The 144,179-nt window shown below is 45.0% G+C and overlaps 1 protein-coding gene across 5 annotated transcripts; it reads left to right on the forward strand.

Moving 5' to 3' along the window:
- The first annotated feature begins 425 nt into the window (after window positions 1-425).
- LOC129698384 (periostin-like) lies at window positions 426-77,696 on the forward strand. Of its 5 annotated transcripts, XM_055637500.1 has the most exons (22): window positions 427-599; window positions 1,155-1,253; window positions 22,428-22,492; window positions 23,635-23,792; window positions 25,971-26,135; window positions 28,809-28,955; window positions 33,252-33,393; window positions 34,631-34,843; window positions 37,822-37,953; window positions 39,487-39,635; window positions 43,801-43,937; window positions 46,319-46,449; window positions 50,058-50,188; window positions 51,356-51,458; window positions 54,714-54,781; window positions 56,080-56,125; window positions 62,263-62,340; window positions 65,879-65,959; window positions 67,609-67,662; window positions 70,145-70,231; window positions 71,912-71,953; window positions 76,756-77,696. In XM_055637500.1, exons 1-22 carry the CDS (start codon window positions 481-483, stop codon window positions 76,821-76,823), a joined length of 2,415 nt encoding a protein of 804 aa, XP_055493475.1. In that variant the 5' UTR covers window positions 427-480; the 3' UTR covers window positions 76,824-77,696. The 5 variants fall into 5 exon arrangements, with proteins under 5 accessions (XP_055493477.1, XP_055493475.1, XP_055493478.1 ...); XM_055637502.1 differs by lacking the exon at window positions 70,145-70,231 and having other exon boundaries at window positions 426-599; XM_055637501.1 differs by lacking the exon at window positions 62,263-62,340 and having other exon boundaries at window positions 428-599.
- The last annotated feature ends 66,483 nt before the right edge of the window (window positions 77,697-144,179 follow it).

A 144,179-nucleotide genomic window follows, 5' to 3' on the forward strand; every position in this document is an offset into this window, starting at 1 on the left:
AATCTAATCCTTGTCAAAGTTAAAAGTCTAATGCAGGATCTTAACCAACAGTTGTCCATTCGGCGAAATGAACCCGGCGAGTTCACAACCAGCGCATTTTCCCAAGCAGATTCTGGTTTATGTGAATCGGTGCCCACGCACCTTAACACGAGTTGTAGACACTGGGAAATGCGGATAGTGTCACCTTGAGCACAACACACAGCGGCATCTACGGCTCCCTGTGCGCGCTGAACTCCTCCAACACCTTACCTTGTGTTTTAACCGTGGCAGGGAATGGGAAAGCTGCTGGTTAATTAGACGGCGGAGGTTCAGGGACAACTGTGCCTGATCTCCGTCATCTCCCCGCTCGTTGACTGGGCGTTGTGTTGTGTTGTGTCGGTCAAATGCGATCCCCCTCCCAGATCACCCTCCCCATAAAAGCCTCTGCTTCACCGGGGACAGCCCCACTTCAGAGCAGCGAGGCTCACACGGCAGTCAGAGATGAAGCTCCTCTTTGTAGCCATATCCAGCCTCTTTGTTTTCACATCCTTGGACCAAGCAGATTCATCTTACTATGACAAAATAGTCCTCCACAGCCGCATCAGAGCGAAGGACAAGGGGTAAGAAAGAACCACATTTCACCTGGAAATTATAGGAGGCACAGACTGACCGAGAACTCTCCGCCGCTTGCTTTAAACTAACATAAAAAACGTTAACATTAACTTTGGGAAAACACAAAGTGCTGGAGGAACTCAGCGGGTCAGGCAACCTCTGTGGAGGGAATGGGAATGAGATAATGTTTACTAGTGTCGAGACCCTTCTTCAGGTTGATTTTGAAGTGACCCAGTCTGAAGAAGAGTCCCGACCCCTGTCCATTCCCTCCACGGATGCTGCCTGACCCGCTGAGTTCCTCCAGCACTCTGTCTTATGCTCGTGAGTCCAGCATCTGCAATTCCTTGTGCCTGTATTGAAAGATCAAAGACTTTAAGGACAGGGACGAGGAACTTGCAGGTGCTGTAATTCATTTTGTCTTCAGTTCAAATGTACTTTCTGGGCTGTTTCTTTAAAGTTTTTGAGATCGATCCTGGGAGTGGTTTGTCCGACCCGCTCACCTCTCGCTATCAGTTACTCCCTGATTCATATTTTCGTTTTGTTCCCTCCCTTTCTATTTGCAGACCTAACGTGTGCGCCCTTCAACAAGTGGTCGGAACTAAAAAGAAATATTTCAGCACATGTAGAAACTGGCATCAGAAGTCCATCTGCATGAAAAAAGCGTGAGTTTGTTGCTAACATACCAACAAATACATTCTCAACAGGAAGGGTTCCATTCCCCAGAGTACAACTTTCTCACAGACACAGACAGTGAATGGGACGAGCTGAAGGGGAGGTTGGCGATGCAGGTACTGTAAGGCACTTGAGTAAGGGAGTCGAGAACCAGAGGCTACACAAAAATGCTGGAGAAACTCAGCGGGTGCAGCAGCATCTATGGAGCGAAGGAAATAGGCAACGTTTCGGGCCGAAACCCTTCTCCAGCGGGCAAAGGTTTAGGGGGTGGGGGGGGGGGGGATATTTAATAAGAACCCGAAGGGTAACTTTGTTACCCAAACGATGGTGGGTGGATGGGACGAGCTGCCAGAGGAGATCGTTGAGGTTGGGACTATGCAGCGCTTAGACAGGTACGTGGGTAGGACAGGTTCGGAGGGATATGGGGCAAACGCAGGCAGGTGGGACTAGCGTAGACGGGGCATATTGGTTGGTGTGGGCAAGTAGAGTCAAAGGGTCCGTTTCCAGCCTGTATGGCACTTAAAAAAAACCCTGCTGGATATACAGAATTGATCGCTGCGGTTCTAAAACCAGCAGGTACTGAAGTGTGAAAACGCACACCTCCAGATTCAGGGACAGTTCTGGAGCTGTTATCAGGCAACGGAGCCATCCTATCACTAAACGGAAAGTGCTCCTGACCTTCCATCTATCTCAGTGGAGACCCTCCAACTATCCGACTTTACCAGACTTTATCTTGCACAACACCTTATCCCTTTTATCCTGTATCTGTGCATTGTGGATGGCTTGATTGTAACCATGTATATTCTTTCCTCTGACTGGACAGCACGCACCAAAAGCGTTTCACTCTAACTCGGTACAGGTGACAATAAACTAAACTAAACTAAAGCAAGGCAGGTTCTTAGACAATAGACAATAGGTGCAGGAGGAGGCCATTTGGCCCTTCGAGCCAGCACCGCCATTTAATGTGATCATGGCTGATCATCCCCAATCAGTACCCCGTTCCTGCCTTCTCCCCATATCCCCCGACTCCGCTATTTTTAAGAGCCCTATCTTGCTCTCTCTTGAAAGCATCCAGAGAACCCGCCTCTGAGGCAGAGAATTCTCACCACTCTCTGTGAAAAAAAAAGTGTCTCTCGTCTCGGTTCTAAATGGCTTACTCCTTATTCTTAAACTGTGGCCCCTGGTTCTGGACTCACCCAACATCGGGAACATGTTTCCTGCATCTAATGTGTCCAAACCTTTAACAATCTTATATATTTCAATGAGAATCCCTATCATCCTTCTAAACTCCAGAGAGTACAAGCCCAGCTGCTCCATTCTCTCAGCATATGACAGTCCCGCCATCCCAGGAATTAACCTTGTAAACCTACGCTGCATTCCCTCAATAGCAAGAATGTTCTTCCTCAAATTACGGGACCAAAACTGCACACAATACTCCAGGTGTGGTCTCACTAGGGCTCTGTACAACTGCAGAAGGATCATTTTGCTTCTATATTCGATTCCTCGTGTTATAAAGGTCAACATGCCATTTGCTTTCTTCACTGCCTGCTGTACCTGCATGCTTACTTTCATAGACTGATGTACAAGGACACCCAGATCCCGTTGTACTTTCCCTTTTCCCAACTTGACGCCATTTAGATAATAATCTCCCTTCCTGTTTTTGCTACCAAAGTGGTTAACCTCACATTTATCCGCCTCAAACTTCATCTGTCATGTATCTGCCCACTCCCCCAACCTGTCCAAGTCACCCTGCATTCTCATAGCATCCTCCTCACAGTTCATCTACAAATTTGCTAATGTTACTTTGAATCCCTTCTTCCAAATCATTGATGTATATTGTAAATTGCTGCGGTCCCAGCACCAAGCCTTGTAGTACGCCACTAGTCACTGCCTGCCATTCTGAAAGGGATCCGTTGATCCCTAGTATTTGTTTCCTGTCTGCCAACCACTTCTTTATCCAAGTCAGCACTTTACCCCTAATACCATGTGCCCTAATTTTGCCCACTAATCTCCTATGTGGGACCTTATCAAATGCTTTCTGAAAGTCCAGGTACACTACATCCACTGGTTCTCCCTTGTCCATTATCCTAGTTACATCTTCAAAAAATTCCAGAAGATTAGTCAAGCACGATTTACCCTTCGTAAATCCATGTTGACTCGGACCGATCCTATTACTGCTATCCAAATATTCGGCTATCTCATCTTTTATCTTTTATTCTTCATATATATTAACCCATTCAGTCCATTACAAAAGTGGCAGTAGAGGAGGCCCATAACTGAAAAGTCAGTACGCGAATGGCAAGAAGGGTTAAGGGCCGTCCCACTTACGCGACCTTTACAAGCAACTGCTGGCATCCGTGATAGATGGCCAAAATTTTCAACATGTTGAAAATTCAGCTGCGGCCAGAAAGATGCTACGACTCTTTGGAGACCTCTCACAACCATACAGGCGACCCCTGGCGACATGTCGCGGATGACCTCCAGCCTGTATGGTCGTGAGAGGTCTCGAAAGAGTCGTAGCGTCTTTCTGGTTGCCACTGGATTTTCAACGTTGAAAATGTTGGCGACCTATCATGGGTGCCGGCAGTCGCCTGTAAAGGTCGTGTAAGTGGGACAGGCCTTTAAGCAACCGGGAGATCCAGCAGGTCTTGACAAACACATATATTACATAATGTTATTTGAACAGCAATCAACCCATGATTTTATCATCTATCTTAGAGACTCACTTTGTCACACAAAGAGATAAGCAATCACATTCAAAGGAAAAGAAGCAACTGTAGACGGAGTAATAGTCAATTGCTCGTAGACAAAAATGCTGGAGAAACCCAGCGGGTGAGGCAGCATCTATGGAGCGAATGAAAGAAGCAACGTTTCGGGTCGAAGCCTGAAGAACGGTTTCGACCCGAAATGTCACCTATTTCCTCCACTCCATAGATGCTGCCTCACCCGCTGAGTTTCTCCAGCATTTTTGTCTACCTTTAATTTTCCAGCATCTGCAGTTCCTTCTTAAACAATAGTCAATTGCTGATCCCCAGGGAGACGCACAGATCCCAAGTCAGTACAACTGCACAGGGCCAAATCATAAAGAGTTTGTAGTTGTGACTGTATCCTTGTGGGAATATTGGAAATCCAGGGTTAATATCAATCGCCTGTTGTAGAAACAAGGAACTGCAGATGCTGATTTACACTGAAGGACACAACATGCTGGAGTCTTCTTCTTCTTTTCGTGTCTTTGAAGCTGGTTGGTAATATGACAGTTTCCCATTCCTTTACACAGTCCTTTGCGTTTTTATTGAACACTGCAAGATCCTTTGGGCTGCACTGGTTGGGTAGTAGGGGGCAGACAAGGCAGTGCTGCATTATGCTGGAGTAACTCAACGGGTCAGACAGCATCTCTGGAGAACATGGATAGGTGGTGTTTGGGGTCAACTATTCCTCAGACTCACAGATGATGTTTTGGGTCAAGACCTTTCTTCAGACCCGAAACACCACCTGTCCATGTTCAACAGGGGTGCTGCCTGACTTGCTGAGTTACCCCAGTACTTTGTGTCCTTTTGTTAATCAAAATGGGACATGTTGGTTGGTGTGGGCAACTTAGGCTGAAGGGCCTCTTCCCTTGCTGTGAGTATGATTATGATTCTGTTGATGGGCCTGATGTGCAAAAATAAAGTGATGGACACACAGAATGTCTTCTGTGGCTTTTTAAATGAATTCATATGTTTTGCAATCATGTGGTCGAAACTCAAGAATGGAAAAGGTTTAGAGGGCCGAACATGGGCAGATGGGACTAGTATATATGGGGCATCTTAGTCAGCAAGGTTGTGTTGTGCTGAAGGGCCTGTTATCCTATTATCCCAAGAATGGGTTAGACTTTACATTAGAGATACAGTGCAGAAACAGGCCCTTGTACCCAATGAGTCCGCGCTGAACAGCATCACCCATGCACTAATACTATCCTATACACTAGGGAAAAGTTGCAATTTTACGAAAGCCAATTAAACTGCAAACCTGTGTGTCTTTGGAGTGTGGGAGGAAACCGGAGGAGCTGGAGAAAACCCACTCGATCACAAGGAAACGTACAAAATCCATACAAATGTGCAGACAGCACCCATAGTCAGCTTTGAACCAGTGTCTGTGAGTCAGCAACTCTACTGTTGTGCTATTGTGCCGTTCCTAACCATTGGGGTTCATCCAAAGGTTGCATCTGTTAGAATTGGTAGCCAAAAAATAATAGACAACTATGGTCAACTATAATTATCTTCCGCACAGCCTTGCTTTGAGTGGGACGAAATGAATTGAAGGTGGAAAATGGGAACTCAGCTCGAAGTACTTCAAACTAAGGTGGTGGGTACTTGGAACGAGCTGCCAGAGGAGGTAGCTGATGCAGGTACCATAACAACATTTAAAAGGCACTTGGGCAGGTTCATAAATAGGAAACAGTTGGAGAGATATGGGCCACATGCAGGCAGGTGGAACTAGTGTAGATGAAACAGCTTGGTCGGCATGGGTAAGTTGGGCTGAATGGCTGGTATCTGTGCTGTATGACTCTATTACTATTGGAAGCATAGTCCTAGGGTAGTGCGTATATGAAGTGAAATACCAGAGAAGGTAGTTGAGGCGGGTACTTTTAATTTAGTTTAGTTTAGTTTATTGCCACATGTCCTAACATACAATGAAACGTTTTTGTTGTGTGGTAACCAGTCAGTGGAAAGACAATATATGATTACAATCGAGCCATTCACAGTGTACAGATACATGATAAGGGAATAACCTTTAGTGCAAGATAAAGCCAGTAAAGTCCGATCAAAGTTAGTCAAGGGTCTTCAATAAGGTGGATAGTAATTTTGGACTGCTCTTTAGTTGTGGAGGGAGGTTGGTTTGCGTGATGGTCTGGGCTGTGTCCACAATTCGCTGCAATTTCTTGCGCTCTTGAATGGTGTTGTTCCCAAAACAAGCTGTGATTCATCCAGATAAAATGCTTTCCACGGCGCATCTGTAGAAGTTGCTGAGAGTGGTTGGGGACTTCCTAAGGCCGTTAAGGAAGTTGAGGCGCGGTGTGCTTTCTTGGCCGTAGCTTCAATATGGGTGGTCCAGAAAAAGTTGTTGATGATACTTACTCTTAGGAATTTCTACTTCTGCACTGTCAATGCAACCTGGGGTATGCATGTTCTTCCTGAAGTCGATCACTATCTCTGTCATGCTGACATTGAGAGAAAGGTTGCTGTCTCGACAAGAGGATCTCAATCTCCTTCCTGTACTCCATCCCGTCATTATTTGATATCCAGTCCACAATGGTGGTGTCATATATAAAAGGCACTTGGACAGGTACATCGGCTTGGACATCGGCTCTGACCTCCCCCACCATCAAAGGGATTAATTATTAATTTGCTCCTTTTACCCCATAACCACCGTATCTACTGACGCATAGCCCCCAACTTGCAGTCACATCTAGAGGGAGGGGGGGGATGAGAGTGAGGGCAGAGAGAGAAGGGGCAGAGACAGAGAGAGAGAGACAGAAACACAGAGAGAGGGGCAAGAGGGAGAGGAGAGTGGGGAGGAGGAGAAGAGGAAGGGTGGGTGAGGGGGGGGGAGAGAGAGAGAGAGAGAGGGGGAGAGTGAGGGGGAGAGAGAGAGGGTGCTGCTGAGGGGGGGGGAGAGTTGGGGAGCAGGGAGGGGGAGGGTGGGGGAGGGAAGAGGGAAGAGGGGAGGGGGTGTGGAGAGGAGGGGGTTTAGAGGAGGGAGGGGATGGAGGGGGGAGGGGGGGGAGAGGAGAGGGGGGAGAGAGGAGAGGGGGGGGAGAGAGGAGAGGGGGAGAGAGGAGAGGGGGGGGGAGAGGAGGGGGAGGGGAGGAGGAGGAGGAGGGGGGGAGAGAGAGTGCCTTTTTATTTCAACCTAAACAACCATTTGCAGGCAGTGCTTTTTTACTTTAACCATATTTTCATTTTCAAACCACATTAAGGGTACTTACTCATAGTTGTGTGGACATGTGTTCAGCGTTAGTCACAGCTCAGAGAAACGTGACCCTCTGCCTTCCTCCATCTTGAAGGGACTGAATGAGGCACACCAATTCCTGGTTTTATAGTCCCTTCCTCCTGCCGCCAGCGGGGGCAGCAGAGAGAATGGGGAATTTTGTACAAATCATTAATATCTCTGCCATATTTCATCGACGGGAAAAATCCTCGGCACACATATGGCGGAGGGGGGCTCTGAGCGAGGTGGCCAAAAATGACGGCCATAGGTGACGCCGTTCTCTCGGAAATCGCAGCACTGATCGGCAAAACCGGTCAAGAACAGAGTTTTAGTAGTATAGATAGATGGTCTATGCTATTCTGTTCTGTATTCATGCTTACAATATTCTGTTGTGCTGCAGCAAGCAAGAATTGCATTGTCCTATCTGGGACACATGACAATAAACTCTCTTGACTTGACTTGTCTTGACATGGCTCTTTAGGCAGAGGGCGGTTTATCTGTGGAATGCTTTGCCACAGAAGGCTGTAGAGGTTGTCAGTGGATAGTTTTAAGGCAGAGGTAGATAGACTTTAGATTAGTACAGGTGTCCAAGGTTATGGGGGGAAGGCAAGAAAATGAGGTAAGGAGGAAGAGATAGATCAGCCATGATTGAATGGTGTAGTAGACTTGATGGGCCGAATGGCTTAATTCTACTCCTATCACATGACCTTATGGCCAAGGGGCATGTTTACGTGCTATACTAGTCTAGTCAGTGTGGAAGAGACTGGCGTGGAGGAGTTTTCTATTACTGATGTTCCTAGTAAATGGGAGAAGTGTGTGTGCAATGGCCGGCAGAGCTCTTGGTTCGAGACTGCGTGGAGTTTGCATGAATGCATGGGTTTCCCACTGCCACTCTGGTCTCTTCCCACGTTCCAAAGACGGAGGTAGTGATAAGTTAATTGGCCTCCTTAAATTGCCCAGTGTGGGTGTGGGATACATCAGGGAATTGATGGAGCTGACTCACGCAAACCTCCACAGATGCTCCGTAGAAAGCATGCTCTCAAGATGCATCACAGCTTCCTTTGGCAACAGCACTGCCCAAGAAATTGCAGAGAGTTGTGGATGTAGACCAGTCCATCAGATAGACCAGATGCCCCACCAGTGACTCCATCTACACTTCACGCTGCCTCGGGAAAGCAGCCAACATAATCAAAGATGTGTCCTACCCCCATCATTCCTTCTTCCCCCTGCAGAAGGTACAGAAGTTTGAAAGCGCATCAGCAGGCTCAGGAACAGGTGTTTCCCCTCTGTTATCAGGCTTCCATAAGCTGGGGTACTGTCCGATTTACCTCTGCCCCATTGCGGACATTGGACTTTGTCTCTGGAACTGATGCGCTACAATGCTGAGAACTATATTCTGCACTCTGTATCTTCCCCTTTGCTCTACCTATAGTACTTGAGTTTGACTTGATTGTATTTATGTATAATGTTGTCTCATTTGATTGGATAACATGCAAAACAAAGCTTTTTGCTGCACATCGGTGCAGATGACAATAATAATCCTAAACCTAAAAATGTGGAGAGACTAGGCGATGGGGAGAATTAATGGGCAAGGAGATTGTCCAGAGAACCAGCAGAGTGTAAATTGGCCAAAATTGTCACCTTCTATGTCTTAAGAAAATACAGAAAAGATGGAAAAAGCGACCGATGGATCTAGCCAATTTATGTATTAGATATGATAGAAAAATGATCAACGTAATCAATAGTGTCCATCAAAATACCTCCATTGTATCTGCCTCAAACACCATCCCTGGCAGCATGTTCCAGTCTCCCACCTCCCTCTGTGTAAAAAAAGCTTGCACCGCACATCTCCTTTAAGCTTAAGGTAGACACAAAATACTGTAGTAACTCAGCGGGTGAGGCAGTATCATTGAAGAGAAGGAATGGGCGACGTTTCGGGTCGAGACATTTCTTCAGACTGATGAAGCTTTATCCCTCTCACCTTAAAGCTTTGCCCTCGGGTATTTGACATTTTCACCCTGGCAAAGAGGTTTTGACTGTCTGCCCTATTTATGCCTCTCATTATTTTATATATTTTTAGCAGCCTCTGACTTTCCAGGGAAAACAATCCAAGTCTGTCCAACCTCTCCCTGTAGCTAATAGCCCCTAATCCAGTCATCATTCTGGTAAAGTATATAGGAAGGAACGGCAGATGCTAGTTTAAACCAAAGATAGATACAAAAAAGTTGGAGTACCTCAGCAGGTAAGAGACAGCATCTCTGGAGAAAAGGAATAGGCGAAGTTCAGACTGAAGAAGGGCCTCGCCCGAAACATCACCTATGCTTTTCTGCAGATATGCTGTCTGACCTGCAGAGTTGCTACAGCTTTTTGTGTCTATCATTCTGGTAAATCTCCGCTGGACCTCGCCAAAGTTTAAACTATGTGAAATAAGGTATTTTCAAGTTGTTAAAATAGTTTGACATCTCAGTAACAGCAATCGTACTATAACCCGGTTTAAAATAATTTTGGAGAAGATCAAAGAAAATTAAATCGTGAAAATATCTGATTGGTGTAATGGGTCCAACACGGGTGCCCTGGAAACACTGAGTGGCGAAAAGCAAAGCAAATGAGCAATGGCAAGCCTTCAAGGTGCAAGCTGTGTGGTTCAAACCAAGCACTTTCCCATCCGGTGGAAACAATGAGTGATCAAAGTTGGAGCTCTGTGGGTGATAAAAGTAATAAAATAAAACAGATGAATGGGGGGGGGAGCAAAGGAGAACACAGAGGGGGAGAGAGGCAGAGAAAGAGGAGTGAGACGGGAAGAGAGCGGGAGAGAGAAAGGGAAGTGAGGAGAGAAAGGACAGAGAAGAAAGGGAGGGATGGGGGAGAGAAGAAGAGAGGGTGAGAGAGGGAAGAGGAGAGAAGAGGGGGAGAGTGGATAAGAGCGTGAGAGGGAGAGGGAGAGAGAGACCTGTTAACTACAGGTTAGTATGTTTTGCATGAATGGTATTGGTGAAACTTGAGAAGGACCACGTTAGTTCTTGCATTGAGCATGGGTTAAATAAATTATTGAAAGGAAACAGAATAATTGGACGGAGTTCTTTAATGAAGGGTGTTGGAGCAGCAATTGTGAATGTGAATCATCATATGATGTAGTGGTGCAAGGCATTCAGTACTTGGTGATACATGGAAGAACTGATGAAAGGTCATGGACCTGAAGCATTGACTTGTCTCTCTCAGCTTGAGCTGAATATTTCCAGCATTTATTCACTGAATGCTCATAGGTCTTTGAAGATGACAACTTAGGTTGAGAACATAGAACAGTGCAGCACAGAAACAGGCCCGTTGGCCCACAATGCCAGTTCCAAACATAATGCCAAGACCATTGAGTCAAAGAGTCATTCATCGTGGAAACAGGCCCTTCGGCCCAACTTGCCCATGCCGACCAATATGCTCAAGATTCCAGCAACTTCAGAAACAGTTAGACAGATACATGGATAAGACAGATTTGGATGGATATGGACCAAACGCAGGCAGGTGGGATTAGTGTAGCAGGGACATGTTGACCAGTGTGGGCAAGATGGGCTGAAGGGCCTGTTTCCATGCTGCATCACTCTATGATTCTATGACTCTATCTGCATTTTCTTGTGTCTCCACATAACTATGATGCAGCCTTCTGCCCAACATGTCCCATCTACACTAGTCCCACCTGCCCGCATTTGGCCCTTATACCTCTAAACCTCTACTTGTCCAAATATCTTTTACATGTTGTTATTGTACCATCACAACTACACCCTTTTGAAGTAGAAACGAGGGACAACTGATGCTGGTTTACAAATAAAGACACAAAGTGCAGGAGTAACTCAGCGGGTCAGGTAGCATAGAAACATAGAAAATTAGGTGCAGGAGTAGGCCATTCGGCCCTTTGACCCTGCACCGCCATTCAATATGATCATGGCTGATTATCTGAAATCAGTACCCTGTTCCTGCTTTTTCCCCGTATGCCTTGATTCCTTTAGCCCTGAGAGCTCAATTTAACTCCCTCTTGAAAACATCCAGTGAATTGGCCTCCACTGCCTTCTGTGGCAGAGAATTCCACCAATTCACAACTCTCGGGGTGACATTTTTTTTCCTCATCTCAGTCCTAAATGGCCGACCCCTTATTCCTAAACTGTGACCTCTGGTTCTGGGCTCCCCCAACATCAGGAACATTTTTCCTGGATCTAACCTGTCCAATCCTTTTAGAATTGTACATGTTTCTATGAGATCTCTTTTCATCCTTCTAAATTCCAATGAATACAAGCACACTCGATCCATTCTTTCAACATATGTCTGTCCCGCCATCCCGGGAATTAACCTGGTGAACCTACACTGCACTCCCTCAATAGCAATAATGTCCTTCCTCAAATTAGGAAACCAAAAATACACACAATACTACAGGTGCGGTCTCACCAGACCTCCTTGCTCCTAAACTCAAATCCTCTCGCAATGAAGACCAACATGCCATTGGCTTTTTTCACTGCCTGCTGTACCTGCATACTTAATTTCAGTGACTGATGTACAAGCACACCCAGGTCTCGTTGCACCTCCCCTTTTCCTAATCTGTCACCATTCAGATAATAATCTTCCTCCTTGTTCTTGCCACCAAAGTGGATAACCTCACATTTATCCACATTATACTGCATCTACCCACTCACCCAACCTATCCAAGTCAGCCTCAAAGCATCCTCCTCGCAGCTTTGTGTCATCTTCAAACTTGGGGATGTCACATTTAATTCCCTCGTCTAAATCGTTAATATATATTGTAAATAACTGGGGTCCCAGCACTGAGCCTTGCGGCACCCCACTAGTCACTGCCTGCCATTCTGAAATGGTGTTAGGTAAACTGTTGGGGTTGAAGGCAGATGAATCCCCAGGGCCTGATGGTCTGCATCCCAACAGTTTACCTAACACCATTTCCTGACTAATGTGGATTCCCTTCAGTTCCTCCCTCCCACTAGATAGTCCCCTAGTATTTCTGGGAGATTGTTCGTGTCTTCCTTAGTGAAGACAGAACCAAAGTATTTGTTTTTTTTTGGGTTTTTTTGAAAATATTTTTTATTGGAGATAGGTACATAATCTATTACATCATTACTGTCTTACATTTTTAAATTGATAATATTGTCAGTTATTATTACATTGTCTCCAATACTTTTTGCCTTTTTCTTCATTTTTTTAAAACTAGATAGAATTAAAGAGATAGATGAAGTAGAGGAAGAAAAGAAAGGAAAGAAAAACAAAAACAAAAAAAACAAAAACAAAAAAAAAGGGGGAAAGAGATAGTTAAAGAAGAATGGAAAAATTTATTAAAAATAAAAAACATCGTTCGAGATATGTTCGTACATTTCAGAGTGTAGCATTTCATCCAATCTTTAGTCCGAGTGCTAGTCAGGTTCCTGTGATGAACTATTCTGACCCTTTAAGTAATCAATAAAAGGAGACCATGTTCCAACGAATAATTCCTGTTTGTCCAAAGTATTTGTTTACATGTTCAGCCATTTTCTTGTCTTGCATTATATATTCACCTGTCTCTGACTGTAAAGGGCTTATCCCATTTGGCGATTTTTTTCAGCGACTGCCGGCATCATTGACTGACGTATAAGGTCAATGAAAAATTTGTGGCGTAACGCTGCAGTGATGCGGTGTGATGACGCATTGACGCGTGGTATTTTTTCAAGCGACGCAACATTTTTTTTTGTCGCCGCTGGATTTTGAAATGTTCAAAATATTTTGCCGACCCTGATATGTTGCCAAAACAATCATTAACTGGGACAGGTCCTTAAGCCACCTACATTTGTCTTCACTAATTTTTTCCATTTTACATATCTATAGAAGCTTTCACAGTCTGGAGAGGTGGCAGGTGATGTTTTGGATCGGGATCATACCCACCACTCTCTGAGTGAAAAAGTTACTTCTCGGCATCCTACAAAATCTTTTCCCTCTCACCTTAAAACCTCCATCCCCTTGATTCCCCTACCCTAGATAAAAGACCGTGCGTTCACCCTATCTATTCCCCTCATGATTTTATACACCACTATAAGATCACCCCTCAGCCTCCTGCGCTCCAAGAAATAACGTCCCAGCCTGCCCAACCTCTCCCTATAGCTCAGGCCCTAATCTGCCCACAGTCAAATGTGATTTGTAGGAAGAACTGTTGCAGTACAACCTTGATCAGCTCTTTCCAAGTTATCTATGTTGTTTGGAATTTGTGGAACAACTTTTCCTGCAAGCTAATCAGGAAAATTAGCTACCCAGAAAGTAATCTTCAGAAAATGTATTTATTTTAATTATCAATTTCCAGCCTACTGGTTAGTTTGTATTGTGGTAGTTTAGCAATATCTTGTCCCAAGAGTGGTAAGATGCCTACATGGCAAAGATCAGATCATTCAGTCTGAAGTTGTACACGTACATACAGTTATGTTTCTCCAACCAATGACTTTGGTTGAAACAAAGTGGGCAGTAGTGGAGTTGTTGCCTTGAAGTGCCAGAGACCCAGGTTTGCTCCTGACTACCAGTGCTGTCAGTGTGGAGTATATAGATTGACTCTGTGACTGCATGGGTTTCCACTGGGTGCTCTGGTTTCCTCCCACATTCCAAAAATGTGCAGGTTTGTAGGTTAATTGGCTTATATAAATTGTCCCTAGTGTGTAGGATAGTGCTAGTGTACGGGCGATTGTTGGTCAGTGTAGACTCTGTGGCCAAAGGGCCTGTTTCTGTGGTGTACCTTTAAACTAAACTAAACTATACAGTGCTGGAAGAACTCAGCGTGTCAGGCGGCATCTGTGATGGGAATGAACAGACAACATTTCGGGTCCGGTTCCTTCTTCAGACTAATGGAGTTGGGGAGAAAGATGGATGAGAGAATTGGGGTAGGACAAAGCCTGGCAAATGACATCACAAGTAGACAGAGCAGTAAAGAAGGTATACGGTATGCTTGCCTTAATAGGTCGGGGCATTGAGTATAAGAGTCAAGAGGTAATGATGCCGCTTTATAGGACTTGGGTTCAGCTCCATTTGGGATATTGTGTGCAGTTCTGGTCGCCCCATTACAGGAAGTAAGTGGAGGGCTTGTAAAGGTTGCTGAGGAGGTTCACCAGAATGGTGGATGGATTAGGGGGTATTAGCGAGAGGGAGAGGTTGGACAGAGCCAGATTGTTTTCTCAGGAACATCAGAGCTCTAGAGCACGAGAGGGAAATTTAAAGTGAAATACGTTTTTTTATACCCTGAAGGTGCCTGAAAGCCTTTGGTGTGGAGAATGGAGGGATATGGATCATGTACAAGCAGATGGAATTCATTTAACTTGGCATCATGTTGGGCACAGACATTGTGGGCCAAAGTGCCTGTTCTTGTGCAGTCTACGTCCTGCATCAATGATAGGTGATTGCAAAAGAGCAGGGGGGGGGGGGGGTGGGGGGGGGGGGGGGGGGGGGGGGGTGGGGGTGGGGGGGGGGGGGGGGGGGGGGGGGGGGGGGGGGGGGGGGGGTGATTGGCAAATGAGAGGAAATAGTGACAAAGGTTCGATTCTCTTGTCTCCATTGACTTTGGTTGCTGTCCAAAATCTTATTCAGATTCGGGTCTTGGCACAAAGCCCACATTGACCTCTGCTGAGATGGTTATTTGGACAGACTTGGATTGTTTTCTCTGGAGTACTGCAGGCCGAGGGGAGACCTGATAGACGTGTATGTGTGCAACTACTCAGCCGAACATATGGATCTTGGTCACAGACCACAATCTTGTGATTCCATCTCTGCCTAAGAAGTCTTTACCAAACGGAACTGTGCAGCTCGTTGAATATAATATCACATCCCAAGTGTCCAGCTGCCTTGTAAAACTGGTTGGAAAAGAGTCTTGCTTTTCCAGATGGCTTCCTTCTAAAAGTGCAGAGGCGGTTTCCAAAAGTCTCCGTGTAGCAAAAGACTGCGTGTGCTGAGCACAGATGGCTTACCAAGTAGTTAAAAAGATCTTTTCTTTGCAACCACATAACCTTTATTGCATTCAATGCAAATGCCTATTAATCACCAGAGTGTAACTGTTTCAGTCCGAATGCAAACTAAGATACAGAATGTTCCACTTTTTTCTCAGAAGAGTCAAGACCCCAAGCGTCACCTATCCATGTCCTCCAGAGATGCTGCACGACCCGCTATGTTACTCCAGCACTTTGTGACTTCTTTTGAAGCAGAATAATAGGACCTACCTTCAGAAAGGAGATGAGGAGAAATCTCTTTGGCCAGAGAGGGTTGGCATGGGTTGGCATGGATAGGATTAGATAGTATGCAAAACAAATCTTTTCACTGTTTTACTACATATGTGACTTGATTGTATTTATGTGTAGTATTGTAGGTCCAGTGAGGAGGAGGGTGGTGAATCTGTGGAATTCATTGCCCCACAGACGGCTGTGGAGGCCAGTCATTGGGTATTTTTACGTCAAGGGTCAGACGATGTCAAGGGTTATGGGGAGAAGGCAGAAGAATGGGGTTGAGAGGGAAAGATAAATCAGCCACGATTGAATGGCGGAGTAGACTTGATGGGCCGAATGGCCTAATTCCACTCCTATGATGAATGAACTTATGAACTTTGTAAACCAGCACTGCAGTTCCTTGTTTCCAAATATCGATTACTGCTCTTTCATCATTGCGGGGACCACTCTACAAAACACCAGGGTGAGGATACTTTGAACATGAAGACTACAGTGGTTCAAATGGCCATATTGCCACCACCTTGTCAAATATAATGTACTGCTTTCCTCTGAATTTGAAGCACCACTGCTGAATTTGCAGTGTTTACATGACCTGTCATCCTTAATTTTTAAGATTCTGTAAAAGATATTCCAGTCAAGGGCGGCACAGTGGTGCAGCGGGTAGGTCCGCTGCCTCACAATCCAGAGACCCGGGTTCAATTCCAACTTCTGGTGTTGTCTGTGTGGAGTTTGCACGTTCTCCCAGTGACCACGTGGGTTTCCTCCAAGTGCTTTGGGAGTGCTTCTAAATGGTGCCGATTAGGTTAAAGGGGTAGATTAGCTTTGAGCGAGACTGGGGTTTGGTACACCAGTCATTGAAGGTAGGCATGGAGGTGTAGCAGGCAGTAAAGAAAGCGATGGTCAATGTTAGCTTTCATTGCAAAAGGATTTGAGTATAGGAGTCCAGGGAAGGTTCTAAATGCTGTTTGTACAGGGTCTTGGTGAGACCACACCTGGAGTATTGCGTACAGTTTAATTCTCCAATCTGAGGATCCACATTATTGCCATAGAGGGAGTGCAGAAACGGTTCACCAGACTGATTCCTGGGATGTCAGGACTGTCTTATGAAGAAAGACTGGATAGACTTGGTTTATACTCTCTAGAATTTAGGAGATTGAGAGGGGATCTTATAGAAACTTACAAAATTCTTAAGGGGTTGGACAGGCTAGATGCAGGAAGATTGTTCCCGATGTTAGGGAAATCCAGGACAAGGGGTCACAGCTTTAGGATAAGGGGGAAATCCTTTAAAACCGAGATGAGAAGAACTTTTTTCACACAGAGAGTGGTGAATCTCTGGAATTCTCTGCCACAGAGGGTAGTTGAGGCCAGCTCATTGGCTATATTTAAGAGGGAGTTAGATGTGGCCCTTGTGGCTAAGGGGATCAGGGGGTATGGAGAGAAGGCAGGTACGGGATACTGAGTTGGATGATCAGCCATGATCATATTGAATGGCGAATGGTGCAGGCTCGAAGGGCCGAATGGCCTACTCCTGCACCTAATTTCTATGTTCTATGTTTCTATGCTTTGGCCTCCCACATCTCATGCTGTGCAGGATTGCCGCTAATTAGCTTGGACTCGGCTTTGCTCCGATATAAATACACAGTGGGTTTGCAATTTAGTGAATAGTTAATTGCACAGTGCATAAAGCTATCCCAAGATTCAAGATTCAATTTAATTGTCAGGCCCCTTGAGGTCCGTTGAAATGCCGTTTCTGCAGCCACAACGGAAAACAAATAGACTCAAGACAAACATAAGGTCGGGTCTCCATCACATTGCTGGGATGAGAGGCCCAAAAAAAAGTATCTCTCCCCTACCCTCCCACCCCCCCCCCCCCCCCCCCCCCCCACCCCCATGTCAAAAACTACTAGAAACATAGAATGGCGATTGTCCCGCGGCCGGGCTGCAGAGGCCGCTGCTGACGAGAGTCGCGCCGCTTACCGTCTGTGATGCAAGGTACGCACAAGGGTCTTATTATACCGTTATCTTCACATTATACTGAGTGCTAAGTAAATTAGTGGTGGGATGTCGCAGAGTCCAGCGGCCATTCCAAGCCGCGCGGGGAGTGATAGGCCCCGCTCCAGAGCTCTTCTTCGAATAAACTCAGGCGGGAGAAGTCGCCATTGTGAGAGCCCTAGGGTCTCAAGGGACCCAGTCTTTGCCGCCGTCCGCCAGGGCAGTTGCAAGACCCATAGGTTTAAGGTGAGCCGGGAAAGCAGCAGCGCCCCACCACCGCTCCAACCCGCAGAGGACTCGGCCAGGAACCGCGACGGTGAAGGTGAATCGTCGGCACCAGAATTTAAAAGACAAAGATTGGAAAAGTACTCCTCGTTGACAGCCCTTAACGTACAACGATAGACCCGAAAAAGAAAAGGTCGGGTCTCCCGATAAAGGCAGAGAGTCCTATAAAAGTTACCCCCCCTCCCTCCCTGACCAGCCCCCCCCCCCCACACACACACAAGAGACAAAAAAAAAAATAACAAAACTACATAGAACCATAGACAAAAAATATATAAAAACGCGGACCGGCTGCAGAGGCCGCTGCTGACGAGAGTCGCGAGCACCTACCGTCTGTGCACATTATACTGAGTGCTAAGTTTATACTTATTATACCGTTATCTTCACATTATACTGAGTGCTAAGTAAATTAGTGGTGGGATGTGGGAGGAAAAGGAAGGCAGAGAGATATTACAGAGGTGAATAAAATCATGAGGGGAATAGATAGGGCAAATGCACAGTCTTTTACCCAGTGTAGGGGAATCAAGACCCATAGGTTTAAGGTGAGAGGGGAAAGATTACAAGGAAGCTGAGGGGCAACTTGTCACACAGAGGAAGGTGGGTGTATGGAACAAGCGCCAGAGAAGGTAGTTGAGGTAGGTACTACAACATAATTTAAAAGACAAAGATAGGAAAGATAGGAAAAGTACAAGTACAAAGATAGGAAAAGTTTAGAGGGGAAAAAAAGACATCAAGTGCTGGAGTAACTCAGTGGGTCAGGCAGCATCTCTGGAGAACATGGATCGGTGATGTTTCGAGTCACAACCTTTCTTCAGACTGATGGTGGTGGGGTAAAACCTGGTGAGTGATAGGTGGATACAGGTGGTGGTGGGAGGGGGGGGGGGGGTATTATTGGCAGATGGGTGGATAAAGTCCAGAGATGAAAAGGCAAAATGTGTGAGATAGGAGAGGTACCAATTGGGAGGCCAGAGGAAGGAATATGGTTGGAAGGGGAAAGGGGAGAGATGGGTACGAGTCCTTGTGAGGCACAGGGTAAAGCGGGGGGGAGAGAGTTTGTATGTGGATAGTTACCTGAATATTGAAGAATTCAACGTTCCTACCACTGGGTTTTGGGCTTTCCAAGCAAAATATGAGGTGCTGTTCCTCCAGCTTGTGTGTTGACTCACTCTGGCAATGGACCAAATGTGGGCAGCTGAGACTAGCCTACATGAGGCATCTTGGGCGGCATGGACAGGTTGGGCCGAAGGGCCTGGTTCCGTCTTCTAAATTTCTGTGTATGATTATGAGTTTATAATGAGCTGTTTTCATGTCCTCTGCACATAACAATAGACAATAGACAATTGGTGCAGGAGTAGGCCATTCGGCCCTTCAAGCCAGTACCACCATTCAACCTGATCATGGCTGATCATCCAGAATCAGTTCCCCGTTCCTGCCTTCTCCCCATATCCCCTGTCTCCGCTATCTTTAAGTGCCCTTTCAAGCTTTCTTGAAAGTATCCGGAGAACCTGCCTCCACCGCTCTCTGAGGCAGAGAATTCCACAGACTCACAACTCTCTGTGCGAAAAAGTGTTTCCTCATCTCCGTTCTAAATGGCTAACCCCTTATTCTTAAACTGTGGCCCCTGGTTCTGGACTCCCCCAACATCGGGAACATGTTTCCTGCCTCCAGCGTGTTCAAACCCTTAATAATCTTATATGTTGCAATAAAATTCCCTCTAATCCTTCTAAATTCCAGAGTTTACAAGCCCAGCCGCTCCATTCTCTCAGCATATGACATTCCCGCCATCACAGGAATTAACCTTGTAAACCCACGCTGCACTCCCTCAATAGCAAGAATGTCCTTCCTCAAATTAGGGGACCTTTACCATTTGTGATGTTTAGATTTGTTTATTATTGTTGCGCGTACCAAGATACAGTGAAAAGCTTTTTCATTGCGTGCCGTCCAGTCAGAGAAAAGACTACATATGACTACAATCAAGCCATCCTTAATGTACAGATACAGGATACAATATATAATGTTTAGTGCAAGATAAAGTGCAGTAAAGTCCTATTAAAGATAGTGTTTGGCTGCCAATGAGGTAGTTGGTCGGTCAGGACTGCTCTCAGTTTGGTGATAGGATGGTTCAGTTACCGGATAGTAATAATAGTGTTTAATTTAGTTTAGTTTAACTCAGAGGTACAGTGGATACAGGCCCTTCGGCCCACTGACCAGCGATCACCCCGCACACTAACACAAGAGACAATTTACAATTTCGACCAAAGCCAATTAACCTACAAACCCGCACGTCTTTGGAGTGTGGGAGTAAACCAGAGCACCCGGAGAAAACCCACACGGTCACAGGGAAAACGTACAGACAGCACCCGTAGACAGGATCGAACCTGGGTCTCTGACGATGTACTCTACCTCTGCGCCACCTTGCTGCCCTGTTCTGCTCAATAACCTTCACCACACCCAGGTCTGCTATATTTACTTGCATCATTTTCCAAAGAAAGTCCCAATTGAAAAGTAAACGTGGCCGGTGTCTCACAACGCCCAGCTTCTCACAATGAAATTGAATTGTCTGGAATGTGGTCGATCAGTGAACCTAATCACCAGCGGTTACACAAACAGCTCAAAGGAGAATCATTTGTTTGCACTTCTGAGCGCTGACTTTTTTGTGCGTGATACCAAACAATGACTTATTTGTCTCGCAGCTGAGTTATCTTGCAGCTCTCTTTTCTTCTGATCAGGTTAGAGGTTGTTCTATATTAGGCGTATGCTTGTGTGTGTAACTAAAGAGTCTGATTCGGCTTTGTGTGCTAAACCAGCTCCCACCTGCAGGCCATGAGTTTAAGTTGCTTTGTTGCAATGCCTGATTCACGAACACTCCATGTGCAACAAAAATGGTCCTGTGAATTCTACTTCACATACATTTCCCAATGTCGTATCCAGACAATTTGGATCTATAGATGTGTTATCTGATGAAATCCCGTCTGCCTCCACCATAGACATAACACTCAATTGTTGCTCTACGACTTAAGTGGTTCAGTGGAATGACTCATTCACTTTGAGCTTTAGAATTACTTGTGCAGGGCCTGGTTTAGTTCAAGTATAAAAGATGTCTGGAATAATCAACAGTGCTGTGAATATTATCTCTTTGTGTTAGGGGGCCACTTCAAGTGAGATTCTCAACTTGCTTTGAGGATATTTTTGTTGGGTAGCATAAACATAGGAAATCTCGACAGCCTTTGGGACATGGATAACATTTGCCAACTGGAGGAATACCATCCTGTATCACAGTCACAGAGACACGGAGTCACGGAGACACGTAGATACAGAGACACACAGTCACAGAGGCACAGTCACTAATACAAAGTCACAGAGTCACGGAGTCACACAGACATACAGTCACAGTCATACAGCGTGGAAACAGTTCATTCGGCCTAACTTGCCCATGCCGACAAACATGCCCCATCTACACTTGATCCCATTTGCCCACGTTTGGACCATATCCCTCTAAACCCATCCTATCAATGCACCCGTCCAAATGTTTTTTAAACATTGTGATCGTACCTAACTTAACTACCTCCTCCGGCAGCTCGTTCCATAGACCTACCACCCTCTGTGTAAAAATGTTGCCCCTCAGGTTCCTAGTAAATCTTTCCCCTTTCACCTTAAACCTATGTCCTCTTGTTCTGGATTCCCCAACTCTACATTAACCCTAACCCTATCTGTGGCTGTATTATTTATTAAAGTTAAGTATGATCATTTTGGGCAACATCTTTTCTGAGGGTATATTTAACAGCACCACAAAGTAGGGGAATCATAAACCAGAAGACATAGGTTTAAGGTGAGATGGGGAAAAGATTTAATAGGAACCCGCTGAGATACTCCTGCACTTTGTGTCTATTTTTGTAAACCAGCATCTCCAGTTCCTTGTTTCTCCTTTTTGAAGCTTCATGAAATGTCTATACTCTCGGAGATAAACACAAAGTGCTGGAGTAACTCAGTGGGTCAGGCAGCATCTCTGGAGAAAAAGGATGGGTAACGTTTTGGGCCGGACCCCTTCTTCAGACTTCTGAAGGTCTGTTAAACATTTCCAACCCAAAACGTCACCCGTTCTTTCTCTCCACAGATGCTGCCTGACCCGTTGAGTTACTCCAGCACTTTGTGTCTGTCTTTGGTATATGACAGCAACTGGAGTTCCCTCCAATGCACTTTCTATATTATTGGATATTTTTGGGTTGTTTACCCCTGGATTTAATGTTCATAAGTGATAGGAGCAGAATTAGGCCATTTGGCCCATCAAGCCTTCTCCACGATTCAATCATGGCTGATCTATCTCTCCCTCCTAACCCATCTCTCCTCACCTGCCCTCACATTCCCATAACCTGTACTTATCAAGAATCTATCTATCTCTGCCTTAAAAATATCTCCATTGACTTGGCCTCCACAGCCTTCTGTGGCAAAGAATTCCACAGATTCACCACCCTCTAAAGAAATGTATCCTCATCTCCTTCCTAAAAGAACGTCCTTTAATTCTAAGGTTTTGTACTCTAGTTCTGGGTTCCCCCACTAGTGGAAACATCCTCTCCATATCCACTCTATCCAGGCCTTTCACAATTCAGTAAGTTTGAATGAGTTGACCCGTCATCCTGCTAAACTCCAGTGAGTAGCCCAGTGCCGTCGAGCGCTCATCGTATGTTCATTTGCTTTTACCTGCAGACTCGTCATGTATGAATGTTGCCCGGGTTACATGAGGCTGGATGGTGGGCGCGGATGCCCAGCAGGTAATTAAATGTTACCATGTTAGATATTTAGCTCGGTCCATTCCGAGTGAGACAGGTCGAGTAATTTCTGCAGCGTTGCCACCTTGCATAAGGATGGTCTATTCTGAAAATTCCTTCTTGGCTATTAGAAAGGCTCAGCTCTTGGTTGATTGAAAGATACAGCAACGTTCCGACCCGAAACGTCACCTATCCGTGTTCTCCAGAGATGCTGCCTGACCCGCTGGGTTACTCCTGCACTTTGTGTCCTTCCGCATAGAAGCAGACCCTTCAGCCCACTGAGTACACGAGGGAAAACCCACACGGTCACAAGGAGAATGTGCAAACTCCACACAGACAGTACCCAAGGTTGTCATCGAACCTGGGTCTCTGGCACTTTAAGGCAGCATTCAATACATTGTCAATTAACCTCTACAGGTCTAAACTCCAGTCCCTTTGCCATGAAGGCTAGTAAGCCACTTGCTCTCTTAAATGTTAAATGAGTCTGAAGAAGGAACCTGACCCAAAGCATTGCCTATCCATATCCAGATGCTGCCTGACCCGCTGAGTCACTCCAGCGCTCTTGGTCTTCCCACAGAATAGGGAGTTGCATTGGGATTGGAGAAGACGTGACCGAATCCTTTATAAACAGAGCTAATAGAGGCATACAGCACGCAAACAGGCCCATCGGCCCAACTTACCCATGCCAACCAAGATGCCCCATCTACGTTATTCCAATTTGCTTGCGCTTGGCCCATATCCCCCTTAACCATCCCTATCCATGTAGCTGTGAAAATATCCTTTAAATGATGTCATTGTACCTGCCTCAACTATCTCCTCTGGCAGCCCATTGGGCAATTGAAACTGCTAAAATTAAGTGTAGGAAGGAACTGCAGATGCTGGTTTACACCAAAGATAGACAAAATGCTGGAGTAACTCAGCGGGACAGGCAGCATCTCTGGAGAGAAGGAATAGGTGACATTTTGGGTCGAGACTCTTCCTCAGACTCATGCCTTCTTCAGAGACTTTCTCCCTTCAGTCTGAACAAGGGTCTCGACCCAATATCACATCTGCTAAAATTACGCTATTGATCAAAATGTTGCTCCGTTTTGTGATGTCGTAAAATGATCGTCTTGATTGAAATGTTTCCTCCTTTATGTTTGCAGTCTCTCCTATCGACCATGTCTACGGTACATTGGCCATTGTAGGTGCCACAAACACACAGAATTATGCCGACAGATCGAACCTCAGACGAGAGATCGAAGGCGAGGGGACCTTCACAATCTTTGCCCCAAGTGATGATGCTTGGATGTTGCTCGATGCTGTAAGTCACCTCCAAAGGACCTCCCGCCTGTGGCGGCACCGTGGCTCAGCGGGTAGAGTTGCTGCCTTACAGCGCCAGAGACCCGGGTTCAATCCTGACTACGGGTGCTGTCTGTACAGAGTTTGCACCTTCACCCTGTGACTGCGTGGGTTTTTATCGGGGGCTCCGGGTTTCCTCCCACACTCTATAGATGTGCAAGTGTGTAGGTTACTTGGCTTCTGTAAATTGTCCCTGGTGTGTAGCATAGAACAAGTGTAAACGGGTGATCGGTGGTCAGCGCAGACTCGGTGGGCCAAAGGGCCTGTTACTAAGCTGTATCTCCAAACGAAACTAATGTAAATAATAGCTTGCTACAACAGGGCAATTGTATTAGAGCAAAGGTGAGGTTGCTAGCTGAATATGGACAGTCAATTTGAACAGCTGCGGCTGTGAATTCCAATACTCAGTGAGAGAACTAATCAATAGGTTCAGTAAGTACCATCCCTTCCCATTCCCACACTGACCGTTGGGTCCTGGGCCTCCTCCATTGTCAGACTGAGGCCTCGTGCAAATTGTAGGAACAGCACCTCATATTCTGCTTGGCTTCAAGGATGATGCCAGGACATAGGATGGTGCAGCGGGTAGAGATGCTGCCTCACATCCCCAGAGACCCGGGTTCAATCCTGACTACAGGTGCTGTCTGTACGTAGTATGGACATTCTTCCTGTGACCGTTTGGGTTTTCTCCGGGTGCTCCGGTTTCCTCCCACACTCCGATTTCCTGCCACACTTTGTAAGTTAAGTGGCTTCGATAAATGTAAATTGTCCTTTGTATGTAGGATAGTGTAGTGTATAGGGTGATCGCTGGTTGGAGCGGATTTGGATTTGGTACCGTGCTGTATATCACAAAAGTCTCTCGGGGACTTGAGGGCTTGAGGCAGGTTGGGCAGGCTAGGCATATCCCTCTAAAACTATCCTATCAATGTATCTGTCTAAATGTTTCTTAAAAGCTGTGATAATACCTGCATCAACTACCTCCTCCGGCAATACATTCCACATACCCACCACCTTTGTTTAAAAAAGTTGCTCCTTAGGTTCCTATTAAACCTTTCCCCTCTCACCTTAAACCGATGCCCTCTGGTTCTTGATTCCCCTCCCCTGGGTGAAATACTTTGCAATCACCCCATCTGTTCCTCTCATGATTTTATACACCTCTATAAAATCATGCTTCAACCTCTTGGGCTCCAATGAATAAAGTCCTAGCCCGCCCAACCTCTCGCTGTAGCTCAGGCCTTCGGGTCATGAAGGACTCAAGTCCATAGTTGGAAGTTAAATTAGAAATTCGATGTGCAAGGGAATACTTTGGTGTTGCGCACGGTGGCGCAGCGATAGAGTTGCTCACAGAGCCAGATACCCGGGTCTGATCCAGACCACAGGTGCTGTCTGTGTGGAGTTTGTATATTCTCACTGTGACTGTGTGGGTTTTCTCCAGGAGCTCTGGTTTCCTCCCGCATTTCAAAGATGTACAGGTTTAGCTTCGGTAAAGTTTAACTTGTTCCTTGTGTGTCGGATTGTGTACGTGGTGATTGCTGGTCGGCGCGGACCTGGTAGGTCGAAAAGCTGTTCTTTCGCAAATTTCCTCCCGCATTTCAAAGATGTACAGGTTTAGCTTCCTCTCTCTAAAGGCTCAAGGGCCTGAGCTACAGGGAGAGGTTGGGTAGGCTAGGAGTTTTTTCCTTGGTGTGCAGGAGGGTGAGGTGTATGCAAGATGATGAGGGAAATAGAGAGAAATAGACAGGGTCTTTTACCCAGAGTAGGGGAATCAAGAACCAGAGGACATAGGTTTAAGGTGAAAGGGACAAGATTTAATACGAACCTGAGGGACCACTTTCTTACACAAAGGGTGGTGGGTTTATGGAACGTGCAGCTGGAGGAGATGGGTGAGGTAGGTACTTTCACAATGTTTAAGAAACATTTAGATAGGTACATGGATAGGAAAGGTTTAGAGGGATATGGGCCAAATGCAGCCAGGTGGGACTAGTGTAGAGGGAGCATGTTGGGTGGAATGGGCAAGTTGGACAAAAGTTAGCCCAGGCCCTCGAGTCCTGAAGGCTTCACATCCATAGTTGGAAGTGAAAAGTGTACATTCGAGGTGGAAGGGAATACTTGTATAACGGGCATTGTGTTTGTTCACTAACAGGATGTGCGTAGTGCACTACTGAGCAACGTGAACATCGAGCTCCTCAATGCCTTACATTACCACATGGTGGATCACCGCTTGCTAACCAAGGACGTAAATGATGAACTGACTGTGCCCTCCATGTATAATGACCTCAACTTGCACATCAATCATTATAAAAATGGGGTAGGTTTGTGTCCATTACTGTCTTAGATCTAGGTTGACTATTATTACATGTACCGAGGTACAGCAAAAAGCTTTGTGTTGCATGCGATCCAATCGGACCCCCGGAACTATTCGTGTAGGGAAGAACAGCAGATGCTGGTTTAAATCAAAGATAGATACACAGTGCTGGAGCAACTCAGCGGGCCAGGCAGCATCTCTGGAGAGAAGGAATGGATGGCGTTTCGGGTTGAGACTGAAGTTTATGTGTTGTAGCGGCCTGGATGCGACCATCCCCACAAATTCCTGGAGGTCCTTAACTGTGGTTGGATGGGGGAACTGGCGGGCAGCATCCACCCTGGCCAGCAGAGGCACCACCCCCTGTGGAGTTACGCAGTGGCCGAGGAAGTCGATGGCCATCACCCCAAAACGGCACTTGGACAAATTGATAGCCAATCCAAAATCACTGAGGCGCTGACACAGCCGACGGAGGTGAATGCAGTGCTCCTGCCGTGAGTGGCTGGCCACGAGTATGTCATCCAAGTACAGGAATACAAAGTCCAGGCCACGGCACACACAATCCATAAGCTGCTGAAAGGCCTGCGCAGCCGTCTTCATACCAAACGGCATCCGCACAAATTTAAACAGTCCAAATGGTGTTATAGTGGCTGTCTTAGGGACATTGTCGGGGTGGACCGGAATCTGGTTGTACCCTTGCACGAGGTCCACCTTGGAGAACACCGATGCTCTGGCCAGATGGGCATTGAAGTCCTGAATGTGCGGGACTGGGTATGGTCGCATCAGATTCAGGCGATGGTCAGAGACAACGAAATGCATTCAGACAATGGTAATTCCCACACGGGCACCAGCCCCCTCCCACTTTGGGGACCATGTGGAGTGGTGACGCCCATGGGCTATTGGAAGGGCACACAATGCCCATCGCCTCCATCAGGCGGAACTCCTCCCAAGCTAGACGGGGCTTGACCGGCGCGAGACGACGCAGCCGGGCATGCACGGGCAGGCCAGTAGCCAGAATATGATGCTCCACCCCTTGCTTGGGGGCAGAGGAGCAGAAGTGGGGTTCGAGGATGTTCGGAAAATCCGCCATGATTCGCGCAAAAGTCGCATCCGCGGACAACAGGGGCCAATCAGGGCGTGCAACCGGATCACCAACGCGGAGGAAGACCGGCTCCAGCGTGACAGAGTAGACCGGGCACCGCCGCTTGACATCCATGAGGAGTGAATTGGCTCGAAGGAAGTCGGCGCCCAGCAACGGTTAGGAAACGCCGGCGATGACCAACTCCCACGAAAAGCAGCTGCGGCCAAAGTTGAGGGAGATGGTGTGAACACTGTAGGTGCAAATAGCACTCCCGTTCACCACGGTGAGGAGGGGACTACGTTTTCCCGCATGGATGTCAGCGATGGAAGGAAGCAGAACACTCACCTCAGCCCCGGTGTCTACAAGGAACCAACTCCCGGGGCGGCACTCCCAGTTGAAGATGCAATGAATATGGCCGGCCACCGATGTTATTTATCACAATGTGTGATGAACGTCGGGGTCACTAGTTGTAGTGGCCTGGATGAGGTCAGGAAAAGGCCAGATGCCAAGCAGGTTCAGAAGTAGTTTAATGACATCTCGAGAACACACCGCACCCCCACGAGCAGGACTTGGGAAACCCCGTGGGCAGACAATCGTCCCTGCCCCTCAAGAGGCAAGGGGTGTGACCCAAGTAGTGGCCTAACCCCCAGGGACCGCCACAGTGTCGTGAATGAGTGTGAAGAAAGGTCTCGACCCGAAACATCATTAGTTGGTGAAAGTATTTTTTAACATAATCTTTCAGAATTCTTAGGAAATGTGTATATATATATCTTCTATACAATTACTAAAACTATCACCTTGACCATCTTGATCATCTGCGTTGTATTTAAATTTGCGCAAAAACGATCCCCCATAGAGCTACGATTTGCTGCGTCAAATAAGTTTTGTTCCGATCGGTGAAATAGTACAAAAGTTATGAAGGTTTAAAAATCGTAAAAACCGCCCCCTTCCGGAACCCGCTGTCAATAACGCAGCGAGGAGAATAAAAAGCTGAAGGGATGGACGGAGTGTGTTGAGCAGACCGCGGGGAGTGAGCAGCGTGTGGACTGTTTCTGCGGTGACCAGCACGACCAGCTGGAAGCTACTGAGTTGAACCGGAAGCCTCTGAGTGAAGCCGGAGTGGGACCAGGATCTATGGCGTGAGGCCGAAAGCTGAAGGTGTGGGGTGAGCACCCGACCCCCCTGCAGCCCACACCCCCCTTCCTTCCCCCCCACCCCTCCCCCCCCCACCCCCTCCCCCCCCCCCCACCCCCCCCTTTCCCCCCCTCCCCCCTTCCCCCCTCCCCCACACCTCCCTCCCCCCCCCCCCCCCTGAGCTCCTTCCCCCCGTTCCCCTATGGGTAACGTTGGGGGGGACCCCTCCCCTGTGTGGTGGACTGGGACCCAACGGGTCCCACTTAGTCTAGTAAATATGAAAAGTACAAATAATGTTCAATGTATATATGTGTGTGCACTGAACTTGTTCATTATGGGTTTTACAGAGTACTATGTTTATATACCTGTTGTGCTGCTGCAAGTAAAAATGTCATTGTTCCGTTTTGGAACTTATGACAATAAAACACTCTTGACTAATCTAACTTTATATTTTTCCTTTGCAGATAGTTACAGTGAACTGTGCAAGAATAATCACTGCAAATCAAATTGCCACAAATGGTATTGTTCACGTCATTGATCGAGTTATTACTGCCGTTGCCAGTAACTTGGAAGAAACAATTGAGGCGACTGATGAACTTTCATCTTTCAGGGTAATTTAACGTGTGGCAGATGGTCCATGTTCAATGTGTAGAAAGGAACTGCAGATGTTGATTTACTCTAATGATAGACACAAAATGCTGGAGTAACTGAGTGGTACAGGCAGCACTTCTCGAGAGAAGGAATGGGTGACATTTCGGTTCGAGGCCCTTCTTCAGACTTCAGACTTAACATTCAGATAGCTGTTAAATATCTCTATAGTGCAGGTCCGCAACCAATTTTTCTGGCAACTAGTTGTCCGGCACCTCCTTTAATGCAAACAAAATGACGAGAGTGCTCTTGAAATCCCCCTGAAAATGGGGCACCTCGTCCGGGTGAGACATCCGATCTCGATCTCATCGGGACTTCTGCGGCCATATTTGTCCCCTGGGGCTGGGGCTCTGGAAGGAACTCTGGCCCGGCTGGAGTCGGCAGATCCGTTCCCATAGCCGACTTCTGTGGTTATCTTAGCGCCTCAGCTACCTAGGTGGATCGCTCCGGAACTGGTGGACTTCTCTCGAATTACTAATGACCTTTGAAAGGCTGCATTTAAAAAAACGTTAGGTTTAAGTATAGGTTTATTATTGTCTCGTGTACCAAGGTACAATAAAAACTTTCGGGGGAAGCACATTGGTGCAGCGGTAGAGTTGCTGCCTCACTGTGCCAGGAACCCAGGTTTGAGTCTGATCCGGCGCTTTCTGTGTGGAGTTTGTACGTTCTCCCCGTGACCTTGTTGGGTTTTCTCCAGGTGCTCCAGTTTCCTCCCGCATCCCAGAGACGTGCGGGTTTGTAGGTTTATTGGCTTCTCTAAATTATTTCCTAGTGAGTAGGATAAAGCAAGGTACAGGAGATTGCTGGTCGGCATGGACTCAGTGGGCCAAAGGGCCTGTTTCCATGCTGTACCACTAAATTAAACCAAACGAAAACATAGTTTTGCATGCTATCCCATCGGATTAGATAATACTCTCCATAAATACAATCAATTCAAACTCAAGTACAATAGGATGGAGCAAAGGGGAAGATACAGAGTGCAGAATATAGTTCTCAGCATTGTAGCGCATCAGTTCCAGAGACAACGTCCAATGTCCACAATGGGGTAGAGGTGAATCTGACTTATGGAAGGACCATTCAGAAGCCTGATGCTATACAGAGGGGATTGTATTAATTATAAATGTTGAAATTAAGGAGTTAATCACAGGAGTTCACATTTATGTATTTTATCGCAAATGGGTTTGAATGTTTGTACTAAGATGGGTAATTTAGTTTAGATTAGAGATACAGGCCCTTCTGCCCACCGACCATAGATCACCCGTTCACACTAGTTCTCTGTTATCCCACTTTCTCAGTTGGGGAGGGAGGCAGAATATATTGGAGGCCATTTTTTTTCAAACTATCCCATTTCTCGTAAGATGAACAAAGGTTATATGTTGGAATGACACAAAGTGCAGGAGTGATTTAGCAGGCCAGGCAGTATCTCTGCAGGACATGGGGAGGCGACATTTCCGATCGAGACCCTCCATTGGACCATTTGCAGGGGTGGGGGGAAGGAAAGCTGGAAGAGGTGTTCCTGCATGCTAAAATTCATACATTAGTAAGCTGCACTCAGTATTGGCATCTGCTAGGCGCTGCAAGTTAAAGTGCGGGCAGGGCTAGGACATATAGGTCACCTAGTCTTCAGTGAACGTTTTGGGCCAGTATATGCAGTCACAAGAGCAGTTAAATAACTCTTTTACTTTCTACAGGCCTTTAAAATACAGTATTTATAACTAACACTTCTTCTTTCATAGTTCCAGCTATTAACTTGTTCTGCTCTTTATGGTCATAAAGTGTTTTTGAACTGACTTGTTCAGAAGCAACCGGGAAAAATGCTGCACAATCTGTGGAAAACATGGATAGGTGGCATAATGTGTAGGAAGGAACTACAGACGCTGGTTTAAACCAAAGAGAGACACAAACAAGCTGGAGTAACTCAGCAGGACAGGCAGCATTTCGGGAGAGAAGGAATGGCTGACGTTTCGGGTCGAGACCCTTCTTCGGGCTGGTTAGGGATAAGGGAAACGAGAGATATAGGCGATGATGTGGAGAGATAACGACCAATGAATGAAAGATATGCAAAAAAAAAGTAACAAAAAGTAGGCCATTGTTTAGGTATGATAAGGGAAACAGGCCATGTGATTTTTAGTTTGGAGGGGGCGGGTTAAAACGCGATTTTTACTAGGCTGTACTAATCGCAGATGGCCTGTAAATCATTAACGAAAAATGGCAAGCTGGTGCAACTTGGGTGGGATAATATAGTTATAAGGGTTAGAGCGCAGAGGGGGAATGCCGGGGCTACCTAAAGTTTGATAAATCAGTATATTCATACCACTGGGCCGTAAGCAGCCCAAGCGAAATATGAGATGCTGTTCCTCTGATTTGCGTTTTGCCTCACTCTGACAATGGAGGAGACCAAGGACAGAAAGGTCAGTTTGGGAATGGGAAGGAGAATTAAAGTGTCCGGCAACCGAGAGATCAGGTAGGTTCAGGTGCAAAACTGAGCACAAGGTGTTCAGCGGTGAAAATGGGAGCTGGTGCAAATGATTGTCCATTCTAGTTTGATAAATCAATATTCATTTCTGGGCCGTAAGTAAGCCCGATGCGAAATGTAAGAGTCCACATCGTTTGAACAATGGAGGATACAGAAAGTAGTTTGAGGTGGGAGGAGGTGCAAGAGAGATCCTCTGCCAAAATCTGAAAGGACTCCACATCTTGAACAATGGATACGGGGTGAACCTCTGCCTAATCCTGCCGGGGTCCCTGGACAGTCGGGGGAGGAGGTATAGGGATAGGTGTTGTATCTTCTGCAGTTGCAAGGGAAGGTACCTGAGGAAGGGGTGGTTTGGGTCAAGTCAAGTCAAGTCAAGTTAATTTGTCACATACACATACGAGATGTGCAGTGAAATGAAAGTGGCAATGCTCGCAGACTTTTGTGCAAAAGACAAACAACAAAACAACCAAACAAAGTATAAACACAATCATAACACACATATTCTTTTACATAATAAATAATGGAAGGAAAAACATTCAGTAGAGTTAGTCCCTGGTGAGATAGGCGTTTACAGTCCGAATTGCCTCTGGGAAGAAACTCCTTCTCAACCTCTCCGTTCTCACCGTATGGCAACGGAGGCGTTTGCCTGACCGTAGCAGCTGGAAAAGTCCGTTGCAGGGGTGGAAGGGGTCTCCCTTCCCTACCGAAAAAATTACCCTCTATTCAATTTCTCCTCCCTCACCATAAACCTACGTTCTCTAGTTCTTGCTTCCTTTACTCCCTGAGTAAAAGACTGTGCATTCACCCTATCTATTCCCCTCGTGATTGTATACACCTGTACACCCCTCAGCCTCTTGTTCCATGTATACACCACGTTCTGTGTGTGAAAAAGTTGCCCTTCAGGTTCCTATTAAAGGCTCTTTGGGTGGGTGATGTTTCAGGTCACCCACCCAATACATTTCGTTGTCTCTGTACTGTACACTGACAATGACAATTAGAATTGAATCTGAATCTGAATCTGAGGTCAAGACCCTCCTTCAGACTGAAGAAAGAGAAATTAGATGTTAGACAGTCTGAAGGAGGGCCCCAATCCAAAACCTCGCCTATCCATGTTCTCCAGAGATGCTGCCTGACCCGCTGATTTACTCCAGCATTTTGTGCCTTTTAGTGTAAACCATCATCTGCAGCTCTTTGTTTCATTAGAAGCATCTAAGGTTAGGTTTATTGTCGTCACTTGTACGAGGTACAGTGAATAACTCTGTTTAGCATGCCATCCAATCAAATACTATATATCAATACAATCAAATCAATCTTAAGTAATCTTTTACCCAGGATAGTGGAGTCAAGTACCAGAGACATCGGTTTAAGGTGAGAAGGGAAAGATTTATCAGGAACCGGAGGGGCATATTTGAGGGACAACTTGTTCCATATACTCACCACCCTCTGCACGAAAAAATTACCCTCTATTCAATTTCTCCTCCCTCACCATAAACCTACGTTCTCTAGTTCTTGCTTCCCTTACTCCCTGAGTAAAAGACTGTGCATTCACCCTATCTATTCCCCTCATGATTGTATACACCTGAACACCCCTCAGCCTCTTGTTCCATGTATACACCACGTTCTGTGTGTGAAAATGTTGCCCTTCAGGTTCCTATTAAATCTTTCCCCTCTCACCTTATAGACATGTCCCTTGGTTCTTGATTCCCCTGCCCTGGGTAAAATCCTACTAATGTATAGGACTGTAAATAGTGATGCACTCTGTCCAAATCACCTCTCTCTGTAGGCTGCTGCAGCTGCTTCAGGGCTCTTTGGAACTCTTGGCACTGGTGGACACTACACGATCTTTGCTCCAACCAATGAAGCTTTTGATAAGCTTCCACGGGAGGTTTTGGAACGTATCCTGAGTGACGATGTGGCGATGAAAGGTAAGTTGATCATTGCATAGCAGAGGTTAACAGGGTTAGTCAGGACGTCAAAGGTTACGGGATGAAGGGAGGAGATGGGGTTGAGAGGGAAAGATAGATCAGCCATGATTGAATGGTACAGCAGACTTGATGGGCCAAATGGTCTAATTCTGCTCCTATCAGTTATGGTCTTATATAATTTTTTAGGATCAAAGGATTAATTAATGATTATAACCATTGGATTTAATTGTGAGAAACATTGTAGTCTCATAAATGGTCTTAGGGTTTAAAGGTGGTGGAATAATGAATGTGTGAGTGTGCTGAATGAATCACAAAGTGGTGGAGGAACTCAGCGGACCAGGCAGCATCCATGGAGGGAATGGACATTCAATGTTTCGGGTCAGGAATCTGAAAACTGCTTGAATCCTGATCCAAAACACCGCCTCTTCATTCCCACCAGGGATGCAGACTGGCCCGCTGAGTTCCCACAGCATTTTGTGTTAACGGAAGTTAATTTTAACTTTTACTACACATACCTTGAGAATGACGAGCGATCGCACTCAGATACAGTAAATGGACAATAATCAACAATGCAATAAATTAATATGAGTAACATTAGGTAACCAGACTATATGATACGATAGAACTGTGTTGATCCCAGGAGGGAAATTGATCTGCCAGCAGATACAGGAAACGAAAGTGACGAGTGGAAAGGATTGGGGATGTGCAAAGATTGGGGGGGGTGGGGGGGGAGGAGGGGGGGGGGGAGTCAGTCTACCCCACGACAGAAGGGGGAAGATACAAGATACAAGATACATGATACAAGATACATTTATTTGTCACATGTGCCAGATGACACAGTGAAATGAGATTACCATACAGCCATACAATAAAAATAAAGAACACAACACACGATAGAATTCAACATAAAAACATCCCCACACAGCAGAATCAAATTTTCCCACTGTGAGGGAAGGCACCAAAGTCAGTCTCTTCCTCCAATGTTCCCCAATGTTCACCCATGGTCGGGGCCTCGGGTTGTACAGATTGATAGCCACAGGGAAGAAGTGTCTCCTTTGGCGTTCCGTGCTGCATCTTGGTGGAACCAGTCTGTTGCTGAAGATGCTCCTCAGGTTGGCCAGTGTGTCCACAATGACTGATGTCCGTAGTGCGATTTAACATTTAGTGGAGTTAAATTTGAGCGTGGTGCGTCAGTGTTGCTGATGTTCTCATCTGACCCTTGCTGCCTTTATTCCAGCTCTGCTGAATTACCACATCCTGAAGTCCGTACATTGTTCGGAATCGATCATGTCTGGAGCAACCTACGCCACCTTGGAAGGAACAAATATCGAGATCGGGTGCGACGGTGACAGCCTTACTGTGAACGGAGAGAGGATGGTCAACCGCAAAGATATCGTAGCGACCAATGGTGTGATCCACTTAATCAACAAGGTGCTGATTCCAGACGCAGGTAAATGATGAATTGTTAAATATTGTTAAATATTTTGTAGTGACAAGGTGCAAAATTACAATTCTTTACTACGATACAGGTATAAAATTATGAGGGGAATAGATACGGTGAATGCAGTCTTTTACCCGGGATTGATAGCCATCAAAAACCAGAGGACACGGGTTTAAAAAGAGAGGGGAAAGATTTAATAGGAACTTGAGGGGGCAATGTTTTCACACACAGGGTGGTGGGTGTATGGAACGAGCTGCCAGATCAGGTTGTTGAGGCAGGGACTATCGCAACGTTTAAAAACATTTAAACAGGTGCATGGATAGGAAAGTTTTAATTGTTGTTAAGATGGAAAAGATTTACACGGTTATTGTCTGGACTCGAGGCCCTGAGCAACAGGGAGAAGTTTGGCACATTAGGACTTTGTTCCAAGTACTACAAGTGGTTGAAAGTTGATCTTATAGAGGTGTATAAGATCGTGAGGGGGATAGATAGGGTGAATGTACATAGGCTTTTGCCCAGTGTATGGGGAATCAAGAACCAGAAGACATAGGTTGAAGGGGAGGGGGGAAAGATTTTATGGGAACCTAACTTTGTGTATACAAAGTGTGGTAGGTTTGACTGAAGGGCCTGGGGTGGAAGATTGCAACCTTCAAGTGGTCCGCCCTGTTGCGACATGCAATCAACTTGACGTGCACAAACAGAAGATCAAATAGAACAAGTTGTCCATCAACTTTAGGCTGTGCACGCCACATAAAAGAAGAAGAAGACTGAAGGGCCTGTTTCCACGTTTATAACTTTAGTTAGGCTGCATTTAGAGTATTGCATGCTGTTTTCGTCACATGAAGAATGTGGAGGTTTTGGAAAAGGGTGCAGAGGAGGTTTATGAGAATAATGCCTGGATCAGGGGTTATTAGCTACAGGGAGTGGGTGGACAGACTTGGATTGTTGGCCGACTAGGAAAAGGGGAGATGCAGCGAGACCTGGGTGTCATGGTACACCAGTCATTGAAAGTAGGCATGCAGGTGCAGCAGGCAGTGAAGAAAGCGAATGGTATGTTAACTTTCATAGCAAAAGGATTTGAGAATAGGAGGAGGGAGGTTCTACTGCAGTTGTACAGGGTCTTGGTGAGACCACACCTGGAGTATTGCGTACAGTTTTGGTCTCCAAATCTGAGGAAGGACATTCTTGCCATAGAGGGAGTACAGAGAAGGTTCACCAGACTGATTCCTGGGATGTCAGGACTGTCTTATGAAGAAAGACTGGATAGACTTGGTTTATACTCTCTACAATTTAGGAGATTGAGAGGGGATCCTATAGAAACGTACAAAATTCTTAAGGGGTTGGACAGGCTAGATGCAGGAAGATTGCTCCCGATGTTGGGGAAGTCCAGGACAAGGGGTCACAGCTTAAGGATAAGGGGGAAATCCTTTAAAACCGAGATGAGAAGAACTTTTTTCACACAGAGAGTGGTGAATCTCTGGAACTCTCTGCCGCAGAGGGTAGTCGAGGCCAGTTCATTGGCTATATTTAAGAGGGAGTTAGATGTGGCCCATTGGTGGATCAGAGGGTATGGAGAGAAGGCAGGTACGGGATACTGAGTTGGATGATCAGCCATGATCATATTGAATGGCGGTGCAGGCTCGAAGGGCCGAATGGCCTACTCCTGCACCTAAATTTCTATGTTTCTATGTTTTCTCTGGAACATAAGACGTTGTGGGAAGACGATGGAAGTATATAAAATTATGGGAGGTATAGATAGGGTAAACAGTCAGAACCTTTATCCCAGGGTGGAAAAAACAAATACTTTAATATGACAGGAGTTGAGTGTGCCAAGTTTTTTTACATAAAGGGTGGTGGGTGCCTGGAACACGCTACAGGGGATGGTGGTGGAGGCAGATATGATAGTGGAGTTTGAGGCTTTCAGGTAGGCACATGGATATTCGGGGAGTGGAGGGATATAGACTATGTGCAGGCAGATGTAATTAGTTTATCTTGGCATTATATTCAGCATAGACTTTGTGTTCCTGTGATGTAATGTTTTATGTTCTGTGTTCTATGATTCCATGTACGGAAGTTTTATGGAAGTCGCACTATCTTTAATCGGACTTTACTGGACTTTATCTTGCGCTAAACATTATTCCCTTTATCCTGTATCTGTACACTGTGGACGGCTTGATTGTAATCATGTCTTTCCGTTGACTGTTTCGCATACAACAAAATAATATTTTTTGTTTGATTTATTTTAATTTTATTAATAAATAATTAAATTAAATTAAATTAAAAATGATTAAATATAAATTATTTGACTAAACTAAACTAAACTGGAGAACCGTAGGATATAGGGTTTAAGGTGAGATGGGGGAAAGATTTAATGGGAACCTGAGGAGCAACATTTTTATACAAAGGTTGGTTGTTGTATGGAACGAGCTGCCGGAGGAGGTCATTGAGGCAGGTACTATCGCAACGTTCAAGAAACATTTAGGCAGGTACATGGATAGGTTGGGTTTAGAGGGATATGGGCCACATGCAGGCATATGGGACTAGTGTGGATGGGACATGTTGGTCGATGTGGGCAAGTTGGGTCGGAGAGCCTGTTTCCACACTGTATGACTCTCACTTAGATGTGCAGGGAATGGAAGGATGTGGATCGCACGCAGCCAGAGGGGATTAGTTTACCTTGGCATCATGTTCGGAGCAGACAATGCACTAAGCTAGAAAAGCAAGCATACCATATGCCTTATTAGAGATATGAATTGTGTGCAGGTATATAAGGCCTGATCTTGGCATCGTGTTTGACACGAACATTGTGTGTTAAAGTCCCTGTTCCTGTGCCGTACTGTTCAATGGTCCAGGGTCTATGGTTTATTTTTCATGTTCCACGATGATGTACTGATGTTTTTTGGAAGTCTGGGCCATTAGAGATATTAAGTCTTGACACACTGCTGATCAATCCTCTCTGATAAGATTTTTCTTATTACGTTTAATAGCGATGCAGATCCTGGATTTGGTGAGCAGCAAGCAGTCAACATTCTCCGAATTGGTGAAGGACACTGGACTGTCGGCTGCCTTCACTGATACTGACTACACACTCCTCGCTCCTTACAATGAAGCCTTCAATGGTAAGCTGTCACGTCAAACACTGTGCTGCGTCCCTTTCTCCATTAACACTGGGAAAATTGCCTGTTTTATTATACACATCTCTTCCGAGCATGAAATATCTGAAGATAGGTTTGGTCCCGAAATGTCACCTGGTCCTTTTCTCCAGAGACGCCGCCTGACCCGCTGAGTTACTCCAGCACTTTGTATCTGCTTTCGGTCTAAACCAGCATCTGCTGTTCCTTCCTATGCATGACATTTCTCTGGTTGGTCTTTCGAAGGCATAAGGGACAGCCAGAATAAAGGAACTGCAGATGCTGTTTACAAAAACGCAACGTCACCCATCCATATTCTCCAGAGATGCTGCCCGACCAAATAAGTTACTCCAGCACTTTGCATCTGTTTTGGTAAACTAGCATCTGCAGTTCCTTGCGACTAAAATCTCAGGATAGCTCTTTTAAGCACAATTAAGTTTAGTTTATTTAATGTAACGTGTACAGAGATACAGTGGAAGCTTGTTCTGCATGCCATCCAGTCACATGACACTGTCCGTGAGTACAAGAGACCCTCTTCTAGAGCATCACGCAAAGAGTCATAGAAACATAGAAAATAGGTGCAGGAGTAGGCCATTCGGTCCTTCGAACCATATGGCTGATCATCCAGAACCAGTACCCCGTTCCTGCCTTCTCCCCATATCCCTTGATTCCATTTGGAGTTGCCACGTTCCCGCTCCATCTTGCAACTTCCGAGTCTCTGAAAAGTTCGATCTTGGCCCGAGGAGATGTGCAGTTTCTTATTTTCTCATATTAAAGCCCGGTGTCCTGGAGGCACTGGATGGAAGAGGTAGAGATGGGCCTGGCCCAGCACGATGCCATCGGCTCCTTCCACCGCTGCTCCGTGCAGTGATTCTTTTACCACTGTCACACGTGGACAATGTGTTTCGGCCTGGATTTAGGGGGGTATTAGCTGCAGGAAAAGGCTGGACAGCCTTGGATTACTTTTTCTGGAAAGCCGGAGGTTGAGGGGAGACCTGATAGCAGTATATAAAATGATGAGAGGCACAGATATGGTAGACAGTCCCTTTATCCCAGGGTCATAGACTCGACAGTATACAGGGATTGGATATGGATCACATGGAATCAGAGGAGATTAGTTTCACTTAACATCACGTTCGGCACAGACATTGTGGGCTGAAGGGCCTGCACCTGTGCTGTACTGTGCTGTGTTCTATGTTAGTGATATCACAGTCAATACATGTCTCTTCTTTGCTTTTCGGACTTTCCTGTTTAATGTAACACCATAGAGTGCTGGAGTAACTCAGCGGATCAGACAGCATCTCTAGAGAACAGGGATAAGTGACGTCTCGGGTCGGGTCCCTTCTTCAGACAAAGTATTCTTAAGAAGGGTCCCAACCTGAAACGTTACCTATCCATGTTTTAAGGAGATGCTGCCTGACCCGCTGAGTAACTCCAGCATGTTGTGTCTTTTTTTATAAACCAGCATCTGCAGTTCCTTGTTTTACTTCTTAATGTAACACCTTCCCTGTCTTTCCACAGAGGATATTATGTCTTTCGATCAGAGAATTCTGAAAGTAATCCTACAAAACCATATTCTGAAAGTGAAGGTGGTCCTTAATCAGCTGTACAACGGCCAAATACTGGAGACTGTCGGAGGGAAATTCCTCAGAGTCTTTGTCTACCGCACCGTAAGTATGGGAGGCTAACAGTTCCACATACGATCTCCAGGGCTCGTACACAGTAAGGATTAAAGCCAGGATGGTGCAGCAGTGGAGTAGCTGCCTTACAGCGCCAGAGGCCCAGGTTCGATTCTGACTATGGCTGCAGTCTGTACAGAGTTTGCACGTTCTCTATATGACCACATAGGATTTCCTCGAAGTGCTTTGGCTTATTCCCATATCCCAAAGACTTGGAGGTTTGTACGTTAATTGGTTTCGGTAAATTGTCAGTAGGATAGAATGAGTGTGAACAGCTGATCGCCGGTCGGCATGGACTCGGTGGGTCGAATGAACCGTTCCAATGCTGTATCTCTAAACTGAACTCAAACAAGTTTCTGAGGAAGAAATAGATCATAGTCAGGTGTTGATGGACGAGGGATTTCTGAAGCTACTAAAGGATGGAAGGTGGAAAATTGGATTTGAAATGAAGAAATTGAGAACAAGGCTTGGTGGTTACAGCCTAGAGAGTATGTTTAGTTTAGTTTAGAGAAACAGCATGGAAACATGTCCAAATACATGCCAACCATCGACCATGCACTCATTAGTTCTATGTTCTTGCACTAGCGGCAATTTACAGAGGCCAGTTAACCTATAAACCTACATGTCCTTGGGATGTGGAAGGAAACCGGAGCACCCGGAGGAAACCCACATGGTCACAGAGAGAACATGCAAACTCCACACCGACAGCACCTGTAGTCAGGATCGAACCAGGGTCTCTGGCGCTGTGAGTCAATGGCTCTACCACTGCGCCACCGTGCCACTGGGTACTGTATGTGTTCCATCCTGTGACGGGTTCAGTTCACTTGGCTGCTCTTCCCCTTCACAGATCTTCAGGTTCGACCCACTGTAGGGAAGAAATGCAGATGCTGGTTTACACCAAAGATAGACAGAAAAATGCTGGAGTAACTCAGCGGGACAGGCAACATCTCTGGAGAGAAGGAATGGGTGCAACGTTTCGGGTCGAGACCCTTCAGACTGAATTTTTCGGAGGGACGGAGGAATCACAGAGGGGGAGCAGTGAGGGAGGACATTGCTGAACTCTCGGCGGAGAGAGGAGGAGAACTTCTTCAAAGTGGACATACCTTGAGGAGATTTTGCAGTGGAGCAGACAAAATGTATAGGAAAGAACACTGCAGGGATATCCGTCCATCACACTGGGGACTTCTTTGGTCAATGGGGCAGAGCCTTACTGTAATGGGACTCTTAATCCTTGACTCTTGACATTACGTCCCATCTCCTACTCATCGCGGTCTGCAGGAGATCAAGAACTCCACATATGTGACTTCCAGCTAGCTCCTCATTTCTGCTCTGCAGTGTACCATGCAGATGTTGGGAACAAGTTGGTCCAGAACCACAAGCTATCAAAGATAGAAACAAAGTGCTGGAGTAACCCAGCGGGTCAGGCAGCATCTGTGGAGAAATAGGATGGGTGATGTTTCAGTCTGAAGAAAGATCCCGACCCAAAACGTCATCCATCATTTTTCTCCAGAGATGCTGCTTGACAAACTGAGTTAGTTTAGAACTTTGAGTCTATCTTTGGTATAAATTTTAACTCGAGCACCTGCAGTTCCTAGTTTCTACCATGAGCTAATAATTGGCCCAGGTTTGGATATGGGTTACCAGTTTATACTTTGAAGTTTAGGGATATAGCACAGAAACAGGCCCTTCAGCCCACTGAGTCCACGCCGACCATCGATCACCCCGTTCACTAGCACTATTCTACATACCAGGAACAGTTTACAATTTTACCAAAGGCAATTACTGTAAACCTGTATATCTTTGGCGTGTGGGAGGAAACCGGAGTACCCGGACAAAACCCACGCAGTCACAGACATGCGGTACAAACACCGTACTCACAGCACCCATTGTCAGGATTGAACCCTGGTCTCGAGCGCTGTAAGGCTTCAACTCTACCGCTGCACCGCCGTGTCGCCCTCATTGTTTTAGTTAAACCTATAAATATCTAATTATCGCATGACATTTACTTGCCAATTTAAAGAAAAAACACGACATTTGAACATACAAGGATAGGAAAGGGTTAGAAGGGTACGAACCAAATATGGGCAAAGAAGACTAGCGTAGATGGGGCATCTCGGTCCATGTGGGCAAGTCAAGAGTTTTTAATTGTCATATGTACCAAAAATGGAACAATGACATTCTTCATGCAGCAGCACACCAGGTCTCTAAACACAGTACTCATAGATAACATAATTATACAAAAATAAAATAATAACCTATAATAATCTTATTTATATAGCACATTTTTAGTCAACTTGCATTGACCCCAAAGTGCTTCACATAATTACATTACATTTACACACAGGCAAAGGTGGGTGAAGTGTCTTGCCCCAAGGACACAACGACAGTATGCACTCCAAGCGGGATTCGAACCGGCTACCTTCCGGTCGCCAGCCGAACACTTAGCCCATTGTGCCATCTGTCGTCCCATTCAATAAATTAGAAATAACCCCAATATTTGTGCAAAATAAAAGCCTAAAGTCCCTAATGCAACCAAGAGAATATGTAGTATAGTCGGGCCAAAGGGTCTGTTTCCATGCTGTATGACTCTATGACTTGATCACTCTTAAGAATGATAATATTATGTGATTAAGAAAACTGGTGAAATAAAGGCTTTTCAATTACAACTTTTAAAATGTTATGACATTAGGGGGCAGAAGGGCTCTTAATTTACCCAAAGTCTGCAATAATTAGAAACATAGAAACATAGAAATTAGGTGCAGGAGTAGGCCATTCGGCCCTTCGAGCCTGCACCGCCATTCAATATGATCATGGCTGATCATCCAACTCAGTATCCCGTACTTGCCTTCTCTCCATACCCCCTGATCCCCTTAGCCACAAGGGCCACATCTAACTCCCTCTAAAATATAGCCAATGAACTGGCCTCAACTACCCTCTGTGGCAGAGAGTTCCAGAGATTCACCACTCTCTGTGTGAAAAAAGTTCTTCTCATCTCGGTTTTAAAGGATTTCCCCCTTATCCTTAAGCTGTGACCCCTTGTCCTGGACTTCCCTAACATCGGGAACAATCTTCCTGCATCTAGCCTGTCCAACCCCTTAAGAATTTTGTAAGTTTCTATAAGATCCCCTCTCAATCTCCTAAATTCTAGAGAGAATGACTGTGCAGAAAACACATTCCCAATTGGTAGTAGCTCTACCCGCTGTGCCACCGTGCCAGTTCCACCAGTTCTAGCAAATTATTTTTGCAAAAGACATTTTTTATCTTTAACTAAATTTGGTAGGAGTTTATTGAATTGTATTCATCTGAACAATTTTGGACTAGTTGATTATTGTATTTATTCAAAGATTTAATTCAATCCCTTGGTCAATTGCTTTGCAAATCCAGACCAGATTTCATTACATAATGAGGCCCACTCCAAATGCTATTACATTCAAGATTCTATCACAAAGTGCTTGAGGAACTCAGTGGTCAGGCAGCATCTGTGTAGGGAATGGACAGGTGACGTTTCGGGTCGGGATCCTTCTTCATACTGGTGGAGTTAAGGTGGGGGGGGGGTGGTGGGTGGGTGGAAGTGGAACAGAGTGGTGGGGGAGGGACAAAGCCCAGTGAGTGATGGGTGGATACAGGTGAGAGGGGTAATTGGCAGATGGGTGGAGTAAGTGACAAAGGCTGGATGTGAAAAGGAGACAGATAAGGAGAGAAATGTCAAGCTGGAGAGAGGGATGTGGGTGGAAGGGGATGGTTAGTGAAGGGAAAGAGGAGGGATGAAAGGGATTTTTTTTGTAAGATTGAAATATATAGCATGGAAATGGGATTTTCAACCCAGCAGGCCCGCGCTGACCATCGATCACCTAGGATGCCTTCTAATATTTTATTTTTTCCATCCTGGATAAAATATGCCTCTCGTAAATGTATATACTATCAGGTTTCTCCCCAACCTCCGGCATTCTAGAGAAACCATTCCAAGTCTGTCCAACCTCTCCCTGCAGTTAATACCACCTAATCTGGGCATCATTCCAGTAAACTACTCTGCACCCTCTCCAAAGCCTTCACATCCTTCCTGTAATGGGGCGACCAGAACTGCACGTAACGCACTAAATGTGGTCTCTAAAGTCTTCTAAAGCTGTAACATGAGTTTATATTTGTTTTCTGGCAGGCAGTTTGCATTGAGAATTCATGCATGGTGAGAGGAAGCCGGGAGGGACGGAATGGAGTGCTCCACACCGTACGAAAGGTCATAATGCCTTCCGAAAATTCAATGCTGCAAATACTGCGAGACGACCCTCGCTTCACGTAAATATCCAGTTGTTCGTGTAGAGAAAACCCTTCAGCCCACCCGCGGGGGAACCTTCTGGCTCAATTGCTTCATATGAGGACACAAAGTGTTGGATTAACTCAGCGGGTTAGGCAGCATCTGTGAAGAACACAGCTAGCTGTCGTATCGTGTCAGAACCCTTCAGGCTGATTAGTCTGAAACAATGAGTCTACAATTGAACTGAGAAAGATTTCTGACTTGAAATGTCACTGATCCATGTTCTCCAGAGATGCTGCCTGACCCGCTGAGTTACTCCAGTACTTTGTGTCCCCTTTTTAAAACCAGCATCTGCAGCTCCTTGTGTCTACATTTGCATCAGGTGTTGGTCTAGGGTTGCCAACTGACCTGTATTAGCCAGGACATCCCGTATATTGGGCTAAATTGGTTTGTCCCGTATCTGACTGCTACTACTCGGGTCGAGGGGACTGTCGGGTCGGAGTGCCTCATCAGGCCCAGCCTCACCCGTCCCGACGTAGTGCAGCCCATGGAGTGCAGCAGCAGCAGCGCCTCGCCCGTGGCCCCGTCGGTCGGCAGCCCGTCCAGCTGTCCGACCTTCGGACCTTCGCTTACCACCGACACCACCACCACCCCTCCTTCTCAAGGCCGATCATCGGTTCATGAGTTGGATGGGATGCCGGACTTTACGCGCGGGCCAAAACTCCTCAGCTGGCCCGCCGGCTGGGCTTTGTGTGCGGTCCAGCACCCGGGCCAACTCATCAATCACCCAGCCACGGCCGAGTCGGTCAACAAATTGCCGTCGGGAATTTGTCCCTTATTTCGACCTTTTGTCCCATACTTGGTAGTGAGAAAGTTGGCAACCCTATGTCGGACACAGATTTGTGTGGTAACGTAGACTCGGGTAAAGATGCAACGCCCTCCCACTCAGTGTAGATATTAATGTTTAATTGGAGTCACAATGGACTGCATAGAACACATAACATAGAACTTAGAACACAGAACATAGAACATAGAACTTAGAACACAGAACATAGAACACAGAACACAGAACACAGAACACAGAACATAGAACACAGAACACAGAACTGTGCAGCACAGGTTCCTTCTACCCACAATATCCAAGCCAAACATGATGACCAGGTAAACTAATCTGTGTCTGCACATGATACATATCATCCCATTCCCCGCATATCCAAGTGCCTACCTAAAAGTCTTTTTAATTCCTCTATTGCATCAGCTTCAACCACCACCCCTGGCAGAGTATTCCAGGCACTTACCACCCTCTTTTTAAAACTTGCCCCCCACACCACCTTTATACCTTGCCCCTCTCACCATAAAGCCATGCCCTCTAGTATTTAATTGTTCCATCCTGGTTAAAAGGTTCTGACTGTCTATCCTATCTATGCCACTCATCATTCTATCAAGTCTCCCCTCAACCTCTGGCGTTCCAGAAATAACAACACAATAACAGCCTCCACCTGTAGCTAATACCCTCTAATCCAGGCAGCATTCTGTTGACATTAGCTAACTCTACCAACTAGTTAATCTGTGAACCACAGTTAGTAGTTTATTGTTGGATTGTCAATAGGAAAAAGGCTTGAGTTACAGGGAGAAGGTGGATGGGGAGGGACTTTTTTATTTGAAGAGTCAAGAATCAGAAGTGTTTAATTGTTATATGCACTGAAAATGGTACCATTAAATTCTTACAGCAGCACAACAGGCCTGTAAACAAATTCCTCATCGATAACATAATAGACTTTATTGAAGTGTATAACGTTATGAAGGGCATGGATGAAGTGAGTTCTCACAATCTTAGGTTTAGGTTTATTATTGTCATGTGTACCAAAGTACAGTGAAAAGCTTTGTAGTGCTTGCTATCCAGTCAGGTCACGTAATACCATATCCATACATACAATCAAGTCAAATTCAAGTACAGTAGGTTGAGCAAAGGAGAAGATACAGAGTGCAGCATATAGTTCTCAGCATTGTAGCGCATCAGTTCCAGAGACAAAGTCCAATGTCCGCAATGGGTGTAGAGGATTTAAATTAGTCATTTAAAGGCCACAGGCTTAAGGTGAGAGGAGAAAGATTTAAGAGGAACCTCAGGGGAAAATGTTTCACTCAGACGGCAGTCCGTATCTGGAATGAGCTGCCAAAGGAAGCTATTGAGGTGGATATAATTATGAGTTTTAAAAACAATTTGGTCAGATATATGGACGATAAGGGTTCAGAGGGATATGAGCCAAATGCAGGCAGATGGGACTAGCCCAGTATGGCATCGGAAACTGAGCTGACTTAGGCCCCCAATAACGATACTCACATCAGATTGTTTCTACTTTGTGTCTCTGTTATATTTGTTGCTGTGAATTTAACCAAATGTTCTGTTTACCTTCCCTGTCAGCATTTTTCTGACTCTCATAGAATCTGTTGGGTTGACTGAGCTGCTGACCGAGGGAAGGGACTGGACACTGTTCGTGCCCACCAATGACGTATTTGAAAGCCTTACGCCAAATGAGTTGGAGGAGCTGACAAGTATGTGATCGTCTATAACTATCTCATTGAGCCATGCCAGTTTTAAAACATTCAAACAGTAGATCTAAGACTTTCCAAACAAGGTTTTTGAGAGGAATGATGTTGGTTCTTCATGGAACTAGAATAGAGGCCCTGAGCTACGGGGAGAGGTTGAGGCAGGCTTGGACTTCATTCCTTGGAGCGCAGAAGGCTGCATCTGGAGTATTATGTTTTGGCCACCCTGGAGTATTATGCTTTGGCTCAGTTTTGGCCGCCCTGCTATAGGAATTATGTAATTAAGCTGGAAAGGGTGCAGGGAAGATTTACGAGGATGTTGTCAGGACTCGCGGCCCTGAGCTATAGGGAGAGGTTGGACAGGCTCGGATTTTATTCCTTGGAGCACAGGAGGATGAGGCGTGATCTTATAGGATAAAACCACGAGGGGAATAGATATGGTGAATGCATAGTCATTTACCCAGGGTAGGAGAATCAAGAATTGGATGGTGTAGCGGGGCAAGATATACTAAGGGCCACAATTTTTCCAGTGATTGGCTGTGTCTTTTAAATGCCATTATAGTACCTGCCACAACTATCTCCTCTAGCTTGTTCCATAGACCCACTGCTCTCTGTGAGAAAGTTAGCCCTTGGGTTCCTATTAAATCTTTCCTCCCAAAACGTATTTGTTCTAGATTTATTAGATGAAGCAATGAATATTAAGGCAGATTCATGCAATTTAATGTCATACTTATATAATATCATTTTAAATATAGAATCTCCATCGACAGAGGCAATCAGAACAGAATAGGAACGAGAATTACAGATTAAAATTTCGAAAGAAACATGGGAAAAATACCTGACATACATACATAAATGTTCGATTAATGCAAAACACAATTTCATTCAATTTAAAATTCTACATAGATTATACTACTCGAAAACTAGACTGAATAAAATCTATCCAAATATCTCTCCCATCTGTGATAAATGCTTATTTGAGAATGCCACTATAGCACACTCTTTTGTCTCCTGTATAAAACTTCATAAATTCTGGAATGAAATTTTTGATATGTTTCAAAACTATTTAATAGAAGACTTAAACCTAATACAGAAATGATTATCTTTGGATCAATAGAAGATGGGAATAAGCTAAATATGTTTCAAAAATCTCTACTTATGGTTTAATAACGGCAAAAATACTCATACTTAAATTCTGGAAAAATGTGGATTTCAAATATGTCGGAAACGGCATATCTTGAAGAAATGTGACTCCTTCTAGCTGGTAAAGCACCAATTCTTATTGATTTGCTCTCCTTTTATCGACTTCTTACAAGCATATGGTGCAACACAACGATAGAAATAAAATGTTTCAGAATCAGGTGACGCGTGGCCAGGAACATTAAATAGTATATTGCTTTCAATCTCCTTTTTCCTTTTTTTTTTCTCTATTTCATCTCTTTCTCTTTCTTTTTCTACTTCTTCTTTCTTCTTTCGGGCTATCTTTCTATTTCACGTACCACTCTATGTCAATACTTTACTATTCTTTTCTTCCTTATTTCTGTTTTATCACTAAATTAAAAATAAGAAGTTGTACATGAAATGTAATATGTCAACAAGTATTAGGTACTGTGGTACCACATTATTGCACTTGCTTCTAACAAAAATAAATTTAAAAAAAAAAAAATCTTTCCTCCCTTCCTCATCTTAAAGCTATGCCCTCTGGTTCTTGAATCACCTATTCGGGGTAAAAGACAGGGTTATTTGCCCTGTCTATTCCCGTCATGATCTTATACACCTTTAATACTGATTCCCCTTCCACTGGGAACAAGACACCTCTATGAGAGCACCCCTCCACCTCCAAGGAATTGAGTCCTAGCCCGTCCAACCTCTCCCTATAGCTCAGCCCCTGGAATCCTGGCAACATCCTCATAAATGGGGCGACATGGTGGCGCAGCGGTAGAGCTGCTGCCTTACAGCGCCAGGAATCCGGGTTCGATCCTGACTATGGGTGCTTGTCTTTATGGAGTTTGTACGTTCTCCCCATGACCTGTGTGGGTTTTCATTGAGATGTTCCGTTTCCTGCCACTGTCCAAAGACGTACAGGTTTGTAGGTTATTTGGCTTAGTATAAATGCAAATTATTCCTAGGATAGAGTTAATGTGTGAGGATCGCTGGTTGGCGCGGACTTGGTGGGCCGTAGGGCCTGTTTCCGTGCTGTAACTTTAAACTTAAACTAAACTAAATCGTTTCTGCACTCTTTCCAGCTTAACACCATCTTTCCTATAACAGAGACATCTTTCCCATCTTTCTTTCCAAAATGAAAGCAAAACAGATTACGCTGTTCAGTACGATCTTTCCAGTGTTGCATTCCACACCTAGATCAGATTACTGTGACTGTGAGGGTTTTCTCCGAGTGCTCCGATTTCTTCCCACTTTCCAAAGACATACAGGTCTGTAGTTTAATTGGCTTCTGTAAATTGTCCCTAGAGTGTAGGATAAGACTTGCGTACGGGTGATCGTTGGTCAGCGCAGACTTGGTGGGCTGTTTCCACTCTGTTTCTCTAAATGTAAAACTACATTTCCTCTCGTCTGTTCCATATCCCTCTCAACCTTTGCTATCCATGTACCTGTTCAATTATGTTTTAAATTTGTTATAGCCCCCACCTCAACTACCTCCTCTGGCAGCTCGTTTCATACTCCCACCACCCTTTGCGTGAAAACGTTACCCCTCAGGTTCCTCCTAAATCTTTTCCTCTTCACAAACCAATGTCCTCTGGTCCTCGATTCGCTGAGCAAGAGACTCTGTGCGTCTATTCCTCTCATGACTTTGTACACCTCTATAAGATCACCCCTTATCCTCCTACGCTACAAGGAATAGAGTCTCATCTGATGCCCGTCCTAATTTGTCTCGGTCGTTTCTCGACTCCAGTTCTTCCCCCCCCACCCTAACCCCCCCCCCCCCCTAACCCCCCCCCCCCCCCCCCCCCCCCCCACCCCCCCCAGCTTTCATAACCATACGATCATGTCATATGAGCAGAATTAGGCCATTCATAAGTTCATAAGAACATTTATTGTCACATACACCAATTGGTGTAGTGAATTCACTGGCCAGGTCAGTCATACAATTCAAGCACAGTCTGCCATTCATTCGTGGCTGATCTATCTTTCCCTCACAAACCCATTCTCCTGCCTTCTCCCCATAATCTTTGACACCTGTACTAATCAAAAAATTGTCACTCTCCACCTTAAAAATACCCAATGATGGCCTCCACATCCATCTGCAGCAAGAATTCCACCGATTTACCACCCGCTGACTAAATAAATTCCTTCTCATCTTCTAAAGGTAAAATCTTTAATTCAGCGTAAAAGGTCCTTCAGACTTTCGGTCTGAAGAAGGGTCCCGACCTGAAATGTTACCTATCCATGTTATCCAGAGATGCTGCCTGACCCGCTGAGATACTACAGAACTTTGTGTCTGTCTTTGGTATATAGCAGCATCTGCAGTTCCTTCTTATGGCATTCTGGTAAACACTGTCCTCAAGCTGCTAACATCTGCACTGCCTGGCCATCTGCTCTGAGGAGACCCTTCACTCTGGGAGATGATTAGATTGAAGTTTGTGTTTATTTCACAGGAGACAAAAACGCTCTCCGGCATATCCTGTTGTATCACCTCCTCAAGGGAGTTTACATTGGGGACGGTATTGAATACGGAGTCACTAATGTGTTGAAGTCATACCAAGGCAGCAGGCTCATGATAAAACTGGTAAGCATCATGTATGAGCCTTCAGTGGATGCATGTTCCACCCCTGAAATGCTCCACCACAAGTGTGTGCCTTTCCCTGTTATATATCTAGGTTTATGTTTGGGTTGATTATTGTCACCTGTGCCGTGGTACAGCGAAAAGCTTTGTTTTGCATGTTATCCAGTCAGATCAGCTACACTAGTTCGGTATAGTTTAGTTTATTGTTGCCATATGCTATCCAGTCGGCCGAAAGATGATACATGATTACAATCGAGCCGTCCACAGTGTATGAATCCAGGATAAAGGGAATAACGTCCAATAAAGTCCAATTAAGGATAGTCGAAGGGTCTCCAATGAAGCAAGTGGGAGTATGTGTTCTCTTCCCTGTGATATATTTTGTCCTGGGTTTCAGTTTATTATGGTTACGTGTACTGAGGTACAGTGAACAGCTTTGTTATGCATGCTACCCAGTCAGATCAGATAATACTATACATAAATACAATCAAGTCAAATTCAAGGTAGAGCAAAGGGGAAGATACAGAGTGCAGCATATAGTTCTCAGCATTGTAGCACATCAGTTCCACAGACACAGTCCAATGTCCGCAATGGGGTAGAGGTGAATTGGACAGTACCCTAGCTTATGGAAGGACTGTTCAGAAGCCTGATAATAGAGGAGAAGAAGCTGGTCCTGAGCGCTATCAAGCTTCTGTATCCTCTGCTGGACGGGAGCCGTGAGAAGGAAGACTGACCGGGGTGGGACAGATCTTTGATTTTGTTGGCTGCTTTTCCGAGGCAGCGTGAAGTATAGATGGAGTTGATGGTCTGTAACTGTGTGTAGGAATGGAAGGTTCAGAAGTTTTGGCCTATGAATGCCCCTTTTCAGTGTAATTTAGTTTATAATTGTCATGTGTACAGAGGTACAGTGAAAAGCTTTTGTTGCATGCTAACCAGTCAGCGGAAAGGCAATACATGATTACAATTGAGTCATTCACAGTGTACAGATACATGATAAGGGAATAACATTTAGTGCAAGGTAAACCCAGTAAGGTCTGATCAAAGATAGTCCGAGTGTCAACAATGAGGTGGATAGCAGTTCAGGACCGCTCTCTAGTTGCGTTAGGATGGTTCAGTTGCCTGATCACAGCTGGCCAGTTCCTCATGCGTTGATCAAATCTCCTTTAATTCCAGGTGAACAACACCATGTTGGTGAATAATGTGAAGGCCAAGGAGTTGGATCTGTTGGCCAATAACGGTGTCATCCATGTGGTCAACTGTCTACTCTTTCCAAAAGGTGCGTTTGTTGCTTTCTGTTTGATGGCTGCTAGAAAATGGGGAGATAGTTCTGATTGGTAAACTCGGGGAGGGATATGTAGTGAAATAAATCCTTTTAACCTCTCCATCTCTCTATCTGTTACTGCACATTTCAGTGACGCTGAGCATTATCTGACATACCTTCAACTGGCAGCTAATTGGAAGGTGGCCAAGTGTAGACTCCATCTACACTTTCTTTATCTGAACTGAACTCAGAGTTCCTGCCAAGGTTACAATATGTGACTAAAAGATTCCCAGAGGAGGTTTAACCTTGGTTGCTTGTGATAGATGCCGGGGGGAGGACAAGCCACCATTGGCTCGTACTGTATGTGTGGAGGGATCTTGGGGTCTAAGTTCATAATTCCCTAAAACATACAACACAATAGATAAAGTTGTAAACAAGTCATATGTTATGCTTGCCTTTATGGAGAGGGTCAGAACTGGACCTAGGGTTGAGATTTTTGATTGGAGAAAGGCTAACTTTGATGCGATGCGAGATGATTTAAAAGGAGTGAACTGGGACATTTTGTTTTATGGGAAAGATGTAGAAGAGAAATGGAGGACATTTAAAGGGGAAATTTTAAGAGTACAGAATCTTTATGTTCCTGTTCGGTTGAAAGGAAACAGTAAAAATTGGAAAGAGCCCTGGTTTTCAAGGGAAATTGGACATCTTGTTCGGAAAAAGAGGGAGATCTACAATAATTATAGGCAGCATGAAGTAAATGAGGTGCTTGAGGAGTATAAGGAATGTAAAAATAAACTTAAGAAAGAAATTAGGAAAGCTAAAAGAAGATATGAGGTTGCTTTGGCAAGTAAGGTGAAAGTCAATCCAAAGGGTTTCTACAGCTATATTAATAGCAAAAGGATAAGGAGGGATAAAATTGGTCCATTGGAGAGACAGAGTGGACAGCTATCTGCAGAGCCAAAATAGATGGGGGAGATATTGAACAATTTTTTTTCTTCGGTATTCACCAAGGAGAAGGATATTGAATTACGTGAGGTAAGGGAAACTAGTAGAGTAGCTATGGATACTATGAGGTTCAAAGTAAAAGAAGTACTGACACTTTTGAAAAATATAAAAGTGGATAAGTCTCCAGGTCCTGACAGGATATTCCCTAGGACATTGAGGGAAGTTAGTGTAGAAATAGCCGGGGCTATGACAGAAATATTTCAAATGTCATTAGAAACGGGAATAGTCCCCGAGGATTGGCGTACTGTGTATGTTGTTCCATTGTTTAAAAAGGGTTCTAAGAGTAAACCTAGCAATTATAGACCTGTTAGTTTGACTTCAGTGGTGGGCAAATTAATGGAAAAGATACTTAGAGATAATATATATAAGCATCTAGATAAACAGGGTCTGATTAGGAACAGTCAACATGGATTTGTGCCTGGAAGGTCATGTTTGACTAATCTTCTTGAATTTTTTGAAGAGGTTACTAGGGAAATTGACGAGGGTAAAGCAGTGGATGTTGTCTGTATGGACTTTAGTAAGGCCTTTGACAAGGTTCCTCATGGAAGGTTGGTTAAGAAGGTTCAACTGTTGGGTATAAATGCAGGAATAGCAAGATGGATTCAACAGTGGCTGAATGGGAGAAGCCAGAGGGTAATGGTGGATGGCTGTTTATCGGGTTGGAGGCAGGTGACTAGTGGGGTGCCTCAGGGATCTGTGTTGGGTCCTTTGTTGTTTGTCATGTACATCAATGATCTGGATGAAGGTGTGGTAAATTGGATTAGTAAGTATGCAGATGATACCAAGATAGGGGGTGTTGTGGATAATGAAGAGGATTTCCAAAGTCTACAGAGTGATTTAGGTCATTTGGAAAAATGGGCTGAAAGATGGCAGATGGAGTTTAATGCTGATAAATGTGAGGTGCTACACCTTGGCAGGACAAATCAAAATAGGACGTACATGGTAAATGGTAGGGAATTGAAGAATACAGTTGAACAGAGGGATCTGGGTATAACCGTGCATAGTTCCTTGAAGGTGGAATCTCATATAGATAGGGTGGTAAAGAAAGCTTTTGGTATGCTAGCCTTTATAAATCAGAGCATTGAGTATAGGAGCTGGGATGTAATGTTAAAATTGTACAAGGCATTGGTGAGACCAAATCTGGAGTATGGTGTACAATTTTGGTTGCCCAATTATAGGAAGGATGTCAACAAAATAGAGAGAGTACAGAGGAGATGTACTAGAATGTTGCCTGGGTTTCAACAACTAAGTTACAGAGATAGGTTGAATAAGTTAGGTCTTTATTCTCTGGAGCGCAGAAGGTTAAGGGGGGACCTGATAGAGGTCTTTAAAATGATGAGAGGGATAGACAGAGTTGATGTGGACAAGCTTTTCCCTTTGAGAATAGGGAAGATTCAAACAAGAGGACATGACTTCAGAATTAAGGGACAGAAGTTTAGGGGTAATATGAGGGGGAACTTCTTTATGCAGAGAGTGGTGGCGGTGTGGAATGAGCTCCCAGTGGAAGTGGTGGATGCAGGTTCATTGGTATCATTTAAAAATAAATTGGATAGGCATATGGATGAGAAGGGAATGGAGGGTTATGGTATGAGTGCAGGCAGGCTTGGACTAAGGGGAAAAAAAAAATTTGTTCGGCATGGACTTGTAGGGCCGAGATGGCCTGTTTCCGTGCTGTAATTGTTATATGGTTATATGGTTATATGGTTATTGGTCAGGGGGACATTGAGTATCAGAGTCGGGAAGTCATGATGCAGCTTTATAGGACGATGGCCAGGCTGCATTTTGGATTATTACGTTTTTATTATTGCTCATCCCATTACAGGAAGGATGGGAGACTTTGGAGGGTGGGGAGGAGCTTTACCAGAATGATGCCAAGAAAGGATGCTATTAGTTATAAGGAGAGGTTGGATAGACTTGGATTGTCTTCTCTCGAACGTTGGAGGCTGAGGTGAGATCTGATGGAAGTTTATGAAATCATGAGCGGCATAGATGGGGAAGAAATGTCAATGACTCAAGGACACAGCTTTGAGGTGCGAGGGGCAAAGTTTAGAGGAGATGTACGGGGCAAGTTTTTTACTCAGAAGTTGGTGGGTGCCTGGAGCCTGTCCATAGTAATGATTCATGCCCAACAAGAGTGCTTTACCAACTTTAAAATTGTGCTGCCTGTCTCAATTATAAAGATATTAGTGATGAAAAAAAAAATTAATAATGATCTATATTAATCAATGAAAGTCATTACTTTATATTTATAATCTACATCCTCAGATCTGCCCGTTGGAAGTGACTTTTTGCAGAGAATTCTCACAAAAATCATCAAGTATATTGAGATAAAGGTAAGATTCTTAAATTTAACGAACATCGAAAGATTGAAACTCCCAAATGCATTCCACAATATTTTAATTAGTGGTACTTTTTTATGGTACGGCACATGTCGGTACAGCTTGACGCCTTTTCTAAAAAAGTTAAATGGCATTATCACAATGGCAACGCATTTATTAATAGTGCATAAAGCACGTTTTAGCCCTCAAAAAGAGGACTGTCGATTGCCAAAAAATTTAAGCTGCTAAAGGGCCTGTCCCACTTTCCCGAGTTATTCACGAATTCTCCCGAGTTTTGAAACTCACAGGATGTTCGTACGAGTCAGTAGGAGTCCATGGATATATCGTAGCGGCTCGTTATGACGGCTGTAGGTTCTCGGGGCATCAGGTCAATCGGGACGTTTTTTCGGCCTGATGAAAAATGTCCACAAGTAAAAAAATAGCTCCGAGTACCTACGGCCGGTATAACGAGCCGCTACGATATATCCACGGACTCCTACGGACTCGTTACGAACATTCTGCGAGTTTGAAAACTCGGGAAAATTCGTGAATAACTCGGGAGGATTTGTTAATAACTTGAGAAAGTGGGACAGGCCCTTTATAGATATAATGGAATGATGTGCCCTTAAATATAGGCAATATTTATTACAAGGAGTGTGTCCTTGGTTTGCAACAGAGAGTCATAGTCACACAGCACGGAAACAGGCCCTTTGGCCCAACTTGTCCATGGCGACCAAGATGCCCTATCTACACTTGTCCCACTGTCCCTGTTTGGCCCATATCCCTCTAAACCTTTCCTATCCATGTACCTGTCCAAATGTAATTTAAATGCTGTTATAGTAGCTGTCTCAACTCCCCCCTCTGGAAGCTCGTTCCATATACCTTTCAGGTTCCTGTTAAATCTTCCTCCTCTCACCTTAAACCTATGTCCTCTGGTTCTTGATATCCCTGCCGTGGGTAAAATACTCTGTACATTCACCATATCTATTCCCCTCATAATTTCATAAACCCCAAGGGATCACCCCTCAGGCTCCTGCACTCCAAGTAATAAAGTCCCAGCCTACCCAACCTCTCCCAGTAGCTCAGGCCTCTCGAGTCCCGATAACGTCCTCGTAGATCTTCTCGGCACTCTTTCCAGCTGCATTCTTCACTGTGTCAGCCTCAATGAGCGTATAGATTTATTTTACAAATTGTTGAAATGAATAAAACTAACTTCAGAGGGATGTAAGTGCTTTAAGTTTTCATTGCGCAGTTATTAATGTGTACCATAGTTATATAAAATCTCCCTTGTCGCCTTGTCTCCCATGAAATAGTTCATCCCAGGCTATACCTACACTGAGATGAAAATACCCATCTTCAGTAAGTCCTTTAATCATTATCTGTTGTTATGAATGTTTAAAACTATTTTTAATGTCATTCATGTTTTTCTTCTTTTGAAATATGTATTCTTTTTGTTGAAATTAATGGCTTAAGATATAAAGTACAAAGAGTAAAATTACAGCAAAACAATAAAACAATGTATGAGTGGATGAAGTTGTCAATTGAGAGTTCTGCTGCTAAAGTAGTTGTTTTACCGAAATCTCAAGCCTGCAATGTCTGGTGTGTTAAAGCAGGAATATTTTAAACAGCATTGATTCTGAGAAAAGCTGCCACGTTAAGGTCCTGTTGCAAACGGATTCCTGGGCCCATGCCAGCCATAGTTAGGTGGGACCTAGTCACCAAATCAAGTCACGACCTAGTCAAATGGGCGGCACGGTGGCGCAGCAGTAGAGTTGCTGCCTTACAGCACCGTAGACCCGAGTTCGATCCCAACTACGGGCGCTGTCTGTACGGAGTTTGTACGTTCTCCCCGTAACCTGCGTGGGTTTTCTCCGGGATCTTTGGTTTCCTCCCACACTGCAAAGACATACAGGCAAGTAGGTTAATTGGCTTGATGTATGTGCAAATTGTCCCTAGTGTGTAGGACAGTGCTCGTATATGGGGATAAATGGTTGGCGCAAATTTGGTGGGCCAAAGGGCCTGTTTCCGCCCTGTATCTCTAAAGTCTAAATTCCAGATACTCCCATCAGTGCAGTGCCCTGAGATGGTTGCAACACGTTCTACAAAACATTGGCTCGCCATGGAGGGAATGAATGTTGCAAAGGTTCCTGCTCCCTCTGATTCACCCCAGTTGCCTCTGTGGCCCACATCTGGGTATTTGCCACAATCCACCAGGATACCAGATCTATGATCTTCAGAGCAGTGGTGTCCTTATAAATCACTGGGCCTTTTGCCTTCTGGATTAGCCTTGCTGGGAGCACCATGTGAAGGCTCCCAGTCTTTGATTCCATGAGCAGCTTCTAATTTCTGTTTTCTTTCCTGATGTGTGCAAGGTTGGTGATGACTGTGTGTGCACAGCCAAGTGTGTAAGTACAATCTGGGCCACAGATGCCATTTTACCAGCAGTCTAAATGCTTTTTGACTTGTCTTTGTCATTGGGATGGAGTAAAGGTTTGCTAATAACATTTCACAGTGAATGGCAGCGCCCTGAGGGATGTTGTAGAACGGAGGGATCTAAGAATGCGGGTACATAGACCTCTGAAAGTGATAGAAGATAGACACAAAATGCTGGAGTAACCCAGCAGTCGGGCAGCATCTCTGGAGAACATGGATAGGTGATGTTTTGGATCGGAACACTTTTCGTCACCTATTCCTTCTCTCCAGAGATGCTGCCTGACATGCTGAGTTACTCCAGCAATTTGTGTCTATCTTCAATATATACGATATAAACAAGCATCTGCAGTTCCTTCCTCCACAGGTAGATTGTCCAGTCAAGAAGGCTTTCAGCACTTTAGTGTTCATCAGTCATGGTACTGAGTATAGAAGTTGGGACATGATGTTGCAGTTGTACAAGACGTTGGTGAGGCTGCATGTGGAGTATGGTGTTCAGTTTTGTTCACCCTGCTATAGGAAGGATGCCATTAAGCCGGTAGGAGTGCAGAGCATGTGGCCTGGATTCGAGGGACCTGAGCTCTAGGGAGAGGTTGGGCAGGCTAGGACTTTATTCCTTGGAGCGCCGGAGGCTGAGGGGTGATCTTATAGAGGTGTGTAAAATCATGGTGAACTGTAGGGTGAATGCACAGTTTTTTACCCAGTGTAGTTGAATCAAGAACCAAAGGACATAGGTTTAAGGAGAGAGCGGAAAGCTTTAAAACAAACCTAATGTACAACTTTCTACGCAAAGGGTGGTGGGTATATGGGACGTGCTGCCAGAGGAGGTCGTTGAGGCAGGTAGGTGAGAGGGGAAAGATTTAATACAAACTTGAGGGGCAATTAATTCACTCGGAGGGCAGTGGGTTTATGGAATAAGCTGCCAGAGGCACGGCACAGTGGCGCAGCAGTAGAGCTCCTGCCTTAAGTACCAGAAACTCAGGACAATCCTGACCTCGGGCGCTGTCTGGGATTCCTCCAGGTGCCCTGGTTCCATCCCACGTTCCAAAGACTTGTGGGTTTGTCATGTTAATTGGCCTCTGTGAAGTGTGTAGGATAAAACTAGTGGATGGATGGGCGGAGTGGACTCGGGGAGCCGAAGGACCTGTTCCACGCTGTATCTCTAAACTAAACTAAAAGGAGGTAGTTAAAGTGGGTGCAATAACAACATTTAATAGACCCTTGGACAGCTACATGGATAGGAAAGGGTTAGAGGGATATGGGCCAAACACATGCAAACGGGTCTGTTTTGGACAGAGCATCTGGATTGGCATGGGCAGGTTGGGCAATGAGCCTGAATCTGTGCCGTATGACTCTATAATTTGTACAATTGTCCTGAGGTTTAACAAAGGACAAAAGGATTACTTTATAAAAAGACCATCGTAATTGCCCTTGAGAGACCTATAAACTGTTGAGTAACCCGTTTATCCGCTGACCTTTTCCATCAAATTAAAATCTTATGAGTTGAAGAGTAATTTAAAGTCGATGATTAACATTACCGTGAGCCAAGTACAATGACAAATTCTACAAACTAAAGCAAAGGGGAGAAACTGAAATGATAAGGAACTGTTTTTTTAAATAAAATGAGAGACAAATGAAAGCCAAGTTCCCAGGCATAAATGTTCTGCTTTTGCTCTGGTCAATTGCATGGAAGATTATAACAGAAGATGCCTGTTAATCTCTGTAGCCAGCTTCAGTTAGGACTTTATCATTTATATTTTTTCATAAGTCACAGGAGTAAAATTAGGCCATTCGGCCCATCGAACCTACTCTGCCATCCAATCACGGCTGATCTATCTTTCCCATTCAACCCCATTCTCCTGCCTTCTCCCCATTAAGTTAAGGCAATCTTAACTTGGAACACCCATAATAGTACAGCCAAAAAAATACTCAATCAGATATGAGAAAAGGAAGCAATGCCCCTGTTAGGAAGAATTGTTTTCTTGACAAGATAATTCTAGATCTAATTCAATAACGGCACAGTAGAGCAGCTGGCAGAGCTTTTTGACTTTAGACTTGAGATACAGTGTGGAAGCAGGCCCTTGAGTCCGTGCCGACCAGCGATCACCCTGTAAGCTTATCGCTATCCTGTATACTAGGGATATATACTTTTGTTATATCATACTGAAGCCGATTAACTTGCAAACTTGTACGTCTTTGGTATGTGGGAAGAAACTGGAGCACCCGGAGAAAATCCACGCAGTCACAGGGAAAACGTACAATCTCCTTACAGACAGCACTCATAGTTAGGATCAATCCCTGGACTCTGTAGCTGTAAGGCAGCAACTCTACCGCTGCACAAATGTGCCGCCCTTTTACTTTGCAAAATCAACAGCTGGTGCCTCACAGTGTCGGAGCTCCTGACTTCCAGTGCTGTCTGTGTGCAGTTGACACGCTCCCCCTGTGACCGCGTGGGCTCTCTCCCGGCGCTCCAGTTTCCTCCCAAAGACACGCAGGTTTGTAGGTTAATTGGTTCTAACGTGCAGCGAGTGGACGTGGGATAACATAGAATTGCGTGAAGAGGTGAGCGATGGCCAGCTTGGACTCGGTGGGCCAAAGGGCCTGTTTCCAAGCTGTATTTTTCATTCAATCAGGAAACAAGCAATTACATGAATGGGAATAATGCAAAACCAAAACACATACAGAATAGGGAGGCGTGTCACACAGTGGCATGTGGGGAAACAGAATATCCTAGATGGTAATCTTACCAGGGAAGGAGATGGAAAGCAACTCAATCCATGAAAGGAGTGTTGGAGTAACTCAGCAGCATCTCTGGAGAACATGGATAGGCAACGTTTAATCAATGAAGGAGTGTATGATATGGACAGCATGGAAGCTTCTTTTGGCAAAGGGCAACGTGGTGCAAGGCCAATTGTTTTTCCATTTGAGGTTAAGTCACCAAGAGAAGAAAGTTCCTGAAAATGTAGATGAAAATCAAACTCCAAAGTAGTTTAATCCAGAGAGCGAGAAGTTGGAGGTACAATGAAAGAGTTCACCTCAGATTATATGCAGAGAAATGTGCAGAAAAGTGGTGGTACTTTTCTTCCAAAATGTAGTTCTGATCAGAACCAAATTCTGAGTTCAGCACGCTCAGCACACAGTATTTCTTTAGTGCGAAGGGTGAAATTCTACTGTTTGCTACAATAAACCACAATGTGGGTTTGGGCAGCACGGTGGCGCAGCGGTACAGTTGCTGCCTCACAGCGCCAGAGACCCGGGTTCAATCCTGACTACGGTTACCATTTGTACGTTCTCCCCGAGACCACGTGGGTTTTCCCCGGGTGCTCCTGTTTCCTCCCACATTCCAAAGACGTGCAGGGTTGTTGGTTAATTGGCTTCTGCAAATTGTCCCTAGTGTGCAGGACGGAACTAGTGTGAACAGGTGATCGATGGGCCGAGGGGTCTGTTTCCACGCTGTATCTCTAAAAAACAGGTGAATGAGATTGAGAAGTGCTTTGATTGAGAGGAAGAATAATACGGTCAAAGCAAACGTTCCTCTTGTGTTAATAAATAGCAATGTCTTGTGTTGCAAGAAGGGATTTACAACGGCCACGGATCAGAAAATGTGAGGGCGCAGGGCCAAAATAAGTAGCTGTGTTTCAGACCCAAACTGAATGGATTCGCAAGAGATATCAAAAGAAGATAAATTGACTGCAGTTACACAAGGTTCAGTAGAAGCGATGCACAAAGTCCAGAAATGTCTGTTCCCAGAACAGGAAAACTAGTGTTCAGAACTATCTGAACTGAACTTACACTTCAGACTGATAAGCAGACTGATGAGGGATAAACAGAAAGAACTGCAGATGGTGGTTGATACAAAAGGTCACAAAGTGCTGCAGTAACCCAGCTGGTCAGACAGCATCTCTGGAGAATGTGTACACATCATCTGACTTCTGAAGAAGGGTCTTGACCCGAAACGTCACCCATTCCTTCTCGCCAGAGATGCTGCCTGTCCCGCTGAGTTACTCCAGCTTTTTGTGTCTATCTTTGGTTTAAACCCGCATCTGCAGTTCCTTCTTACACATGTACAATGACATTTCAGGTCGAGATTCTTCTTCAGAATGATTGGAGTGCAGGGTTTGGTGAAAGAAAGCTGGAAGAGCGGAGGGCACAGGGCAAAGCCGGGCGAGTGATAGGTGGATACTAGCATAGAACTGTTGCATGGGTAATCATAGGTCAGCGTGGACTTGGTAGGCTGAAGGGTCTGTTTCCACACGGTATCTCTAAACTAAACTGAATCTCCATGCTTCCAGATTCAGATTCAGATTCAGATTCAGATTCAATTTAATTGTCATTGTCAGTGTACAGTACAGAGACAACGAAATGCATTTAGCATCTCCCTTGAAGAGCGACATAGCAAACGATTTGAATAAATAATAATAAGTGTCCGGGGGGGGGGGGGGGGGGTGGTGATTGGCAGTCATCGAGGTACGTTGTTGAGTAGAGTGACAGCCGCCGGGAAGAAGCTGTTCCCCGACCTGCTGGTTCGGCAACGGAGAGACCTGTAGCGCCTCCCGGATGGTAGGAGGGTAAACAGTCCATGGTTGGGGTGAGAGCAGTCCTTGGCGATGCTGAGCGCCCTCCGCAGACAGCGCTTGCTTTGGACAGACTCAATGGAGGGGAGCGAGGAACCGGTGATGCGTTGGGCAATTTTCACCACCCTCTGCAATGCCTTCCGGTCGGAGACAGAGCAGTTGCCATACCATACTGTGATGCAGTTGGTAAGGATGCTCTCGATGGTGCAGCGGTAGAAGTTCACCAGGATCTGAGGAGACAGATGGACCTTCTTCAGTCTCCTCAGGAAGAAGAGACGCTGATGAGCCTCCTTGATCAGAGTAGAGGTATTGTGGGTCCAAGAGAAGTCATCGGAGATGTTGACTCCCAGGAACCTGAAGCTAGAAACACGTTCCACCTTCCAATGAGACAAAGTACAGATTGCTGGTGAACTGGTGTAAGTGGTGAATGATTGATGTGTTCTTGTTTCAGGGTTGTTTGCCTTTAAAATCATATTGTCCTTGCATTTACAGCTCATATTATCAAGTTCAATTCTCATCCCAATATTACCAGAGAGATTGGAACAACCATTACTCGAGTGATTCCATATGGTAGATACGCACGCATTCTGTTTGCAACAACTTCTCCTTTCGTTCCCAACTAATCCTTTCCTTATTGTACACATCTCTCTTGAAGCCAATGAGGCACAGGCCTTGTGGAGGTGCAAGAAACAGAATTATTTATCTTTTTTTCAACTTAACGTAAAGAGTCTTACGGTTGCATCCGAATTGCAAATAATGGACAGACCTGATCACTTCATTTGGTCTCTGTCTAAAGTCTTGACAGGGATTTATTTGACTTTTATTGAACATAAACAGTGGTGCAGCAGAGAGCTGTTGCCTCACAACCTCAGAGACCCGGGTCCAATCCTGATCTCGGGTGCTGTCTGTCTGGAGTTTGCACGTTCTCCCCGTCCTCCAGTTCCACCCACATCCCAAGGATGTGCGGGTTTGTAGGTTAATTGGTCTCTGTAAACTGTCCCTCGTGTGCAGGGAGTGGATGGGAAAGTGGGACTACATAGAACTGGTGTGAACGGGTGATCGGGTGATTGATGGCCAACCTGGACTCGATGGGCCAAATAGCCTGTTTCCATGCTGTATCTTTCAATCACTCGTTCAAAAAGGGATGGTTTTATCATCTTATTTCCCTTGCCTATCGGGAAAGGAGCTGGGGTTATTTAGGGAACAGGAGAAGGTTGTGTAAACGCAAGAAACTGGAAATGCTGGAATCTTGTGTAACTCAGCTAGTCGGGCAGCATCTTTGGAGGGAATGGGCAGATGATGTTTCGGGTCGGGACCCTCCTTCACTACGTTTAAGAAACGTTTGGACAGGTACATGGATAGGACAGATTTAGAGGGATAAGGCCCAAATGTAGGCAGCTGGGACTAGAGTAGATGGGACATGTGGGTTGGTGTGGACAAGCTGGGCTGAAGGGCCTGTTTCCATGCTAGATGACTCTATGCATCTCTATGACTCTGAATGGGTTGGGAAAGTCACAGGTGGGAGAGAGGGTCTGGGAGGTTGTGGACTATTCAGTGTGTTCTTGCTGGGCTTGCCCCTTAGTTGAGCAATCCAAGGCTGCTTTCTCCACACTTTTCCACAGTCCTGTACCTTCCCTAACTTCATATCCTTGTCCCTCTTCGGCTCTGAGTGATGCCATTCTATCCATGCAATGGCATCGTATTCAATAACATCCCCGTGAAACAATCTCCGCTAACCTTTTTATCCTTACTCACAATGCTCGGTTGACCATAACGTTCCCACTCCGTCCTTTACATGCAAGTACATAGCTGCCCGAGTCGGCGACTTCGTAAGCGTTTGGAATGATGTTGAGCATGTCTATGGATTGCTAATATTTGCACGTAGCATTAGCAATTGGCGTCGGTAACGCATACTTGTAATAGTGTGTATGCTAAACTAGTAATTGGTGACAGTAACATATACTTGCAATAGTGTGTATGTAATATTAGCAATGGTGACGCTAACGTATTCTTGTAATAGTGTATGTGCTATACAGTAAACCCTCGCTGTAACGGTCTACAGAGGTGGGTGGGAGGGGGTGGTGGCCGTTATTGCTGATTGTCTACTATAACCAAGTGAGGGGGGTAAAGTTTAACCCAAGGCCAGGGGGGGAAGCAACATGACGTTGTGGTGGGGGGGGGGGTTAAACAAGCAGGCATTCACAGGCCGGCCCCACACGCGATGCTCCAGGGACGTTCCCGCTAATCACGACTCTCCATTCCGTCGCTCTCTCCATTCTCCATTCCTTTGACCAGAAGCTCCCATAAAATTGGGTCATTGTGGTAGTGGGATGTGGGAGGAGGGGGGTGGGGGAAGCAACGGGAGCCTCTATAACCAATATATAGAGGTCCGCTATTACAAGGGTTTACTGTATTAGCAATTGGCGATGGAAATGGTACTTGTAATAGTTTACCATATTAGCAATTGGCTGCTGAAAGACACACTTATAAAAGTATGTTTGATATGTCAGCAATTGGCGACGGGAACGTGTACCTATAAAAGTGTGCACGCTATATATATATTAACCCGAATGTAGGGGTGCCTTTTTAAGGAACTGGTCCCTCTGTATACCACCACTAAACACATCGATGTATGAAATGTGGTCTTCTCTACAACGGAGTGAAGTTCCAAACTGAAAGTGACTTTTAATTGCCAGTTAGCAAAACAATTCTCACCCAACAATGTGATCAGTAATGCTCCCGCCGTGTTTCTGGTTGATCCCGCCTCCATCATAATTCCTACAACATTACAGCAGGGTTTTTTCCTCACACCCACAGTTCAGAGAGACCGCAGTGGCATTGAGGGGCAGGGTGGACTGTAGAACAATGAATATCAGTCTCTGCTGTAGTACTGTCCACATCCATGGGGAGGCGATGGTGGGAGGTGTAGCTGGTGGAACCATTATTGGGTTGGCAATGACAGGGAGAATCAGCACAAGCCCTTTGGCCTACCTTGTCCATTACGACCAAGTTGGCGTACTGGGCTAGTCCCATTTGTCTGCATTTGGCAGAAATCCCTCAAACCCCTCCTATCCATATACCTGTCCAAATGTCTTATAAGCATTATTATATCCGCTTCTATAGCTTCCTTTGGCAACTCGTTCCAGATATGGACCAGCCTCTGTGTGAAAACGTTCCCCTGAGGTCCCTCTTAAATTCTCCATTCTCACCTTAAGCCTGTGCCCTCTAGTGTTAGAAAGACTGTGAGCATTCACTTTATCCGTGCACCTCATGATCTTGTAAATCTCAATAAGGTCACCCCTCAGCCTCCTACGCTCCAAAGAAAAAAGTCCCAGCCTATCCAACCTCTCCCTGTAACTTCTGCACCCTTTCCGACTTAAAAAAGAATGACCTTAAACTTTGATTGTTCTGTTTGAGACCTGTTGTTATTTGAACTTATTTAGAATTTGCTCCTGTTAAACATAAGATTGCAGCTGACCTTTAAGCTGAAACCAGTTCCATTTATGTAATTTGGCTTCAGAATAAAAAAATCCAGTCCTGTTCTACAAATTTACAAAGAACATAGTTCAGCACAGGAACAGGCCTGTCAGCCCACAATGTCTGTGCTGAACATGATGCCAAGTTAAACTAATCTCCTCAGCTTGCATGTGATCCATATCCCCCTATTCCCAACATATCCGTGTGCCTATCTAAAATCCTCCAAGACACCACTATCGTATCTGCCTCCACCACCATCCATGACAGTGCATTTCAGGCACCCACTGCCTCTGTATAGAGAAACCTGCCCCACACATCTCCTTTAAACTTTGCCTCTCTATCCTTAAACATTTTAGCTTCAATGTACCCCAGGGTTAATACTGAGTGAAGACAGGAACTATCTACAGAAGCAAGCATTCCATTTGAAATGGGCTAATGTGTGTTTATAAAACAGTGGGACATGAAATATACAAAAGCCTTGTCATTCAAGTGCCTTTCAATCTTATGTCAAATTCAGTCAAATATACTCCTTTCCCTGTTGTTTTGAAGATGAGTTTTTTTTTTTTTGCTTGACATGAATGCGAAGAGGTGGATTTGGTTAAATAATGCCTCGAATATCTTTGCTTCTCAGAAACTGAGGTCAGAGAATTTACGAGAATTGTTACAACTAAACCGGAAATTAATATAATTAGAGGAAAGATCACACATAGCGGTAAGTCGGCAATTATTTATCTTTAAAAAAATGTATTTCCTGGTTCCTCTGGTGAGGCTGATGTTTAATACTAATGAGTAAATTGTTTGAGCCCTTGTTTTGTATTGCTGCAGTATATACGATACTATACTATACGAACTTTATTTATCCCAGGAGCGAAATTGATCTGCCAACAGTCATAAAAACACAATATACGTAAAACATGAAATTAAAGTGACGAGTGGAAAGGATTGGGGATGTTCAAAGATTGGGGAGGGGGTGAGGGAAGTCACTCAGTCTACCACACGACAGAAGGGGGAGGAGTTGTACAGTTTGATAGCCACAGGGAAGAAGGATCTCCTGTGGCGTTCTGTCCTGCATCTTGGTGGAACCAGTCTGTTGCTGAAGGTGCTCCTCAGATTGACCAGTGTGTCATGGAGGGGTTGAGCTGGATTGTCCAGGATGCTCCGCAGTTTGAGGAGCTTCTTCCCCTCCAAGACCACCTCCCATGAATCCAACTCCCGTGACCAGGACGGAGTCAGCCTTCATGCAGTGCAGGTACCATTGAGGTAATATAGAAAGGGAGTCCCTGTATGTTCATTCAATTACAATGAAAGGCAGGATGGTGTGCTTCTTGGGAGAACACTTACAGTGATGGTATTCTGCTACTGCCTAGGGTGATGGAGGCCACAGATTAATAGGCACAGTTGAAACATCAAGATTCAAAAGTTTAATTGTCATATGTATGTACCGGCAATTGAACAACAAACGTCTTACTTGCTCGGTGGCACAGTAGCGCAGTGGAAGGTAGATTTGCAGCCTTCCAGTGTCAGAGACCCAGGATCGATCCTGACTACAGGCGCTGTCTCTACTGAGTTTGTACGTTCTCCCCGTGACCGCGTGAGTTTTCTCCGGATGCTCCGGTTTCCTCCTACATTTCAAAGATATGGTTAATTGGGAAGAATTGTAAATCATTAATTGTCCCTAGTGTGTAGGATAGTGTTAGTGCATGGGGACTGGTGGTCAGTGTGGACTCGGTGGGCCAAAGAGACTGTTTCTGCCCTGTATCTGTAACCAAACTAAGCTAAACTAAACTAAATTGCTTTTAGTTAATTTAATCAATAGGCCTGTAAATACAGTGCACATAGATATATATATAATAAATGCAAATTCAATAAATTTATAATGACTGCAATACTAGTTATTACTAGTACTAAAAAAAAACAAAGTCCTTAGATTAACCAAATATCAACATTAGATGCTCCATGGAAGATCATAGTTGTTGAGGTTAGTGTTGTGCAGTGTTCAAGAGCCTGATGGTTGCTGGGAAGAAGCTGTTCTTGAAGCTGGAGGTCACGGTTTTCAGGCTCCTGTACCTTCTTCCCGATGGTAGCAGCGAGATGAGAGCGTGGCCAAGATGGTGTGGGTCTCCATCTCCTGTAGATCCCTGCGATGGTGGGGAGTTCAGGACCCGTGATGATTAACAAACTATTGACATCTGTTGCATGTTGTGAGGTGACTCACGAATAGAGTCGACAGAGCTGAGACTTTCCAGCTGATCTTGGGTCAAGGCCCATGTAAACATCTTCAGGCCCCCTGACCAACAATATTGCCTAATGTAATGTGATTGTTTCTTTCTCTCTCTGCTCTCTCCCTCGGCGGTAACTCAGGAAGGATTGAGACCGACGTTGAGGCTGCTGACCTTGCTAAACTTATCGAAGGAGGTCTGTAGTTTACTGAAAGAATACCTTAATAAACCTTGCAATTTTATGTTTAATGGTAAAGCCTAGTCTTGACTGCCTAAATAAAACACTACAAAATGCCAGAATAACTCAGGGGGTCAGGCAGCATCTGTGGAGAACATGGATAGGTGACGTTTCGGGTCAGGCTCCTTCCACGATGGCATAATGGGTTTCATTTAAGAAACTCCATCATTTAACTCCCCATCACCGACACACTCCACCCAAAACAGCTTGGATATTTTTCATTGATGAAAAAGCTTTCTCATCTGTTGAAAATCATTCTGACACTTGGCAGTATCTGACTGGCAATTTTTTTAAGACCAAGGTTTATAAGATTAACCTTTCTTAAGGTTACAATAAATGCTTTATTTCTTTTGACATTTTAGATAGAGAATGGTTCCATCTTTTTTTGCATTTTCTGGGCAAAGTCGTTCTATTTTTATAGAACAGCACAGGATAGGAGCTGTCCCTTCAGCCCACAATGTCCGTGCTGAACAGGATGCCAAATGTAACTAATGTCCTTTGTCTGCATGTGATACATATCCCTCTATCCCCTGCAATATCCACGTACCTATATAAAAGCCTTTTTAACCTCACTGCTGTATCTGCCTCCACCTCCACCCACAGCAGCGAGTTCCAGGCACTCACCATCCTCTGTGTAAAAACTTGCTCCGCACATCTCTTTTAACATTTAGCCCTGTCACCTTAAAGCTTTGCCCACTTGCCTTTGACATTTCCACAGGATATACTTCTATCAGGTATATACTTCTATCAGGTCTCCCCTCAGCTTCCAATGCTTCAAACAAAACAATCCATTTCACCTCCAGCCTTTATCATTTCTTCCACCCCTCTGCCAACTTTCCCCCTTTCACCTGTATCCATCTATCACTTGCTAGGATTTCTCTCAATCCCACGTCTCTTTTCCAGCTATCTCCTCCCCCCCCCCCCCCCATTAGTTTGAAGAAGAGTCCCGACCCGAAACGTCATCTGTCCATTCCCTCCACAGATGCTGCCTGACCCGCTGAGTTCCTCCAGCACTTTATGATAGTCATACAGCATGGAAACAGGCCCTTTGACACAACTTGTCCATACCAACCAAGACGGTCAATCTGAACTGTCCCATTTGCCCACTTTTGGCCCATATCCCTCTAAACCTTTCCCATCCACTGTGTCCATCCAAGTGGCTTTAAATGTTTTTATATTACTGAGTTCAACTACCTCCTCTGGCAGCTCGTTCCGTACACCCACCACCCTCTGAGTAAAAAGGTTGTTCCTCGGGTTGCTATTAAATCTTTGCCCCTCTCACCTTAAACCCATATCCTCTGGTTCATGATTCCCCTACCCCGGAAAAACAATGTGCGTTTATCCAATCTATTCCCCTCATGATCTTATACACCTCTATAAGATCACCCTCAGCCTCTTGTTCCGTGTATAAACCACCCTCTGTGTGGAACAAGTTGCCCAAAGATCACCCCTCAGCCTCCTGCACTCCAAAGAATAAAGTCCTAGCCTGTGTTCCAAAAAAAGGAACCTTTGTGTTTTGCACACTTTATTTTCAACTAGAAAATATGCAAATCCACTAGCTCTAGCTAAATAAGTGGGGAAGTGGTTACATCCTAATGAATATTCTTTGCTATGAGACAGTAGAAGACATCCTGGAGACCTGTTAAAATACTGTACATCACTGACCATGTACATGGAAGCAGTGTTATTAAAATTGTGGGGAAATGGCACAATGAGACGATACCAATGAACAGTATTGTCTCATTCCCCTATCAACAAAATACACTGCTTTACGAGAGTAAAGTAGAATTTGAAATGAGCTGAAGAGGTTTCGGTGTTGAATTTGATCCTGAATGATGGATAAATCCCTTTCTGTTCCAAGAGAAATTATGATTCCAAGTCATTTTGATCAAGCCTGAAATGAATTGTGGAAACACATTTAAACCAGCTTCTTTAATAGAAACATAGAAATATAGAAAATAGGTGCAGGAGTAGGCCATTCGGACCTTCGAGCCATCAGCCATTCAATATGATCATGGTTGATCATCCAAAATCAGTACCCCGTTCCTGCTTTCTCCCCATATCCCTTGATTCCGTTAGCCCTAAGAACTACATCCATCTCTTAATGTAACCATAGCATTTTAAAAACTTGGTCTGCTTCCCTCAGTTTCTGGATTGATGCTTAAATAAACACTGCAAGAAGATCTAGGCATGTTAAAATTATTCTCTCTGCTCCACCTAACCCATTATTTAGAAATTATCCTGAGATACCATCATGTAAACATCGCATGCAATGTTCTCAAACCCCTCTGCCTGTTGCTTAAGTCAAGACATTGGCCTGAAACTGAATGCGTTGATGTTTCTGTTAAAGTAATGCTGTCTGAGTGTAATATGTGTGTAGTTCCCGGTAGTAAAAGCAGTGAGAATGTTGGAGATTCATCATTGCCATGTATCTTGTCAGGAACCCAGTATTCCAAGTTCTCCAGGACCATAGAGGGTGATCCCAGTATATTTGATGATGAGGATATTCAAAAACTCCTTCAAGGAGGTTCGTGAGTTGGTGGCCCAAAACTTGCAACCAAATGCATGGAAACATAGGATCTCCAACCTTAGCCCACTAATCGCCTGTGTCCCTCCCTGTTTGCTGTTTGCCTTCCCGCCTGTAGAGTTAACATAGCATTTTATGTTTGCTGCCTGGACATTCAAAACCAAGAAACAGCATTTGAAGACAAACTCCTCAAATACTTTTGTGAATGCTTGCCAAGTTCTTGGAGGTCGAATGTCGAATGTCAAAATCTAGCCTGGAGAATGTTCAACGTTCATTAGCCGTTCCAAGGACGGGGTTTGTTATGTTCCACTGTTCTTTCTTTATCAAGCCTTTGATCTTTGGGAAGAATATCTTCCTTCCTTCGTTTAATTTGTAGTGCATGGGAATGTGTTTTGGTTGACTACCATGGGCATTTTCTGATGGTGACTGACAAACCAACATGGGTGGCTGAGGCCCAGGAGATATGCTGGTTGACGCGTTGCAGGGGATCTACGACTCGAGCGGTATAACAACAACTACAGGATATGCACCAAGTTTGATGTCGGACTAACAGCATGGAAGATTGTGAAAACCATTAGTGTTAACAATGTTGGCTATTTAGAGTGAATATCGAGATACTCACATACATCTAATGAAAACCTACTTCCTAATTATTAACATTTTCTACAATCTAAATGTATATGACAAAACTCATGGTTCAATGGTTCTTCATTATCACTTTGTTATGTACTAAGTTACAGTGAATTTCTTTTTTTATGCGTACAGTTCAGTGAATTATTTTCTATACGTAAACACAATCCCAGATTAAGTGCATAATGCAAAGAAACAGCCCACTGAGTCCATATGCAAGAGTCGGCAGGTTTTGGTGCCTTTAGTTTCAACTACAGCTGGCCATAAATGCCCGTCGCAGTCGTCGGCTCCGTCTGGATTCTCCCGTGAACCCTCTCCTCGCCCTACCCCCTTCAGCCTTCGTGCACCAGTGCCGACCTCGAGAGTGTGGAAGGCCAGGCCCTGGATCCACTTGTCGGCCCTTTGTTCTTGCATCCGCGGTTGCCGACACCCTCCACCCTTGGGTTGAGCGGCTTCCTTCTCCCAGTTCCACTGCCCAGACCGATGGTCATTCTGCTGCGCGGCCAGCCAGTGGCTATCACATTCTGGTCGACAAACGACCATCCCCACCGTGCCAATGTGGCAGTTTGCAAAAACTTTCAGGTAAACGGCTAATAACACTGACCTCGTTTAGAAATAACACATACAGCTTCCGCACTGTTTGGTCAGTCTAATGTGTAGAGGTGCTGGTTTAAGTCGACGATAGACACAAAATGCTGGAGTAGCTCGGCGGGGCAGGCAGCATCTCTGGAGAGAAGGAACAGGTGACGTTTCAGTTCGAGACCCTTCCTCAGACTGAAGAAGGGTCTCGAACCGAAACGTCACCCATTCCTTCACTCCAGAGATGTTGCTTGCCCTCGCTGAATTACTCCAGCATTTTGTGTCTATGGTCAATCTAATGAATGCATGAAGAGAATCAATATATAATGTAATGCATTTGCAGCCTTACCTCTTTAGACTTACCCAAATCAAAGAAAATTCTGATCAGATGCAGAAAACTTGCCCATCCACTAATCACAATTTTTTTTCATTTCCATCCACTTATTTGTAACGACATTTTTTTTCTTAAAGAATCTACGAGAAGGATTGCTAATTTTAACAGCAGAACATCAGGTGGGTTAAACTTGATTCTTTGTTATAAGGATGGTGGGAATGCGGTTACCTGTCACTTGTCATGTTTAACAATGTCTAACACAGTGCCTCATGCTTCACTGGCAACACACTCAATCCTTTGACTTGAATCGTTGTGTCAAAGAATTGCAGCAGTTTTTACACTTTTGCAGAAAACTAATTAATACTAGTGGCATCCTGAATGGTCATGGTCAGAGTTTAGAGAATTGTGAAAGGCCTGGATGGAATGGATGTGGAGAGGATGTTTTTACTGGTGGGAGAGTCTAGGACCAGAGGGCTATGCCTCAAAATAAAAAGAGGTACCTTTAGAATGGAGATGAGGAGGAATTTCTTTAGTCAGAGGGTAGTGAAACTGTGGAATTCATTGCCACAGACAGCCGTGGAGGACAAATCAATGGATATTTTTAAGCCACAGGTTGACAGATTCTTGATTAGTACGGGTGTCGGGTGTTATGGGGAGAAGGCAGGAAAATGGAGTTGAGAAGGAAAGATAGATCAGCCATGATTGAATGGCTGAGTAGACTCGATGGGCCAAATGGCCTAATTCTGCTTCTATAACGTATGAACTAGCATTGCAGTGTGGAAACAGACCCTTTGGCTCACCAAATCCAGGCCAACAATCACCCCATGCACTAGTTCTATCCTACCCTCCAGGGCCAATTAACCTACAAACCTGATGTATTTGGGATGTGGAAGGAAACTGTAGCACCAGGGGTAAACGCACATGGTCACAGGGAGAACGTGTAAACTCCGTACACACAGCATCCGTAGTCAGGATCGAACCCACGTCTCTAGCTCTGTTAAGACAGTAACTCTACCGCTGTGCCGAGTCGTAGACCAATGTAGCACGGAAATAGCCCCTTCGGACCACCGTATCCACGCTGACCAAGTTGGCACACCGGGCTAGTCCCTTTTGTCTGTGTTTGGCCCAGATTCAACCCTTCCTATCTATATACCTGTTCAAATTTCTTTTAAAAGTCTCAATTGTATCAATTTCTTTCACTTCCTCTGGCAGCTCATTCCAGATACAGGCTACCCTCTGAGTGAAAATGTTGTCCCTGAGATCCCTCTTAAATCTCTCCCCTCTCATCTTAAGCCCGTGCCCTCTAGTTTTATAATCCTCTACCCTTGAGAAAAGACTGTGAGCGTTCACTTTATCCGTGCCCCTCATGATCTTGTATGTGTCAACAAGAAGTGGAGATGGAGAGAGAGAGAGAGAGAGAAGGAGAGAAAGAGAGAGAGGAAGTGAGATAGAGAACAGATAGTGGTTTACCAAAAAAGTCTGGAGTGACTCAGCGGGCCTGGTAGCATCTCTGGAAAACATGGATAGGTGATGTTTTGGGTCGGGATCCTTCTTCAGACTTCTTTAGAACAGGGATCCTGACCTGAAACGTCACCTATACATGATCTCCAGAGATGCTGCGTGACCTGCTGACTTACTCCAGCACTTTGTATCTTTCCAATGAATACCTTTGTTTTGCATGTAATCCAATCAGATCAGATAACACTATTCCCAAATATAACCGCCAAACTCAAGTACAATAGGGGGAGATACAGAGTGCAGAATATAGTTCTCAGCATTGTAGCGCATCAGTTCCAGAGACAAAGTCCAATGTCTGCAATGGGGTAGAGGTGAATCAGACAGTACCCCAGCTTATGGAAGAACCATTCAGAAACCTGATAACGGAGGGGAAGAAGCTGTTCCTGAGTCTGGTGGTTCGGGCTTTCAAGTTTCTGTAATTTCTGCCCAACTGGATTGGGGAGAAGAAGGAATGACCGAGGTGGGATTTTTCACTGTGCCTCGGCACACGTGACAATAATATACCTAAAGCTGAAGTAGCCTGAAGTCACCGCCCCTTTAAGGATCGGCACTGACTGTGCTTTGTACCCTATCTTTCGTCGCATGTTTGATTACGGTGTCTAACACTGCTTCACGCAATGACTCCACATGTCTCCTTTTCTGCTGCCTTCAATGTTGTTAACGGCCCTCGTCGTGCAAGCCTTGTGTGCATGTGCTACCCTCCACACCAGATGGCCATTCCAGCATTAATGTGCCTGTAACATGAGAGTGGTGTTACCAAATTACTATATCCCAGGTACACAAAATTGCTGGAGAAACTCAGCGGGTGCAGCAGCATCTATGGAGCGAAGGAAATAGGCGACGTTTCGGGCCGAAACCCTTCTTCAGACTGAACTTTCGGGTTTCGGCCCGAAACGTCGCCTATTTCCTTCGCTCCATAGATGCTGCTGCACCTGCTGAGTTTCTCCCGCAATTTTGTGTACCTTCGATCTTCCAGCATCTGCAGTTCCTTCTTGAATACTATATCCCAGGTACCTGCACAAGTATCAGTTGTTGGATCAGGATTTACATGTGTTTCTACCTGTAAATCATTTCTCCTTTGTATCTGTCGATAGGCAATTTGCAACAAGTCAAGCCGCCTGTATTATTTACTGGAGTGCAGTCACATTACTTCAATCTCCACCACTCCCTGAATCCCCCAGACATTTACTTACTCCTACATTAAGGAATGTTCATTTCCTTCCCCAGCACCCCTGGGGAGGAAAGAATTATCAGTTATATATCCACAGAAATAGGGATAAATTACTTCCTTAGTTCCTGATCTCAATGGAGTCATCCAGCACGGAAACTGGCCCTTCAGCCCCACACGTCCAGGCCGACCAAGTCTAGTCCCATTTGCCCACGTTTCTCCCATATCCCTCTAAACCTTTCCCATCCATGTACCTGTCCAAATGTCTTTCAAATTTAGTTTAGTTTAGTTTAGAGATACAGGGCGGAAACAGGCCCTTTGGCCCACCGAGTCCGGACCGACCAGGGATCCCTGCACATTAACTCTACCCTACACACACTAGGGACAATTTTACATTTATACATTTATACCAAGACAATTAACCAAACGTGTGCGACTTTGGAGTGTGTGACAAAACCGAAGAACTCGGAGCAAACTCACGTATTAAATCCGCACAGACAAGCACTCTATAAATGTTATAGTACTCAACTACCTCCTCTGGCAGCTCATTCCATATACCCAACACCCTCTGTATAAAAAATGTATACCTCAAGTTCTTTATAAACCTTTCCCCTCTCACTTAAGTCTCTGCCTTATGGTTCTTGATTCCCCTCTATACCCTATCTCTGTGATATCTCTATAATATCACCTCTCATCCTCCTGCACTCAAGGAATAAAGTATTAGACTGTTCAACCTCTCCATCCTTTAGATTCATAGAGATGTATAGTACACACAGGCCCTTCAGCCCACTTTGTCCATGCAAGTTGGCAGACTGGACTAGTTCCATTTGCCTGCATTTGGCCAATATCCATGTAAACCCTACATCCATCTGTTCAAATGTCCTTTGAAAGTTGTAATTGTGCCCACTCTTTTAACCTAGAAGCTTGAAAGCGCACACAACCAGACTCAGGAACAGCTTCTTCCCTACTGTTATCAGGTTTCTGAACGGTCCTTCCATTAGCTAGGGTACTGTCTGATTCACCTCTACCCCATTGTGGACATTGGACCTTGTCTACGGAACTGATGCGCTACAATGCTGAGAACTATATTCTGCACTCTGTCCCCCTTTGCTCTACCTATTGTTGTTGAGGTTGACGATTCCATTTATGTGTGGATTTATCTGCTCTGTTTGGATAGCATGTAACGCCAAGCTTTTCACTGTATCTTGGTACTCATGACAATAATAAACCTACTTAAACCTGATGGGATTTAGGGATTCTCAGATTCAGAGTCAGATTCAGATTCAATTTTAATTGTCATTGTCAGTGTACAGTACAGAGACAACGAAATGCATTTAGCATCTCCCTGGAAGAGTGACATAGCAAATGATTTGAATAAATAATAATAAGTGTCGGGGGGGGGGGTGGTGATTGGCAGTCACCGAGGTACGTTGTTGAGTAGAGTGACAGCCGCCGGGAAGAAGCTGTTCCTCGACCTGCTGGTTCGGCAACGGAGAGACCTGTAGCGCCTCCCGGATGGTAGGAGGGTAAACAGTCCATGGTTGGGGTGAGAGCAGTCCTTGGCGATGCTGAGCGCCCTCCGCAGACAACGCTTGCTTTGGACAGACTCAATGGAGGGGAGCGAGGAACCGGTGATGCGTTGGGCAATTTTCACCACCCTCTGCAATGCCTTCCGGTCGGAGACAGAGCAGTTGCCATACCATACTGTGATGCAGTTGGTAAGGATGCTCTCGATGGTGCAGCGGTAGAAGTTCACCAGGATCTGAGGAGACAGATGGACCTTCTTCAGTCTCCTCAGGAAGAAGAGACGCTGGTGAGCCTTCTTGATCAGAGTAGAGGTATTGTGGGTCCAAGAGAGATCATCGGAGATGTTGACTCCCAGGAACCTGAAGCTAGAAACACGTTCCACCTCCATCCCGTTAATGTGGATGGGGGTGTGCGTGCTGCCTCTGGACTTCCTGAAATCTACAATGAGCTCCTTGGTCATTCTGCTGTCCCAGCTGTTATCAGGCCATTGAACCATCATATCACCAACTCGAGAGTGATCCTGACCTCCCATCTACCTCGTTGGAGACCCTTGGACTATCGTTAATCAGACTTTACTAGACTTTATCTTGCACTAAATTCCTCTATTCCTTTTGACATGTCTCTGTACACTGTGGACTGCTCGATTGTAATCACGTAACAATTTCCGTTGACTGATCGCATGCAACAAACAAAAGACTTTCACTGTACCTCGGTACATGTGACAATAAACTAAACAAAACTAAAAATGTATGTGTTTTCCACATCCAGCTGGGCTGAGGAGATCAAGGCACGCAAGAAAACTGAGACAACGTAAAAGGAAACCTGTTCGTGCTTGAAGACGAGGCGTTTTTGTCACCTGAACATCCAACCAAAGACTTTAAGTTAAGGTCAAGGCTGGCCTAAAACTATTTCAGACGTTAAACATGTCATTTTGCACATGCCTCAACATTCCCATCAGTTCACATGAATGTCGTGTCACCAAAAAATATAATAACACAACATTCCCAATTCCTACTTGTTTTGCAGTGATTTAACAGTCTGTTTTAGATTGATACTATTTGCAAATTAAATCAGGGATATTATAAAGTGTAAAATGAATATTCTACTAAATAGTGATTGATTTAGATCACTTACTCCAAGTAATAGTGGTTTATTTTCTTCTGTAGTTAAAAACATGACCTAACTGGGGAAAAAATATATATCTTCTATTTTGATAAGTGGTTGAAAAGGCATAAACACAGCAGGGATCTGCACAAGAACATATCAATTTACTTAAAAGGTTGAAAGTTAGTTTATCTTTTGTATTTGTTTCCATTTATGAAGCTGGGCTTAAATGCGGAGGGAGCTGGTTAATGGATAGTAGCTGAGACCCTGATAAAGTTAAGGTTAAAGGTTAATGTCACTGCTTCTAGTGAATCTATGGGTTATTTTTAACATGCATTTTGTATTAAGGCAAAGCTTTGCAGCTCACATGCACAGATTCAGGCTCTTTGTACTTTTACAAATTGAGTTGTACTAATATTTTTTCCAGACTTTTACTCTAAAGGTTTTTGTATCAATGAAAGACTTGTTCTTTATTCCTGCACTTTGCAGTTTAAATCCTGCATTGATACATTTCTTAGGAAACCTTTCATGGTGCCTACATTTTATGGAAAAGACGTTTGTATTTTTCTTTCAGAAACAATTATTCATTAAAGAATGTTTCCTTATGTCTGGTTTTTAACTCTTGCTTTCTTGCAGTTGTCTATTTGATCGTAGTCATGAGCCAGAATGTCTAATCTGCTAATCAGTAGGTTCTTACGTTCATAAGTCATAGGCCATGCAGTCCATCAAATCTAAATCTATTCTGCCATTCAATCAGGGCTGATCTATCTTTCCCTCTCAACCCCATTAAGATCATAACGTTTAAGTGATAGGAGCAGAATTTGGCCATTTGTCCCATCAAATCATTGCTGATCTATCTCTCCCTCCTAATCCCATTTTCCTGCCTTCTCCCCATAACCCCTGGCACCCGTAGTAATCAATAATCTGTCTATCTCCATCTTTAAATACCCAATGACTTGCTCCAACAGCTGCCTGTGGCAATGAATTCCATAGATTCACCACGATATGACTAAAAAGAAATTCCCCATCTCCTTTCTAAAAGCACGTCCTTTTATTCTGAGGATGTGCCCTCTGGTCCTAGACTCTCCCACTAGTGGAAACATCATCTCCACATCCACTCTATCCAGGCTTTTCACTATTTGGTAAGTTTCAATTCTGTCAAGTCAAGTTTATACGACACATACACATACGAGATGTGCAGTGAAATGAAAAGTGGCAATGCTTGCGGATGGTGCAATAACAAAGTACAGGCCCAGTGCCAACAAACGCTCATCATCCATTAACCAAATCATCCTCGGGATCATTCTCCTAAACCTCCTCTCCAATGCCAGCACATTATTCCTCAGATACGGATTTTACACTTAAAATCTGACCCAGAATGTTTGTTGCCTGGCAAAGCATTGTTGATCCTGATATAATCTCACTGTGGATTTACCATGCTTCTCTCTGACTAAACCCGGCCCACTGTAGTCTCACGGATGTGTTTTAGAGTCACAGAGTAACACGGCACGGAAACAGGCCTATTGGCCAACCTTGTCCATGCCAACCAACATGCTCCGCCTACACCAGTCCCACCTGCCTGCATTGGGGCCCATATCCCTCTCAACCTTTCCTATCCATGTACCTGTCCAACTGTCTTCTCAATGTTGTTATTGTACCTGCCTCAACTACCTCCTCTGGCAGCTCATTCCTTATACCCACCGGCCTGTTGCCACGCTGTATCTCTAAACTAAACATGCAGGTGATGCCAGTGTAAAGAGAGAGTCCCACAACTATTTGTCAAGAGTGTTTAATTGTCATATGTACCGGCAACTGAACAAAACTGTAGCTTAACAGGCTTGTTTAGTGTAACTAAAGACACAGTCCATAGAAGATCATAATTGCTGAGGTTAGTGTGTGTAGTGTTCAAGTTGCTGGGAAGAAGCTGTTCTTGAGCCTGGAGGTCACGGTTTTCAGGCTCCTGTACCTTCTTCCAGATGGTAGCAGCGAGATGAGAGCATGGCCATGGGTCTTTCATGATGCTGGCTGCCTTTTTGAGGCAGCGACTCCTGTAAATCCCTTCGATGGTGGTGGAGGTCAGTACCTGTGATGGACCTTCGATGGTGGGGAGGTCAGTATCCGTGATGGACCGGGCTGTGTCTACCACTTAAGGAAGGTGGGAATAAAAGTGTTTTATAGAATGGGTCTAAGAATCTCTGCACAATCTGATTGCCTAAAAGCCGCTGCTGTACCGTGTAATTATTTTTACCGGACGCATGATTTGGAGTTTTATTTTTATTTTACTTTTTTCTCCCAATACTATAAAACAGATGATGCACAGGTCTATTTCGTGCTTCGGTAGGAATTGTGTGCACGCGGTAACTTTGGAATGGTCTAAAACATTCGCCTCGTGTGTTTAAACCATTCCAAAGTTACCTTGTGCACACAATTCCTACCGACGCACTCAGGCCTGTGCATCACTTGTATACTATCACACATTCTATCACATGCGCATATTATTGAAAATTAAATCCTCTTATCCAGAACAGGAAACGGTGGCAGCACAGTAAGTCAGACAGCATCGGTAGAAGGAGTAACAGTAACTATCAAAGACCCTTTATCAGAAGGGTGAGAGAAATCTGGACACCAGGAAGTTTGACAACAACCTGGCCCTGGCCCTTAACTCCAAGAAGACCAAGGAGCTCATTGTAGACTTCAGGAAGTCCAGATGCGGCACGCACACCCCCATCCACATTAACGGGACGGAGGTGGAACGTGTTTCTAGCTTCAGGTCCTGGGAGTCAACATCTCCGATGACCTCTCTTGGACCCACAATACCTCTACTCTGATCAAGAAGGCTCATCAGCGTCTCTTCTTCCTGAGGAGACTGAAGAAGGTCCATCTGTCTCCTCAGATCCTGGTGAACTTCTACCATCGAGAGCATCCTTACCAACTGCATCACAGTATGGTATGGCAACTGCTCTGTCTCCGACCGGAAGGCATTGCAGAGGGTGGTGAAAATTGCCCAACGCATCACCGGTTCCTCGCTCCCCTCCATTGAGTCTGTCCAAAGCAAGTGCTGTCTGCGGAGGGCGCTCAGCATCGCCAAGGACTGCTCTCACCCCAACCATGGACTGTTTACCCTCCTACCATCCGGGAGGCGCTACAGGTCTCTCCGTTGCCGAACCAGCAGGTCGAGGAACAGCTTCTTTCCGGCGGCTGTCACTCTACTCAACAACGTACCTCGGTGACTGCCAATCACCACCCCCCCCCCCCCCGGACACTAATTATTATTTATTCAAATCGTTTGCTATGTCGCTCTTCCAGGGAGATACTAAATGCATTTCGTTGTCTCTGTACTGTACACTGACAATGACAATTAAAATTGAATCTGAATCTGAATCTTTAAGTAAAACCTAATGACCTATTTTGATCATGTCCTGGTGCCTCAGAATGAATGAAAACTTACAGTATATAATGAGGTTTAAATACAGCTTTGTTTCAACATCACTTTCAACAGTGACAACACAGGTATCTAGAGTGGTAACGTAGGCATATTGTATGCTAAGTTTCATAGGTCGGGGCATTGAGTAGAAGAGTCAGGAAATCAACTTGCAGATATATAGGACTTTAGTTCGGCCACATATGGAGTATTGCATGCCGTACTATGCACCTCATTACTAGAAGGATGTGGGTGTTTTTAAAGGGAGCAGAGGAAGTCAATCAGAATGATGCCTGGATTAGGGGGGGTTCGCTACAGGAAGAGATTGGACCGACTTGGATTGTTTTCTCTGGAAAGCCAGAGGTTGTGAGCAGACTTGATAGCAGTCTATAAAATTATGAGAGACATACAGTGCATTCAGAAAGTATTCAGACCCCTTCACTTTTCCACATTTTGTTACGTTACAACTTTATTTTAAAATGAATTAAATTCTTTTTTTTTAATCATCAATCACACACAATACCCCAGAATGAAGAAGCGAAAACAGGTTTAGACATTTTTGCAAAGTAATTAAAAATAAATAACTGAAATATCACATTTACATAAATATTCAGACCCTTTGTTATGACACTCAAAATTGAGCTTAGCTTCATCCTGTTTCCATTGATTATCCTTGAGATGTTTCTACGACTTGATTGGAGTCCACCAGTGGTAAATTAAATTGATTGGAGATGATTTGGAAAGGCACACACCTGTCTATATAAGGTCCCACAGTTGACAGTGCATGTCAGAGCAAAAACCAAGCCATGAAGACGAAGGAATTGTCCGTAGACCTCCGAGACGGGATTGTGTTGAGACACAGATCTGGGGAAGGGTATAAAACTATTTTTGCAGCATTGCAGGTCCCAAAGAGCATAATGGCCTACGTCATTCTTAAATGGAAGAACTTTGGAACCACCAGGACTTTTCATAGAGCTGGCCGCCCGGCCAAACTGAGCAATCGGGGGAGAAGGGCCTTGGTCAGGGAGGTGACCAAGAACTCGATGGTCATTCTGACAGAGCTCCAGAGTTTCTTTGTGGAGATGGGAGAACCTTCCAGAAGGACAATTATATCTGCAGCACTCCACCAATCAGGCCTTTATGGTAGAGTGGCCAGATAGAAGCTACTCCTCTGTAAAAGGCACATGACAGCCCGCTTGGAGTTTGCCAAAAGGCACCTAAAGGACTCAGACCATGAGAAACGAGATTCTCTGGTCTGAAGATTTAATTATTTGGCCTGAATGCCAAGCGTCACGTCTGGAGGAAACCAGGCACCGCTCATCACCTGGCCAATACCATACCTACAGTGAAGCATGGTGGTGGCAGCATCAAGCTGTGGGGATGTTTTACAGTGGCAGGAACTGGGAGACTAGTCAGGATCAAGGGAAAGATGAACGGAGCAAAGTACAGAGAGATCCTTGATGAAAACCTGCTCCAGAGCGTTCTGGATCTCGGACTGGGGCGGAGGTTCACCTTCCAACAGGACAATGACCCTAAGCACACAGCCAAGACAAAGCAGGAGTGGCTTCGAGACAAGTCTGTGAATGTCCTTGAGTGGCCCAGCCAGAGCCCGGACTTGAACCCGATTAAACATCTCTGGAGGGACCTGAAAATAGCTGCGTATCGACGCTCCCCATCCAACCTGACAGAGCTTGAGAGGATCTGTAGAGAAGAATGGGAGAAATTACCCAAATACAGGTGTGCCAAACTGGTAGCTTCATATCCAAGAAGATTTGAGGCTGTAATCAGTGCCAAAGTACTGAGTAAAGGGTCTGAATACTTATGTAAATAGACAATAGACAATAGGTGCAGGAGTAGGCCATTCGGCCCTTCAATCCAGCACCGTCATTCAATGTGATCATGGCTGATCATCCCCAATCACTAACTCGTTCCTGCCTTCTCCCTATATCCCCTGACTCCACTATCTTTAAGAGCCCTATATAGCTCTCTCCTGAAAATATCCAGAGAACCGGCCTCCACCGTCATCTGACTCGCAACTCTCTGTGTGAAAAAGTGTTTCCTCATCTCCATTCTAAATGGCTTACCCCTTATTCTTAAACTGGGGCCCCTGGTTCTGGACTCCCCCAACATCGGGAACATGTTTCCTGCCTCTAGCAGAATGTGATATTTCAGTTATTTATTTTTAATTACTTTGCAAAAATTTCTAAACAACTGTTTAGACTTTTTTTATTATGGGGTACTGTGTGCAGATTGATGATACAAAAAATGAATTCAATCCATTCTAGAATAAGGCTGTAACGTTACAAAATGTGGAAAAAGTGAAGGGGTCTAAATACTTTCTGAATGCACTGTAGATGGGGTCGACTGTCTGAACCAAGTGACAGACAGAAATGTGACTTAGCTTGAAGGTAAGAGGGGGATAGTTTAAAGTAGATGTGCAGAGCAGCTTTATCTTACACAGAGTGGTGTTCTTGAACACACTGCCAGGGGTGGTGGTGGAGGCAGATATGATAGTGGCATTTAGGGGGATTTTAGGTGGGCTGATGAATATGCAGGGATTGGAGGGATAAGGATCACGTGCAGACAGATGAGATTAGTTTAATGTGGTATCATGTTCTGCACGGACACTGGGCCGAAGGGCCTGTTTCTGTGCTGTACTGTTTTATGTTCTATGTTTTAACGGAAAGATGCCACAGTCAAACTGCATCCTGTTCTCGTGTGACAATCACTCACCATGTAATCCGTGAGAATGTTGATTCGGAAAGACATTTCTAATCCTTTAACGTAAATAGATTTAAGAAGGCTGAGAGGTGACCTTATTGGGGTGTACACCTTATTGGGTCTTGTATCTTGTATCTTGTACAAGATCAGGAGGGGCATGGATGAAGTGAACGCTCACAGTCTTTTTCCCAGGTAGAGGATTCTAAAACTAGAGGGCACAGGTTTAAGGTGAGAGGGGAAAGATTTAAGAGGAACATCAGGTGCAAATTGTTCACTCAGAGGGTAATCTGTATCTGGAATGAGCTGCTAGAGGAAGCCATCGAAAAGGATTCAGAACAGAACAGAAGGGAACAGAACAGCGCAAGAAAAGATCCCTCAGCCCACATTATCTGTGTTGAACATGATGGCAAGATCAACTCTTATCTGCCTGTACATAATCCATATCTCTCAATTCCCTGCATATCCATGTGTCTTATCTAAAGGAAAGATAGACACAAAAAGCTGGAGTAACTCAGTGGGACAGGCAGCATCTCTGGAGAGAAGGAATGGGTGACGTTTCGGGTCGAGACCCTCCTTCAGACTGAACGTTAAGGGGAAAGGGAAACGAGAGATATAGACAGTGATGTAGAGAGATATAGAACAAATGAATGAAAGATATACAAAAAAGTAACAATGATAAATAAAACAGGCCATTGTTAGCTGTTTGTTGGATGAAAATGAGAAGCTAGTGCTGGATTCTTACTGCTGGGTCTCTTAAATGCCACCTTGCATCTGCCTCAAACAGCACCCTTGGATTGAATTATAACGTTTAATAGACATTTGGACTGATATATGAAAAGGAGAGGTATAGAGAGCTATGGGCCAAATGCAGGCAAATGTTAGCCCAATACTCTAATTTGTTTGGCCTGGACAGGGTGGGCCGAAGGGCCTGTCTCCGTGCCGTACAGCTCTGAGAGTCGATAGATAGAAAATTGGTTTTAGGCACAGTTTTCTAAGCTTCTGAATCTGAGCTTGTTATTCAGGAGAAATCAGGAAAAGGAATAAGGAACTACAGATGCCAGTTAATACACAAAAGGCCACACAGTGCTGGAGTAACTCAACAGGTCAGGCACCATCACTGGTGAGCACGAATAAATGATATTTTGGGTCGCGATCCTTCTTCAGACCCTTTTGATTATCCTGGTATTGTTCAACGAACTAACTGGATATTTGATATTCTATCTCTCGTCTCTTCCATCTTTCTCTCCCCGAACACATCAGTGAAGAAGGGTCTCGATCAAAAACGTCACCTATCCATATTCTCCAGAGATGCTGCCTGACCCGCTGAGTTACTCTAGCACTTTGTGTCCATGTGTTTAATTTTTTATTGTCACGTGTACCGAGGTACAGTGAAAAGCTTTTTGTTGTGAGCTATCGAAACGAAAAGATTATACAGTATATGATTACAATCAAGTCATCTACAGTGTACAGATACAGGATAAAGGGATTAGCGTTTAGTGCAAGATAAAGTCCAACAAAGTCAGATTAAAGATAGTCCAAATTCAAAGTTATATTCTATGAATTAGGAAAATGTTTATTGTTGTTACAAAGGCTTTTACCCTAATATAAATGACTATTTATTAAGACAGATATATTACCAACTGAGACATAGAGTACAAAGGAAAGGGAAGTTATGTTGAGCCTTTCTAACGCACTGGTCCTGTCACAGTTTGCACAGCTGACTACCTCACTGTAGGGAAGACTTGGAAGCATTGGAGAGGATCCAGAATAGATTTATGGGTGTAGTTCCCGTGATGAGGGAATTGCAGCAGGTACTTGATCTGTTGGCCAGGTGGCCTCAGGAATGGTTGATGGGATTTAATGTGAGGTGTTGCATTTTGGAAAGTTTACCATGGACAGGACCTACAGAGTGAATGGTAGGCCTCTGGGATGTGTTGTAGAGCAGAGGGATCTAGGAGTGCAGGTAAGTAAGTAAGTAAGTAAGTAAGTAGGTTTATTGGCCATGTATTCACATACAAGGAATTTGCCTTGGTGCTCCTCCCACAAGTAACAATATGACATACAGTGACAGTTACGAATGACTCAGAAAACACTAAAAATTAATTATAATAAAACATTAATGATAAAACACCATTGATCAAGCATGTGAACCAACAAAATACCAGATCAAAGGGAGGCTACAGATTTTCGGCTGTTGAGTAATAATAATAATAATAATCTTATTTATATAGCACATTTTTAGTCAACTTGCATTGACCCCAAAGTGCTTCACATAATTACATTACATTACACACAGGCAAAGGTGGGTGAAGTGTCTTGCCCCAAGGACACAACGACAGTATGCACTCCAAGCGGGATTTGAACCGGCTACCTTCCGGTCGCCAGCCGAACACTTAGCCCATTGTGCCATCTGTCGTCCCAGTAGAGCAACTACTCGTGGATAAAAACTGTTTTTATGTCTGGATGTGGCAGCTTTGACAATCCTTAGTCGAAGGTACATAGTTCCTTGAAGATGGCATCACAGAGAGATAGGGTGGTCAAAAAGGCTTTTGGCACATTGGCCTTCATCATTCAGTGTATTGAGTACAGAGGAGAGGAAGTCATGTTGCAGCTATAGAAGATGTTGGTGAGGCTGCATTTAAAGTATTGTGTTCAGTTCTGGGAAAGATGTTGTTAAGTTGGAAAGGGTACAGCAAAGATTTACAAGGATGTTGGTTTGAGCTATAGGGAGAGGTTGAGTAGTCTGGGTCTCTATTCCATGGAGGGCAGCAGGATGAGTGTTGATCTAATGCAGGTGTATACAATCATGAGAGGAATAGATCGGGTAGACGCACAGAGTCTCTTGCCCAGAGTAGGGGAATCGAGGATAAGAGGACATAGGTTTAAGGTGAAGGGGGAAGATTAAATCGGAAACTGAGGGGTAACATTTTCAAGCAATGGGTGGTAATTCTCTGGAACAAGTTGCCAGAGGAGGTAGTTGAGGCAGGGACTATTGCAACATTAAGAAGCAATTCGACAGATACATGGATAGGACAGGTTTGGAGGGATACGGGCCAAATGCAGGCAAGTGGGACAAGTGTAGATGCGACATGTTGGCCGGTGTGGGCAGGTTGGGCCGAAGGGCCTGTTTCCACACTGTATGGCTATGACTATAATAGATTAGACAGGCTAAAAACATGTTCTTTAAAAAGGAGGAAAGGAGAATTAATCAAAACATAGAAAATTGGTGCAGGAGTAGGCCATTCGGCCCTTCGAGCCAGCACCGCCATTCACTGTGATCATGGCTGATCACCCACAATCAGTAACCCGTCCCTGCTTTCTCCTCATATCCCTTGATTCCCTAAGAGCTAAATCTAACTCTCTTGAAAACATCCAGTAAATTGGCCTCCACTGCCTTCTGTGGCAGAGAATTCCACAGATTCACAACTCGCTGGGTGAAAAAGTTTTTCCTCATCTCAGTCCTAAATGGCCGACCCCTTATTCTCAAACTGTGACCCCTGGTCTGGACCCCCACACCCCCCCCCCCCCCCCCCCCCCCCCTCCCCAACATGGGGAACACTTTTCCTGCATTTCCTGTTTTCTATGTTTTCTATGCTGCCTGACCCGCTGAGTTACTCCAGCATTTTGTTTCTATCTTCCATATATCTGTCCAAATGTGTTTTAAAGTCACTATTGTATCCGCTTCTGTAACTTCCTCTGGCAGCTCGTTCCAGATACGGACTATCCTCTGAGTGAAAAACTTGCTCTGTGGTCCCTCTCAAATCTCTCCCCTCTCACCCTAAGCCTGTGCCCTCTAGTTTTAGAATCCTCTACCCTGAGAAAAATACTGTGAGCTTTCACTTTTATCCATGCTATTCATGATCTTGTACACCTCAATAAGGTCACCCCTCAGCCTCCTACGCTCCAAAGAAAAAAAGTCCCAGCCTATCCAACCTCTCCCTGTAACTCAAGCCCGTAAGCCCAGGTAACATCCTGATGAATCTCTTCTGCACCCTTTCCAACATAATAATAATAATCTTATTTATATAGCACATTTTTAGTCAACTTGCATTGACCCCAAAGTGCTTCACATAATTACATTACATTTACACACAGGCAAAGGTGGGTGAAGTGTCTTGCCCCAAGGGCACAACGACAGTATGCACTCCAAGCAGGATTCGAACCGGCTACCTTCCGGTCGCCAGCCGAACACTTAGCCCATTGCGCCATCTGTCGTCCCATAATGACATAATGACATCCTTCCTGTAGCCGGAAAAGCCAATGAGTTTAATATCCTCCTCTTCTGGAAATAATTTTGACTTATTCTCGTGATGTGACTCAGACTGCCTATTCTCCTGTGTAGAAATGTCAGAATTTATTTGATTGAACTTCTTCTGCAAACGACTGGTTGTCCCTGTCCCTTCCTCGAGCTGTGGGATTAATTAGTTCTCTCTTCTCATGCCCCCTCCAGGTCACCGCGAAAGGATTCCTCCTCCAAGGAATATAAATATCCTCTCTCCAAGAGATTTGCAATCAGTGGAAATGATTTAAGTTCCACGCTTTGATGACGTTTCATCCGTGAGAAAACAAAAGCTAAACTTTGTCTTCTCGACAATGTTATAACCTTTTAGTACAGCATTTGGTAAAGCCCCTCCAAGTCCTCGAAGATTAAGGGTTCATGGGATTAGTGGTGACTTAGTGGTATGGATTCATAACTGTCGTAGAAGACAGAGGGTTGTGTTGGAAGGCTAGAGCACTGTGTCCAGTGGGGATATGTGGCTCTAAATCAGGGACTTTGAGCCATGTTTGCAAATGATAGATCCTTCATTCATTTGTTCTGCATCTCACCATATCACCATCGATTTCCCTCGTGTTGAAAAACATGTTGAAAAATTTGTGGCGACCATACTGAGGCCGCGACTAGTTCCCAGAATGCGGGAACTCCTCGCAACCATGAAGGAGACTCACCAGAGACCACCAGCGAACATGTGGCGAACATGTGGCGATCATGTGGCGAGCGCAGAATCGCCTGCACTCGCCTAAAAAGTTGCCTAAGTGGGACAGGCCCTTTAGTGTACGAGGTGATCAGTGGTCAGTGGGCCGAAGGGCCTGTCTCCACTGTATCGCTGAAGTCTAAACTGAAGTAAACTTATTTACAAAGCGTTTATGTCAGAGATCTGACACACTCTCAGAACTAATGTTTCTGTCGAATTGCGTAAATTGTCATAGTTTAGGAAGAACTTTGACCGCTACTGGAGACATATGGAGACCTACTGTATGTTATCCAAGTGGCCTATGATTAATTACTGATTTCCCCAAAGTTGCTTCTGTAAAACACATTTTTCTTAAGTTACAGTTTAATCATGGAAAATAAATACTACCACAGGGAGTAGAAAATAAAATAAATCCTGAATCAAATTCCTTCCATCAACATTTGCATTGTTCTCAATGATTAGGGGCGGCACAGTGGTGCGGCGGTAGAGACGCTGCCTCATAGTGCCAGAGAGCCGGGTTCGATCCTGACTACGGGTGCTGTCTGTGCGGAGTTTGTACGTTCTCCCTGTGTGTGAGTTTCCTGCGGGTGCCCTGGTTTCCTCCCAGTTGTTTTTTAGACAGTTGTTCAGAAAATAATTACCTGAAGAGTCCATTGTCACCCCAATCATTCCTTCTGATCCCCTGTTCCGTCAGATTCTAAAGCCAGAGGGCTCAGACATTTGGTGAGAGGGGATACATTTAAGAGGGACCTCAGGGGAAAGTTTTTCACTCCGAGGGTAGACCATACCTGGAACGAGTGGTCAGAGGAAGCTATAGAAGTGGATACAATTACAACTTTTAAAATACATTTGGTCAGATATATGGATAGGAAGGGTTTTGAGGGATATGGGCCAAATGCAGGCAAATGGGACTAGCCCAGTATTCCAACTTGGTCAGCATGGATGAGGTGGGCCGAAGGGCCCGTTTCTGTGCAATACATCTCTATGACTCTATAAGCAAATTATACGTTATTATCGTTCTTATTTCACTTTACAATTAAGAATTAATTAATTCACATGTTCAACATATTTCTAAGTGAATTTGTTTTTACTTGCAGTTATCTTAAAAAAAATAATTGTAATTAACAAAATATATATATGAACTATTGAAATAACGAAAGGCATTTAGGGATGGTGAAGAGGGCTTCTGAGAGAGAATGAGATGACAGAAGGCCTTCAGGGGAAATAATGTAAGTATGTAGGGTGTAAGTAGAGAGCACACTGACTGGTTCAGTAACTCAAATGCCCAGGAATGGAGACTACAGTGAGTGATGGACACTGCCCGGTCCATCACATGTACTGACCTCCCCACCATCGAAGGTCCATCACAGGTACTGACCTCCCCACCATCAAAGGTCCATCACAGGTACTGACCTCCCCACCATCGACGGTCCATCACAGGTACTTGAACACAGCACAACACTGACCTCATCAACTCTGATCTTCTATGGACTGTGTCTTTGGTTACACTACGGAGTTTGGTATTTTTTTACGTACTGAGGTTTTTCATTCACTGCATTTTTGTTTATGAAATTTTATCAGTATGCATTGCGTTTACTAACCTGTTCAGTATAGTTTATTGTCACGTGTACCCAAGTACAGTTAAAAGCTTTTGTTGCGTGCTTTCCAGTCAAAGGAAAGACTAAGCATGATCACAATCACGCCGTCCACAGTGTACAGATACAGGATAAAGGGAATAACGTTTAGTGCAAGGTAAGTCCATTAAAGTCCAGTTAAAGATAGTCCGATGTGCTCCATTGAGGTGGATGGGAGGTCATGACCATTCTCTAGTTGGTGATAGGATGGTTCAGTTGCCTGAACAACTGAAACTGCATCAAGTAAGAATTTCACTGTTCCGTTGTCAGTAGATAAGGCACTAAAACTTTAATAATAGCAGCACTTAAAGGCTGACCTGTTGAGGGAGTATTGGAATGGAGGGGAAGTACAATGAAGTATCCCAGAATGATATGGGTCACCCACGCATCCTGTTAACTAACTCCCTGGCACCAGCACAAACTCCCTTTAAAATACCACAGGGGTGAACAATGCAGTAAAAATGTCACATTTTATTTGAATAAATCTTAAATGGCTTTAAGTTCACTTCATTTGTCAGCCCAAAAGCTCCAGAAGACTCCAGAAACAGAAATAATAGTCTATCTTAGTGCGGCACACAGCGGTAGAGTCGCTGCCTTACAGCACTGGAGACCCGGGTTCCATCCTGACTACAGTATCGAACACACAGTATTGTATGCACGGAGTTTGCACTTTCTCCCTGTTTCCTCCGAGTGCTTTGGTTTCCTCCCACACTCCAAAGACTTGCAAGTTTGTAGGTTAATAGTAAGATTAAACGAGTACTTACCAGTACGAAGTTTGATCTGTATTTTATGAGGAGTTACGGTGAGGGATTAAGTGAAGACCCCAGCTCCAGTGCGCATGCGGCATACTTCGAAGCAGCGGTGTGAAATCACAGAATAGACACAATATTTGAAGTAAGATAGTAAAGATCACGAGACATCAGTTTATTAGCTTGATCTGTATAATGAGGGTGGGAGCGGCGGGCACTTAATCCCTCACCGTAACTCCTCATAAAATACAGATCAAACTTCGTACTGGTAAGTACTCGTTTAATCTTACTATTTTACTTCGGAGTCACGTGAGTGATTCCGTGAAGACTTCAAAGGTCTGTGATTTCAAACCGTGTAACAGTTTTTATTTCACTCACTGCCGAAGTTTATGAGGGAGGAAGTGTTATCGTAATCAACCAGTGGATCTGCTTTCAAAAGAAACAGAAAGGTATTTGTTAACAATAACAACATAACAGAGCTCCTCTGAGCTTAAATTAATATTGCAGTTTGTAATATTCTCCTGCAATTAAATCAGGTTTATCAACGGTTTATAATAAAAAATGTTCTGAACGCGGTTCCCTTGACCATTCTGCTGTATTGAAAATGTGGTCAACCGGGATGTCCATTCGTTCAGCCGCTGATACCAATGCTGCCCTAGTGGAATGGGATTAAATGTATCATTATCTATTCCGGCAGCTTTCAGTACCTGTTTGAGCCACCTTGGAGTGGTTTGGCTCGTACCCCGTTTTGGGTTACTGTGGTTGACCCATAGGCTTTCCTCTCCCTCTAAGATAGTGGGTTGTGTCTATATATCGTAGTAGATGGGTCACCACACTCAACCTGGACTCTGGTGGGTAGGCCCGGAATCCCACCAGTGAATCGGGCGTTCCTGGTCCATATAGCCATATAACGACTACAGCACGGAAAACACAGGCGATCTCGACCCTGCTAGTTCGTGCCGAATCCATATACCTGCGAGTTAGATTTTACCAGACCTAAATATGAACTTGATGCGTCTGGGGTAATCACCATGTATCCAGTCTAGTTTATGGAGTGACCGGACTCTTTGAGCGTGTACGAGAGCCATAAGCATGAGCCTTTTTTAAAACATAGATTAAGCAAGCTGAGGGATCTGGCTGGTGCCATTCTCTGAGGTATGTCAATATCACACCAATATCCCATACATGGGTATATACCTGGGTGTTTGGGGCTTATACTATAGTTGCCCTTCATAAGTTTACCTTCAGTGGATGGGATCCCATGCTCTGCTGACATGCGGTTTTAGATAAGCAGATAAGGCGCTCCATGCTGTATTTACGGCACTGTAACTCACCTTTTAGTCATGGTGTAGATGTTCCAGGAACTCCAATACGTCAGTGGTTGAATAGTTCGTTGTCCCTGCGTCGTGGCAGTATTTTACCCATGTTAGCTTTTAGTGACTGTTCGCAGGGATGCCGACATGGTGGTAATGGTTCCTTTGGATAATCCCAGTCCCTGGTAAGGTCTATTCAAAACCTGCACCCAGGAGTTTGATGTTTCCCTGGCATGGGTGGATTATGCCTGATACTGGGTTGAGTCAGCAACCATGGTCCACTAGGGAAATCCATAGGTGACTCGCCCACCATGTCGTGATGAACTGGGAACCATGGCTGTAGGCCGGTCGGGCACGTTCAATATCTCGGAGACAGATCCCATCTGTATTGCGAAGTGCCCGACTGATGAGGCAGAAGGGAGGAAGGCAAAGCAGAAATTCCCCCTTCCAGCATATAGGCATCTATCGCTGCTGCCTCTAATCTGGTTCCTAAGTCACATACATGGGTTACTGGTGATTCCGTCTTGTGCAACCAAATTGATATCTGGCTTTCAAACTGCTTAATAAATTTAGCAGATATTTTGGGTTATGACATCTATTCAATGTAATCATAAATTGTACCCCGTGACATGGTGTCTCCCACTGTGTTCTAGCTTCCTAGGACATAGGCAGCTGATAGTTAAAATGTCTTTTGACACACCATTGCCAGATTTGTTTGACCAATTTGTTGCACAATAATGATTATTATGCTCCCCATATGGTTGATATAAGCCACCACCATAGTATTATCAATCCGTAACCACATATGTACGTGCTGCATTTGAAATGCATATGCTTTTTAGCCCAATAGGCGATCACCAATCCCAAGAAGTTGATGCCCGGTATGTGTAGTAACGATGTTTGTGACTTGGTCCATCTGTTACCTGTGCTGGATATGGAGTTTAGTTGCTCCCCAGCCTAAAGTACTGGCATTGGTTTTTAAAATAACCAAGTTGGGATTGGTGATGATAATAGGGCTGAAAACTATGCCAAATATATGTCTGCCCACCACCTTAATTGTGATATAGCTTCAGTGGGTACAGTCATGATTTGATTATAGTGACCCAAGTGTCTTGGCAAAGTAACAGTCATATGGACGGAATTGTTATTGAAGCCCAGATAATCCTTGGTAGTAACGCTTCAATTCTGGTTTATCTGGGCGTGGGATGAACCTCAGCTTTAGGGAGCTGTTTCGTAGCTAGAACTGCTCCACAGCTAATTCCTTTGTTTCCCCTAATATGAGGATATCATCCAATATGTGCCATGATTATGCTTGTTTTCTTAATATTTTCATGGCCATTTTTAATAGTTTAGGGCGGAGGTTTAGACCATATGAAATGCTATATGCTCCCATGGTTGCCCTAACCGGGATATCCATGATCCAGGTAAATATATTTAGGTATCTATAATGATCCTAGTGTATGGTATAAGATAGTTAGCATCTCCCATATCAATGCTCCCCATAGGTATCCTAGGGAGATCAGATGTCTGGCAGTGACAAAACTCCACCTGCATCTTAAAGTGGATATACTCAACAGGTTTATTTAGTGATATTAGATCAATGATGATGCTACATTCATCATCTTTTATAGTTTTGGTGAATATATTCGATACAAATTTCAATCCGTTTAGTAATGTGCCTGTTTAGTTCAGCTTGCCTTCTCACTTCTCTTTTCTTAGAGGGAGAAACAGCCCTTTGGGCGCATTGCTGAACTGGCAGTAAAATGCCCAATTTGAATTCGTTTTTATCCTCTAATGCTGTTGAGTATATTTTGGTTATTTGTGACAGCATCCCATGCTTAGCCCACTCCCCATGCAGTTTAGTAGAACACCCTTGTTTTAGTGTAAACTGGGAGGAACCAGACTACCTACCTCCATGCTTGTTGTTTTTCATGAAGGCGTAGTTTGCTGGTATGCTGGTGCTGTCGGTGGGGCGGCGCATTTTCCCACGGCTCCGCTCTGGGCCCCGTCTAAAAAGAACTATGGGGGATCTGCAGCGGTCACCAGGCTTTCACCAGTCCTTGTTTGATATTGCTGGTGGATGCCGAGGGGTGCTGCCAGCTGGGTGTTGGATGTGATGTCCTGCTCGTCCCATAGCCTGCTCCCTCTTCCCCGCAGCAGCGGTTTGCATAGCCCCATATATTCGGGGTTGCGGGCAGGTCTATATGCACCATCGTTCAGTCGAGTATCCCAAATATGGGAACATCTTAGGCGTCAGCACCAAAGGCGAGCAAAGGTGGTAACATCTTGACCTTCTGTAGAATTCGCTGCTTGTCTGTGAGTCTACGAGACCCAGCTGCCTGCGGATTTGCCTCTGGAAAGGCCTGTTCCTGCAGGGCTTTTGTTGGGAAGATGGTCGCGTGGAGGAGCCATGTAGTGGCCCACGACACCCAGTGGCTCTTCCTGATCCTGCTCCCCTGGCATACTGCTGTTCTCGTCCGCCTGCCCAGTGCTTAAGCCAGCCCAGCCCTGGCCTCCTTAGCCCTTAAAAAAGGAGCATAAAGGATGCGGTAAATGGGAGGAGGCAAAGCACTCCACTCCCCTGTTGCATCAATCCCTCGACAAGGGAGATGGCTAGTGCAATAGCACTGGGGTAGGAGTCAGCTCCCTTGGCATTCAGCCAGTGCCCCTTTACACCGGCGGCACAGGGAGCGGCTCGGTGTCGAGTGAGCGGGAGCACTGAAATAGCTCCACCGCTACCGGTGGCTGCCTCCCAGATAAGGACCCTCGTGTGGAGTTGGGCAGGCAGTCCTTCTCCTGGAGGTGAACTTCATGACCTCCTCTGGCTTGGGGAGACAGACATACTTATTTTTGCTGTCTCCAACCTGTTCCAGCTTGGAGGAAGATGGCTCCTGTAGAACCTGTAAATTGGTAAGATTTTTGTCTTACCTGTATGTAGAGGCTGCCTGCCGTTTTCCAGGCGGCGTTGTGGTGGTTCCCGGGCGGCGATTCTCCTTGTCAGGAGTCTGCAGGGCTGCCGGTCGGGTTTTTTAAAATTTCCCGCCGGTCCGCGGCTGTACGGAACAGCTGTTCAGCGGACCGGCATAGCGCAGCTCCCTGCAGCGGTCCGCAGCGTTAGCGGTCCGGGTGGCACCTTTGGTCCGCAGCGTTAGCGGTCCGGGTGGCACCTTTTCCCCGTCACTGTCGGCCCCACGCTGGAGTCGAAACGGGGCCCGCTCACCATGCCTCACTTTGCTCCCCCTGGAGCAAAAACCACAAGGCCCGATTAAGGTAAGTACTTACCTCTCGTCCTTGGATGCGGGAGCGCCCGACTCCCGCTGGCTGCCGCGTTCTGCACGCTGTGCGATAATGCCGCATGCGCACTGGAGCTGGGGTCTTCACGGAATCACTCACGTGACTCCGAAGTAAAATTCACTTCTGCGAATTACCCCTGGTGTGTAGTACAGTGCTAGTGTATGGGATGAGTGCTGGTTGACATGGACTCGATGGGCCAAAGGGCCTATTTCCACGCTGTCTCTCTAAATTAAACTAAACTTTTTTTGTAAACTAGCATCTGCAGTTATTTATGTCATCATAATCAAAGACTTGTCCGATCCCGATCATTCCCATCGGGCAGGTACAGAAGCTTGAAGTACACAGCACCACACTCAGGAACATTTCTTCCCCTCTGCTATCAGGCTTCTGAACGGTCCTTCCATAAACTGCAGTTCCCTGTGTCTCCATCTCACAGCTCCTTTGCGATTTAGTTGAATTTAGTTTAGTTTCAAGTTACAGTGCGGAAACAGGCCCTTTGGCCCTCTGAGTCCTTGCCGACTGCGATCATCGTACACAAGCACTTTTCTGCACACCAGGGACAATTTATAATTTTTACTGAAGCCAATTAACCTACAGGCCTGGATGTGGTTGCAGTGTGGGAGGAAATTGGAGTAGGAGAGAACCCCCACAGGTCACAGGAAGAACGTGTAAACTCCATACAGACAGCACCCTAGTCGGGATCGAACCCGGGTCTCTGGCGCAGTTAGGTAGTAACTCTACCGATGCGCCATGGCATCTCAGATCCGTTGTTTTAGTTTAAAGGAAAGAAAATAAGTTCTGTTCAACTACATCTTGATCCCCGAAGACCATCTGTCAGAACATTTAACCATTTCTTCATTATCTGCTGAACTATTGCCCCCTCCAACAACTTATATTACAACTCGAAAGACATCCCAGGGGTTTCGCACAAGGAGAAGTAATGACACAGGAGAAATAATGCAATGGGAAACAAGCTGCGGCTTGAGAGGGGAGGTTGAAAGAGGAGGCGGTGAGAAGTTTGTGAAAGGGAGCCGGATGCAGGGAGGAAGGGTTGATGGAGAACTGCAGGATTGTGGAGAAATTGTAGGATTTATAGAGAATTGCAGAAATGGGGCGGGCTGGCATGGCATCACAGAGGTAGAGCTACTGCCTTACAGTGCCAAAGACCCGGGTTTGATCCTGACCACGGGTGCTTGTCTGTACAGAGTTTCCCCCTGTGGCCTGCGTGGGTTTCCTCAGAGATCTTCGGTTTCCTCCCACACTCCGAAGACGTACAGATTTGTAGGTTAATTGGCTTGCTATGAACGTATAAATGTAAAATTGTCCCTAGTGTGCGTAGGGTAGTGTAAATGTGCAGGGATCCCTGGTCGGTGCGGACTCAATGGGCCGAAGGACCTCTTTCCCCGCTGTATCTATAAACTAAACTAAAGTAAACATTTGTCCCTATACCTCCTCCATCTAGGGACCCCAGCCGTCCTTCCAGGTGAGGCAAAGGTTCACATGCACCTCCTCTAACCTCATCTACTGCATCCAATGTTCCCGATGTGGCCTTCTGTACATCGGCTCATGGATTCGCCGACCGGCCCACTGAACACTTGCACTTGGTCCACCAAGGCCTGTTGGATCTCCAGGTTGCCAACGATTTTAACCCCTTACCATTCCCACACTGACCTTTCTGTCCTGGATCTCCTCCATTGCCAGAGGGAGGCCAAATGCAAGCTGAAGGAGCAGCACCTCATATTCCACTTGGGTAGCTTACAAGCCAATGGTATGAACATTGAATCCTCCAGTATTAGATAATTAACCTACAAACAACCTTTCCTTCTCCCCATTCTTCTATGTGCCCCACCTGGACTCGCACCTATTTCTCCTCTCCCCCTCCCTTTCCACCTACATTCCTTCCTCCAGCTTCACAATTCGCAACCCTTCTATCCTTATTATACTTAACTAAACATTTCATCTTGTCCTCTTCCGAATTGGGTTGTTTTTACACTTGCGCAAAAACTGTACCCGATAGCGCTATGCTTTTTCGCCACCTTACTCGCCATTCTCCCGTGCTGCAAGTGCACCAAGTTTCGTACTGATCGGTGAAAGAGTACAAACGTTATTGGTCTTCTCTCCTGTCTTTTGCCAGGATGGCACGCCCCTTCCGGCACCCGCTGTCATTCACTGGCGGCAAGAATAAAGCAGAAGGAACGGAGTGAGCAGATTGTGGGCGGGGGTTGTGTCCGTGGGCAACAGCCACCACCACCACCAAAGATTATAGCGGTAGGCCATGGCAGCGGCAGCGGCAGTAGTAGGGAGTGGTAGGGGTAAGGCAGCGGCAGCGGTGAGGCAGCAGCAGGGGTAGGCAATGGCAAGGGTAGGCGATGGCAGCAGTAGGCCAAGGCAGCAGTAGAGGCTAGGCAGCGGCGCGGATAGGCCACAGCAGGGGTAGGCCACAGCAAGGGTAGGCCACAGCAGGGGTAGGCCACAGCAGGGGTAGGCCACAGCAGGGGTAGGCCACAGCAGGGGTAGGCCACAGCAGGGGTAGGCTACAGCAGCCACGATAGCGACAGGCCACGGCCGTGGCAGCAGTAGGCAGCGGCGGGGCAGGCCATGGCAGCGGAAGGCCACGGCAGCACTCCCCCCCCTACCGGCCCCTGACAGCCCCCGCCTGAAGCCGTCCCCCTCCCCTGGCTGATTGACACTCCCCCCACCCCCCCCCCCCCCCCCCCCCTCACTGGCACCCAACAGCCCCCACCTGAAGTCGTCCCCCTTCCCGGCTGCAGAACGCTCCCACCTCACCGGCCCCCGACAGCCCCTGCCTGAAGCTGTCCCCCTCCCCCGGCTGATTGACGCTTGCCCCCCCCCCCCCCTCACTGGCACCCCGACAGCCCCCGCCTGAAGCTGTCCCCCTCCCCTCTCCCGGTTGCAGAACACAACAATAGATGCAACAAGAAAGAATGGACTGAATAAATCTCATCTTTAACGTTTAAATTGTTGTTATATTTTAAGAGTTATTCACATTTTAAGCTTTAATAAATCCCATTTCCACTTGCCGTGCCCGCCTGCGCAGTAATACCTGCGTGTTCTATGTCACAATGGGAACCAATTGTGAAGAGCCACCAAGAGTGGATGGGGGGGAGTTGAGGGGGGATGGAGTGAGTGGTGGGGGGAAGGGCAAGGGACCGAGTGCGGGAGGTGAGGGGAGGGGAGGGGGGGGGGATCAGGGGCATCACAACGGGAACCCGTCAGCCGCGCCTGCGCAGTTGGGGGCTATGCTTGAGTGGTGGAATATTGCATTGGGGGACCAGGACTCAAATTAGTCTATCTCACAATTTGTCTTTTCATCTCCAGCCTTTGTCTAATCATCTGCCTATCAACCGCTGCCCCCCGCATCCACCTACCACTCGCCTTTGCCCTGTCCATCCTCTCTCTACCCTCCCCCCCCCCCCCACCCCCCCACATAATCTGTCTAAAGTAGGATCCTGACCTGAAATGTCACCTATCCATGTTCTCCAGAGATGCTGCCTCACCTGCTGTTACTCCAGCACTTTGCGGTTTTTTTTGTATATCAGCATCTGCACTTCCCTGTCTTCTTACACATTTGAACATAGAACACAGCACAGGACAGTACAGCACAGGAATGGGCCCTTCGGCCCACAATGTCTGTGCTGAACATGATGCCAAGTTAAACTAATCTCATCTGCCTGCACATGATCCATCATATCCCTCCACTCCCGAGGGTCCTGTCCATGCACCTTTCCAAAAGCCTCCTAAACACCACTATCGTATCTGCCACCACCACCACTTGTGGCAGCATGTTCCAGGCACCCACCACCCTCTGTGTAAAAAATATATCCTGCACATCCCCTTTAAACATAACCCTCTCTCCTATGCCCTCTAGTCTTTGACATTTCCATCCTGGCAAAACGGTTCTGACTGTCTATCTGATAATTGTACGTGCCCATCAAGTCTTCCCTCATTTTAGATTATTATTGTCACGTTTACCGAGGTACAGAGTAAAGCTTTTTTAGAGTAAAGACAATATATAATTACAATCAAACATACACACAAAATGCTGGAGTAACTCAGCGGGGTTATTTTGGGTTGAGACCATTCTTCAAATACCCATTATTACAATAAATCCGTCCATTGTGTACAGATACTGTACATGATAAAGGGAATAATGTTCTGCGTAAGATAAAGTGCAGTAAAGTCCGGGTAAAGATAGTCTGAGGGTTTCCATTATGTTAGATGGGATGCCAAGACCGCTCTCGAGTTGTTAGTAGGATGGTTCAGCTGGCTGATAAAGCTGGGAAGAAACTGTTCCTGAATCTGGAGGTGTGCGTTTTCACACTTCTGCACCTCTTGCCTCACTGAAGAGGGGAGAAGAAGGAGTGACCGGGGTGAGACTCGCCCTTGACTATGCTGGTGGCCTTGCCGAGGCAGCGTGAGGCGTAGATGGTGTCAATGGAAGGGAGGTTGGTTTGTGTGATTTCTCTACAATTGCTTGCGGCCTCGAAAAGAGCTCTGACATTCCAGAGAAAGGTTTGCTGCTTAGTTACAGTCCACTCTTTGTATTTCTGATGTTACGTTTGCTTTGAACAGCTCAGTTGGCAGCCTCTTTAGAGGTAGCACATTATCAGGTTAGCTCTGCAATGCCAATGTGCTTGGTTACTGCACGGAACATTCAGTAGACTCAGGAGTACCAAAATCTTCTACTGGAGAGAGAATCTTGCTGTAGTTTCCATCCAAAACTATTTTCTGTAACCATAAAATTTAAACCCTTTGAAAATTGACATATTTTTTCCAATTTATTACCTATTAGCCCATCTGCTTTGTAAACATACTCATCCATTGATACAAGGTTTAACCCCTCAAAACCTGCTTGTGTCTAAGATATAAGACTGGGTTTTAAATGGGGGAAACAATGTAACAACGCCGAGAGTATACACGGGCATATAATTTATATATGGTAAATCTTAGTATATACTTATTGTTAGATTATGTGGAAAGGCATATATATATTTAGAACTAAGATATTTAGAGCTAAATGTCTTTCTCTTTCTCCTTTCTTGCTCTGGTTGGATAAATCCCACAAAATAAATCCCACTTTTAGGACACTTGGTCATGGGGGCGGAGCTGAATGTAGATTAACATCAACGGAAGTCCATCAAGATCTTGCCACCTTAGGTGGCCCCTCCCCTTTAAGGTATCTCCTCGTAGATACCTTAAAATCACTTTTTTTTTAATTATCACCACGATTGTTATTATTTTATTTTTTATTACAACACACTCTTCTATCTTTTTTTAAGGTGTGCTTTAGAAAGGAGATGCCAAATAAATGCAACAGTTCGGGACGACCACCCAATGCCCAAAGTTCTGAGGTGTTTGTTTGCACCATATGACTTAAAGATATCAAATTGATTCAAAATGCAAGACGACAGACATAAAAAGAATGGAGGAATTATGTTCTGTAGTTGGAACATAAGGGGTGCTAATGTGCCAATTAAAAGGGGTAAAATCCTTGCCCAATTAAAAGCACTCAATGCTGACATATTCTTTCTGCAAGAAACAACATGAAACAACAAACACTGATAAGATTTAAGGCAAATTGGATAAGTCAAACATTCTACTCTTCATTCACTTCTAAAGCAAGAGGTACGGCTATTATCATCCGAAAAGGCATACCATTCAAATTAACTAATACTATATCAGATAAAGAGAGAAGGTATGTTATAGTTTCGGGAGAAATTTATTCCACTCAACTTGCATAAATATTTATGCTCCTAATTTTGATAACCCTCAATTCTTTAAATAAAATGTTGGATATAATATCAGAGTTTAACTATCAAAATGTAATAATAGGGGGAATTCAATTGTATTTTAGATCCATATTTAGATAAATCTATAAAACAAAGGAGATGTAACATAAGATCCAAGACTAGTGAACTTTTAAACACATATATAAAAATCACTAATATAACAGATGTATGGAGAATTGCTAACGCAACTGGAAGCGAATACTCATTTTATTCAGCGGTACATAAAATTTATTCACGAATTGACTATTTCTTAGTAGATACGAAATTAATTCCATATACCATAATAGCATTATTTCCGACCATTCCCCGCTCACTTTTATATGAAAAGTTGAAGGCATGCCGGGCAAAAAATCCTTCTGTAGGTTTAACCCCCAAATTCTAAATAACCCACAAAGTTACACATACTTAAAACAACAAATGAAATTTTTTTTTGAGATGAATGATACGCCAGGTATTTCACCCTCTTTATTATGGGAAACCTTTAAAGCATTTATTAGAGGCGTTATAATTTCATATCAAACCTTCCTAAATAAAAAAAATAATATAGAACAATTGAATTTGGAACAAGAAATCAGACAATTAGAGTTAGACAATGCCAAAGACCCAAATACAGATAAACATAATAAGATAGCATTATTGAAATTTAAATTAAACAGAATTTTATCGGCAAGAGTGGTAAGACTATTCCAAATTACAAAACAGGAAAATTTTGAATTCGGTGATAAACCACATAAACTTTTAGCTCGTCAATTGAAAAAACGAGAAAAGGTAAACACAATTATTAAAATTAAATCAGAGAACGGTGAATTATTAACACTACCTAAAGATATTAACAAAAGATTTGCCAAATTTTATCAAAATTTGTACACATCTAAAACCATAGCATAAAATTACAAACTTCTTAGATAAATGGAACCTTCCTAAACTTGACCCCTCAGAACAGGAGGAACTAGGAGCTCAGATTACACTTGAAGTAATAGAGGAAACAATAAATTCGCTGAAAAATGGCAAGACGCCTGGACCAGATGGCTTTAACAATTAATTTTATAAGAGATTCCATGGGATAATCATCCCACATTTACAAAAGCTATATACCCATGCCTTTAAAGAAAAAATACTACCAGAAACACCAGCAAAAGTACAGTAAAAATTTAACATGGGAGATAATTTCATTTTATGGGTAAAATTATTATATGACAAGCCGACGGCAAGAATACTAACCAATAATATGTCATCTTCAAAATTCTAATTAGCAAGGGGCAATAGACAGGGATGTGCACTATCACCCCTGCTATTTTCCCTTGTGATAGAGCCCTTAGCAGAAAATATAAGAACTCATCCGAATATTGGGGGATACAATACCAAAGATTCAAATAATAAAATTTCACCAAAGATTCAAATAATAAAATTTCACTTTACGCAGACGATATACTTTTATACATCAGAAAATCACAAACTAGTTTACCAAATTTATTATATTTAATAGAGGAATTCTGATCTTTTTCAGGTTATAGAATAAACTGGAATAAAAGTGAAATTATTTATTAAAATTTCCCTTTAAAATCGCAACAGAAAAATTTAAATACTTGGGTATCCAAATTACTAGAAAATATAAATTATTATTTAATGCTAATTTCATGCCGTTATTAACTAAATTGAATGCGCAGATTAAATTCTGGAAAACATTGCCGTTGTCCTTTATAGGCAGAATAAATACTATACATTTTTTTTTTTTACCACAAATATTATACCTATTCCAATCAATACCATCATACATACCAAAAAACATCTTTAAAAAGCTAGACTCTAATATTACAAATTTCATTTGGGACTATAAATTACATAGAATCCAAAGAAAACATTTTTGTAAACCAAATGATGCTGGGGGACTTTCACTCCCGTACTTTTTGTACTACTACTGGGCAGTGCATATGAAGAATATAATCTATAGGTGGGACAGTTCTGCCCAACAGCCAGAATGGATAAAAATGGAGAAAGAGGACAGTTCTCCTTTTAATACAGGAGCGATCCTATTCTCCCCGATAAAAATGAATAACATAATATACAAGAAGAAGCCAATCATCCATAATACAATACAAATTTGGAAACAAATAAAATTAACTTTAAAATTAAGAAATCTATCATTTTTAACTCCATTAATTAATAATCCAGCATTTAAACCCTTTCACTGATAAAACATATAACCAATGGGAAAAACTGGGAATTAAACGGATTGGTGATAGGCACAAAATGGGAAACTTGTTATCATTTCAGCAATTACAATCAAATTACAAGCTGAAAAATAACCAATGCTTTAAATATCTTCAGATCCGTGACTTCCTGAAAAAATATATACAAGGATACCAAACCTTAACTCTAGACTCATTGGAAGAAGCAATGAACAATGAGGCTGAATCAAGGAAATTAATATCATATTTATACAATAGTATCTTAATATAGAATTACCACAGACAGAGGCACTTAGAGAAGAATGGGAACGAGAACTATTGATAAAAATCCCGAAAGAAATTTGGGAAAAACACTTGATATATATACATAAATGTTTGATTAATGCAAGACATAATTTAATTCAATTTAAAATTCTACACAGATTATATTATTCGAAAACTAGATTGCACAAATTCTACCCAAATACTTCCCCCATTTGTGATAAATGTTTATCTCAGAATGCCACTATAACACACTCTTTTGTTTCTTATAAAATTACACAAATTTTGGAGCAAAATCTTTGAAATTTTCACAAAATTACTTAAGATAAAACTTGATCCTAACACTGAATTGATTATATTTGGATTACTGGAAGACGAGAATAAATTGAATATGTTTCAAAAATCATTCCTTAATTATGGTTTAATAACGGCAAAAAAACTTATACTGACATTTTGGAAAAATACATCGATACCAACGCTTAAGATGTGGATTTCAAACATGTTGGAAACCCTACATCTTGAAGAAATACGATTCCTCCTAACAGACAAAGTAGACCAATTCCAAAGGATTTGGTCTCCATTTGTCGATTTCTTGGAAGCATATGGTGCAATACAAACGTAGAAACGATCCGTTTCAGGACTGTGTGAATGGTGGTCAAGAATAACAAATAGCTATCTCTCCTTTATTCTTCTACTTTCTACCTCTGCTTTTCTCTTCATTTTCTTTCTTTTCTCACTTTCCTTTTCTCACTTTCTGATATCACACACGTTTCTATTTATTTTCTATTCTTTCTCTGTCTCCTTTTTATTGTTAAAATAAAAATAATAAGAAGCTGTACATGAATTGTAATGTCAATATATACTAGGTACCTATGGTACCACATTATTGTACTTACTTCTAATAATAAAAAAATAATTAAAAAATTAAAAAAATAAAAATAATAAACCTACTCATCCATTATGCCTAGTTATAATTTTTCTCTCGTTAAGGGCTGGAAGGCACAGCTCTAACGCAAGATGGCCAGAGTTTAAAGGGGATGTGCGGGGCAGGTTGGTGGGTAATGGAACGCATTGCCAGGGGGTGCTGGTGGAGGCAGATACAATTGTGCCGTTTGAGAGGCTTTTGGATCGAGAGGGTTTTAGATTACATGTGATCCATATCCTTCCATTCCCTGCATTTCCATAAGGATATAAGATAATTTCATAAGGATTAGTAGAATTAGACCATTTGGCCATTAAGTCTACTCCACCATTCAATCATGGCTGATCTATCCCTCCCTCCTAACCTGCCTTCTCCCCACAACCTCTGCCATGCGAACTAATCAAGAATCTATCTGTCTCTGCCTTCAAAATATCCACTGAAATACAATACAATACAATACTGGTTGGCCTCTACAGCCTTCTGTGGCAAAGAATTCCACAGGTTCAGCACCCTCTGACTAAAGACATTTCTCCTCAACTCCTTCCCAAAAGAACGTCCTTAAATTCTGAGGCTATGAATTCCTGGACTCTCCCATTAGTGGAATCTCCCACTAGGGGAAACATCCTCTCCACATCCACTCTACCCAAGCCTTTCACTGTTCTGTATATTTCAATGAGGTCCTCTCTCATTCTTCTAAACTCCGGTGAGTACAGGCCCAGTGTTGACAAATGCTCATCATAGGTTAACCTACTCATACCTGGGATCATTTTTGTAGATAGGGTTGCCAACTTTCTCACTCCCAAATAAGGGACAAAAGGTCAAAATAAGGGACAAATTCCCCACGGCATACATAAAGTACAGAGGCCTTCGTCGAGTCACCGCTGATGGGTTTGACCCACGTCTTTTTTGCTTCCCATAGCTTGTTGTAGCTGCACAGTCTTCTTTTTTGCAGGTTTATCCATATTTGCAGATGCCAAACCGACCGAACAACACCAGACGTTACTGGAACTTGTTGTTTTGGCAGGAATTGGCAAAATATAGCGTACAACTGATGCGCATAAGGAGATCTGTGATTGGATGACAGGTGAATCACTCATGCATGACATCATCACCACATGCTACACGCATGCACGTGTTGTATCAGAACTAGGATCTATCTATGAGCGAGCGCTCTGGTGATTACAGAGTACACATGCTCCATGATTTACGATGCTTCAAATTACGATGGTGCAAAAGCCATACACATTCAGTCAAAACCATATTTCACGAGCCTGGCCTCGTGGCTGCATTGATAATTTAAGTGGTAATGCTTTACTGTTTAATTAAAATTGCTTTCCTGTGGTCTATTTAGATTTACGCCTGTTCCATTGAGCAGATGCACTCCTCGCCTGAGCTGGCTTGTTAGTATCTAACGCTAGCATGTGCACTTTCTCTCCTATTTATCTTGATGTAAGTTCGATTGATTCAGCTATTTTGTATGCGAGGTATCTGAGCTAAGGTTGGAGAGAGAGGGAGCGAGAGAGAGAGAGCGTGCAGTGGATACAGGCTGAAGAAGAGGCTGGCATACGGCGAGATTTTACAGGGAGATAAGAGAACCGTGTTAGCCTTTCAGTGGGAGGAAGCGACGAAGAAGGGACTTGTGCGGAATCTTGCAGGAGGCGAGATGGACATTGAACGGCAACGGACCCGACAACATCCCAGGACGTGTGCTAAAGGAATGTGCTGAGGAGTTAGCAGATGTGCTAACAGACATCTTTAACATCTCCCTTAGTCAGGCCATTGTCCCCACATGCCTCAAAACTTCCACGATAATCCCCATAGCGAAGAAACCAGTGGTTGCCTGCCTAAATGACTACCGCCCTGTCGACCTGACCCCAATAATAATGAAGTGTTTTGAACGCCTGGTGAAACCCCACATTACTGCCAGCCTCCCCTCATCGTTAGACCCCTTACAGTTTGCCTATCGCCCCAACCGCTCTACAGAGGATGCCATCTCTACCACACTGCACACAGTAATCGCGCATCTGGAACACAAGAACACATACGCCAGAATCCTGTACATTGACTTCAGCTCAGCGTTTAATACCATCATCCCACAGAGACTTGTGGAGAAACTAACCCTGCTGGGCCTCAACACCACCCTGTGTCACTGGATCTTGGACTTTCTGACAGAGAGACCGCAGTCAGTCCGTGTTGGCAAGAACACTTCAGGCTCGATCACGCTGAGCACCGGCTCCCCTCAAGGCTGTGTGCTCAGCCCGCTGTTGTTCACACTGCTCACACATGACTGTGCTGCCAGATTCAGGGAAAATAAAATCATAAAATTCGCGGACGACACTACAGTGGTGGGACTCATCAGTGGAGATGACGAAACAATGTACAGGGAGGAAGTAGAACAACTGGTGGACTGATGCGGCAAAAATAACCTAGAATTGAATGTCGACAAAACTAAGGAGATGGTTGTCGACTTCAGGAGGGCGCAGCCAAAGCATACACCGCTCAACATTAGTGGCACTGCAGTGGAGAGAGTGGAGAGCATAAAGTTCCTCGGTGTGCAAATAACGGACAGCCTCACCTGGTCCAGGAACACCACTGGGACCGTCAAACGGGCCCATCAGCGACTGCACTTCCTGAGGAAACTAAAACAGGCCTCACTCCCCACCAACATCCTCAGGACTTTCTACAGGGGCACGGTGGAGTCTGTACTCACGTACTGCATAAATACGTGGTACTGCACCTGCAACTGCTCGGACAGGAAGGCTCTGCAGAGGGTAGTGAGGGGAGCAGAGAGGATCATTGGCGTCTCCCTACCCTCGGTACAAGAACTGTTCCAGAGCCGCTGTCTGAAGAAAGCACAGAGAATTGCCAAGGACAAACTGCACCCCCTCCACACACACCAGGATCTCCTGCCATCAGGCAAGAGATATCGAAGCATCAAAGCCCGGACTACGAGGCTGCTAAACAGCTTCCTACCACAGGCTGTGAGGCTGCTAAACAGTCACTCTGCACCCACAGTCACTTGACCTGACTCTGCGTCTGGCACGGACACTTTAATACTGGCACTGGCCACTCAAATCAGCGGCCCCGGACATTTTTTATGATTGGTTTATTGTATTTTAACATTGTGTTTTTTTACCTGCTTTTAACTATTTATACTGTTCCATCAGGGACTGGATTGTTTTTTAGTGTTATTATGTGTGAAGTGTTTTAAATTTCATGTGCGATGCTCCGCTATTCACTGGGAAACGTCTTTTCATTTTGCACTGTAACAACTGTTGCTTGCAAGATGACAATAAAGGTTGATTGTTTGATTGATTGATTGATTGATGAGCTGGTTGATAAAATCTCAGCGCTGCTGCCTGCTGTGCCAATTCGCCATGTGTTCGCTCCTGCAGGGGCTGGCTGGCACTGGGGAGTTTTAAGGGGCGTTGGTGCTCAGGGAACTGCTCTGATCGAGTGGTGGGAGTGGGGGCAGGGTGGACTGGGCGGTTGAGAGACGCCAAAGAGATTTCATTATTAAAACGTGGAAATTAAAAACACTCCCAGAGGCCGAGAAATGAATAGGAGAGAGAAGGAGGGGGAGAGGAGAAACTAACCCAGAGAATGAAAACCCATGAGCGCTTGGCTGTCCAACCCTGAACACTCTGGTGATGGTAGGTTAGAGTATTAAATGCATTTTCCACGTACGATATTTTTGATTTACGATGGGTTTATCGGAAGGTAAACCCATAAGTTGAGGAGCAGCTGCTAGTAGCAGTCAAATATGGGACAAGGGCGGTCCCGTATGGGATAAACCAATTTGGCCCAATATAAGGGATGCCCCATTATATAAGGCACTGTTGGCAACCCTACGTAGACCGCCATGCGTGGAATGAGGGGATATGGATCACGGGCAGGCAGCGGAGTTTAGTATAACTTGGCATCATGTCTGGCACAGACATTGTGGGCTGACAGGCCTGTTCCTGTGCTGTACTGTTGTACATGTGTAGAACAGGACTGGATTGTTTTTAATTCGGAGGACAAATTACATAAATGGAACTGGTTTGAGCTTAAAGGTCAGCAATAAGCAATCTTATGTTTAACAGGAACAGATTCTGAATAAATTTCACAAAGCAAACCTCTTTGCAATACATCATAATAAATTGTGGTTCTTTTGGATGGAATCCATTAAATAATATTATAGTACCTGCAGAGACAATACTTGATGCTCAGTGGAAATAAATCACATAAAACCAAATGGAATCTCTTTGCTCATCTGTGTGCTAAGTTGTTCCATATGTACAGTGTTTTGGAAGTCCTAGTGCTTGATATATTATGTCTATGGATTTCAGGGAAAAGCACATGTTCATATTGTAATTGCAACTGCCGATGAAGCTAAGTCTTCGGTTTGACATAAGCACTTTGAACTTAATGGCAGTAAATAAGGAAAGTGTTCATTGACTTCAGTTCAACCTTCAACATGATAGTCCCCACCAGACTGGCCGGGAATTAGGGCTCAACACCCCCCCTGTGTGCCTGGGCCCTGGACTTTCTCACCGCCAGGCCCCAGGTAGTCAAGATGGGAGGGAATACATCGGAGTCCTTCACCCTGAGCACAGGATCGCCCCAGGGTTGCGTCCTCAGCCCCCTACTGTACTCCCTGTACACACATGACTGTGTGGCTAGGTTCAGCTCCAACTCAATAATTAAGTTTGCTGATGACACTGTGGTGGTGGGCCTGATCTCAGACAACGATGAGAAGGCCTACCGGGAGGAGGTGGCTGATCTGGCACTCTGGTGTCAGGACAACAGCCTCCTCTTGAACATCAAAAAAACTAAGGAGCTGATCGTGGATTTTAGGAGGGCACATCATCCGAGGACGTACACTCCATTGAGGATAAATGGGGATCCTGTGGATAGGGTGAACTGCTTTAAATATCTGGGAGTCCACATCTCTGAGGATATGACATGGACATCACACGTCGCAGCACTCGTGATAAGGCAAGGCAGCGCCTTTACCACCTCAGGCAATTGAGGAAATTCAGAGTGTCTCCGAGGATCCTCCAGTGCTTCTACTCAGTGGCGGTGGAAAGCATCTTTTCCGGAAACATTACAATCTGGTTTGGGAATTGGTCTGCCCAGGACAAGAAGGCTCTGCAGAGAGTAGTGCGTTCGGCCGAACGCACTATGGGAACTTCACTCGCCCCTCTGCCCACCTCTCGCCCATAGGTCCCAATAATCACCACTCCGGAGAGAGGGAGGGGGGGGGGGGGGGTAGGGGGGGGAGGGGGGTAGAGAGGGAGGGGGGGTAGAGAGGGAGGGGTGTAGAGAAGGAGGATAGAGAGGGAGAGGGAGGTGGGTAGAGAGGGAGAGGGAGGGGAGTATAGAGGAGGGGGAGAGGGTAGAGAGTTAGGGGAGGGGAGGGGGGTAGAGAGGTAGAGGGGGAGGGGGAGAGAGAGAGAGGGAGGGGAGGGGGTAGTGAGGTAGGGGGAGGCGAGGGGGGGTAGAGAGGGAGGGGGAGGGGGGGGTAGAGAGTGAGATGGAGGGTGTAGAGAGGGAGGGGGGAGAGGGTAGAGCTAGGGGGGGAGGGGGGGGGGTAGAGAGGTAGAGGGAGGGAGTAGAGAGGTGAGGGGGGGGGGGTAGTGAGGTAGGGGGAGGGGATAGAGAGTGGATGGAGGGTGTAGAGAGGGAGGGGGAGGGGTAGTGAGAGGGGGAGGGGGAGGGTGTAGAGAGGGAGGGGGAGGTGGTAGAGAGGGAGAGGGCCGAAGAGGGAGGGGGGTAGAGACCCTACCCCATCTCCCTCCTCCTAATTTCCCTCATCCTCCTCCCCTCACTCCCATTCCCTGCCCCAGGCCCTACCCAGGTCATAGAGCAGCACCAGGGCCTGGAACTCGGCCTGGTTCTCGTACTCGACCCGGCCCTGGCTGTGGACCCAGGCTTGTCCTTGGTTCCAGCGGCAGCCTCCAGCTGACCGCTTGGGCACTGCCGCCTGGGCTCCAGTGCAGGTTCCGACTTCACCATCCCTGACCTTGGACCCAGGCTTGTCCTTGGTTCCACCGGCGGCTTCTTTCTCGGCCCCGGTCACGACCCCATCCCAAGCCCCGGGCTTGGATCGCACTCCAGCTCGAGCAACAGGCTCCGCTCCAGCCCAGGGCCCGCGGGCTCCACCCTCACCACCAGGTGGCGGGCAACAGCAGTAGCCGCACGAGCGCTGGAGTTGTCCGCCCTCCCGGAGTGTCCCGTCCTGCCTCACTCGGGGTTTTCTGTCTGGAATGGGTGCGTTTTCGGGCTGGTTTTAAAACTTTAAATGATTAAAAAGTTCGGAAATATAGGTGGGAATGTGGCGGGAAGATGTTTGGCACCTCGACAGGAAAAATGTGAGTATAATCTGAGAAAATGGGAAGGCTTTGGCCTAGCGTTTGGAAGAAAATAGTAGTTAACCAGATTGTGCCCAGATGACACACAACACACACACACACACAACACGCAACAACAACACACACACACACACACACACACACAAACATGAGAAGAATTTTAGTAATAATATATGCATGTGGATTTATGGTCAAGTCAATAGGATAAAGCATCCTGACTAATCAAAAGAGTCACGAGTCAAGTAGATACAAAGAATTGTAGATGCCAATTTACAAAAAAAAAAAAAAAAATACTGGAGTAACTCAGCAGGTCAGGCAGCATCTTTGGAGAACTTGGAGAGGTGACGTCTGGGGACAGAAGAAGGGTCCCGACCCAAAACGTCACCTACCCATGTTCTCCAGAGATGCTGCCTGACCCTCAGAAGACCCTCCAGCACTTTGTGTCATTTTTTCAATAGTGTTTAACTGTTAACTATCGTGGCAATTTGCTGCACTTTTATCGGCCCATTAATGCAATAACATATAAATAAACAAACAATAATCAAAAATACAATAAATTTATATATTCATAAATAACAAGTAACCAGACTATGACACTGCAAAACTGAAGTCCATAGTGCAAGCAAGGACACAGTCCATAGAAGATCACAGTTGCTGAGGTCAGTGCAGTGGAGTGTTCAAGAGCCTGATGGTTGCTGGGAAGAAGCTGTTCTTGAACCTGGAGGTCACGGTTTTCAGGTTATTTAAATCATGAGGAATAGATACAGGCCCACAAAAATGCTGGAGAAACTCAGCGGGTGCAGCAGCATCTATGGAGCGAAGGAAATAGGCAACGTTTCGGGCAGAAACGTTGCCTATTTCCTTCGCTCCATAGATGCTGCTGCACCCACTGAGTTTCTCCAGCATTTTTGTGTACCTTCGATTTTCCAGCATCTGCAGTTCCTTCTTAAACACAGGAATAGATACAGTCTTTTTACAAGGGTGGGGGAATCAAGACCCTTCTTCAGATTTGAGAAGGGCCTTCAGTCTGAAGAAGGATCCCGACCCGAAGCGTCACCTATCCATGTTCTCCAGGGATGTTGTTTGACCCATTATGTTACTCCACCACTTTATGTCTATTTTTGTAAAGCACCATCTGCAGTTCCTCGTCTCTGCTTTTCCAGATGGATCAGTGCCACTGTAATTAGTTTATTGTATTTTTTTTAAACAATTATCTTATATTTATCCAGGTATTCGGATGTTTGGCCTGTTAAGCGCCGCAAGAATTTAATTGTTCTATTGTTGGTACATTTGACAATTAAACACTTTTAACTTGATTTCAACTGCTCCTAGCGCATGGGATTGGGGTAGAATCTGGAATGACGTGAGGGGATCTGGGAAGAACTTTACAAAAAGTATGAATGTAGGACGGCACTGTGGTGCAGTGGGTAGAGCTGCTGCCTCACAGCGCCAGAGACCCAGGTTTGATCCTGACCTTGGATGCTGTGTGGAGTTTGCATGATCTCCCTGTGACTGCGTGGGTTTCCTCCGGGTGCTCCGGTTTCCATCCACATCCCAAAGATGTGCGGGTTTGTAGGTCAATAGGCTTTTGTAAATCATCCTGAGAGTGTAGGATAGAATTAATGTACGGAGTGAACATTGGTCAGTGCGGACTCTGTGGGCCAAATGGCCTCTTTTCATGCTGTATCTCTAAACTAAACTAAGCTAAACTAAATTATTAGTGTAGATTAAAGATAGACACAAAATGCTGGAGTAACTCAGCGGAATAGGCAGCATCTCTGGAGAGAAGGAATGGGTGACATTTTGGGTCGAGACCCTTCTTCAGACTAAGGGAGAGGGGGGCACAGTTAAGGGGTAAGTGTAGATAGATGTGCAGTGAGGACTGGGGCCTGTTTCCATGCTGTACACATCTATAACCCCTCGAACCTCGATCATAATATTCATTTCTACCTATGATGAACATACAGTAAGTATGATTGGCGTTATTACACTGTATGGAAATAGACATTAACATCTATGTTTAAAATGTATAAAGGTCTTAGATTCGTGGCATGCCAGCTGATTCTGAATCACTGAATTCTACCATATTTTTGATACATTTAACCACAAATGTCATGCCAATCTTGGGGAAGTAATTCAGAAAGGCTTCCTAATTTTATACAAAACAGTGCTGTAAATTTGATGAAGAATAGCAAGAATTTCATTTCTTTACATATTTTTTTTCTGCTTATGTTGTTGATTGCCAGTTCATTGTTTCCTTAGAGAAAAATATTATTTAATATCTATTGGGATCAAGAGGGAAAGAAATATCAGCCATGATTGAATGGCGGAGTGTATCTGATGGGCTGAATGGCCTAATTCCGCTCCTATCACTTATGAACATGACTCTAATAAGCATTTGTAGAGCAGATCCATAGAGATAGTTAGACAGGACATCTATTTTCCTGATTCATTGAAATGACTGTCAATTTTGTATAACTTATGTGCAGGCGGATTATTTCATAAGTATGCCGTAATAGCAAACAGGTTTTGAGCAGATTTTATTTTTCACTGCCAATAATGGAATTATGTGCTGCAAAGCACAAATATTCCATTATACTTTTTAATCCATTATTATGATCCCTTAACTTTAAATCAACTGTGTCCATAATATTTCAATTTGTGTTTGCATTGACAGTGAATAAAATAATATTATTCGTCCATTCCCTTCACAGAGGCTGCCTGACCCACATAGTTCCTCCAGTACTTGGTGTTTTGCGCAAGGTTCCAGCGTCTGCAGTTCCTTTAGCCTCCAGCTGATCACTGAGGGTGGCACGGTGGTTCAGCGGTAGAGATGCTGCCTTACAGCGCCAGAGACCCAGGTTCAATCCTGACTACAGGTGCTGTCTGTACGGAGTTTGTACGTTCTTCCCATGACCTGCGTGGGTTTTCAGTGGGATCCCTAGTTTCCTCCCACATTCCAAAGACATACAGGTTCGTAGGTTAATTGGCTTGGTAAAATTGTAAATTGTTCCTAGTGAGAGTAGGATAGTGTTGCCGGGATCACTGGTTGGTGTGGACTCGGAGGGCCGAAGGGCCTGTTTCCGCATTGTATCACTAAACTAAACTAAAACTAATTCCTGATTAGTACACCTGGACCCCCCCACACCTGTATCCACCTATCACTCACCAGGCTTTGTCCCACCCCCACCTCTCTGTTCCAGCTTTCTCCCCCCCATTCCATCAGTCTGAAGAAGGGTCCCGACCTGAAGGGTCCCATTCCCTCCACAGATGCTGCCTGACCTGCTGAGTTCCTCCAGCACTTTGTGTTTTGCTCAAGGTCCCAACATCTGTGGTTCCTTGTGCCTCTGTCCTCCGTGGTGTTGTGTGCCTCTACAATGCAGGTAAGTTAGAAAACTCAGGTGTAACAGGCTTCCTGCATGTTCCTGTCTGCGGTGTGTCACCACAATCTGTCACCTCAATGCTCGCACACCCCCACACATACATTGTTACCAGGTCAATGCCGTATGAGTGGGGGAAAGGCAGAGACAGTAGTGGGAGAAAATACAAAGTGCTGGAGGAACTCGGTGGGTCAGGCAGCTTCTGTGGAGGGAATGGACAGACGATATTTTGGGTCGGAACCATAGTTTGACGTCAGTGAAAATCATGTTTTCACAGGTGGAGCAGTGGTGCAGTGGTAGAGTTGCTACCTTACAGCACCAGAGACCCAGGTTCAATCCTGACTTTGGTTGCTGTCTGTACGGAGTTTGCACGTTCTCCCCATGACCTGTATGGGTTTACTCTGGGTGCTCCAGTTTACTTGCACACTCCAAAGAAGTGTGGGTTTGTTGGTTCATTGTCTCTGTAAATAGCCCCCAGTGTGTAGGATAGAACTAGTGTATGGGTGATCGCTGGTCAGCGCGGACCCGGTGGGCCGAATGGCCTGTTTCCACGTTGTTTCCACTAAACTAAACTGTAATAAAGTAGTTTACTGAAATGGTACTGAGGAAGAGTCTCGAACGAAACATCTATCCATCCTCCCCTGAGATTCTCACAGGGAGAACATGCAAACTCAACACAGACAGCACCGGGAACAGGATCGAACAACACAAGTTCCTGGCACTGAGAGGCAGTGGCTCTTCTTAAGACAGTCTGTCAGGCTAAAGTCTCCAGTCCACAGAGAAGTTCAGGCAGGCTCCAGTATGAGTGTAAAAAATCCAGAATATCTACACGGGATAGTGTGGAAAATATGTAGGTTCTGGCTATATAATATATCACTTCCTTCTTTCAGAGAAGTGGTACAAAAGGGACCACTGCTCTTTCATGAGTGTCCAGGATTCATTGGGCATCATAGTTTCTCTGCCAAAATGCCAGGAAATGAGATTCCCAGGAAGCACACATCTGAAATGAGTTTAACGTTGTATCAAACCTAATGCAATGGTCATGGAAGATATTTTAGGATGACAGGCAGGGAAGCAATTATTTTATAATTGGTTGAACAGCTTCACCCAATCTTTTGAACAAATATTGAAAATCAGGAATAAATCAATGGATTAAATGTCACCATATTCCCTTTAACACAGTGGCACAGCGGGTAGAACTGCTACTTCGCAGTGCCAGAGATCCAGGTTCGATCCTGACCTCGGGTGCTGTCATTATTGAGTTTGCACGTTCTCCCAGTGGCTGCATGGGTTTCCTCTGGGTGCTCCGGTTTCCTCCCACATCCCAAAGATGTACAGGTTTGTAGGTTACTTAGCTTCTGTAAATTGCCTCTAGTGTATACTGAGTGGATGAGAAAGTAGGATAACATAGAACTAGTGTGAATGGGTGGTCAGTGTGGGCTCAGCGGGTCGCAGGTTCTTTTCCATGCTGTATAACTACACTAAACTAAACTAAACTAAACTAAACTAAACTAAACTAAACTAAACTGGATTCCATCTTCCTGGTCTCTTCTAAATTGCCTCAATGTGTTTTCATCTTAAATATGACGAGTTGAATGAAGTTGTAACAGATGGAGTTTGTGCTGCGGTACCCGTTGCCTCCTTCATCTGTATCCAGAAAAGGCACATTCTGTTTCTTACTAAAACCAAAATTCAGGACTTGATGTCGGACAAAATACAACAGAATGGATGGAAAGATTTACACAAATGGCTGGTGGCTTAGGTGAATGACTTTAGATGAATGGAGATGAGCAAAGCAGGCAGCAATTTCCAGATCGTCAGATGTAAATGGGCATTTAATGATTGTCTCATGAAGCTGTCTCAAACTTCGAGTCGTTTACGATAAAACTAGGTGCTTCAAGATGGGGATGGAATGAATCAATAACCGTCTTACATGCTGCAACATAACTGGCCTGAAAAATGTAATAACACATAGATAAATATGTAATAATCTTAATACAATACATTAATGTTCTTAATACCCATAATAGTGCAAAACTGAAGTCCGTAGTGCAACCAAAGACTCAGTCCATGGAAGATCATAGTTGCTGAGGTTAGTGTTGTGCAATGTTCAAGAGCCCTATGGTTGCTGGGAAGAAGCTGTTCTTGAACCTGGAGGTCACAGTTTTCAGGCTCCTGTACCTTCTTCCCGATGGTAGTAGTGAGATGAGAGCGTGGACAGTTCAATCCATCAAATTCAATCCATTTAAATAGATTCAATGAATTCGTAAAACTTGAATTACCAGAAACAGATTGTATTGGGAACAGTACTGCTCAAATTGCAGATTGCGGATGCAGCCCAGTCTATCACACAGACCAAACTCCCTACCACTGACTCCATCTACACTTTACCCTGCCTCCAAAAAACAGCCAACATAATCAAAGACTTATCCCACCCCGGTCATTCCTTCTTCTCCCTGCTCCTGTCTGTCAGAAGGCACAGTACTGTGCCCCACCAGATTCAGGAACAGCTTCTTCCCCTCTGTTATCAGGCATCTGAATGGTTCTTCCATAAATGGGGGGTACTGTCTGATTCACCTCTACCCCATTGTGGACATTGGACTTTGTCTCTGGAACTGATGCACTACAATGCTGAGAACTATATTCTGCAATCTGTATCTTCCCCTTTGCTCTACCTATTGTTCTGGAGTTTGACTTGATTGTGTTTGTGTATAGTATTATCTAAATTGATTGATTAGAATGCAAAACTAATTTATTCACTGTGCCTCATTACACGTGACACTATTAAACCTAAACTTAAAGCTTACTATCTGCTGTTCAAATGATTGCCCTGAATGTCCCCATAACTAGAGGTGTGGTATTGTGAGACATTGGTACACAGATGACCAAATGTTGTTCACCTACTGCCTGCCACACTATGCCCTGATCTGTCATCTCTTCCAGCTTTCCTTCTCACTCTCTCCTCTACAATCAGTCTGAAGAAGGGTCCCCAAATGAAACTGTCCCAATCCATGTCCTCCAGCGATGCTGCCTAACCTGCTGAGTTACTCCAGCACTGTGTGTCTTTTTTTATCAACCAGCATCTGCGGCTCCATGTGTCTACATAGGTTTATCATTGCCAGACTTCACTAGGCAGAGAAAATTATAGCAATGGTCCGAAACATTTTCTTGTCACCTCTCTGGTTGGTTGAACATTGTGCTGTTGCACATGCTCACTCAGGGGTTCCCACCTTCTGGAAAGTTGCATGGGGACCCCCACAAATTTCCCAGGAATGTCCGGCAAATTTCTTGACAAGGTCTGAAATAAAGCTTGCAATTCAAGAACAGTCTGATTTTTAATATACGAACATAAAAAATAAAATTGTTTGCAATCTGTATGGAAATTTGACATATCTATTGGCTAGAATGTCAATGCATAATTTTATAAGTGAATTTAAGAGTTACTTTTACAGCCAGAATAATTTCAAAATAGCTGAAATCTGGAAGGAGAAACCAGGGTGGAAGGGGAGGGGGGGGGGGGGGATAGTGGGGGTAATGGGTGTGGGGGGGGGGGGGGGGGTGAGAGGAGGTACAGAGTTGTTTAAAATTGGAGAATTCAACGCTTGAATTCTCTCCAATTCAGTCTCCAAACAAATGGGTCTCTAGTTGCAACGGCACCTATCTTTTTTTCTCCACAGATGCTGCCTGACCTTCTGAGTTATTCCAGCACTTTGTGTCTATCTTCAGTATTCGTACCGTTGGGTTGCAAGCTGCCCAAGCGGAATATGAGGTGCTGTTCCTTCAGTGTGGACAGGTCGGAAAGGTCAGTATAGAAATGGGAAGGGGAGTTAAAGTGGTTAGCAAAAATATTTTCTTTTGTACAGACATGCCAACATGTTTGAAATGTTATCTTACTCTGGGGGTAATAACTAAAACACCTCAACAGTTTTCTTCGATTCTCTTGTAAAAACACCAGGTGTTGAACCGATCTATAACTTATAATGTCTTCCTGATATCTGTCGTGAAATAGAAATATCAAATCACTGCACCGACATGTTAGAATTCCATCACTAATCCTTAAGTAAGCAGATTTAACATACTTTTCATCACTAATCAGTAAACACCCTGTACACTAGCAGTAGCTGACGAGGCTAATGGTGGGATGTATTTAGTCAGGATAAGCTTCGTCCCCTCTGTTATCAGACCACTTAATGGTCCTTGCATAAGGCAGGGTGCAATCCTGATCTTCCAACCTACCTCACTGTGGACCTTGCACTTTTTTCTCTGTGGCTGTAACATTACGATGCTGTTTATTACCTGGTCTGTATTTTCTCTTTGCACCACCTCTTGTACTTGTGTACATGTAGTATGACCTGATCTGACTGAATAGCACACAAACAAAACTTTTCAAATCAAAGGTTCAAAGGTTCAAAGGTCAGTTTATTGTCACGTGCACCAATTAAGGTACAGAGAAATTCAAATTACCATGCAGCCATGCTAAAAAAATGCAACAAGGCACACAACTACATACAAGTTAACATAAACATCCACCACAGTGGATTCCCCACATTCCTCACTGTAATGGAAGGCAATAAAGCCTAATCTTCTTCACTCTTTATTCTCCCGCGGTCGGGGCAGTCGAACCAGCCGCAGTCAGGCTGATCAAAGCTCGCACGTCGGGGCGATAGAAGCTCCTGCAACTTGGAGTTACCGAAGTCGGTCTCTAACCAGGGACCACGAGCTCCACGATGTTCACAGGCTCCCACAGTTGGAGCTACGAGGTCGATCCCCGACAGGAATCGCCATCTCCACGATGGTAAGTCCGCAGGCTCCCACTGTTGGAGCTCCCCGAAGTCGGTCTCCAGCAGAGGCCGCCAATTCCTCAATGTTAGGCCGCAGTGCGGACAAAGACACAATATGGAAAAAAATTGCATTTCCATCGACGTACACTAAAAACATACATTAAACACATACTTAAAAAACAACAAAGGAAGGGACAGACAGACTGTTGGCGATGCAAAACCTGAGTGCCCAGTTTCCTCCCCTCTGTTATCAGGCTTCTGAACGGTCCTTCCATAAGCTGGGGTAAACATAGAAACATAGAAATTAGGTGCAGGAGTAGGCCATTCGGCCCTTCGAGCCTGCACCGCCATTCAATATGATCATGGCTGATCATCCAACTCAGTATCCCGTACCTGCCTTCTCTCCATACCCTCTGATCCCCTTGGCCACAAGGGCTACATCTAACTCCCTCTTAAATATAGCCAATGAACTGGCCTCAACTACCCTCTGTGGCAGAAAGTTCCAGAGATTCACCACTCTCTGTGTACTGGGTACTGTCCGATTCACCTCTAACCCATTGCGGACATTGGACTTTGTCTCTGGAACTGATGTGCTACAATGCTGAGAACTATATTCTGCACTCTGTATCTTCCCCTTTGCTCTACCTATTGTACTGGAGTTTGACTTGATTGTATTTACATATAGTATTATCTGATCTGGATAGCTTGCAAACCAAAGCTTTTCACTCTACCTCAGTACACGTGACAATAATAAACTTAAACCTAAACTCTTGCACATCATATTTCGTGTATCTCCACATCTCTTTGGCTTCCATACATTTTAGTTTCATCTCAGTTTAGTTCCGTTTATTATTGTCACGTGCATCGAGATACAGTGAAAAGCTTTTTGTTGACTGCTATCCAGTCAGAGAAAAGACTAAGCATGATTACAATTGTGCTGTCCACAGTGTACAGATACAGGATAAACATTTAATGCAAGATAAAGTCCATTAAAATCTGGTTATGGATAATCCGAAGTTCTCCTATAAGCTAGATGGGAGGTCAGGAACACACTCGAGTTGGTGAGAGGATGGTTAGTTGCCTGATTACAGCTGGGAATAATCTGGAGGTGTGCGTTTTCACACTCCTGTACCTCCCCTGATGGGAGAGAGGAGAAGAGGGAGTGACTGGGGTGAGACTAGTCCTTGATTATGCTGGTGGTCTTGTTGAGGCAGCGTGGAGTATTAATGGAGTCAATGGAAGGGAGCTTGGTTTGTGTGATGAACGGAATGGAACTGAGCTGAGCTGAGCTGAGCTGAACTGAGCTGAACTGAGCTGAACTGAGCTGAACTGAGCTGAACTGAGCTGAACTATTCCTTTGGTGTTAAACTTCTCCCTGTCCTTGCCAAGTTTTTCCTGTATTCCACACTCTGGACTTTTCTTTCCTCCACAGCTGTTACTTTTCCTTTCAAATTCTCCCGCAAGAATCTGCCCTTGCGTTTGATCAGCTGTGCTGGAGCCTCTCTTGTTTGCCTTAGTGTCAACTTCCCCACTGACACCGCTTCTGTGTGGCACCCAGGAATGTTTGACTGTGTTCATCTGTGTACAGATGAAAGCTGTTTCTGTGGATTAAAATTAAACCGGAAATTGAATTTCAAAGGAAGGGGAATCGTCATTAAACAACAGCTTTCATCTCATCTCTGTGGGAAATTCATCAAATTATTTTAATATAGTGACCTTTCTCTCAGCACCGTTTCTGTTTTCAATTCAAATAACTGTGGAGTTTAGTTTAGTTTTAGAAATACAGCCTTCGGCCCATACAATACAATACAATACAACGGTTTATTTGTCACATTGCACAAAAAGTGCAAGTGAAATGATATGTCAGCAGCGATACAAAGATAAAGAGAACACACAAAACACAATAAAATTTTAACATAAACATCCACCACAGCATTCATCACTGTGGTGGAAGGCACACAATTTGGCCAGTCCTCCTCCATTTTCCCCCGTGGTCGGGACCTCAACCCTCCGCAGCAGTCGCTGCGGGCGTCCAGATGGTAAGAACAAGGTTCAAGTCCAGGTAAGTCCAGAGTCGGCTCATCCCCACCGGAGACCGCAGCTTTTAGTTGGCATAGGCCAGCGGCCGAAGATTTAAAGTTCCCTTCACGTCGCAGCCATAAGCACCGCAGTCTGCAGGGCCGGCGGTCGAAGCTCCCCTCCAGGGTGATGTTAAGTCCATACCGCACTCGCGGTAGAAGACGGCCGCGGGCCGGCGGTGGAAGCTTCTTCTTCCCCCCGGGTCCCCCACGAGGGATCCCGGGCTGTAGACGCCGCGCCAGCTGGAGCTGTGCAGACCGCGGCTTCAGGCTGCCGTCTGCTGCGGGCCAACGAAACGGAGCGCTCCCCTCCAGCGAGCCCCAGCTCCGTGCTGACAGTCCACGCTGCACCCGCCGCCGGAGCCCCGAGCCCCGACCGCGTCTCCGGGAAAGGCCGCGCCGATCCTCGCTGTTAGGCCACGGGGGAGGCGACCTGGAAAAAGTCGCCTCTCCTTGGAGGAGGCGACCGAAACGGTTTCCCCCTCATCCCCCCACACCACCCCCCACACAAAACACACGAAGGAACATTAAAAACATACTTCAAAACATACGAAAAAAATAAAAAAAGTTGAAAAAAACTAACGCGCTGCTGACAGGGCTGCTGCCAGTGCAGCGCCCCCACCCATCGAGTCTACGCTGTTCATACTAGTTCCATCCTACACACTAGGGACAATTTACAGAAGCCAATTAACCTGCAAACCTGCATGTCTTTGGGTTGTGGGAGAAAACTGGAGCACCCAAAGGAAACACATGCAGTCACAGGGACAATAAACAAACCCCGTACAGACAGCACCCATAGTCGGGATTGAACCAGGATCACTGGTGCTGTGAGGCAGCAACTGCGCCACCGTGCCGCCCTAGATTTTAGACTGCTCTGTATAATCTAATTAAAGCAGCCTTCCTGTTGCCTGTTCAAATATAAATATTTCAAATGAATAAATACCATGCTCGGTGGCTGAAATAGACAAAATGAGCAAACAAACAAAGCTACTGATTTGAGAGCAAGTCTATCGTTGCTAACCTTTGCTGAAGGGATGGTTCTGTTGGGAATGGGGGTGGGGGTTTAGGCAGCTGGATAGATGTCTAACGAAAGGTATTGCACTGGGCTGGTCTCGACAAATCAAGTAACATGTGGAAAGCTGAAATACTTGGAAGTATATGAAATGATACAACACAATGAGAGGCAGAGATAAGGCAGACACTCAGAACCTTTTCTCCAGGATAGAAGTTTCAAAGACGAGAGGGGAAAGCTTTAAGGTGAGAGGGGCAATGTTTAAAGGAGATGTGCTGGGCAAGTTTTTTTACCTGTTGGTGCCAGGAACGTGCTGTCAGGGGTGGTGGTGGAGGCAGATACGATAAGAGACTTTTGGATAGGCACATAGATATGGAGGGATATAAAGTAATGTTCCAGGAGCAGCATCAGGCCATTTGGCCCAACAAGTCTACTCACCATTCAATCATGGCTGATCTATCTTTCCCTCTCAACCCCAGACCTCCACGGCGTTGGAGCTCCCGACTAGCCGCTCCCGAGACTGCAAGCCCTAGAGGGTAAGTCCATGGTTGTCATGGTGGGAGCGATCCCAGGCAAGGGATGTTAAGTACGCGCCCCGCGGTGGGGCTCACGACAGTCCGAGGAGGCTTCCAGCTCATCGATGGAAGGCCGCAGAGCCCGGAGAATGTGATCCGAAAATTGATCACATCACCGGGAAGGTAGGAACTTGATAAAAAGTTTCCCACAATCCCCTCCCCCCACATAAAACAAACCGAAGAACATTAAAACAAAACTTTTAACGCACGGAAAAATAACAAAAAGAAAAAAAAAAGAAAAAAAAATGAACAGACTGCCTGCAGGGCTGCCATCTCCCCGGCGCCATGTAGGGACCATGTGTGTGTGTAGGAAAGAACTGCAGATGCTGGTTTAAATCGAAGATTGGCACAAAATACTGGAGTAACCCAGCGGGACAGTGTAAGTTATTGGGGCAAATCCTCCAAAATTATGGAAGAACTCGGATAAGGACATGGATATTTTAAAAGCAGTTTTGCTGGCTGCAACGGAAAAAGAACCCCAATCCATAGAAAGAAGCAGTTTCAAGTTTCAAACCTGTCTGGCCTGTGGACTTGGGCATCACACAACTATGCAAATGGTGTGGACAGGAAAGGCTGAGACGGAGATAACGAGATTACCTTGGATACACAAAGGAAACATAGATACAGAAATTAGGTGCAGGAGTAGGCCATTCGGCCCTTCGAGCCTGCACCGCCATTCAATATGATCATGGCTGATCATCCAACTCAGTATCCCGTACCTGCCTTCTCTCCATACCCTCTGATCCCCTTAGCCACAAGGGCCACATCTAACTCCCTCTTAAATATAGCCAATGAACTGGCCTCAACTACCCTCTGTGGCAGAGAGTTCCAGAGATTCACCACTCTCTGTGTGAAAAAAGTTCTTCTCATCTTGGTTTTAAAGGATTTCCCCCTTATCCTTAAGCTGTGACCCCTTGTCCTGGAAGGAACAAAGCCTCAGCAGGCCAGCACAAGCACAATCACCATCTTGGATGACCCATCCATCGAGACAATAGGAGCCCATCCAGGCGATGGGATAACGATCGGGCTAAGGGATCTGACATCAGCAAACCCCTTATCATCGGAAGCCTATTGTTCATGACAGATCGAAACTGGGAATCATCAAAAGAACCCTTTTATCCAGAGGACCACCTGGGGTTTCAAAGGAAGCAGGTATAAAAACAGGAGTCAAGCCAGAACTCTCACTTTCTGCTCTGCTGGACAGCTCGTGGGACTGTATCGACCTAGCTGTGAGTATCCTGGTGACCTGGTGAAATTCCCGAAATAGGATAGGGGTTGAGAAGATAAAGGGGAAAGGGGGGTAAAATTGTGTAAAGTAAGTTTTACGACGTGCCCGATAGTTTTCCATCCATAGTCTTAAATTAAAGCATAAGGTTAGCCACGTATTATGTAGTGTTGGTGAGATTTGATTTCTCATTGCCTGTAAATCTCATAAAGCCTGTAAATTTTAGACTTGCTTTGAGTCCGTCTTGGTTTCTGTTTTCTCTCATCAGCACATTCTGGTCAATTCAACCTTTTTATCATATCCCACCATAATTCTGAGGCCTAGAACCTAGGGGAATCCCTTTTGTTGTATTCTCTCTCTTGGAAACCGCTCGAGTGGAGTGGTGGCCGTTTGACCCTACTACAAGGGAGAGAATAACTCGGGCAGTTGGGCCCGAAGTGGAGTCAAGGGAAACGCAAAACCCCTACAACAGGCAGCATCTCTGGAGGCAAGGAATGGGTGAAGAAGGATCTCGACCCGAAACGTCACCCATTCCTTCTCTCCAGAAATGCCGCCTGTCCCGTTGAGTTAATCCAGTATTTTGTGTCTAACTTGAATAAACAAGTTGCATGTGTCCGGCAGGGTTTGTGTCTCATCATATCCCCCTTCCACCCATACCCACACCAACATCCCACAAGTGCGTGCATTACTGCATTACCCAACCATCTGTTCCCAAGATGATGCTTTCCACTCTAGGATATGGAGACTCCTCATTCTTTAATAAATGTGGTTTCCCCCCTGCTGTCATAGATTGATCCATCACCCACGCTTTCTCTGTGTTCTGCGGTTCCACTCTCGCTCCCTCTCCCCCCCTCCCCCCAGATGAAATGAGGTCAGAGTTCCCCTGGTCCTCACCTTTCACCCCACCAGCCTCCGCTTCCAACACATCATCCTCTGAGATTTTTGCCACCTCCAACATGTAGGAGCACCTTCAGCAACAGACTGGTTTCCAGCAAGATGCAGGACAGAATTCCACAGGAGATCCTTTTTCCATGTGGCTATCTGCACAACTGCCCAACTCCTCCCCCTTCTGTTGTGGGGTAGACTGACTGCCCTGCCTCCCCTCTGCCTTCCCTCCCCCCCCTGCCCTCCCCAACCCTTCCACATCCCCAATCATTTCCACTCGTCACTTTAATTTCATGTTTCATGTATCATGACTGTTGGCAGATCAATTTCCATCCTGGGATAAATAAAGTTCTATCGTATCGTATCGTATCCCATCATCATGTCCTCCCCCGGTACTTTCCCCTTCAACCGCAGGAAATGCAACACCTGTCCCTTTACCTCCCCCCTCAACTCCATCCAGGGACCCCGACAGTCCTTCCAGGTGAAGTTTACATTTACCTCCTCCAACCTCATCTACTGCATCTGGTGTTCTCTATGTGTCCTCCTGCACATCGGCGAGACTGCAACTGTTTTGTCAAACACTTGTGCTTGATCCACTAAGGCCTGCTGGAACTCTCAGTTGCCAACCATTTTAATTCCCCTTTCCATTCCCACATTGACTTTTCTATCCTGGGCCTCCCCCATTGCCAGAATGAGGCCACGTGCAAACTGGAGGAGTGATAGGTGGATACAGGTGAGGGGGGGGGGGGGGGGGGTAGGGTTCATGAGCAACTAGGTGGACAAAGGCCAGAATCAGTAGTAATACTGTCACCAGACCACAATAGTGCAAAACTGAAGTCCATAGTGCAACCAAAGACACATTCCACAGAAGATCATACTGTAGTTGCTGAGGTTAATGTGGTGAAGTGTTCAGGAGCCTGATGGTTGCTGGGAAGAAGCTGTTCTTGAACCTGGAGGTCACGGTTTTCAGGCTCCTGTACCTTCTTCCCGATGGTAACAGCGAGATGAGAGCGTGGCCAGGGTGGTGTGGGTCTTTGATGATGTTTTGAGGCAGTGCATCCTTTCGATGGTGGGTAGGTCAGTACTTGTTATGGACCGGGCAGTGTCCACCATTCTCTGTAGTCTCCTTTGTTAGTTATTTACTTTGTGAAAAGATTTGTTTTTACTTATTTACTTAGTGAAATACCTCTGTTAAACATTTTGGCTATTCATGTGTCATCATGTGAGTGAGGAACTGAACAGAGACACACACTGGAAGCTCAACATAATAGTTCATGTCTGAGGGAGGTTCAACAAACTAATTTTACAGCCCAAACTGCAGTTAATCAAATGTGCTCAGCGAGTTATCAGCCTCAAAGCAAAGAGAGACACAATGTGCTGGAATAACTTAGCAGGTCAAGGCAGCATCTTTTGGAAGAATGAGGGAATTCTCATTGAAACTTTCCGAATAGTGAAAGGACTGTGGAGAGGATGTTTCCACTGGTGCGAGAGTCTAGGACCAGAGGGCACAGCCTCAGAATAAAAGGACGTACCTTTAGAAAGGAGATGAGGAGGAATTTATTTTGCCAGAGTTTGGTGAATCTGTGGAATTCATTGCCAGAGCCGGCAGTGGAGGCCACAAAATTGGATACGGATGTTGCAGGTTATTGGGGGAAGGCAGGAGAATACGGTCGAGAGGGAGTGATGTCAGCCATAATTGAATGGCAGAGTAGACTTGATGGGCCAAATGGTTTAATTCGGCTCCTATGACCTACGAACTTAAGACCATCTGTGGAGAACATGGATAGGTGATGTTTGGATCGGGTCCATCCTCCAGACTAATTACATTCACTTTTTAAAGAAGTAGAAACTGGGTGCAGTACATGAATACAAGCAAAAAAACACTCACCATCTCCTCTACAATCTTAGAGGTATGATTGGTTTAGTTAGGTTCAGAGAGTTTAGAGATACAGCATGGAAACGGGCCCTTCAACTCACCGAGTCCAGGTCAACCATTGATCACCCGTTCACACTAGTTCTATGTTATTCCACTTTCCCATCCACTCCCTGCACTCAAGGGGCAATTTACAGAGGGCTAATTAACCTACAAACCCGCAGGTCTTAGGGATGTGGGAGGAAACCCAGGCGGTCACAGGGAGACCATGCAAACTCCACGCAGACAGTGCCCAAGGCTCAGTCACTGAACATCCTGTATCCTTGTGAGAAATCACTTTCCTGGTAGCCAAGCAAGATAGGCGACTGCAAATGCCGGAATCTTGAGCAGCCACAAAGTGCTGGAGTCCAGGCAGCATCCGGTAGTCTATGATTAGAGGGCACAGCTTTAAAGTGAGAGGGGCAAAGTTTAAATGTGATGTGCGGGGCAAGTTTTTTTACACAGTGGGCTGTGGGTGCCTGGAACGCATTGCCAGGGGTGGTGGTGGTGGTGGAGGCTGATATAACAGTGGTGTTTAAGAGGAATTTAGATAGGCACATGGATATGAAGGGATAGGGATCACATGCAGGTAGAGGAGAATAATTTAACTTGGCGCCATGTTCGGCACAGATACTGCAGGCAGAAGGGTCTGCTCCCGTGATGTACTGTTCTATGAAACTGGGTGGCCGTGTTAAGGGGCTGACCCACTGCGGCAACCTAATTGGCGAGTTTAGAAGTGTGTAGAAGAGTTTGAAAAACTGTCATGTTGAAGACCTCCTTCGACTATATTGAAGACCAGCTACGACTAGCATTCGGGAAAATTGGACACCGAAGAGTGGGGAGTGAAGACAACCTTCTTCGATCTCCTTCGACCTCCCTTCGTCTATGTTAAAGACTATCTACGACTACCTTCGACTACCCTTGATTACCTTCGACTACCTTCGATTTCCTATGAATAATATGCCGACCTACTACGACCTACCTCGACTAAACGTACGAGTAAAAAAAATATCGATTTTTTTTCATGGCGACCTTTTTTAATTTGCGGGCATTTTTCAACATGTTGAAAAATACACCACGACCCAGCTGAGGCCACGAGTACGCAGGGACTACTCTCGAGCATGAAGGAGAGTTACAAAGACATCCTAGGACCTCGTGTCGACCATGCTGCGAGTATGAGTCGAGGGGCAAACTCTTCTGAACTTGCGGATTAGTTCGCCCAAGTGGGACAGGCCCTTTACAGTGTCACACCCACTCTCCACCCACCAACACCTAGTCCCGACTCCCACCCGACTCTCTATGCACCTCAATGTTATTTTCAGACAGCCTTCGGTTGAACTGATCTTGAGGGGCAGCGCTAAAAGCAAAATGCTTCAGACATGTGATGGGTCTCAATTCCTCTTGTGAAATGGTGCAGAATGTTTGTACAGCTGATGGAAATTCCTGACAACCTCTTTGGGGGAAGATCACATTCCCACTGGAGTGGAAAAGGCACATATTTCAATCCTTTACTGTTCTCTGGAGATGGAATTCTTTATAAAGACGTAGATGGTGTTTCCATCATTGACGTAGCAAGCAGACTTCACTAATAGATTACACCGATACTTTGAACTTCCTCCAACGACTGGAGATGATAAATATTAGTTTTTTAATACACACGGACATTTACAGTTAAAAGCCCTGTCCTATGGTAGGAGTTCATTCCAAGAGCTCTCCCGAGTTTGTCCTGATTCGAACTCGGAGATTTACGGTAATGGCCACTCGTCGGTACTCGGGGCTCTCGTGGACATTTTTCAACATGTTGAAAAATCTTCACGAGCCTTCCCGTGCTTACCTGCCGTTAGCGAGTCTTCCCGAGTACCTGCCGTTAGCGTTACGAGCCACTAAGAGATGTCCCTGAGCTCTGACGTACCCGCTACGTTCATTCTCCGTGCTTACCACGAGTTTGATTCTTTTTAAACTCGGGAGAGCTCTTGGAATGTACTCGCACCGTGGGACAGGGCTATTAGTTGCAGTTGACCAAACAAATTACAAATCAAATCAGAGAGAGTTATAACACGTTTCCTGGAATGATTTATATTAAACCTATTCGGGAAATATCTAAATAATATCTATATAATAAACACCTTATTCCAGAGAAATATCCGTTCATAAGTTTGGAGGGTTGGTTTGAAACATGCCTTGGAATGGGACTATATTAGTCAAACCAGTGTCTTTATTGCAGAGAAAAGTAATTTTGGTAATAAATGTACGTCATGTGAGCAGAAAAATATACTTTTTGCTTTTTGCATCATTTGAATCATTGAAAGATACAGCATGGAAACAGGCTCTTCGACCCAGCAAGTCCATGCTAGACATTGATAACCCATTTCAGCCAGTTCTGTGTTAACCCATTTTCTCATCCACTCCCTCCACATGAGGGGCAATTTACAGAAGGCCAATTAACCTGCAAACATGTGCGCCTTTTGGATGTGGGGGGAAACCGGAGCACCCGGAGGAAACCCACACAGTCACAGGGAGAACGTGCAAAATCCGTACAGACAGCACCCGAGGTCAGAATCGAACCCAGGTCTCTGGCGCTATGAGGCAGTGGCTTTACCAGCTGCACCAAAATGTACATCATAAAAAGTACCACATTTAACTGATAGTCCACATTCTGCGAGGTCAGTATTAAAGAAATCGGGCTTTGAAAAACCCAGTCTTAGTGTCACAGGGCCATACAGCAAGGAAACAGGCCCTTCAGCCCAACTTGTCCATGCTGACCAAGAGTTACTTGAGGTGTTACTACAGCACAGAGACTGTGGGCAGAAGGGCCTGTTCCTGCTGGAGGAACTCAGCGCATCAGGCAGCACCTGTCGAGGAAATGGACAGATGTCTGATGAAGGGACCTGACCTAAAACGTTGTCTGTCCATTCCCTCCACCAATGTTGAGTCCCTCCAGAGTTCCTCCAGCATTTTGTATGGAACAGTACAGCACAGGAACAGGCCCTTCAGCCCACATTGTCGGTGCCGAACATGATGCCAACTTACACTAATCTCCTTTGCCTGCATGTGATCCAAATCCTTCCATTCCCTGCATATCCACGTACCTAACTGCAAGCCAAACTGGACAAAGGTGAAGAGTGATCACTGATCAAATACTGCTGGAGATCTCTAGCACCTTTCTTCACTTTGCTGATGATTTTGAGTTGACTGTACCGCTAAGAACTTATATCTGGCTCAAAGATAGACACAGAGTGCTGGAGTAATTTGGCAGGTCAGGCAGCATCTCTGGAGAACATGGACAGGTGATGTTTTGGGCCGGGACCCTTCTTCAGACTGGAGTGGTGGGGGGGAGGGGAACTGCAAGCAAGAAAAAACTAGGACAACCCAGGGCCATTAACCTCAGGCAGGGTGATTACCTAATAGGCCGATTGTTGGCTAGGCAAGGTGTGATCCAAAGAAGGATACATTGTTGTGAACTATGGGACTGGGTAAAGGACTAGGGTGGAGGAAGCGGTGTGCTGAGGAGTGTTTGGAGAAATAGCTTAAAATGAGAGAATTCAACATTCATACCGTTGGCTTGTAAGCTACCCAAACGGAATATGAGGTGCTGTTCCCCCAGTTTGGCAATGGCAATGGAGGAGGCCCAGGACAGAAAGGTCAATGTGGGAATGGGAAGGAGAGTTAAAATGGTTGGCAACCGGGAGATCCAACAGGCCTTGGCGGACCGAGCGTGTATTCAGTGAAATGTTCGCAAGTCTACACTTGGTCTCGCTGATGTACAGGAGGCCACAACGGGAACATCTGTCCAAAAGGTTTAGTTTATGCTCCATCGTGATCCTACTTGCTTACTACAGTAACATGAGATGCCTGGTGCTCAAAAGATTCATTATAGGTTAAGTATTAAATTCAGATTCAGATTCAGAAAACTTTATTGTCTGTCGTGACAGAAAATCTTCTTTGACGTGGCTCAACATACAGACAGGACAATGTACTGATAAGCAGTCATACAACACAGATTTCTGCGAGCACACACAGTGTGTATCGATCTTAAAAGCAAATATAAAGATTAAAAACTGTAAAAATAGACAAGATAAAAGTTGTGGATACGTGTAAAGTGACAATGCATCAGGGTTAATTTGTCCATTGTTCATTTTTTATTTAAGCTGTTTATGGCAATGGGTATGAATGAGTTTTTGTGGATGTTTTTCTTGGATAGGGGGACTTTATATCGGTGGCCTGATGGCAGAAGTTGGAAAGACTTGTGCAGGGGGTGGGTGGGATCCTGTGTAATGAAATTGGCTTTCCTTTTAACTGCCTGGGTGTGGAATACTGATAATTGATTTTGAGTTTTGCCAGTTATTTTTGGTTGATCCGAGGCCAATTTCCAGGCACAGTACATCTGGACCTTATGAACGTAGATCTAGTGAAGATAGAGAGAGAAAGAGCTCATGGGAACATACAATGTACTTTGATGCACAGGCTTGTGGAAGGAGATTGTTAACCATTAGATTTTTGAAAAGGTTCTTCGCAGACTCCTTTTTTGCACATTGTAGAGTCATACAAGACAGAAACACACCCTCCGGCCACTCGTCTAAAGCTTTAAGTTCCTCAGAGTAAATATCACCAGCAACTTGTCCTGTATCACCCATATCGAAGCGATGGCCAAGAAAGCACACCAACGCCTTTACTTCCTTAGAAGGCATAGAACTCATTACAACTCCCACCAACTTCTACAGATGTGCTGTAGAAAGCATTTTTATCAGAATGCATCACAATGTGGTTTGGGAACTGATCAATCCAAGAGCACAAGAAATTGCAAAGAATTGTTGGCGTAGCCCAGACCATCACGTAAACCAACTTCCTTTCCATTTACACCATCTACATTTCACGCTGCCTCGGCAAGGCCACCTTCTAGCCGCGGGCGCGGCGTCCGGAGCCTAGGATCCCTCGTTGGGGACCCTTGGAGGAGAAGAGCTCCGACTACTGGCCTGCAGCCTACGACATCCTGAAGCCGCGGTCTTCAGTAGGGAAGCACCGATTTGGGACTTACCTTCCAGATGAGAGGACCTATACATCTGGCTGCCAGCAGCTGCGACTGCGGAGATTTATGGCCCCGAACACGGGGGAACAATGGAGGAGGACTGAACGTACTTTGCGCCTTCCACCATAGTGAAGATTGCTGTGGTGGATGTTTGTGTTGAATTTTATTGTGTATTCTTTTGTGTTCTTTTTGATTGTACCACTGCTGGCAAGTTCATTTCACTGCACTTTATTGTGTATGTGATGAATAAATCTGATTGATTGATTGATTGATTGATTGATTGGTTGATTGATTGATTGATTGATTGGTTGATTGATTGATTGATTGAACAAACATATTCAAGGACCAGTCACTCCCTCTTCTCCTCTCTCCACCAGGCAAGAGGTATAGAAGCATGAAAATGCACACCTCCAGATTCAGAGCTAGTTTCTTCCCGGCTGTCATCAGGCAATTGAACCATCCAGCACAAACTAGATAATACGCAGATAAATGTATATTCATTAATAATACAATAAATTAATTATCAACTAACCAGACAATAACAATGCAAAGCCAAATGTCCATAGAGTAGCCAAAACAAAATCCACAGGAGGTCATAGTTGCTGGGTTATGTTAATGGTTAGTGTTGTGTAGTCTTCAAGACCGTGATGCTTAGCGATACAGTGTGGAAACAAGTCCTTTTTCCCCATGAATCCACGCCTACCATCGATCACCCATTCACACCAGTTCTTAGTTATCTCACTTTCTCATCCACTCCCTACATACTGGGGCCAGTTTACAGAGGGCCGATTAACCGCCAACCCCACATGTCTTTGGGATGTGGGAGGAAACCGGACCACCTGGAGGAAACCCACGCAGTCACAGAGAGAACATGCAAACTCCACACACAGACAGCACCCGAGGTCAGGATCGAACCCAGATCTCTGGTGCTGTGAGGTAGAGGCTCTACCAGCTACGTCGCTTTTCCTCTGCATTCTTGCAAGTTTGAAGGATCCCAGCCTGCAATGTCATCTATCCATATTCTCCTGAGAAGCTGCCTGACCCGCTGAGCTACTCCAGCACTCTGTGTCTTCTCTTGGTGAGGTTAGTGTGGGTAGTGTAGATAAAAGCATGTGTACTCACCATGAGAAGTGTTTATGAAAACATCTTCAAATTCTTCACAGGGAGTGCTGGTAAATGTTACAAAGCTGCCAACACGTTGGATCATCGTAATTCGGGAAATCTAGAATGTCTCGGGTAAATACAGGAAATGGGATAAATGACCATATAGACAAAGTGTCAGCAGTTAAAATTAATTATCTTTAGATAAAAGATAAACCGCAAATGAGACTGAAGAAAGGTCCCGACCCGAAACGTCACCTATCCATGTTCGCCAGAAATGCTGCATGGCCTACTGAGTCACTCCAGCACTTGTGTCTTTTTTCCCTGAACCAGTCTGAACCAGAGCAGTCTGAAGAAGGGTCTTGACCTGAAACGTCACCTATTCCTTTTCTCCAGAGATGCTGTCTGACCCGCTGAGTTACTCCAGCTTTTTGTGTCTGTCTGCAGTTCCTTGTGTGTCCAATGGGTAACAAAGCTGAAATACTGTAATCTGGAGAGAAAAGGCACACTTTTTTACAGTGGCTAAATTGACTAATTTTACTGAAATTAATAAATTTACCAGGTCGATAATTTTTTCAGATAGGCTCTCATAATAATTTCTAAAGATTTCATGGGTTCATAGGGAGGTGGTGATTTTGCAATAAAGTTAAAACAAATGTTTTTTCTCTAAAAGCAAACAGAAATATTAGCATACATATCAATCCTCACTGTAACCAGGGTAGAGGATTCTAAAACTAAAGGGCACAGGCTTACAAAGAGAGAAAATAGATTTAAGAGGGACTTCAGGGGCAACGTTTTCACTTAGAGGGTAGTCCGTATTTAGTTTAGTTTAGTTTATTGTCACATGTACCGAGGTACAGTGAAAAGCTTTTGCTGCCTGCTATTCAGTCAACATAAAGACAATGCATGATTACAATCGAGCCATTTACAGTGTATAGATACATGATAAGGGAATAACATTTAGTGCAAGGTAAAGTCAACAAAGTCCGATCAAGGATAGTCTGAGGGTCACCAATGAGGTAGATAGTAGTTCAGCACTGCTCTCTGGTTGTGGTAGGATGATTCAGTTGCCTGATAATAGCTGGGAAGAAACTGTCCCTGAATCTGCAGGTGTGCGTTTTCACATTTCTATACCTTTTGCCTGATGGGAGAGGGGAGAAGAGGGAGTGGCCAGGGTGCAACTTGTCCTTGATTATGTTGCGATATGCGATATGCCATTTATTGTCACTATACATGTACAGTGAAACTGAAAGCTGCTCGTACTCAGTGCATACATACAATTTAGCACAAAAAACAAGAAACAGAAAAAAAAAAAAAAAAAAACAGAAGGGAGATGGGGGGGGGGGACATATATACATATATCATATATACATATATACAGATGGAAGTCCGTGTTGGGCGGTGTAGTCAGTGCATGTGTGAATTTGAATTTATGGTAGATATAATTCTCGGAAAGCAACTATTCCTGAGTCTGTTTGTCCTGGATTTGATGCACCCAAAAGCGCCTTCCAGAGGGCAGCAGGTCGAACAGTCCAAACGCAGGATGGGAGCTGTCTTTGATGATCTTCTTTGCCCTGCTAAGGCAGCGGGAGGTGTAGATGTCCATCAGGGAGGGGAGAGGGCAGCCAATGATCTTCTGCGCTGTCCTGGTTACCCTCTGAAGCCTCTCCCTGTCTGCCATGGTGCAGCTGCCATACCATGCTGTAATGCAGTATGTCAGCAGGCTCTCGATGGACGAGCGGTAGAAGGTCAGCAGCAGGTTAGAGTCCAGGTTGTGCTTCCTGAGGACCCTCAGGAAGTGCAGCCGCTGCTGAGCCTTCTTGATGACCGCTGTCGTGTTGTCCGTCCAGGAGATGTCGGCAGCGATATGGACACCGAGAAACCGGAAGGTGTTGCTGGCCTTGCCGAGGCAGATGGGATATAAATGGAATCAATGGAAGGGAGGTTGGTTTGTGTGATGGTCTGGGCTGCGTCCACAATTCGCTGCAATTTCTTGGAGTCTTGGATGGAGCTGTTCCCAAACCGAGCCGTGATGTATCCTGATAAAATGCTTTCTATGTTACATCTGTAGAAGTTGGTGAAAGTTGTAGGGGACATGCCAAACTTCCTCAGCCTTCTAAGGACGTTGAGGCACCGTGTGCTTTCTTGGTCGTTGCTTCAATATGGGTGATCCAGGAGACGTTGTTGGTGATATTGACTCTAGGAATTAGAAGCTTTCAACCATCTCTACTTCGGTGCCGTCAATGCAAACTGGGGTCTGTGAACCGCTTCACTTCCTGGTCACTATCTCCTTCGTCTTGCTGACCTTGAGAGAAAGGTTGTTGTCTCGACACCAGGTCACAAGGTTCTCAATCTCCTTCCTGATCTCCGTCTCATCATTATTTGACATCTGGCCGACAATGGTGGTGCAGTCTGCGAATTTGTAAATTGAATTAGATTTGTACAAGGCTGCACGGTCGTGGGTGTACAAGGAGTAAAGAAGGGGTTGAGAACGCACCCTTGCAGAGTTCCCATGTTAAGGGTTATTGTAGAGGATGATTTGTCCCCCATCCTCATTGATGGGGTCTGTTGGTCAGGAAGTGGAGGATCAAGTTGCAGAGATGAGCGTTGACACCAAGTCCCGTGTGTTTGGTGGTGAGCTTGGATGGGATAATGGTATTAATGGCAGAGCTGTAGTCTATCAATAGAAGTCTGACGTGGTGAGTCTCTTTTCCAGGTGTTCTAGGGATGAGTGTATCTGGAATGAGTTGCCAGAGGAAGCTATAGAAGAGGATGCAATTATGACTTTTAAAAGACATTTGGACAGATACATGGATACAAAGGGATTAGAGGGATATTAGGTTTAAATTTATGATTGTCTTGTGTGCCAAGGTAGAGTGAGCAGCTTTCTTTTGCATGCTATCAAATCAGATCAGATAATACTATACATAAATACAATCAAGTCAAACTCAAGTACAATAGTTAGAACAAGAAGGAAGATACAGAGTGCAGAATATAGTTCTCAGCATTGTAGCGCATCAGTTCCAGAGACAGTAGCTATAGGACCAATTATGAGTTTTAAAGATATTTGGACAGATATATGAATAGGAAGGCTTTGGATGGGATAATTGTCAGGCAAATAGGACTAGCCCAGTATGCTAACTTGTTCGGTTGGCATGGACAAGGTGGGCTGAATGGCCTGTTTCTGTGCTGTACAGCTCTATGACTCTCTGAGTCCAATGAAGAAGGCATCACATCTCTCCAGCTCCAGAGATAACATCTTGCAAGTGAAAAGGATAGTTCTAAGGGCTATTTCCCAAAATGTACCAGCCACTGCATGCAAGCAACGTTCTTCTTCTTAGTAATGGGTGACCATGGGTGTCTCCAGGGTTGGAGAACGCCAGTGCGTGACTTTGTTTAACGTGGGGAGACTGGTGCACAGACAGGCACCACATGGTCCTTGACAGATCTGGGTCGGGATCCAGTGGCATGGGGTCCAAGACGACTGGAGACCCTTTTCTGCTGCAGCTTTCATCCGCCTTCCCAGCCGTTGTGATGCTCCACTAAGGTCAGCCATAATCCTCCGCCTGTTCCACCGTTGAGCAACTTACACACCCCTTCAACATGGGTTAGGAGGTCATTACCTAACATTGATTGAATGAAACAAAACTAAGAACCTACATCAAAGATGGTGATGGAGATGGAGACAGATGGAGACCCTTCAAGGGTCTTGACCCGAAACATCACCCATTCCTTCTCTCCAGAGATGCTGCCTGTCACGCTGAGTTACTCCAGCTTTTTGTGTCTATCTTCTGAAATTATAAATGCTGTATAGAACCTGCCTCAACTACCTCCTCCGACAACTTGTTCCATACACCCGGCACTCTCTTTGTGAAAAGGTTGTCCCTCATGTTCCTATTAAATCTTTCTCCTCTCCTGAGATGCTGCTTCCCTGCCTGGAGTCACTCCAGCACTTGTGTGCTTTTTTTCTTAAACCAGCATCTACAGTTCAGAAGAGTCTAAAGAAGGGTCATGACCCGAAATGTCACCTATTCCTTTTCTCCAGAGATGTTGCCTGAGTTACTCCAGCTTTTTGTGTCTATCTGTAGGTCCTTGTGTGTCCAAAGCTGTAATACTGTAATCTGAAGAGAAAAGGTACTCAACTACCTCTTCTGGCAGTTCGTTCCTTACACCCACCACACTCTCTGTGAAATGGTTGCCCCTCAGATTTCTATTAAATCTTTCCCCTCTCACCTTAAACCTATGCCCTCTGGTTCTTGATTCCCCGATCCTGGGTGAAAGATTCTGTGCATGCTCCCTATCGATTCCCCTCATAATTTTGTACACCTCTACATGGCCGTCCGAAGGGGGGGTGCGGAGTGTGGGAACGCACCCCCCCCTTTTTCCCCCCTAGAGTAATAAAAAAATCGCGCCGCCACCCCCCACCGCCATTCAGGCCCGCCCGCACCCCCCCCTCATGCCACCCCCCTTTTTGAAAAGCTTTGTACGGGACTGAACACCCTCCAGCCTCCTGCACTCCAAGTCATAGTACTGGTCGACATACTGAATCTCCTCAGTCTTAAATGTGAGGTTATCCACTCTGGTGGCAAAAACAGGAAAGTATACTGTTATCTAAATGGTGGCCGATTAGGAAAAGGGGAGATGCAGCGAGACCTGGGTGTCATGGTACACCAGTCATTGAAAGTAGGCATGGAGGTGCAGCAGGCAGTGAAGAAAGCGAATGGTATGTTAGCATTCATAGCAAAAGGATTTTGAGAGTAGAGAGAGTGGTGAATCTCTGGAACTCTCTGCCACAGAGGGTAGTTGAGGCCAGTTCATTGGCTATATTTAAGAGGGAGTTAGATGTGGCCCTTGTGGCTAAGGGGATCAGGGGGTATGGAGAGAAGGCAGGTACGGGATACTGAGTTGGATGATCAGCCATGATTGAATGGCGGTGCAGGCTCGAAGGGCCGAATGGCCGACTCCTGCACCTAATTTCTATGTTTCTATGTTTCTATATGATTTGAGTATAGGAGCAGGGAGGTTCTACTGCAGTTGTACAGGGTATTGGTGAGACCACACTTGGAGTATTGCATACAGTTTTGGTCTCCTAATCTGAGGAAAGAAATTCTTGCCATAGAGGGAGTACAGAGAAGGTTCACCAGACTGATTCCTGGGGTGTCAGGACTTTCATATGAAGAAAGACTGGATAGACTCGGCTTGTACTCGCTAGAATTTAGAAGATTGAAGGGGGATCTTATAGAAACGTACAAAATTCTTAAGGGGTTGGACAGTCCAGAACAAGGGGTCACAGTTTAAAGATAAGGGGGAAGTATTTTAGGACCTAGATGAGAAAAATATTTTTCACTCAGAGAGTGGTGAATCTGTGAAATTCTCTGCCACAGAAGGTAGTTGAGGCCAGTTCATTGGTTATATCTAGGAGGGAGTTAGATGTGGCCCTTGTGGCTAAGGGGATCAGGGGTTTGGAGAGAGGGCCGGTACAGGATACTGAGTTGGATGTTCAGCCATGATCATATCGAATGGCGGTGCAGGCTCGAAGAGCCGAATGGCCTACTCCTGCACCTATTTTCTATTTTTCTATGTTTCTATGTCTTCTGAGGAAGTAGAGGCATTGCTGAGCTTTCTTTGCGCTCGCATCGATGTGCTGGACCCACTACAGATCTTCAGAGATATGCACAGACTGTACATTGGCTGGATAGCACACAGAACAGGGTTCCCATTGTATGGCCTGTGCATGTGACAAAAACAAACTAAACTCAATGGAGCGTTCTTGTCTTCTTATGGGGTGTGAAACATCTGGAGGAGCGAGAAATTGGATAAACATCCTTTTTATTGAGTCCTGTCTGCTGCATGAAAAAAAAGGTATAGATGTTTCCTGTTACCGTGGAAACGCTTGGTGGAGGGTAGAAACTGGTATGTTGAGGCATGAGAGTGTTGACGTTGTGAGCAATGTTACGATAGAGAGGGTGTTGGCACAGTTGAGACGTATTAAAGTGGAAATCCCAGGACTCTGTGGGGCCCATTCAGAGATTTCTATAGATGGACGCAAAGTGCTGGAAGGAACTCAGCGGGTCAGGCAGCATCTCTGGAGAACATGGGTAGGTGATGTTTCAGGTTGGGTTCCTTCAGACCCTTACAGCAAAGTTCTTCCAGAAATAATAGTTGTTTGGGATCAGGACCCTTCTTCAGACCTTTACGTTTTTAGACCTTAACACCCGCTTATTGGTTTAAGGTGGGGAGGGGGTCGGGGGGGACGGGGGTTACTCAGAGGGTGGTAGGTGTATGGAATGAGCTGCCAGAGGAGGTAGTTGAGGCAGGTAGAGTGACAGCATTTCAAAGTCATTTGGACAGGTATTTGACATTTGGATAGGAAAGGTTTAGAGGGATATGAGCCAAACACTGGATAGGAGGAATGGGTAACGCTTCGGGTTGAGACTGAGATTCAGGGGAGAGGGACACAGAGATATGGAAGGGTAAGGTGAGAAAATGTGACATCATCAGCGAGACCAAGCGCAGGCTCAGCGATCGTTTCGCTGAATGTCTCCGCTCAGTCTGTCTAGACCTACATGCTCTCCCGGTTGCTAATCACTTTAGCTCCCCCTCCCATTCCCACACTGACCTTTCTGAGCCTCCACTGTCAGAGTGAGGCCCAATGCAAATTTGAGGAACAGCAAATCATATTTCGCTTGGGCAGCTTACAACCCAGCAGTACACACATTGAAGAAGGTTTTCGGACTGGTCGGAGAACTAGGATGGGGAACGTTGCATATTTCCTTAGCTCCATAGATGCTGCTGCACCCGCTGAGTTTCTCCAGCACATTTGTCTGGTATAAACATTGATTTTTCTAACTTGAAACAACCCTTGCTTTCCCTCTCTCTTCATCCCTCCCCATCCTCGTTCTCCGACCAGTCCAACTGTCCTCCTGATTAAATGTTATCTTTATCTGCCTCTGTGCGACCTTCCCCTAGTGGACAATGGTCTATTCTATGTTTACTTTGACCTTCGTTGCCTTTGATATCTCGTTTTCACACCTTACCCTTTCATATCTCTGTGTCTCCCTCTCCCATGACTCTCAGTCCGAAGAAGGGTCTCAACTGGAAACATCACCCATTCCTTCTCTCCAGAGATGCTGCCTGTCCTGCTGAGTTACCCCAGCATTTTGTATCTATCTTCAGTGTAAAGCATCATCTGCATTTCCCTCCTACACATGGGCCAAGCACTGGCAGGCAGGATTGAATTAGTTGGTTGGCGTGGACAAGTTGGGCCGAAGGGCCTGTTTCCATGCTGTATGACTCTATGACCCTAATTAACCAATTGAATGCTCTCGCAAACAGAAATTAAATTACTCTGACTTTCTCTGGATACTTTCAAGAGAGAGCTGGATAGAGCTCTTAAAGTTAGCGGAGTCAGGGGATATGGGGAGAAGGCAGGAACGGGGTACTGATTGGGGATGATCAGCCATGATCACATTGAATGGCGGTGCTGGCTCAAAGGGCCAAATGGCCTACTCCAGCACCTATTGTCTATTGTCTGTTCTCTGTTGATTTTGTATGTTATCATTAAGCTAAAATGGTATAATATTATACATTTTAATTGTACAGAATTGTCGTATTTCCATAATTTCCAGCACAACTCTATAGTTTGATAATCATAGACTTGAAGGTCAATTATTTGCATTAAACCACGAGAGGAACAGTATAAGCTTTTCCTAATCGTTCTTCCTCCCCACTTGTCATTCCTACCAAAGTAGGAAGATTTCTTACATTAAGAGTGGGAAGATTTCCCTCAGAGAGTACATCTCTCCACAGATACAGTGGGTAGATTTTTTTTTGCTGATAATACTTTCATTCCATATTATATACTGGGAAAATGTTCTCATGTAGATCACACAATGAATCAGTATTGCTCTTGGCGGCTAGCTGTATTTTTTAGATGGGTAATTAGAGATGGAGCTCGTAAACAGGCCCTTCAGCCCACGCAGTCACAGGGAGATAAACTCTGTACAGACAGCACCCATAGTCAGGATCCAACACGGGTCCTTGGCGCTGTGAGGCAGCAACTCTAGCGCTGCGCCACCGTGCTGCTCCATCATCAATGGCAAGGGGTGGCTTTTATAGCAGAATGTAGATGAACTGGAAAAGTGGGCCATGGAAAGTTTAAGGTGAGAGGGGAAAGATTTAATAGGAACACGAGGGCCAACATATTCACTCAGAGTGTGGTGGGTGCAAGGAACCATGCCAACCATCTGAGAGGCCCCATTTAAGACTTTAGACTTCAGAGATGCAGCACGGAAACAGTCCTTTCTACCCACCGAGCCTGTGCCGACCATCGACCACCCGTTCACTCATTAGGGAGAATTTACAGAAGCCAATTAATCTACTTAGAAAGAGTAGATGTAGAGAGGATGTCTCCATTAGTGGAAGAGTCTAAGACTAGAGGTCATGGCCTCAGAATTAAAGGACGTCTTTTATGAAGGAGATGAGGAGGAATTTCTTTAGTCAGCGGGTGATGAATCTGTGGAATTCTTTGCCACAGAATGCTTTGGAGGCAAAATCAGTGGATATATTTAAGGCCGAGATAGATTCCTGAATAGTACAGGTGTCAGAGGTTATGGGGAGAAGTCAGCAGAATGGGGTTAAGAGGAAGAGATGGATCAGCCATGATTGAATGGCAGAGTAGACTTGATGGGCCAAATGGCCTAATTCTACTCCTACCACTTATGTTCTTATGATGAACCTACAATCCCGCACGTCTTTGGAACGTAGGTAGAAACCGGAGCACCCGGAGAAAACCCACGTGGTCACATGGAGAACGTACAAACTCCACAGACAGCAACCGTAGTCAGTATCGAACCCAGGTCTCTGGTGCTGTAAGGCAGCAACTCTACCGCTGCGCCTCTGTGCCACCCAACATTTTTAATCCACATATGACTGGAAGCTTCCGTTATACCACATTACATAAGGTGATGCAAATTAAAATTTTAAAAATCAATTGCGGACATTGAAAATCCGAAAACAGAAAAAGCTGGAAACCGACAGCAGGTTAGGCTTTAAGTCAAATCCCCTGCTGCTCTAAAATAGAGACATCAGGAACTGCAGGTGCTGGAATCTCGAGCAAAACACAAAGTGCTGGAGGAACTCAGTGGGTCTGGCAGCATCCGTGGAAGGAATGGACAGGCGAGGTTTGGAGAAAGGACCCTTCTTGAGAACCAAGGGTGGATTAGTCACTGAGGCATCAGCACTATATTTTCTTCCAGCAATAAAACTTTGGTATTCTCCCCCTCCTGTGGTGAAAAACTACTTATAATTTCTTTCCAAATGTCCCCACAAATATGTATTTAATATAAAGTTCCTTCCTAAGTACTAATCTGATATCTGTAAAAAATAAGAACCACAGTCACATCTAGGAACGTATACCATTTGCTGTTGATGTGTAAGGTATTGTGTTCCTCTGGTTTAAATTAAGAATCGTTAAATTGTACGTTCTCGATTTTTAATGAAAAAAGTATCAGATTGTGTTACTCAACAGAAATAAAAAGGAAGTGTGTTCATGTTATCAAATGCTGGATTTTTCCATCATAACCATTTCTCTTATTCAGCACTTACACCCGTAGATTGAGTATAGAAGTTGGGAGGTCATGTTGAGGTTGTTCAAGACATTGGTGAGGGCTCATTTAAAGTATTGTGTTCAGTTCTGGGCACCGTGTTATAGGAAAGATGTTGTCAAGCTGGAAAGAATGCAGGGAAGATTTACGAGGATGTTGCTAGGACTTGGGGGACTGAGCTGTAGGGAGAGGTTGAGTAGGCTGGGACTTCATTCCTTGGAGTGCAAGCGGATGAGGGGTGATCTTACAGAGGTGTATAAAATCATGAGAGGAATAGATCGGGTAGAGTCTCTTGCCCAGAGTAGGTGAACCAGCGAACATAGAGGACATAGGTTTAAGGTGAAGGGGAAAACATTTAATAGATATCTGAGGGATAACTTTTTCACACAAAGGGTAGTGGGTGGATGGAAAGATTTGCCAGTTAGACTGGTGCATGGATAGGACAGGTTTGGAGGGATATGGGCAAAACGAGAGCAAGTGGGATTACTGTAGCTGGGACATGTTGGCCGGTGCGGGCAAGTTTGGCCGAAGGGCTTGTTTCCATGCAGTACGAGTCTATGACTCTACGACCCATGACTATATGACTAAGCATAGCTCCAGTGCCATCTGTACATTCACCAACAAAATCGCTCTTGGTGGCTGAAGGGAAAACAACTGGGGCCATTTAGAGAGGTCAATTAGAGAAGTCACAAGTGCTGGAGTAACTCAGCGGGTCAGGCAGCATCTGTGGTGAACATGGAATGGTGATGTTTTGAGTTAGGACCCTTCTTCAGACTCCAGTTAGCTAGCTCTCCCTGGATCCCATGCGATATAATCTTCCTATCAGCCTGTTTTAAGTTGATACGCTATAGTTCCTCAAATTTTCCTGCAGTTTTCAACTTGGTTTATTATCTTCTGGTGTTAATAATCTGCAATTAAATGTGTTTACTACCAATGGCCAAGCTAAGCGAGTCAAGAACTTGTATGTGCTACAATAACCCAGAACGTAATAATCAGAACCAATTAGAGAAAAAACATTCCAAAATGACTGATGCCAAACTATTAACAAAGTCAGTGTATGGATTCGGGATTATTCCCTGCAGGGAGTAGTTGGACAAACTTGGATTGTTTTCCCTTGGAACGTTTTCTCTAGAAACTTGATAGAAAAGTATAGAAGTATATAAAATTATGAGAGGCGTAGATAGTCAGAACCTTTTTCCCAGGGTGAAAATCACAGCTTTGAATTTGGAGGGGCAAAGTTTAAAGGAGATGTGCGGGGCAGGTTTTTTTATACAGAGGGTGTTGGGTGCCTGGAACATGCTGCCAGGGGTGGTGGTGGAGGCAGATGCAATAGTGGTGTTTAAATGATTTTTGGATAGGCACATAAATATACTGGGAATGGTGGGACATAGAAACATAGAAAATAGGTGCATGAGTAGGCCATTCGGCCCTTCGAGCCTGTACCGCCATTCAATATGATCATGGCTGATCATCCAACTCAGTATCCAGTACCTGCCTTCTCTCCATACCCCCCTGATCCCATTAGCCACAAAGGTCACATCTAACTCCCTCTTAAATATAGCCAATGAACTGGCCTCAACTACCTTCTCTGGCAGAGAGTTCCAGAGATTCACCACTCTCGATGTGAAAAATGTCTTTCTCATCTCGGTCCTAAAAGATTTCCCCCTTATCCTTAAACTGTGACCCCTTGTTCATGGATCACGTGCGGGCGGGTATGTGATGGTCTCAGCATTGTGGTCGGCATGGACATTGTGGGCCGAAGGGCCTGGTCCTGTGCTGTACTGTTTTATATTTATGAAACCATCTTCCAACTTTGAGCTGAGGCTCCAACAGGCAAGTTTTAGCTTAGTTTAGTTTAGAGACAC

This window comes from Leucoraja erinacea, chromosome 6 (assembly GCF_028641065.1).
Source record: "Leucoraja erinacea ecotype New England chromosome 6, Leri_hhj_1, whole genome shotgun sequence".
In the NCBI taxonomy this organism is placed as follows: domain Eukaryota; kingdom Metazoa; phylum Chordata; class Chondrichthyes; order Rajiformes; family Rajidae; genus Leucoraja; species Leucoraja erinaceus.

What these genes read in the sequence shown, in the direction of transcription:
- LOC129698384 (XM_055637500.1), top strand. Translation starts at nt 481, where the DNA reads ATGAAGCTCCTCTTTGTAGCCATATCCAGCCTCTTTGTTTTCACATCC. An exon ending in TGGGCGCGGATGCCCAGCAG is followed by an intron (nt 22,493 to 23,634) that starts GTAATTAAATGT and finishes TTATGTTTGCAG; the next exon opens with TCTCTCCTATCGACCATGTC. An exon ending in GCAGGCTCATGATAAAACTG is followed by an intron (nt 50,189 to 51,355) that starts GTAAGCATCATG and finishes CTTTAATTCCAG; the next exon opens with GTGAACAACACCATGTTGGT.